This window comes from Arvicanthis niloticus, chromosome 7 (genome assembly GCF_011762505.2).
Source record: "Arvicanthis niloticus isolate mArvNil1 chromosome 7, mArvNil1.pat.X, whole genome shotgun sequence".
Lineage (NCBI taxonomy): Eukaryota > Metazoa > Chordata > Mammalia > Rodentia > Muridae > Arvicanthis > Arvicanthis niloticus.
The window spans coordinates 37,921,352-38,065,530 of record NC_047664.1 but is presented as its reverse complement, the minus strand read 5'-3'; the positions used below and the strand labels follow the sequence as shown (position 1 = coordinate 38,065,530).

The 144,179-nt window shown below is 43.8% G+C and overlaps 2 protein-coding genes and 1 pseudogene across 2 annotated transcripts; 2 read left to right on the top strand and 1 right to left on the bottom strand.

The window, feature by feature from the left end:
- Nucleotides 1–18,460: 18,460 nt before the first annotated feature.
- Nucleotides 18,461–24,775, top strand: Spon2 (spondin 2). The gene is made up of 6 exons (XM_034509522.2): nt 18,461–18,756; nt 19,266–19,485; nt 19,885–20,108; nt 20,181–20,372; nt 20,977–21,151; nt 24,043–24,775. The coding sequence occupies exons 2-6, from the start codon at nt 19,269–19,271 to the stop codon at nt 24,225–24,227; spliced, it is 993 nt and encodes a 330-aa protein (XP_034365413.1). The 5' UTR covers nt 18,461–18,756; nt 19,266–19,268; the 3' UTR covers nt 24,228–24,775.
- A 30,196-nt stretch (nt 24,776–54,971) lies between these two features.
- Nucleotides 54,972–123,527, bottom strand: Slc5a1 (solute carrier family 5 member 1). The gene is made up of 15 exons (XM_034509324.2): nt 123,170–123,527; nt 111,906–111,977; nt 94,235–94,339; nt 93,076–93,135; nt 91,704–91,808; nt 75,499–75,604; nt 74,439–74,519; nt 73,115–73,335; nt 72,777–72,912; nt 70,932–71,039; nt 67,191–67,341; nt 65,352–65,520; nt 62,058–62,273; nt 58,690–58,798; nt 54,972–56,868 (listed from the first exon to the last, which is right to left on the bottom strand). Exons 1-15 carry the CDS (start codon nt 123,302–123,304, stop codon nt 56,645–56,647), a joined length of 1,998 nt encoding a protein of 665 aa, XP_034365215.1. The 5' UTR covers nt 123,305–123,527; the 3' UTR covers nt 54,972–56,644.
- A 19,473-nt stretch (nt 123,528–143,000) lies between these two features.
- Nucleotides 143,001–144,096, top strand: LOC117712383 (developmental pluripotency-associated protein 2 pseudogene; annotated as a pseudogene).
- Nucleotides 144,097–144,179: the final 83 nt, after the last annotated feature.

The window sequence follows — 144,179 nt, the reverse complement described above, 5'->3', positions numbered from 1 at the left end:
AGGGCAGAAACCTGGAGGCAGACCTACTGTTTACTGTTTACTTACTGTTTACTGGCTTGCTTGGCCTGGTTTATTACAGTTCCCAGGACCAGCAGCCCAGAGGTGGCACCATCCATAGTAAGCTGGTCCTCCTGCATCAGTTAGCAATGAATGCACTGCAAGCCAATCTGGTGGCGGTGTTTTCTTAATTGAGGTTCCTTCTTCCCAAATGACTGTGGCGTGTGTCAGGTTGACATAATTAGCCAGCACATCCTTCTACTGTAAGGGAATGGTAGCAGGCTGGATCTCATGATCCCAGTGCAGGTACTCAGAGCTTCACAATAGGGATGGTCCATCCTTAGGAAATAATCACTGTGCATGACAGCACAGACTGAGACACATGTTCAAACCACAGCAGAAGCAGCTGCTCATGGGTATAGAGTTTCTTTGTGGTGACATGCTGCTGAGTTGCTCACTGTGAAGGGGTGGCTTTTATGCTGTTGAATGGCATGTCAATACAGCTAGCTTAAGAAAAAGGCCACATTGCTGCCCCTTGAACTTGATGTCACTGTGGAAGCCGCACAAGAGAGACAGATATAGCACGTAAAGCAAAGGGTGAACTCAGGGATGAGGAGATGGATCTTCTCTGGTCTTGGAAGGGACACTCTTTGCAGGAGATGCCTGATCTCCATTATGGGCAGCAAAGCAAAGCCCAGCACCCCAGGGACCCTGACCCAATCCAAACATCCTGGTAGAGGACAGTGACCCTATGGTCCCAGCTTAAGTGAGAGGGCATCTCTGGCTGAGCTACAGGCATTTAGACAGGCACAGGCTCCATTCTACATTAGGGGTTTGAGGGTCCCTGATACCTCACCACAACAGCAGACACGAAGCCAGGACTAAGGCCCTTCTGAGCAGAGGTACCCTATTGTACCCCACCCCATGGAAGGCTGTAACTAGAGGCTAGTCATACCTGGCCTATAACACTATAGTCCTGGGCTCTTCACTGGAAAACTGGGAGTGGACAGAGGTGGAGGTCAGCACTGTGCTGATGGGGACCAGCAGACTCTGAAGGGGCAGCCAGAGGAAAGTGCATTCCCACACAGTTAGCTCATGGTTTACACATCCCAGCAGGCTGATAAGGTCACGAAAGGAGAGAAGCTCAGAGCTGGAAGCATCACTGGGCTGAGGAGCCAAGACCTGCCCATGCCAGAACTCTGGGGGCCTTTGGGGTCGTCTGGCTCTAGCAGCCCAGGCTACTAGTTCTGAGCTGGCATCCTAGCAGTACCGGCACCCCCCCTCACCCCTGTCCTCCATGGTAGGGCCTCCCCCAGCTAAGAAGTAGTTACTTGTGACAGCCAATCAGCACTTTGTGGATACTGGTTTAGGATGGTGAGCTTGCTGAGCCATTTTTCCTCAGGACAAAACTGTGGTTACCTCAAGCCAGGCTGTTGCTAACCACAGTAAGTCCCAACTGTGACTTGTTCCATCACGTTGAGATACTAAAGCCGCCTGTCTACCCTCCCTGAAAGCAGCCCTTGACAAAGTCCAACGGTTTCTTTCCACTGTCTTGCCTGCTGTAGCCATACTGCAGGATATTTCATGAACTTTCTGTTTCTATCTTTACGTCACTACCCATATCACCCGGCTGTCATCACCTTCCCACACAATTGTTTAACTGTCTTTAACTCTGTCTTTGCCGTTCCTGAGCTTTCAAGACTCTAGGCTTTGCTGAGGCCTGGGCAGTCTGAGTGCTGGTAGCACATCCTGAACCACAGTGGTTTCCAGAATGCCTGGGTTCCTGCACTGAACTTGACACAAGCCAGCAACTGGAGTTTACTTGCCACTTTTTTTTTAATTTTAAAGATTTCAAAATTATGCATATATGTGTGATCAGTGTGTGGGTTTGTGTGCATGAGTGTGGATTCTTGTGGAGCACAGAAAAGGGCATCTGGTAGCTTGGAGCTGGAGTTACTGGCAGTTGTAAGCTTCCCAACATGGGCTCTGGGATTCAAATTTCAGTCTGTCCCAAGAGCAGCAAGTGTTCTTAACCACAGAGGCATCTCCCCAGCACAAATTCTTTTGAAAAGAATGATTTTAGTTTTATTTATGTGTACGTGTGTGTGCCCATGGAAACCAAAGAGATTGTTGGATTTCCTAAAGCTGGAGTTCTGGGAAGTAGTGAGCCACACAAGTGTGGGTGCTGGGAACTGATCTCAGGTCCTCTGGAAGAACGTCTACTGTTCCTAACCCCTGAGCCATTTCTCCAGCCCTGTCACTTGGCACTTCTTGAACATAGTTACCAGTGACAGTGGACAGCAGTTGTACATGTTCATGGGCCACAGTGAGGAAGTGAACATGGGAAAACAAGCAGAGATGCTCACTGGTCTTCCTCTCACTTGCCATCACCTGCTCATCCATGGAATTCTAGGTGACACTTTGTCCAGAAGCCACTGTTCCTTCTTCAGGAAGACATCACATCCTCCCAAGGACATGCCTGACCTTCATTTGTTTACCTGTCTGTGTGACCTGCACTGAGATTACAGTTCTTCTCATGCTGAGTCTACATCTTTCTTATCTTTCTTCTCTAGAGAAGACCACGTTTAACTGTCCTGAAATAGTGGCTACCTCTCACATGGGAAAATATGGCTGCCCCTAGCAGTCAGGTGATGTCCTCACCACAATGCTATCACAGAGGTCAGGAGTATTTATGTGACTTTGCTTTAGCCAGCATGGTCTGACTGCCTTCCTCTCTCTAGTGCCCACCACCAAGAGCTGCCAATAGGCAGTTTTACAACCTTGGTAATCATCCTGCCTGAGAACCACACCCTGGGGTCTGGAGAAAGGAAGCTGAGCAACTGTGGAGCAGAGAAGCCACCATGGGGGAGAAGTCAGTCTTGCCTTTTGGGCTTGGCCTGTTTGAGCTACTTGTAGCAGCATCCTAGCTTTCTGTTGTTCTTTACACCGGCCATGTGGTCAGTGGAGCATTGCTGCATATTTCATTGCTAAATGCTTGCCACAAACTGGGATGATCTGGGATAGACTTTCAACTGAGGGAATGCCTCCATCAGGTTGACCTGTGGCCAAGTGTGTATGGCATTTTCCTCATTAGTGACAGATGCAGGAAGGGACCAGCCCACTGTGGGTGGGCAAGTGGTCCTCGGTTGTGTACAAAAGCAAGTTGATCTGGTTGTGGAGAGCAAGCCAGTAGGCAGCATTCTTCCGTGGTTCTGCTCCAGTTCCTGCCTCCAGCTTTTCCTGTTTCTTCCCTGACTTTCCTTGATGGACTGTAAACTCTAAGATGAAATAAACTCTTTCCTCCCCAAGTTGCCTTAGGTTATGGTATTTATCACTATAGAAAACAATACAGGAAAGTGCTTATTGGTAGAAGGAGTACATATTTTTAAAAATATTTATCTTATATTTTCATATTGATTTTAATTTTTTTCTTGAGATGTAGTCTTATGATATAGCTCTGGCTGGCCTGGAACTCACTATGTTGACCAGGCTAGACTTGAACTCAGAGATCTGACACTTAAGTGCTGGGATTAAAGGTGTGCTGACCAGTTTTTTAATTAAAATTTTTTTTTACTACATTTTAAACAATGGGGTGAAGCATTCTCCTCTTTCACTGTGTGGATCCCAGGGATTGAAGTCATGTATTCAGGCTTGGTAGCAAGTATTTCTATGTACTGTGCTGATCCATGTCTGGGGACTTTGGGTTTTAATTTTTATATAAAGTAATCATATCATCACTAAAAATTATTCTATATGCTCTTTTTTGTTTATGTCATTGGTTTTTTGTACCTTACTGCACTTGCGATCATGTCTAAGAAAGCAGTGGACATCAACAACAGTCTTGGCCACTGAAGGGTACACAGCTGCCTCAGAGTTTTTGTCATGTGGCACACTCCTGAAAGACAGTGAAAAATGAGTGAAGGTTGATTTTGACTCACACCTGGTGGGGTTTAAGTCCAGGTTTGTCTGGACTTTACTGTGGGCCTGTGTGCAGGCATTTCACAGTGGCCAGGAAAGAGGTATGGGTACGGAAGGGTCCTGGGCAAGGCACATCCCTGGGGACCACTTCCTCCAGCAGGACCCAGTTTTTTAAAATTCTGGACCATGAGCTGCAGGCCAACCCTTGACACACGTACCCAAGAGGCACATTTTATACATAAACCATGACCAGAACCTCCAGGGTTTGTTGTTGACATTTAATGTTAACAATAATAGACACATGGTCAAACTTAATTTTGTCTTGTCTCTCCGAGGATTCTGAGATTATCTTTAGTGAAGTGATCTGAGTTGGTCACAGAGCCTGCCCTGGTTGACAAAGTCTCCTGTGAGATGCTACACAAGTTACTGTTTTTAGCTTGGTTGTTTTGCATCTTCACTTAGAAGTGATGGCTGTCTGGTTTTCCGTTTTTCTCCATGGAGGGTTTCTGTATTAAGTGACACTGGATTCATGAGTTGAGTTGCAGATTTTCCATCTTTTCATGCATTGGAAGGGCTGGAGTGAGTCCAGGCTGACTCCTTCCAGCTCCGAGTCAGATCTGGGCCAGTGTGAGCATCTCAGCTTCTCCCGTGTGTCTCAGGGCTGGTCACTTCCAAGCACCTTTCCAGTTTCTTGTCTCCCTCTAATTGTGTTTTTCTCATTCAGTAACTCTGGTTGCTTGAATCCACTGAGGGTCACCTGTGTGCCACAGGCTTCCTAAAATCTTTATGTTTTCAAGTTCTGACATCGTGACCCCTTCTGGAGTCTTCCCTCTTCATGACTCCTGTCTTGTCCCTGGTCCGATATAGATCTAAATGTCAACATTTAGCACCAAATAGCGGTGGTCATTCCACACTGGGCTTTCTGGCATGGACAACCAATCTCAGGAAGAATCATGTAGCCTCTTGTTCTCTACCCCATCTCCTTCTTTCCCCCCTCATAATCCTCTGATTTTCATGATGGAGCTCACTATGTAGAGATCCACCTGCCTCTGTCTTTCCAGTGCCGGGATAAAGGTGTGCACCTCCACACCCCACCCGGTTTATTTTCTTAGGATGGATATAGCATGCTTTCTCTGTATTTCCACTGCAGAGCACCCAGTGCTGGGGTTCTGCTTGTCCATCTCCATGGCTTTCTAGTGGCTCCGCATGTCCAAACTGGGATTCCTGCTTTAAACAAACGGTTACTGCAAGTATGCTACATCATTTCTGAGTGGTTAAGATTGGGAATATTTTTAGTTATTTTAAATTTAATAAATCATTAAATTTAATGATTAAATTATAAGATCATTTAAATCAAACCACTTTCAGTTCACTAACCCTGCACTTGTAGACTTATCTCCTCTGTGAGGATGTGACCTCTTCTGTGTTATACACTGTCTGTCTGTCTGTCTGTCTGTTGCCATCCCACCCAGCCCCAGCTGACCCTGCATTGTGTCATGGCGACTCCTGTTAGGGTCAGTACTCACATCAGCACAGCTCACTGGTGGCCATGCTTAGATTCTTGCTCAGCTTGCCCTCTCTGGCTTGTGGCCACTGGGCTGGCTAGTCTTTTGTTTTTGCTAGATCAGGCATACGGATAACAGGTGCTCCAGATCCTTCTCTGCTTACTGGTGTGGGATACCTGATCCCTAGATGACATGCCACTGTTTGCAAGGAACTTCTGAGGTTGCAGCTCGCTCTGTTGGTAAGTGTGAGCATTTCCCCTGTACTCTGGAAGGCCTGGGAGGGGGAGTATAGTATTCGTAGTAATAGCCAAGGCCCCCTGGGTCACATCTCCATCCCTCATCTTTTCATGGATTCCCAGGGTCTCTCGGTGGGGAAATGGCCATACAACCTTTGTACATGTTCCCAGTGGTTGTCTTCATCATGTAATGGAAGAGGTGGAAAGTCCTGGTGGAGCATTAGAAATATATAGACTCCTGTGCTCCCAGATGGAGAAAAGCTGAAACCCAGAGAGGCAAAGTCACATTCTTGGGGACACACAGCCATATGTGAAGAAGCTGAAATCTCCCCATCTCTCTGACCTCTGAGAAAATGCATTGAATAAGAGCTTAGAAATGAAAAAAAACAAAACAAAATGAAACAAAACTGCCGCTTTCCCAACACGTGCTGAATACCCTGATGGGGTTCACAGAATAAAACCTGGGGAAGGAGGTGGGTGGAGCTGAGAGACAGCCTTCAGAGGCTCTGATTCCTTAGGGGCCAGGGTTGGAATGCCAGCTAGAGTGAGGGCAAAGGGAAGTTCACCCTTTTCATAGTTGTCCCGTGAGACTGGCCAACAGTGTAAACAGCTTGACAGTGGAGTTTCCCCTCCAGCCTCCAGCAGGCTCTGCAGACAGCTGGAACAGCAGCGGAGGCAGCACTGGTCGGGTACCACGGCATACATTCTCTGTTAGGTGGTGTTGGGTAGTGAGCAGCTCTGTCTCTGACTCATTAGGAATAAAGTGTATTGCTTACAACCTTTAAAACATCCTTTCCAGGTATGGTGGCACGAATCTTTAATCCCAACACCTGAGAGGAAGAGGCAGGTGGATCTCTGTGAGTTCCAGGCCAGCGAAAGCTCCACATCGAGACCCTGTCTCAATGAAAATAAAGTCAAATATCTTTTGAGAATTCCTAGAAGGAAGGGGAGCCAGATGCTGCACAAGGCACAGGCTTAGCAGCTGCAGGGAACACCCTGGGTTTGACCCAGGTCAAGGCTTTGTCCCCTTTGCCTCAGGCATCTGTCTAGACAGCTCTATCTGTCTTTCTATTCTGCACAAATGAAGGCCCTGTGAGACACCCTTGGGCAGCCCTGAGGGGCAGAAGGCCCTGGAGAGTGGCAAGGGGTGGGGGGAAGCTGAAAGCTGGAGGAAAGACATGGGCCTTTCCAATATCTTGGGGCAAAAGACAACCTGATCATCCTGGCCTGTGATGTCCGGAGCCTGCAAGGGGACAGCAGCTGGTCTTAGTTGCCTCTAGGAAGAGAGAAAGACATACAGAGAAGTGCCTTAGTGTGAGTCGCACATCATCAGCCCTGTTCCTGGGCTGGATCAGGAGTACGCAACCAGAAAATGAATGTAAAACCGAAAGCCTTGGAGATAGGAGATGTCCCATAGGATGGGCTTGAGCTATACCACATTCAGAGCCCTGCCTACCAGCTAAGCAGGAGCTGGGGGCATCCTCCCCACAGCCCTGAATCCCAAGCAGGAGTGTGGGCAGGAGCCTGCTGTAGGGCTGGGGCTTTGCCAGGCAGTCGGCCTGGTGTTTTTCCTTCCCCGGGCTCTGGCCTCAGGCTTCATGAGCATTATGCTGACCCATATTTCCACTGTGCAGGGTGGAAAGTAGGACACCAGTGCGGCTGGAGCCAGGGTGGTGGGAATCAGGGGAGGTGGGAGGCCAGACGGAGCAGCTCAGAGTTTCCAGGCTGGGAAGTGGTTCCATAGCGAGGGAGTGCCCTTCCCTGGGCCTCCAAGCTTCTCTGGGCCAGGGAAGGGGCTGGGCAGAGCCAAACCCAAGGATCTGGGGAGGAAATGCACTGTGGTTTTCTGTGTGCCCCTCACTCTGCAGTTTGAGGGCCTTGACAGGTCTCCAGGACAGAACAACTGGTTCTTCCATTTCCCTTCTGAGTGTCCCTGCTTCCTCCCCTGGGACTTGGGGCGGGGGCAGGCTTCCTTAGAGGTAGACCCCAATGTGGCTGCCTCTTATCATCTGTGCTGGATTGGTAAACCCGAACCCTGAGGACTAAGGAGATGCCTCCGATCTCAAGGCCACAGAGCAGGGTCTATAGAGACCTCGCTTCATTTATAGGTAGAATGACTTTGGCTTTTCTGATACCTGGAGTTTTATCAACATGCCTCTCTGGAAGGACTGCAAATGTTAGCAGCAGTTTTTACATTCTCTAAAAAAGAAAGGATGGATGAAAGGAAGGAAGGAAGAAAAGAAGGAAGAAAAAGAGAGAGAGAAAAAAAATAAAAAGCTGCCCCCACCTCCTTCAAATATGGTCTTGTGTGTAGCTCAGGCTAGCTTTGAACTTGTGGTCCTTGACTTTGCCCTCTTAAACGCTGAGATTATAGGAATGCCCAGCAAGTAGTTGAAATTTTCTCAGGAATAGTATTTAGTCTGTGGATCATTGTGGAGAGTATTGCCTTTTTAATAATAATTTGGTGAAAGGAGATGTCTATTTGTTAGATCTTCTTAAATTTCTTCTAATGATAGTTTGTAGGAGTTTTTTAAGTATAAAAGTTTGCATTTTCTTGGTTAAGTTCACTCTTAAGTGTATTAATCTTTTTGATGTAAATAGGTTTTCATAATTTATTTTCATGCTGTCTATTGCTGGTATACAACAATACAACTAAATTTTTAATATCAACCTTGTATTTGCAACCTTTCTGAACTCACTGGCTCTAATATTTTATATGGTTTGTGTAACAAAAATCACATCCATCCAGCAGAGTGATAACAACTACTTCCTTCTGTGGCCTATGAACTTCCCAGTTTCTGGCTTTTGCCCTGGCTTACAGCTTAGGTTGCAAGTTCCCCCATTCAGAGCTGATCTTAAATCCAATGAGGAAGTAAGAGGTTATAGTGACAACAGTAGTGCCACCACTCTGCCAGTGGGCACTCCTCACCTGGCATGTTAGTATCTTACCACACAAGGAGTGTAGCTGATCAGGACAGTTGCTGAGAGTTCTCCCCCGCAGTCTTCATAGCATTGTCCGGCGCTCTGAAAGTTAGGCAGTAAGGAGGGAGCTTTCAGCTTAGTCTCAGATTTATTTCATGTCCTGCAATCGAATTGTCTGGTATCTCCAGCAATAGGGTCTTATCCTCTAGTTCTGGTATACAGCCAAGAGTAATGGCAATAGTCTTTAAGGTTTGAGGGGCCCCTGACCAACAACTCAAAGAGAGGCAACCAATGTCTACTGCTGAGATTTTTACCCAACAACCTTATGACTCCTACGTTTGCCCTTTCTATTCATGCAAGATGCTTTTGTTCATATGCCTTCATTACTATCTTTACTGTTCTTCCAGATGTTCTTACACATCTGTAAGACACTCAAGAGTTTCCATGATGTGATGTAGCCAATCATTTTACAGAGGGGGGCAGGATCTCCGAAGGCTGGCCATTCCAAATCAGAACTATTTGGTCTTGAGCAGCTAAGAGGGTACTTAAAAGGAACTGTTAATAACATCCAGTACAACATGAAAAGATGTCACTTCTATCAATTCTTTTTGTCAAATGAGCAATATTGGGTATGGAAGCATGGGTGGGGGACACTATCCATTCCCTCATTATTCACAGACATTTTACATAATCCATAGACATTTTACATGAGCCATCCAGCCTCCCCATCCTTGAGTACTGCAGTTGCTGAGGGTCTGTTGTACATTTTCTTACCCTGATGATCTTGGAAAGGCTGCTTGAGTTGCCCAGCGGGGCTCAGGTCAGAAGACCCTGGGTCAGCCTGCCATGCCTAGTGCTGCAGTTGAAAACCCAGTTCTGATAGACTCTGGGGCAGCATTTGTGGGTCATACCTTTCTATTGGTCACATACAGATTCTGCAAAGACCCCAGTCTGGGCAACCAGTCTCTACCACCAGAATATTTTACATCGTATACTCTGAGGGGATAATTGCCCACTCCTAGGCTAAGCATAATATTTTTCATCTGTACTGTGCTCTTACATTATTTTGTAAATGCAGTGTATTCTGCTACTTGGTCTGGTCCTTCCATCTCATTTTCCCATCATGCTGCTGGTTTTCTCTTCATCTCATTTTAATTCTCTGGACATCTTTGGGCAGTTGTAGAGTTTTTGTATAGACACTTCATCTGCAGGGTTTTTTTTTTTTTTAATTGGCAGTTTCTATTTACTTTCCCCCTGAAGTGTACAGTGATTTTCTGGTTTTGGTAGGCATTGTGATTTTTTTGTTGCTGTTAAATTGGAAATTTGAGTCTAATGCTGCCAGGACTCTGATGATCAGCTTCTCCTCAAGGTCGCCATTTTTGTCATTGATCTGTTCCAGCTCATTTGTCATAGGTTGTTTCTGGGCCAAGGACCAGCTTGACGTGCAAACTTGTCTGCTCAGGCCTTTTCAGAGCCTGCACCTTTCCCAGTCTGCATGGTATCTGTAGGGTAAAAAATCTGAGCTCACTTCCAGGACATGAAATCCCACCAATTCCCACCCTGGAAAACTCCACCCCCAAGAAATCCTATATAAAACCTGTCTCTTGATCAGTTGTTTGCTGCTTCTCACCCGAGCAGAGGTGGCCATCCTGCTGTGTTCTCCCCAATAAATCTCTTGAGTGAGGTTTGTTGTACAGTGTGACTGTGTGGGATTCCTTGGCTCCTGACCATCAGGATGTCGTTCCCCTCAGAGCTGTGATGCTTATGGTATCACTTTTTAAACTTTCCTCACAGATGCAGTTCCCCGAGAATAACTTAATAGTTTGTGTCTGAGCTTCGGAAAGAGGAAAGAGAATGATGAATGGGAATGTGGAGAAGCCCTCAATCCTTTAAAGCTCCTGAAGTTGGCAGCTGGAGTGGCGGGTCGATTAGTTAATTCATGCTGCTGTAACTAAACTGCCTGACACAGACAAGGAAAGTTTACTTTGGCTCCCGCTTTCAGGACAGAGCAGTTGATCATGGTGGAGAAGGGATGGCGGAAACGTTTCCTTAGAGTTGGAGCATGCAGTGGAGGCACCTCATCCAATGGACAGGAGAGCCCCAGATCATAACCTTCAAGGCCTGCCCTTAGCAATCCACCTCAGGGTGAGACCCCATGCCCTAAATGTTCCACAGCCTCTTACACAGCACCCAAGTATTCGAATACAGAGCTTCTGGAAGGAATTTTACACTCAAATTGTAACAGGCTCACAACAATTACAGCAGAACAACGAGCAGCCATCTAGCTCTGTGAGCATCTGTGATCACAGCCTTCGTTAGATATCTGAGTACAGATTACAGATATCTGGAAGACAGAGAGCCCTTGTGGCCACTTAGCTCTTGCAGGTTGTATGCAAACTACACCAGGAATACACACATACTTGCCTGGTGATGGGGAATGGGCAGCTGCTCACATGGGAACTTACTACAGTTCATGTTTGAACCTCTCCTGGAAGTTGCATACCTTCAATAGACTTCACTGTTCTAATGCAGTTACACCAGCCAGACTCTCCAGGACTGTTACTGTGTTGGAATCAGCTTCCTCCCCACTCTCTGCACCTCCCCCCAGGGCCTCCTGTCTCCCCTCTTTTGCTGCTCTTTCTTTGCTCACGTGGCTTTGACTGACTCTCCCTTTGTTTTCAGTCTAAACAATTCCCTTTAGTCTTTCTCTTGGGATAGCTTTCCTAAGAGAAATTCTGGTTTGAGTTACTGTGGAATGACAACCTTTTCTAGAGCTATTGGCTTTTTAAATGTTGATGTTGTTCCATTGTTCAGATTCCTGCCCCTACCATCTTACATGGTTTCTGGTGAGGATGAAATATTAAATCTAAGGGAGTAACCCTTGCCTCTGATAGATTGTTTTTCTCTTGCTGATCCCGGGCTCTTTGGCTCATGAATGCTTGGCTGTGGCTGTGACGGACTTTTGCGTGTCCCATACCCTAGAATCAGTTGAGTTTCTTGGGTGTATACATTACTTTTCATCATCTGTTTTGGAAAGTTTCAGCGGTTACTTTTTTCACATAATTTTTCTCTTGTGAATGAGAATTCCTGAAAAGAAGCCGTGTCTGGCTCTGAGCAAGAGAGCTCCTGGAAGTAGCCTGTGTCTGCAGAGACTGATGGGCCAACTGGAATCTCAGTGCTGTGGAGACGTTGGGATTTGGTAGGCACAGAAGCTAATGACTTTATCTTGGGCTATTGTTAGCGCTCTGGAACAGCCATGCTTTGCTACATTCCGTTTCTGAACTAATACCCCATAATAATAAATAAAAACCTCTTAGAAGGTATTAACGGAGAACCTGACAATGCCATCAGATGCCATATTGTATAGGATACAGTTGTCCCGTCTTGTACCTACGTCTCTGGTGTACCCACCTATGTCTTTCAAAGTTGCCTTGATCCATGACTATTTTTGTTCTGTAAAAAGTATAAAAACCCTGTGAAACTACTCCCACATTGGAACATGGGATTTGGGGTAACCTAAATCTGTGTTTCTGGGGCCATGGTCATTCAATTGGCTCTAGAATAAACAGTTTGTTATTCCCTTAAAACAAGAGCTGTGGTTTCAACACAAACACTCTGCATGCATCTCCTCTTCTCCCCTTGGGACTTCAGTTACGTAATTGTTTGTGTTTGATGGTTCCCTGCAAGTCTCTAGTGTTTGTTTAGTTTCCATTATCCTGTTTTCTTTCCCAGACTGGATAATCTCAACTGACCTATTTCTTTTATAGACTTTTAATTCCATCTTCCCAGCTCTCTTGTTGAGCTCCAGTAATAAAAATTATGATTCGGTTATCACACCTTTCAACTTCAAGGCTTATGTTGTTCTGTGATTTCTACCTCTCACTCACTCATCGGTGAGGTACCACGCTCACACTTTATCAGACATGGCTTCCTCTGTGGGACGCAGCCAGTTTGTGGCAGGATCATGTTACATGGTCCAGGCGGACCTGTAGCTTGTTATGGTGAAAAGCCTGGCTTGGAATTTGTGCTAATCCTGCTTCTGCCTCCCAAGTGCTGGATGTGTGAGCTACCATGCCTGGCTCTTAAGTCTCTGAGCATGCTTATGAGCGTTAAAGTCTTTAACTAGTGTCTCCAAGGCCTGTGCTTCCTCAGTGAGTTTCTATAGCTGCTTTCTTCTGTGTATGGCCATGGTTCCTTCTGCTTTTGCATGTTTTGTACATTTTTTGTTGGAACCTGAACAGTTTAGAGAGTATAATTTGACAGTTCTGAAAATTAGTTCCTTCCCCTCTTCAGGGGTTGCTGTTTGTTGAGGTTTCTTTAGTGACTTTTCCGGCTTAAGTTTGAAATATTTATAGTCCTTGCCAAGCATGGCCATAAAGTCTTTTCTGGTTGACTCAATGGTCGGTGAATTACTGGACTGAAGATTCCTGGAATCAGTTAATCTTCCAGCTGTGTGTGTTGGGACATGATAGAAACACTCAGCTAGCCACTTAATAAGGGCATTAGCCCTCACTTCCTGCTTGAAAAGAGCCTCAAGGTCAGTCAGAGGTGAATCAGGGACCTTGTCAGGCCTTGCCTGGGCACTGGCATTTCCTAAGCTCTTGGAATGTATGACCTTCTAGGTTCTTAGGAATCAGTTCCCTGTGTACTTCCCACCTCTGGGCTTCTCATTCTGGGTACGGCCTCAGTCTTTAGCCATCCCTTGGACAACAGCCTTAAGCATTACCTGTAGTTGTTTCCAACAAAAACCTCTGGGGAAAGGCTCAGAATCAAGTCATCTAAGGACAGCTTCCCAAGTGGGGTCTTCTAGGGAGCTACCAGAGAGTGAACATAAAGACGACTTTCTGGAAATTACGCCTTGAGAAGGCTCTAGCCCCATACTGTCCCAGACTTCAGCTTCCAGACTCATGTCACTATCGTTGGAGGGAAAGTTTGGATTTGAGGTAGTTAAAGGTTTGCCACCTTCCCTAATTTTTTGACAAAATAACTTCCCATTTACTTTTGACAAAATAACTTCCCATTGTTGCAAGCCTTTGGTTAATTTCCAGAGTACTCAAAACCCTGTTCAGACATTTCTTCCTTTTTAAAAATTTTGTGAAACAGTCTCACTATGTTGTCTTGGCTATCCTGGAGCTAGGTATGTAGAACAGGCTGACCTTGAACTCACAGAGATCCACCTGCCCTGGTCTACTAAGTGTCAAGTCCAAAGTAAACACCAATTTCCCAAACTCTGAAAAGGCAGTCCAAATATTCAGAAATGAGTTCAGCATGGACTGGCACTTAGATAAAAGCCAGCATTCCTCAGGAGCTTTTGAAACTGATTCCCATCTACCCAAAGGAGTAATTTTCCTTACCTTTGGCAGAAGGGACATAAGGCTACTTGTGGCACCTATCCACATATCCAAAGCACATGCTGGCTTCCAAGCTCCCTCGGTATTACAAGTACGAGGTACACATTTCAGAGTCCATGCCAGCAGCCTGCCTTCTCCTCTACCCTGAATGTCCTCCAGCTCAGAGGCTTCTCTCTCCCCAGCTACCCATCTTCCTTATAACCCTGCTATTTTTCACTATGCAACCCCTCGTGTCTACAACAAAAGCCTCCCCCTTAACCATACCATTACGTAGTCCTATCTGTCACTTTATACGCCACGTTCTGGTCCTGTCCAGTTATCTTTGACTGTTTCCTTGTTGCTTTGATGAAGAGAGTTCTTGGGAGTTTTTACTGTTGCAAGCCTTTGGTTAATTTCCAGAGTACCCAAAACCCTGTCCAGACATTTCTTCCTTTTTTTAATTTTGTGAAACAGTCTCACTATGTAGTCTTGGCTACCCTGGAGCTAGGTATGTAGAACAGGCTGACCTAGAACTCACAGAGATCCACCTGCCCTGGTCTACTAAGTGTCAAGTCCAAAGTAAACACCAATTCCTCAAACTCTGAAAAGGCAGTCCAAATATTCAGAAATGGCTCCAAATATCCAGAACATCCCCCATTTTTGCTGAGGTCTTGGCATCTTACGTCAGATGTGAAGAGACACTATGGCAAATGTTACTAGAGATGACCAGGTTGGCATCTTACGTCAGTTGTGAAGAGACACTATGGCAAATGTTACTAGAGATGACCAGGTTGGCATCTTACATCAGTTGTGAAGAGACACTATGGCAAATGTTACTAGAGACACTATGGCAAATGTTACTAGAGATGACCGGGTTGGCATCTTACGTCAGATGTGAAGAGACACTATGGCAAATGTTACTAGAGATGACCGGGTTGGCATCTTACATCAGTTGTGAAGAGACACTATGGCAAATGTTACTAGAGATGACCGGGTTGGCATCTTACGTCAGATGTGAAGAGACACTATGGCAAATGTTACTAGAGATGACCGGGTTGGCATCTTTCGTCAGATGTGAAGAGACACTATGGCAAATGTTACTAGAGATGACCGGGTTGGCATCTTACGTCAGATGTGAAGAGACACTATGGCAAATGTTACTAGAGATGTCCGGGTCCACTTTTATTTTCTACTGTGGGCATCTCATGAGAATTTTGTGGAATGGTTCTTTTCACTTTCACATGGGTTCAGGGATGGAACGTAGGTCACTAGGCTTTAGCAGTCATTTCGCTGCCCCAAATTCACATTTAAAGGAGGCTAACTGTTGCACCACAGAAGAGGACGGTCTGCCTTAGAGCCACACAGCATTGGCAGGTCCTCTCCTGATTTGTCATGTGCCAGGCATGGCCTGGTCTCCTGTCCATACATTGCATAGACATGCTATGCTGACTTGGGAGGACGTGTGTCCAGTGCCCCCTCTGGGATGGCATAGCTACAGTGCTCACACTGTGCTGACTTGGGAGGACGTGTGTCCAGTGCTCCCTCTGGGATGGCATAGCTGCAGTGCTCACATTGATGCATGGAGATCAGCTGCAAGTGGCCCCACGTGCATGAACTCAGAAACTAAAGAGTGTGGATAGGGGTGGGCGCTTGGATGCTGAGGCTCCTTGCTCTCACGTTCTTCCTAGGTGTGTTCTAAGAAAGCAAAGGCACAGAGCTGAACCCAGAACTTCCTCACTGGATATAGTTCAGGCCCTGAGGCAGAGGTGCTATTTGAAATCTGATCCAAAATAGTGACATGGGAGACAGAAAAAGAAGGAGGGAGAACAGGAGGGAGGGAGGAAGGCAGCAGTGCCCTGTGGGACAAGTTCCTGAGCTGGTTGGGCCAGCAGCCAACTTTGCAACTCAGCTAACTGCATAGATCTAGAAGTTGTGCCCAGAAGCCTAGTCCAGAGTCTGCCCTCAGCCTTCTCATGCCCCTGTGAGCATGTAACATCCTGCAGCAGAACTCAGGCTGCTTACAGGGCTGGGATGGATTTCCCTCTCTGCAGGAGATGGAAAGTAAAGCTGTGAAGTGGTCTGAGAGGCTAGTGTGGGTGAGCAGATGCTCCTCTGGGCTGTGACGTGAGACCTAAAGCCAGCTTAAACGAGCTCTCCTTAGGTAGAGGGACTGCAAGCAAAGGTCCAGTGTTGGGAATGTTCAGCACCCAACAGAAAGAGGAAGGGGGAGCTCACGAGAGTGCCAGTCTGGTGGCCCCATTCTGGGAATACTGCCTAAGTGTGGCTGCAACCTCTAAAAGCATTTGTATAGAGAGCGTGCATCATGGAGCCAGGCTGGAGCCAGTGAGCAGTGAAGTGTGAGTCTGTGGGACCTGGCTTGTGTGGTATCTGAGGGTGAGTTTTTAATTCGCAGCCAGGGCACCTGGCAGCCAGGCGTGCCCTGGAGGAGACAGCCATTCTATGGGTGGGGATACCTAGCTTGAGTCAGCAGATGTGGCTTGGCATGTCTAAGTCAGGCCTAGGGGCCTGTGCCACACCTAAGGAGGGGTGTAGGCCCTGAAAGAACCATTGTTACACCATGGCCAAGTCCTCCCCATGTCCCATCATGTCCATGAACATTCTCAGGGATTTTCCTTTTTAGGGGACAGTGCCACCACTAAAGGAATTTCTTGCCTGGCTACCCTCCTGCCCAGCCCTCCTGGGGCAGCCCTGGCTTGGCAGTGGCAACTCTGCTTGGAGGTGACTGGATTTGGCTCATTCTCACTGCCAAGACAGTGGATAACCAGGTCACAAAGACTTCATGGGCTTGAGGCTGGGAGAGAAGCTTCCTACTGCCCTGGTCTGGGGCTGTTGACTACCACCTTGTCCCGTGGCATTGAGTGAGCCTTAGGGTCTCTGCTGGGTATAGGGCAGGAGCTGGATTGAAGTTGCCCACAGCGACTTCTAGCTGGGCAGGAGTCACTTAGTATCCTCTTCCTAGGAACCTAAGCTCTGGTAGGTGGAAACTAGCCTGGCAAGCTCTAGGTATAGATCTGTGACTGCTCTAAGGACCCCACACACAGCACAATCAGCACTGGCCCCTGCATCCCCTCTCCAGAAACACCATGAGTGTCCTGGTCTGCACAGCTCCTCTCCAGCAACACTGTGAGCATCCTGGTCCCTGAAGCTCTGAAACTCTTGTCGGATGTGAGAAACCTGGATCCTGTGACAAGCATAGTCCATAGCTAATCCCAGAACACAGGCAAGTTAGGGGAAAAGAGGCCTCTGAATGAAAGGCCAGTGTTCATGTGGCATGGTAAAGATCCTTCAGAGCCCTCAAGGTCAAGTCCACTTCATGAGAGCATTTGTCTGCCTGGTGTCCTTCGAGGGACAGTGGGATTTTCCAAGCTGCCTTAGGGCACCTTTATTTGAAAAGGGGAAGAAAGTCCTTGTTCTAATGTCTACTCAGGCTTAATTGTCTTCATTCTGCATTGTTGGATGAGCCGTACTAGATACAGTGGTCCAACCATCTTCTCTCTGGCCAGATTGGGGGGGATATGTACTGCTGACAAGCCATGCCACATCTCTGTTCAATATGTGACCTATAGCTGCTCAGCTTAAGCCATTGAGCAACCTCTGTTAACATATGCCAGCTTGCTTATTTTAAGTGAGTTACACACAGATAGCTAGAACTCACCCAGCCAGAAGCTTTAGGCTTCTTGGTGACTTTCACCAGAGGCTTGAGAGGTTGTGGGGCAGTCTGTCTTTGGCCTCTATGCCTGGTGCATAAATGCTATGTGCACAGTTGCCGCTCTGTGGCTGCCTTATTTATTTGAAATGAGGGTGAAGTCATTTGCTTTGTTTGCATTCGAGCCTTGTAGATTCTATTTATTCTCTCTCACTGTCTGTCTGACAGTGAAACATTAACTTGTTCCAAAACCCAGAATGTGTCTTGGAACAGCTCTCTGGATATTTTGGTATGTGGGGGACCCAACAGAGGCCGAGTATGATGTCTCCACTTGCCTTTCTACTTAGCTCCTAGGCTTCCATGGCAGTTTTGAAAATATTTCCCTGACACTGAGCTGCAGTAAACATCAGAATCTACTAACCAGTCCAAAGGAGGAACAGTGGCCTGGAAGCCGGGAGGAGGAACACCAGTGAGCTTGGGTTCCCCGAGCTGATTTCCATTGGCTGGGCAAGTGGCCGTTACAGTTGTAACTATAGTTAGACTATATATAGTTAGTTATAGCTAAGACTCCTATGAGAAAGAGGTGTCTGGCTGGCTGAAACCCAGGGCCCCAAAGCCTATTACAGCTGAGCTGGTAGACCTGGGGCCTCCTCAGCACCCCAAACACAAACACATACACACTTGTCAAGTAGAGAATGTGGGCCACATCCTGGCCACATCTGAGGCAAATGAGACAGGGCACCAAATGTGGTCTCTGGCCCCAGACTCATATCTCTGAACACAGAGCCCTGTGCAGCACCACTCAGAGGCAGCTTGTTAGAGGAGGGAGGAGGGCGGAGAGAGAGAGGGAAGGGAGAGGGAAAGACAAAGAAAGGGGTGCGGCAGGGCAGCAGTTAGCCCGGAGGGGGCGGAGAGTGAGCTCAGCCTGTAGCAGGTCACAGCAGTCAGAACTTGTGAGAAGATTGAAGAGAGCAGCCCCCCTGTAGCAGAAAAGCCTCTTGCTTCCTTGTCTCAAGCCCCTTCTGACACTTTCTGGGACCAGGCACTGAGGCAGAAGACAGGAGGAGCAGGGGCCTATCTGCTGCCACAGGCACTAACCTTGGGCATAACTAGGATCTTGGAGCTCTGGGACCAGACCTGAAGCTGACAGCCCAGCAGTCTACCCCTGACACTTTTGCCAGGTGAGTGCAGTGTTCACATCCCAAGAGGGCCTGGGGCTTCTGGACCAGAAATCTGTAACACTTCAGAGATTTCCTTGGTGGCTAGGCATGACCTCAACTTTGCAAATCCAGTCACATGCACAGCTAGTCCATGACGTGTACAACCCAGGCACACTTCACAGTGGTGGAGACACAATGTAAAGTGTCCAGGAGGTGTGTAGTTCCTGTGGCTGTACCTGGCAGACATAGTTGGGAGCCCACTGAGGTTTTTTTGTCCCTTGCGCTACGGTCCTGGGGGCTGTAGTCTGCAAGTTACACTGAGGTTTTTGTAGACAGGCAGTGAAACTGATCACGTACCCTGTAACCTGGTGGCCTTCTTTTCCCTGGAAACTCTCACAGGACATTTTGGGGACCGAGCTGTGTGCTTGTAGGCGTCTCACCAATGTGGGAGCCGTTCTGTTCTCTTCAGGGGCTGGGTGGGAAGGGGCCCTGGGACTAAAGGCGCCAACACTTCTCTCCCTCTGCTGTAGGTGATGGAAAACGTGAGTCTTTCCCTGGGCAGAGCTCTTTGGGTCTTCCTCCTGGCCATGCTAGGCTCCACCACAGGCCAGCCGCTGGGGGGAGAATCTGTCTGTACAGCCCGGCCTCTGGCTAGATACAGCATCACTTTCATTGGCAAGTGGAGCCAGACAGCATTTCCCAAGCAGTATCCTCTGTTCCGGCCCCCTGCACAGTGGTCCTCTCTGCTGGGTAAGGGCACTTTTCCTCCTTCTGCCCCATCCAGGAGGCTACAGGGCAGGAAGAAGTACCTGTTGGCTTCACAGCGCACAGTACAAGTCATTCTCATCTAAGAAACATCTAACACAGAAGACACTTGCTCAACACCCACTGTCCTAGTGGCTGTTAGAAGGCAGAGTGTCTGCAGAATAGCTGGGGACAGTCACTCAGCCAGGTGTCTTAGCAACATAAGTGTAAAGAATGCTAGTGTCTCTGTGTTAAGAGTGGATGTGGCTCCTTACCATTCAGTCAGGGAGCTCATATTTGGGGGAGAGGGACATGTGTCCCCTGGGGATAGCCATGTGGGATTAAAGTCTATAGCCCCATTGCTACCCATCCCGCCGGCTACTCATGAGTCAGGCCTTTGCACAGGGGCAGCTCACAGCTCTGACTACAGCATGTGGCGGAAGAATGAGTACGTCAGCAATGGGCTGAGGGACTTTGCTGAGCGTGGTGAGGCCTGGGCACTGATGAAAGAGATTGAAGCCGCAGGAGAGAAGCTCCAGAGCGTGCACGCGGTATTCTCAGCTCCTGCCGTCCCTAGTGGTACTGGGCAGACTTCTGCAGAGTTAGAGGTGCACCCTAGGCACTCGCTGGTAAGTCGTGGCTAGCCCGGGAGAGGGTATGTCCTGATTGCTGCAGCTGCTAAGTCTTCTGGTCCCGTCCAGGTGTCCTTCGTGGTACGTATTGTCCCCAGCCCTGACTGGTTTGTGGGCATCGACAGTCTGGACCTGTGCGAGGGAGGCCGCTGGAAGGAGCAGGTGGTCCTTGATCTTTACCCACATGATGCAGGCACAGACAGTGGTTTCACATTCTCCTCCCCCAACTTCGCAACCATCCCACAAGACACAGTGACCGAGGTAAGTGGTCTGTAGCCCTTGCCCCTCTGCAGAGGCTGTATCCACTCCCCACTGCACAGGCAGCTCTTGTCTCTGAGGTGGGTGGGGCAAAGAAGGTAGCTGGCCTGGTTGTGAGGATGTTGTTTACTCTGAAGGACAGGGAAAAGGCTTTGGAATGCCCCACATGAACCTCTGGGCACTCCAGCCTGTGGATGCCCTTTTAGAGAATAGTTCCGCTTCTGGTGCCTTCAGGTTAACAGTGGGATGCTGTCCTGCCTGGAATCTGGCAATGCTGTAGAGAGAAGAACAAGATAAGGGGCCTTTCACACTTCTTTCAGTGAGGAGGCATGTGTAGGCCTGCTGGTGCATAAGCATCTATAGACAGGCATCTCAGCTGAGCTGCAGTGTTGCCTCTGGGAGACAGGAGGAATTCTTGGGGAGAGGCCATGTGGATACCTCCAGCTATGCTGGGCTTGAGAGTCACTCAGACAAGACCCAAGTTGGGAGTCTTTGCTGGCACTGTCCTGCTAGATGCTGGGTACTGACTCAGGAGGAGGCCAAATATGCACTTGAACGTGGGCTTTCCAACCCCTGTGCCAGCTCCAGCTCTCTTCCTCCCATCCAGATCACAGCCTCATCGCCCAGTCACCCTGCAAACTCATTCTATTACCCACGCCTCAAGTCCTTGCCTCCCATTGCCAAAGTGACCTTCGTGCGGCTACGGCAGAGTCCCAGAGCCTTTGCGCCACCTTCCCTGGACCTGGCCAGCAGAGGCAATGAAATTGTTGACAGCCTCTCAGGTAATTTCTGTGTTTCCCATCTGTAACCCCAGGGTGGACAGGCTAGCACAAGGAGGACATTAGCACAGGCTGGGGAAGTGTGCTTGAGCTCCCCTGTTACTACTTCATGTTACTATTGTCTGAACTGGGGCATATGTCATCTAAGGCCACATGCTAGGTTCGAAAGCCCACCCTGTATAAAGGACAGCATGTGAGTTCCCTCTATGCCAGCCCTTGTCTTTAATGTAGTCCCCGAGGGTCTACAGAATTTCCCAGGCCTCTAAAGTCACAGGAAACTTGAACCTGAGTAATTTCAAAGGGGAATTCTCATCACTCTTTAGGAGATGGTATTAATTTTTAAAGGTTTGGGATTTGGTGAATCCAAATACTGTAGATAAAACTTTGATAATATCTGCTGTTGAAATACTACGAACAAGGGAAAAAAGACCCCAGATATAGGTAAAAGGCACCAGTGAACTATGTGCCACAGCTGGTGGAGACTGCTGTGTAAATTCACCGAATTAGGTCCCAATAATGCCTCCACTGGCCAAGCAGAGGGCATTTGTGGAAACATCACACTCATGACATTCCTGTGGGGCCTTGGGCCCTGCTTGGCCATGGCCAGTTCAAGTTCCCAAGTCACCATAGCCAGTCCAGAGTTCTTATCTTTCTATGGTCAATTTTAGAGTCTGTTAATGGGTACCTTAGGCATTAATCCCTCAGAGGCATCAGCTGGAGTTGAGGGAGCTGAACATCAAGGATGGAATCATAGTTCCCTCACTGCAGCCTCCAGCCAGTCAGATGCCCAGCAGCCCTTGCATGAGGGCACAGAGAATGAATGGACCCTTTGAGGCTGTTTCTCCAGTCCTTAATACTGGAAGGGTAGAGCATGCCCCCCATTGGTTGGCAGGATCCAGGATGGGCAAGAACCCCTTCAGACAGCCACACCTCATTTTCTTAAGGAGCTAGAATCAACCAAGTTTCAGATCCATTTCTACCATTGGGAAGAACTGAAGGAGGCTCAGTGGTCCACTCATCTTTCTGGCCACTTAGGAGGACCTCTGCCTTGACTAATGGCAAGGTCAGAGTCAGGTAGGAGGATGAGCTTGCTGGGCTGTGTGGCACAGGCGTTTGATGTGTGCCTCTCCCACCCTTGTTCTAGATGGACAGTTCTGTAAACACTGGACAGTGACATCACCTGGGCAGATGTGGTGTAGTCTTATGGGAAGAGTGGAAAGAGCCACTGGCTGGCAGGCCAGTGGAGCAGTGCCATGTGCCTCATCCTTGGGGGACTCAGTCACCTAGTCAGGTCTGGGAAGGTAGCATGCAAGAAAATGCAGGGGACCATATCTCCAGTGACAGGGAACTCTCCAGAATTCTGCCCATAGTATCACTGGATGGCATAAGAGCCAGTGGAACCCTTCCATAGCCAGTACATCTGAGGTGCACAACATGGTACATTTTCCCAAGGTGTTTCCTGCCCTGAAAAGCCATTGCCTATAGCTGGGGCTTCTCACATCGGCCCACCTGATATATTCTCCCTCATTCCCTCATGTCCTTATGACTGCTAGCCTGTTAGTGAAATAGGGGCAGAATACCTGGTATGGCCCACATGAGTTTCTCTTGCTACTCTTGGCTCCCCAAGAGCAGAGGCCAGGGACCTTGCCCATGGTGAGCGCTATCTGGGAAGCTCCCACCAGACCCACACTTGCAGCTCTCTTGCTTTTGATCACACATGGGGTACCCTAGATCTGTTTCTTACAGGAATATGCAGTCTATGAACCCCATTTGGAACTCTCTCCCTGCAGACCAGGGCTGCCCAGGCATTTACAGCTCAAGTCACACCTCAGCTCTTACTGCTACTTCATTATCAGGAAACTGGGAACAACTCAGGCCTCTACTAGCTCCATCTGAAAGATGGGTTCTCAAGTGTCTCATCTAGGCTGACTTCCTGGAACCCTCACTCTTGGGCAAGGTTCTGGGCAAAGATTGGATCTGTTCATTTTTCTAAAGGGTCTTTGTGGGCCCTTTCTCCTGTGGAGGGGGCTATTTCAGGAGTGGCCTACCGCATCTACTAGAATCTTTCAGGTACTGTATCTGGCATATCCAACCTCCTTGTTTCTTTCTGAATGCTTCCAACATCTGAGTTGTTTCTGAGGGACTCATGTATTGATTACATCAGCATAGGGCAGGACTCATGAAAAATGGACTCCTTCCCAGGGAGCTGCTAGCCCAGCTGCTGCTAGCTCTACACTGTCCTCCTGTGACTGCAATGGTGGGGACTGGGCTCCTGGCCTCCTGTAGGTGACTGCTGTCCCCTGGCTGGCTGGCTGGTTTAGCATGTGTTGAGTAAAGGGACATTTGCATTTTTATCTAGAAAATGGAAATCGTCAGGCCATTTAGCTATAACTCCAAACCAATTACTTTTAAATGTGTGAATGTGATGGAAATAGAGGAGACACAGTCCAAAGGAACTCTACTGAAAATGTTTGAACCTCAGTGGGGAGTAAGGTCCCACAGTCCAAAGCATTTCCTGGCATTTGTAGGACATCAGTGATGTCAGTTATGAAGGTCACGGCAGCCTGAGAGCCACCTCCCCTTAGAGAACTCCCCATAGTTGCAACACCTCCTCCACAGCTGGTAAGATCCCAGGGCTCGTGTTGCTACGAGTCCCCCTGATGCTCACTTCTAGCAAGGAACAATTGCAGCCATGCGTTTGGCTATTACTTGAGTCTGTATCAGTGATACCATGTGTCTTGTTCCGTGTTCCTGAAAAAAAAACCAAGTGTTTCTCTCAGACTTTGGAGCAGAGTTGTTTTCTAGGATGAATGCACATGTGGGGGTGGTCCCTTCTGCCTTTTCCAAGTGTCTTACGGAGTACTTACATTGGGTCTCCCCTATGCTTTGTCTAGTTCCAGAGACACCGCTGGACTGTGAGGTTTCCCTGTGGTCATCCTGGGGACTGTGTGGAGGACCATGTGGAAAGTTGGGAGCCAAGAGCAGAACTCGCTATGTCCGTGTTCAGCCTGCTAACAATGGGTCTCCCTGCCCCGAGCTGGAAGAAGAGGCTGAGTGTGCCCCAGATAACTGTGTCTAAGCCCAGACTCCAGTAGCCAGCCCTTAGGATCTCTCAAGCCTTGGACTCAGATCTGGGCCACATGATGTTTCCAGGAGGCCCGTGCAGGCAGGGATAAGAGCGTGGGCAGTTTTGTACTGTTTCCCACGAATCCTAGGCTGACAAATGGTCTTGACACAGAGGCCCTCAGTGGCAGGTAAGACACAGATTGCCTCTCTCACTGTGGGACTCCTGAGGCTTGTGGGTTTGATTTACATAAATTCCCTTGTAATTTATTACTGTGCTGGGAGGGAGGCTGCCTTTGATACAGAGAGCAGGCATGCCAGGAACAGGTGAGAGAATGCTCTAAGCCTGTGAGCCCCACAACCACACTGCTGTCAGATACCTCAGACCTGCTGCCACCGCACTTGCTCCTGGAGGCCAAGGAGTCAACCTTCACACCACTCTTGCACTCACACGGGGGTGACCACAGGAGGAACAAACGATGAGGGGCAGCTTTGGAAACGTGGCCCTTGTGTGTTGCGGATCTCGTCGCATTTGAATAAAGGTTGTGTTCCTGAAAAATGTCAGAGGGTGTCCTCCCACCGTCCCTGGACACCCTGGAGCAGAGGCGCTCGTGGGTATGCACAAGTAGGGGTCACACATTCACAGGAACCTGCAGTGATGTCATGGCACATTCATAGGAGCCTGCAGGGATGCCATGACTGCCGAGTGGGGCGGTGCTGAAGAGGCACCCTCATGGAACCTGTGCTGAGGATTCAGGCACCACAGGTGGAGCAGCATGAAAGCTCACTCATTCGACTCTGCCACACAAAGATAGCAGACATGGTGGTACATTCAGTGCAGCACCCCATCTGTCATGACTACAGGGGCCCTTGCTCTGTTCTTTCACATTGAGAAACAGCTCTGCTGGTCATGAACAGGTGGGTGCTTCTTGGGAATCCTAGGTCAGGCACCCTAACCTCAAATATCTCCCTAGCATCAGCTTTCTAGGGATGGAATGATCAGTTCTGGGTTATCAGCGTCTGTGTTACAAAAAATCAGAGACAACCAACTTACAAAGAGGAAAGTTCTGTTTTGTCTCAGCTTTGAACGTTTCTGTGCATGGCCCTGCAAACCTACTGTTCAGGGTCCAAGATGAGACAGAACATCATGGCAAGGAGGAAACAGGAGACCAAATGTCTCATGGCTGGCATGAAAACGGAAAGGAGTGAGGTCGTTTTACCTCCTTCATGGATGCTAACCAATGACAGAAGGACTCCCGAGAGTCCTTTCTCACAGGCCCCACCCTCTCCTACTGTTATTCTAGGAACAAACCTCAACCCAGTGCTTTGTAGACATCTCAAATGCAATCTGCAGCAGCCTCGAGGGCTCACTTTGATCTGCCAGGGCTTTTCTTATGTGTCAGGACTGCCCAGTCCTCCTCTTACCCCAGTAGATTCTGAAGTCACTCTAGCATCTTACCCCAGGCTACCCGGCACTCGGGGATATCCTCCTAGCGCTGTTCCATCAGCTTGGATGTGAAGAACTTGTCCTTCTTGCTTCAAGGAGACCCTGGTGGGCTAGTCTTCTGACTGGCTAAGACCTTTACCCCAGATGGTTCCAGAGTCAGATGCCAGGCCCACTTCCCACACTAGGTACCTTATTTATTGTCATTAACATTTCTTGAACATAAACCAAAATCACAGGGTCACCAGTCTGGAGGTTGTCATGGAGATCTGAAAAACTTTGATTAAAAGCTTTCTCTAAGCATTTAGGAGGTGAGACAGGAAGACTGCCATGAGTTTGAGAATAGTCTGGGATACATATTGGGTTAGAGTAAGACCTTGTCTGAAATGAAAAAAAAAGACAGACAGAAAGAAGGAAAGAAAGAAAGAGGGAAAGAAAGAAAGAAAGAAAGAAAGAAAGAAAGAAAGAGAAAGAAAGAAAGAAAGAAAGAAAGAAAGAAAGAAAGAAAGAAAAAGAGAAGATGTTTTTCTAAAGTTCCCAGGAGGGTAACACCAGAGGAACTTTGGAGCAAGGAACGTAAGACTGCCTGGAGGCTTTATTGGAATTTGTCCCCAGGAACATGTAATAATCACCAGCCCAAGATAATACACAGAACACCAGTCCTCATGCCATCAGCCGTGGCATTGGCAAACCATAAGATCAGACCCAGGAGACACTAGGGATGGAACAACCAGTCTCAGGATATCAGTATGGTGTATCTCACCAGGACCTCAGAACCAAAAAGATCAGAGAGGTGCCATTGGGGTGTGTTTAAGCCCGAGCAGACAGGCTCAGTGCTCCAGCCAAATGATGACAATTGTGAGACCGTACTCACAAAGTCACAAGCTACTTTGGAGTCTTCAAAATCCATGAGAACACTGAGTGGTGGGTGGTGGAGACCCTTCTAGATGCCACATCTGCCTCCCTTTCCTTATGGGACATGTTGCTGGGTGGGCTGAAAGAAATCTCTGAAAAGAGGGCAGTGAGTGGGAAAGGCAGGAGTGGGTAGAGAGACACCTAGGAGGGTCAGTGAGAATTCTGTGGAAGCAGTTCAAGACACACACACTGAGCTGCCTACTGACAAGACAACATAAATAAGATCAGTGTTTGGCCTGCCTTCCAGAGGTATCTGAGTAATTGACCCCTTTCCAATCAGCCTATGGAAGGGAAGGGCTAAGGTCCTGGAGAGGGTCTGTGACCTGGTATTTGTGTTGATGTCTGCAGACTGCTCAGTTCACTGGTCATATAATATTGGGTGTTGGCTGGCTGCAGAACCCAGGAAGCCCGCACACAGGATAAAGGGCATCATGGACAATGGCTCTGCTGGGCTCCGCAACAGCAGGTGATGGACAGGAAGGCAGCCTGTGGCACTGCAAGGAGAATGTGGAGATGGTGGGAGGGTGAAGCCTGGAGCCATGGCAGAGTGTGGGTGGCATCACTGGAGTGCTGCCGGAGACACACAGCACAGCCACTTTCTTCTACCTGGAAAAACTCGGAGACACTGTCTTTCCCAGAGTTATCTCTATACCTCCAAAAGTAAGGAAGCAAAGGGCTTGCTTGACCTAGGGTACCAGGGCCGGAGAGATGGCTCAGCTCATAAAGGTGATTACCATTAAGCCTGACAATATAAATTTGATGCACACACACACACACACACACACACACACACACACACACACACACACTGTGATGGTTGCTTGCCTCAGGAAGTGGCACTATTAGGAGGTATGGGCTTTCTGGAGTAGGTGTGACCTTGTTGGAGGAACTGTGTCACGGTGGGTGTGGGCTTTGAGACCCTCCTCCTAGCTGCCTGTGACAGTCTCTCTTGGCTGCACTTGGATCAATATGCAGAACTCTCAGCTACGTCTCCAGGACCCTGTCTGCCTGCATGCTGCCATGCTTTCCCACCATAATGATAATGGAGAGAACCTCTGAACCTATAAGCCAGCCCCAATTAAATGTTGTCCTTATAAGAGTTGCCTTGGTCATGGTGTCTCTTCACAGCAATAAAACCCTAAGACACACACACACACACACACACACACACACACACACACACACGTGTTAAAAAAAAAAAGAGGTGAATATTAATGTACTGATGGGTGGAAAATAGTTTCTACCTGGAATTTGTTTTAACATTCTCCAAGAAAAAAAAAAAAGGAGGCAGGAGAACGAAATGAAAGACTAGGATTCATTACACAGCTTTGCAGTTCTGTGTGAATATATATTTTCCATAATGAAAGGATTTTTTATAATTATTGAGAGGAGATAGAGACGTAAACACAGCACATCAGAACAGTTCCTTTTAAGGTATTTGACTATAAAATCATGTGGACTGTATGCCAGGGATGATCTTTGCTTTCACCATATATTGCAGGCTCTGTTCTTACCTCCTGCAGTGGTTTGAACAGGTTTGACCCCATAGACTTATACATTTGAATGCTTGGGCCATGGGAGCAGCACTCTTAGGAGGTGTGGCCTTGTTGGAAGTGTGCCAGTGTCGGGGAGGGCTTTGAGGTCTCCTATGCTCAAGCTGTCTTTGGATGAGGTTGTAAAACTCTCAGCTCCTTCTCCAACACTGTCTGCCTGCACTCCATCCTTCTTCCCACCACAAGGATGATAGATTAAACCTCTGAAACTACGAGCCAGCCCCAATTAAGTGTTTTCTTTTGTAAGAGTTGCCGTGGACATGGTGTCTCTTCACAGTGATAAAGCCCTAAGACATCTCGCATCATAGTTAAAGAGAACAAGGCAGAGGAAAATCGAGGGACCTTTTTTTTTTGTAAACAAAGCTTATTTTCTTTTCAATTATGTGCAGGATGTTCAGGAAAGAGTGTTCAACCCCCTTGTCCTAGTCAGGGTTTAATTGGTGTAAAGAGACACCATGACCACAGCAATTCTTATAAAGGACAACATTTAACTGGGGCTGGCTTACAGTTTCAGAGGTTCAGTCCATTATTGTCGTGGTGGGAAGCACGGCAGCAGGCAGGCAGACGTGGTGCTGGAGAAGGAACTTGAAATCTCGTACTGAAGCATTCTTACATGGTATACTCTCACACGGAAAAGGAGTGTGTGTTTTGGACTAGGGCATAGCTCAGTGGGGAACCACAAAGGTGTGAGGTCTTGGGTTCAATTCTCATGACTGCAAAACAAAAAATGAAACAGCGTGTACAGGAACCAAAAGAAACCAGCTCAAGGTCTACATAGTTCGGTCAATCGCACCTCCCCTGCCCCGAGCTCATACTCTCAGCCACCGGGGTGAGGTCCTTAGGTTCCGCCTAAATGTAAACCATGCAGGATGAAGAGAAGCAGTTGAGTGCTAGCAGTCTCGGGGGCTCAGTGCCTAACGCCTAGTGACTTGGGTTGGCACATCCCGAGGCTTACAGTTCCGAGTCTGGAGAGCTAGGGGCCTTCGCTCTGGTCTAGGCACTATGTGCTCAAGGTAGAGGCTTATTTCTCTGGGCTTTAACCACAAATAACACATTTGTTCCCACTTCAACTTGACAGCCGCTGTAACCAGCAGGAGGCAGTAGTGGGGAGTGGGTCTCCAGCTCTGGGACCCTCAGACTTACATCCTCTAGTGTTAAAACTCCTGAGGAACTCATAGTTCTTAGGCCTAAACTATTAGGACTTTCCATCCTCCACAGCAGTTGACATCAGAGCTTTTGAAACTAGAGTATTTGAGAAACTTGGCCTCGTGGCTGGGCCCCTTCTAGCCAGCAGGGCCTCTAGTTTCTCTTCACTATCTCTCCACGGCCTTCTTCATCCGTTGCTCTCTTCCTGCTGGACTGTCATTTCTTATTGTCTCTCCTGTCTCCGATTTGTTTTTTCTCATCTGCTCTCTGGAACTTTCTACCTGCCATTTAATTGCTACTGTTGTTTATTGTCATTATGTCGGTGGCACCAGGCGCCACCTCCCTGACAGCTGCCATCTTTATTAGTGCCACCTCCAAGTGCCACCACCCCATCTCTTCTCAGTCTACCAATGGTGACAATAAAAGTAAGCAAGAGAAGGCCATTCCAGAGACACCTAATGTTTCAATATTAGAAGGCAGCATAGGAAAGTGTGTCCTGGCTACCATGGTCTTCTGTAGTTGCTGGGGGTGGATGGGGGGAGGGATGGACACTGCCATAGTGACTTCAGTGTCCAAAGCAGCTCGGCTACGTTGAGGGCAGTCTAGCTGCCATTGAAAAGACCTTCCAGTCTGACAGCTCCTGCCCAAGTTTGCCAGGCGTAGGAAAGAGCCTGGTACCACGCTGGATCACTAAGTGTCTGTCACTGTCTTATGAGTCTTCTCAAGGCAAGGCCTCAGTTAAAATCCAGATATGGTAAAAACCCTGGAGGAAGAGGTAGACAGATCTCTATGAATTCGAGTCTAGCCTGGTCTATATTGTGAATTCCAGGACAGGCTATATAGAGAGACTTTGTCTCAAAAAAATTAATATCCAGGCCCTTGCCACTTCTCAGTGCAGAGAAGTGGACCATAGGCCCCTGTCCGTGGTTAGAAGGAACCCTGGGAGATGTGCCAAGCTACCATGTTTCTCTGACACTAATTCCAGAAACCATTGCTCCCTCCTCTGTGCACAGGCCCACATCCTCTTCCCACACCCCACGTCACTCTCCCTTTGACCTTTCCTCCTCTTGGTCCTCCTCACCTCTTGCCATGCCATGGGGACAGCCAGAACTTCAGGCTGGTCACAGAGGCCAGCGCTGGGCTCCACCATAGGAACCTTGTAAAGGAGGGAACTCAGGCTTCCTGCAGCCGACTGACCCAACAGTAACTGTCACACCTCAGCATCTTCAAAAGCCAGGGACTGAAAGGACCTCTGACAGCCTCATCCCTGGGCCCTGAGGCCCAAATATCTTTTTATCTCACTGGGGTTGGCAGCAATTATCTGCCCGAATGTAGGCTCCATGTGTCACTTCTGACAAAAATCAATTTAACAAAATTACTCAGTGAAATATAAACATCCAATAAGCAATGTCTTGCAACTGGCCCATTTCATGAAAGAACCATGGGGAGTGGCTGGTGCCGCAGAGACGGAAGTGCAGACATTTCTTCAGGGCTTTAGCTTCTCATTTTTAGCTGTGTTTTATTTCCATGCTGTGAGAGGGAGCAGAGACATCCCAAGTGGCATGCTGATAACAGGTGGGTAAGACGGATTCTCCCACTGAAGGCTGAGACCTGGTGTCGGTTTCTGGAGTAATGCCAATCTCCTGAAGTCTGTAGCACTTGGCAGTAGGTAGAACGTTAAATATTTCTTTCCTTCTGATAGGTTATCAAGTTATAAAAAACTGACATGAAAATTGCCTTCAGGGTAAATTATATAATTCATAAAACAGGAAGCCTCGTTCTGACACCTGGAACCCAAGCTTGATTTATTTTCTGGGCTGTCAGATTCCCTCAAGTTGAAAGACTCTGATGTCACTTAGCGTGCTAATTGTGGCTGAGCACACAGAACATATGTGGGGAGTTCTTACCAGCGTTCTGAGGCAGGACATACAGCTTGACTCTACACGCCCCCAGCTTCCTGGAGCCCACTGCCCCTGTGGGGAGGAGGTACCACGAGGGACGCATGCCTCACAGAACCTGACTTTGTCAACCACACTGTCACCATAGTGATCACTGTGTGCTCCCAGGTGCAATCACATTTCCACACAAGTGAGCCTCACCCCACTTCTGAGAAAGACACAGGCACTCAATATTTACAATATCAAACAGGAGCCACTACAAGCCTCCTAACATGGACATCAGAATCAGCATCAGATTTTCTGATTTGAACGCAAGGAGAAAATAGAACTTAAGTGTAAAATGGTTCTTCACAAATACTGATTAAGTATTTTCATACTTTATCTTCTATTGACTAATATTGAAATCTCTCAGTTCATCTTGACCATTATTCAGTGATCAATTTATAAGAATAACAATGTGCTTTGAAAACTATTACATAAATGTAACAAGCTGGGAGGCAGAGAGCAGAGGTGGGCTGAACTCAGAGCATGATGGGATGGGACACTACAGGGAAACAGTGCTTCAGTTTCCCTGTTGCTCACTGAGGGGGAAGCTGTGCTTTAGGCTGGGAAGTTTGGACAACATCCTAGGTCCAGCTCTCAGCCCTGCTACCTAACACTGAGTGTGCCCCTCTGCCTCTGCTCTGCTTGCAGAACCAATGGAGATGATGTGACAACAGGAAGTCCTTTGGATTATGAGGATGAGCCTGGCACACAGGAGACACCCTTGTCTGCTCAATGTACTCTGGGCTGGTAACACCTGGCATGGCAACCATTTTCCTGGTAATGAAAATGGATTTTCCAACTTGGATATCAAGGAGCCATGGAGGAATAAGAGGGATGAGTGATCTGCCCATCCTGCCTGCTGCCAACATTTGTGACAGCGAGAGTCACTGCCCCCACCCCCGGGGGTTGTTGAAGAGGCGGGGCCAATGTGACCTTACAGTGCTCTGACAACTGCATGAGGAGCAGCCTCCATGTGTTTGTCCCATAACTGCTCTTCCACTATGGCTGGCTCTTCTCCAGCTCTAGCTAACCTCTCCTCCCTTGCCTTCAGACCCTTCTTTTCTCAACTCAAATTCTCTCAGAAATCACTCCATGCAGTTCAGCACACCCGAGTTCAGCTTCTTAAACTCATAGTTAACTATAGGAAACTTGGCCGGGCGGTGGTGGCACACGCCTTTAATCCCAGCACTTGGGAGGCAGACACAGGCGGATTTCTGAGTTTGAGGCCAGCCTGGTCTACAGAATGAGTTCCAGGACAGCCTGGGCTATACAGAGAAACCCTGTCTCGAACCCCCCCCCCCAAAAAAACAACAACAAACCCAACAACAACAACAACAACAACAAAAACAAAACAAAAAAAACCTATAGGAAACTTTGAAGTGTGTCGTGAGGCACACTATGAAAAATATCAAATTGTTAAAACCGCAAAGACAAACAGGCAATTAAAAAGAGATCCACAGACAATTCAGAAAGAGACTTGAAGAATTGTAACAAACTACAGAAGATAGGGAAACAGATGAAAATGGGGGAAAATTTAACTATTGGAATCTTTAAGATAAACAAGAACACACACCAGAACTAAGCACTCTGTATCTAAGAGGAGAAACTCATGGAATGGGTTCAAAAGAAGGGGAATGACAAGGTGGTGAGGTGGGGGTGGGTGGGTGGGAGAGGGAGCACCCTCACAGAAGCAGGGGAGGCAATGGGAGAGGGGGGTTCTGGAGGGGAAACCAGGAAAGGGGATAACATTTGAAATGTAAATGCAAAAAATATCCAATAAAAAAAAATAAGACATGGAGACTGGTGAAGGGACTAGATTGCCACACCAGAAGAGTGTGAGAGGCGCGGAGAAGCCGCAGGTGAACACACGTGCCTGAAGCACACATGGAAAGACTGGACGAAAGGCAGTATGCAAAGGACTGGCTACTGATGAGACTTGAGCTCAGTACGCCCGCCCGGGGAGGTGAACCTGGAAAGCCACTCCCAGGTTCACCACAGGCCAAATGCTGATCCAACAAAGCCTCTGATCTTCAATAACCACATTTCTGGAGGTAACAGACAACGGACTCTAATATTCTACAACTATAATTCATAACATTTGTTTTTTAAAATCCCTTTAATGAAAACACTTGCTGAAGGCTTATCTTTGTTGTTTATGATGTGTTATGAACTCCAGGATCTGGCTTAGTTGCATAGGGATGGCTTCACCGAGTTCACGGGAGTCAGCCAGATGTGCCTGTGTTGCCTGTTGTCAACAAAGGCTGTGTTCTCACATCTCTGCTCCACTGAACTGCCAAGCCTACAGCGCCTGTGATGTGCCTCAGCTTTCCATAGTCCACACATGACCACAAATAGGCTCCTGTTTTAATTTTGAAGTTCTCAGTAAAAGGCAAATACATGTTTAAACTGGTCTGGAACCTGTAAAACCTGAGACTATGTCCTCAGACCCCAGAGGTACAACAAGAGCACACATGAGCTGTATGTGGAGTCTCATGAAATGCACTGTTCTAGAAAGCTCAGGAGATGACCTCAGAGCCAGTCATCAAAGTATTTTTTTTTTCAAAAGGATTAAATATGGACCATAGGGGACCTGAGAAAGCCACCACTTTAGAGACAGAGAAAATACTTTAAGGTCACTTTGACTGTCAGGTAGCTGGTGACTCTGAGCCATCTTGGTTAGAAGGGGACAAAGAGGCCCTGGGTGGAAAAGCACCTGGTGTATCTCACTGCTGCAGGGGCTCTGTCAAGGCTGGCTCCCACCCCATGAACTTTGTCTCCAGCCTTGATAACTTGGTATCTGGATTCCTGCTCTGAGCCTGATGGAGAAGCAGGTGTGTCTTCAGCTCTAGTCTGTGAATGAAGAGATGTCTGAGAAGTATGGGACTGTGCTGCCTGCAGGAAGCTGAGATGGGGCTGTATAGGAGTTGTTCATTAAGGACAATACAGCCAAGCCCAGCATAAGAAACCCCTAAGATAAAGGCATTCTGGGTATATGATCTTGTTTCTTAGTGTGACTTATCAATGTCCCTTAACAGTAAGTTACAGCTAGTTTTGTGTGGAAAGAGGGTGAAGATATCTTGGATGGTTAGTCTGAGGGGAACAGGAAGAACAGGGCGGGACGCTGTACCTGCTACTCCTCTGGTCTGGTAAGCTCCCCTGAGATCTTTTCCCTTTCTTTTTCAGGTTTTTTTTATTATTACTTTTAATTCTCTGTGTGTGTTCTTGTGAGGATGAGGAGGGGGTTATGCAGACGAGAGTGGTTCCCTGCTGTAGTTACAGGCAGCTGGGAGCCACCTTATATGGGTTCTGGGAATCAAACTCTGGAAGAGCAAGCAGGAGCTCTTAACCCCCAAGCCATCGCTGCAGCCCCTCTTCTCTTCTTATCCTTCCGTTCACTTTCTACAGATGAGGTAGCTAGTTCCTATGACAGAGAAAGACTGGGGGACTAGAAGATATGTCCGGGAGAAAATCCTGCTGGACATGGAGAACACCTGGATGTTCCCCTCCTTTGGAAAGGGTTCTGATGGGCCCCTTTCTCTCTGCATATGTGCCCTTGGCCTTTAACAAGTCTTATTACAGACTACAAAACAGGTGAAAAGTGGCATATTAAATAAACACCAATGCCTAAATTCCGTAGGACAACCAGACCTCATTCAGGCCTCTGTCTGAGACCTAGCTGTCCCCAGTATCACCCTAGGTTGGGAGCTTTCTGAAGCAGGGCCTGAGTCATCGATTTGCCAAGGAAAAGCTCCCAGAGGGAAGGGGAGATGCCAAAGAGTAAATTCAGATTCATTAAGACCCACCCTGAGAAGCACAGGAACATGAGATAAAGTGACATATGATCCTGAAATTCCACTTCTAAGTTTATAACCCAGAGAATTGAAAACAAGGCCTTAAACAGAACCTCAGGTGCCACTGTTAAAACACAGAGGCACACTGGATAATAAAAAAGAAGACAGGGAAATATGTGAACAAAATGGATGAAAAAAAAAACCGGAGAATTGTAACTGTTAGAATCTTCAAAAACAGAAGCAATATCTGAAACTAGGAATTCCTGGAGTGGAGAGAAGACAGCAAGAAGAGACTAATGGTGGGCAGGATTGCCAAACTAGAAGCCACAACAGAAAGCGTTTGAGTCTGGGGGAGAATGTGAGAATGTGGTTTTTACCCCATGTGTTTTGAAGCCTTTCCAATGTGAGCACCGTGACAAAGCGCCTTCCCTGCTCCTGGGCAATGGTACAGCTTCTTTCTATCCCGGGGATATTCACTCAGTCCACCCCAACTTCCTTCTCCTATAAGCAATGCTTCTCTTCTGACACCTGCTGGCCATATCGGGCATGACACCTTGCTTGCCAGAGGAGGGGAGTAGAGTGTGTCTACTTAGGGATGGAGGAATCTGGGCAAAAGCAAGCAGAAATTACCCTCCACTCAGTCTGATAACACAACATTGCAGGAAGACTGGCATTTAACAGGAGAGTCAACCTGGCATCATCAATTCAAAATCCCCCGTTGAGCATGTTTTGGGACACACTTTCATCCAACCCACAAATATTTACTGAACCTCCGCCACATGGCCAGACACTGCTCCAGGCTTATTACACTCCTAGAGATTAGAAAGTGTGGAATAAAATGTCTCCTGCTCCCCAGCACCTCAAAGAACGTAGATGAATGCATACTTTGTTCCCAAAATGTGTACACAAAGACTAACCTGCTGGCAAGAACAGCCCCACGCATGTGTGCAGACGCAGGAATGCAAATGAGTAAGTCCTACAAAAATAAGGTGTGGCCACTGACAGACCAGCAGCAGTCCAACCATCCCAGAGCCTGAGCCGCAGGGGGATTTGGCGATGGAGAAATGGAGACCTTGATTCCATACACAGCAAGGCTCTGGAAGAGGCTCAGCAGGAGAGATGCGGCACGAACCAGAGGTTTCTGAGAATGGCAGACATGAGAGACATCTAGGTGGTCGTGTTTAGAAAGTGATCTTCCACATTCACCGCGAGCTCCTCTCTAGGAGCAGTCAACTGCCTCGGCAGAATGGATCATCCCCTTTGGGGCCCTGCTGTCTAAATTGTGCAATGTTCCATGTGCACCTGAAAAGAGACACATGCTCTGCTGTTGCCTCACACAACGGTCTGCAAATGTCAAGAGGGTCCGTCGCTGCTGCAGTTTTCCCAGGTCCTTGCTGACTTTCTGTCCAGTTACACGAAGTATCGAGAGGGCTGTGGAAGCGTCCATCCACCTAGTTTGGGGGTTCTGTTACCTGTGTTCCATGTGTTTAGAAGTGATATCATTTGGTGAACTTCTGATAGTTGTGTCTTACCCCTCTGTGTGAGGTCTCTTACCCCTAATAACATTTTGCTCTAACATCCACCTTGTCTGCGCCATGCAAGCTTTTTGCTAACTCACGTCAGAATGGCCTGTCTTCTACTTCTTAATCTACCAAGAGCTCTATGCTCGAAATGATCTCCCCACGGCCTGAATTGTAATAACTAAAGTCTGTTCTGATAATCCTTCTCTAGCCCCTGATTAGACTATACTATGTACCTTGTAACTATTAATAGCAGAAGGTATGCCTGTTTTTTTATTATTTTCATTTTTTGTCTTCTTTTTTCCATTTCCTATCTACCTGTGAGTTGCCTGAACATTTTATATTTTACTTTGCTTTATCTATAGTGTTTTCACTATATCTTTCTATAGTTTTATTCCTTATTAATATCTTCTAGTATGAATATTTTACCATTTAAGGAGGAACAGAAAACCTTAACTATACCATTTTTAGTTGTCTTTAATATTATCTTCATATACAGTGAAAGGCACAGCAATGGTCAAATCTTTGCTTCCAACTGTTAGTCAGTTTAGAATTGGAGAGCAGCGGATGTGAATGAAGCTGTGGGCACAGCAATGGGAGGCAGAGGCAGGCGGATCTCTATGAGGCAGCCTAGGCTACACAGTGAGTTCCAGGCCAGCCTAAGCTACACAGCAAGACCCTGGGACTAGAGTCATGTACTACCATGCCTGGTTAAAATATCTTTTAGCTCAGGTGTCCTTGAGTTTCTTAATCTCCACTGACCTAAGAGTGTCCCTATGGACACTTTGCCATACGTAGGATTCTGATTGCGTTCTCTAGAGCTGAGGCACGTGCCACCGCTTGCTGGAGTCTGTGCCCTGGCATCATTCATCATTGCCGACACCCTCCTTCTCTTGGTTTCCCAGATGGATCTCCTACTTCCTGCTCTTTAGTTCTGGACGTTGGTTGTGATGTACATGGAGATGGTTATTTTAGAGGTTTATCCAAGCTTCTTGAATCTATAAGTTTATGTCTTTTACAAAATCTGTGGAGGTTTTAGTCATTATATTCTCCATTTTTTTTCTGGGTTTACATTCTTTTTCTTTCCCCCTGGGTCTCCACATATTTTAGACCTGTGATCATTATTCCACAATCCATAAGGCTGTATTAAATCACCATTCTCTCCTGCTCATACCTGTCTATAATTCCAGGAGCCAAAAACCTCACACAGGCATACATGCAGGCAAAACACCAATGCACATAAAATGAAAATAAATAAATTTTTAAAAATGAAAAAAAACGTATTAAAGAAATTTAAAAAGTGGATGTAGACATACTTTAAACACTGTTACCCAAAATAAGGGATGCTTTCTGAAGATTCAAGAAACAAATTTTAGTTTTGAGAGGGCAGTATTTCTCAGTGAGGTTGGTTTTTTTTGTTTGATTGTTTGATTGATTATACAACTGAAGAGCATCTGTTTCTGCAGTCTAAGCACACTCGACACGCATGCGTGGCACTTGCAGCATGGCCAGCAGCTGTACTGGGACCATTTCCCCAACTTACATTGCAACAGTTACCTTCTCAATCCACTGTCTCGCTCTACCAAAGCCTCCTTCTCTCCCTTTCCTCCCCAGGAACAGACTGTCCTTAAACATCCTCAACACTTATTTAACCAGATTAACATTCTACTTGGGCTAAAAAATTAAAACCAGTTTCTTGTTTTCAAAAGACAGAAGACAATAGCTCTTTAAAATGCAGAGTTCCTGAGTTGGGCATGGCGGCAGGAACATTTAGTCCCAGGTAGCAGGGGCCTGAGGTAGGTGAATGGTTTGAGGCCTTGAACTCAAGGTCAGCCTAGGAAACACAGGAAGCCTCTAACTCTAAAATCACAATTGACCAAAACGACATTTCCTCCTAGAAGATAAGAATTTTTCCCAGTCTGTTAAGATTTCAACAAATACAGAGTATAGGCCTCTAACACATTCACAATTCTATTCTTGGACCAGGAGAGGGACAAAATTCTTACTCTATTTCAGGAAGTTTCTCTCCATTTGGAGATAAAATGACAAGTAACAGCCATAGTTTCAATGTTTCTTATAATCTCAGAGCCCTTAAGGGTCCTATTAAGTCAAGTGTGGTGAGAGGTAGGGGAATCCCTGTGAGTTTAAGACTAGTCTGATCTACATAGCAAGTGCCAGGTAAGCTAAGCCTACATGGTAAGACTCTATCTCAAAAAAAAAAAAAAAAAAAAGCATCCTATCATTACCCACAGTGCCTGGTTTCTGCTTGGGAAAACATGTTCAGAACAGTTTATTCTGTCACCAGCCTTGAACATTTGTTTATTCTGGCTTGTGATGGACAGACAGCCTGGCTAAGGTTGAGCAGCACCAACCATAACATCAGCCGTGGACCACGAAAACCCCCACATTCTGCATGTCATTTCCACTTCCAGTAGTCCCGTCTCTCTGTGAAGAGGGAACCGTGGCTCTGGGGTTAAGTGACTCACGTGATATCATTCTGCCAACCGTGTCAATGCTGAGATTTTATGTATTGTATTTGGAAGTCTTAGTTGGTGGGCTCTTCCCCCTTGACCCACCTTGTGCTCACCTCTCTCTCTTCCTGCATGGTTTTGGAGACAACAGGTAGACTTATCTTTACTCCCCAGTGGAGAAAATTTCCCCTCTGGCTCTGATCAAGGCTTCTGGCTTTGTCATTTTAATCTGTTGCACATAGCTGTAGTTTTGGTGTTACTACCATTAGTGTTGCTTTGGGCATCCATCCTGCAAGGTGTTTCCTGAATTCCTTACATCCACATCTGGCATCTGATGTTAACTTGAAGTTTCCCTTTTTGCTTCAAATGCTCTTCAAAGTTTGCTTCAAGTTTATCGAGCTGCTTTCAATATTTCTTCTTCTCCTTTCTTTCTCCTGATGCTACCGTCTGCGTGTTTAGTTTTTAGTTTCCTCACAGACCTTGGCTAGTCCACTTATTCTTCTCTCTTTTCAGTTTTGGGATATGGCTCCATCTTCAGGCTCTGTTTTCAGCCCTGGCCAACCTCTACCCAACACCGCGAGGATAGTCTCCATTTCTTTTTACAGCGTGCTTTGTCTCTGTCGTTTACTTTCTTGAGCTTCTCTGTTCGTGTGACCCTCCTTTTTTTTTTTTTTTATGTCTGCTTTCCTCATTAGATTCTTTAGAATATATTTTATTAAAGTCCTTGACCTGGTAGTTCTAATATCCTTACATATGTGCTTCGGTGGTCACACTCTCTTCACACGTGATTTCCACCTTTCAGTGTGGCTTGCAATCTTTGCTTAAAATATAGACATGGTGTACCTAGTACAAAAAACCTAGTATCAGCTTCTGTATATTTTTATTTGTGCATTTTTTGTTCTGGTGAGTTGTGGTTCTTTGTATTCATCTGTCTGTCTTTCCAAATTGTGGACAGAAGTCACATGAACACAGTTTCCCAACCCATCTAAGAACTGCTGATTTTTAGTTTGCTCAGATTATGCATGTCAGGAGTCAGGATCTCTCTCTCTCTCTCTCTCTCTCTCTCTCTCTCTCTCTCTCTCGAACACACACATATGTTTACTTTTAAAAACAATGTTTTTTAAAAATAAAAACAGTATCCTATGAAGACTTTCTATAAATCAGGGTGGAGCCAGTTCTGGTGCTGCATCTGTGATCCCAGCACACAGAGGCAGAGCCTGGAGGATTGAGCTCAGGGCCAGCTTAGGATGATGTGGCACTCAATACCCTGCATCGGTGCATGGACATCTTTAGTATTGATATCCATTTCTTAGTTTCTTCTGCTGTTACATACAGTTCCTTAGCTGGCTTACTCCTTATTTCATAGCCACAGTCTCGCTACCACAGTTGCTCAGTAAATTCTGTGTAACTTTGTGAACTTCTCCATTTTCAAAGAATGCTTTTCTATAGGCAGAGTTGCTGGATATATATATATATATATATATATATATATATATATATATATATAATATTTAACACACATTACTTAACCATTCCTCGGTTGCCATGGTCTTCCAACAGTGATGGAAAATGTTTATTTTTCCGTATTATCCAAAAAATTTAAAATCTGACAAAAAAATCAGGTTTACTGGTTTTACTATAGTTTGAATTTTTATTACTTGTAGGGCTGAATAATTTTCATGTTTATTAACCATTTTATTTCTTCCTTAGGACTGCATAATGTTATTAAAGTTAAGACTGGAAAACAGAGAATAATAAACTGTGGAAATTCCCAATCTTCAAGATTATCCGAGCCATATGGTGCCAGGCGATCTTCTGCTGTACTTCATTATCAGTTTGTGTCACCCGGCGAGGGTCAGCTGATGAGGACCTGCCCATGTATCTCGTTCTTGAACACAATATCGCTATTCAAGCATAACCTTGATATGCGGAACCATCACGCTCAGACTGACTGGAAACTTATTAAAGTTCTGTCCAGATCTTGGTGCAGCAACCAAAGAGAGAACGGAAGAGCTTGAAGGGGAGCCATGAAGTTGATTAAAGGGTTTGAAAACTAAGAGCTGGGCTGGGTGGCAAAAAGACCTGTGGTTACTCAGGCTTGCAAAATGAGCCAGAGCTGAAGGGAGAATTAATAATGGCATCCTAATAAAGGATCTGACATGGTAGATTGACTATTTTCTAAGTGTGTTAAGAACAGGTGAAGAGTGTCTGCATACACAAATCAGCTCTATGTAAAGAGAAACTCCCCAGAGCATTAATAAAATTTTCTAAGCTCCAGAAGTGTTTACATGACAGTAAATTTGATTTTCATGAAGGTGTTAAATATACTTTCAGGTCAGTGGGTTAGCTCACAATTAGTTGTTATTATAAGAACGACTATTGGGTAGGATAGAGTAAGTTTGTGGGCACAAAAAGTAGATGAAAAAGATATGGCACCTCGCTCATGGAAGGAAGAGATGGAGGGAGGGAGAAGCTGGGAAGGCAATAACGCAAAGAGAAACCAAGGAAAGGGAATGAGGTTTTGTTTTGTTTTGTTTTTCTTTTTTCAGAAAGCAGGCCAGGGCCCCTCAACCACTTATGGTTTGCACAGTGCATCAACTTGGATATTGGATATTGAGTTGGAGAACATGGCCGTTATGTAACCATTGTTCAAGCAAAGGACAAAGTTGATGACATGGCCTTCAAGCTTCAACATCCAATTGAACAAACTGAGCAAAATACTCAAAGAACAAGACAGTCAGAGGGGCAGCTTGTCTACCCAGCTTATCCAAGCCCTTCCTGGCAGGAATTCATTTCTCAGCAGCAAACCCTTGAACCAAGGAAAAAAGAACTGTGTGGGCTGATGGGAGTCGGGGAGAGCAACCTTCCTTCTCTCTGAGGGACTGGGAGGTCCTCTAGGAAAGGGACTGAGTTCATTGGCCTTTTTATCCTCCAAACTTAATAGCAACGTGTTTGCCCGGGAGCAAAGTCCGTGAGCTTCCAGAATAAACAAAGAGCCACCCAGACACCCAGACACCTGCAGAGCCCCAAGCAGGCAAATGTTCAGGATTACAGTCTCATGTATGACATCAAGTGCTTTCTGAGCCACTGTTCCTCCGTGCATGCTGGCCAGACATGGGCTCAAATCTGCTCACTTACCTTGTGTCACCCCCAAGTCTCAGTTTCTTCATCTGACAAATAGGGATGAAGTAATTAGCCAAGGCAGGCAAGTGTGTGCCATGGAGCCAAACATAAAGACTCAAGTGACACAATTCTATCACGATTGAGTGGTGCTCATTTTGCCTGATGATTAAAAAAAAAAAAAAAGTATACATAGGTCAAGTTTCTGCATTTTATATCAAAGTAAAAAATGTGTTTTGTTAAATTACTGTTTCACACTTGGCTAAAAAACAGATTCCAGCTTAGAAAATGATATTCTGTGTTTCTATAAGATACTAACTGAATAATATTGAATACCAAGAACGCATACAGCAACCTTCCCCTCGAAAATCACACATGAAGCACTTTAAGGAACTAGAGCTGTTTATTTATTTTCTGTGTAGGACTGTAAGGAAAATTTCCAAATGACCAGGGACGATTCAAGTAGAAATGCTCCATGAAGGCTGGAGAGATGGCTCAGCGGTTAAGAGCACTGGCTGCTCTTCCAGAGGTCCTGAGTTCAACTCCCAGCAACCACAGGGTAGTTCACAATCAGCTGTAATGGGATCTGATGCCCTCTTCTGGTGTGTCTGAAGACAGCAACAGTATACTCACATACATAAAACAAATACATAAATATTTTTTTAAAAAGGAAAAGAAATGCTTCATCATAGGCTTTTGTACAAATATTAACCTTTTTCTCAGTTAAGAAATCTCAGATGAAGCACCTTAGGGATTTCCTCATAGCTAAGTTGCTTATTTAAAATGTTGTAAGTGAAGGCAAATATTTTTCATAATCTTTGAACTAATAAAGTCAAAACATGTACATCAATGTGTGTCACTTTTATGATCTAAAAGATATTAGAGGTTGAAGTTAATATTATGGAGTTGAATCCCTGGTAAAATGTTACTTTAATGACGGAGCTTCTGAATTTGGTAAAAGTAAGCATGCCGTCTTACTTTAAAGGTAGCATAACTCTGCGTGACCTGCATGAGCTGCAGTGGCAACTTGATGTTCTCTGGTCATACTTTAAAAAGGATTTTACAAAAGGGTACAAATTTAACCCTTGTGACATATATTTAACATACTATCACGATACTATTGGGCAGGGCACATGGCATGGGCCCGCAGTTCTAGCTCCTAGGGAGCCCCAGGCAGGACAGGCTCTAGAGCCCCAAGCTGAGACCAGCCTGATGGAAAAAGGAGACCTTACTGCACAAACATGACAGCAGGACACAAAGAAACTGAGATACATTCCTCTTAATGTGCATGCAATACAAGTTTATATTTTATATTATACATAAAATATATTTGTATATTTATATTTTATGTCCTTTAATTCATATTAAGTGTGCAAACCTGAGCTCTATGTTATGCTCACATAACATGGTTTGGGCCAGCTATATTTTAAGGGTTTGATAAAACTCAGCTACAGTACTTAACAGATCAATAAATCCTTTCCCCAAATCACCCCACTCAGAAACAGTCACCTGAATCGTTGCTTTGTCTAATTCTTTGAAAGGCAGTAAATTTCTCTCCAGACAAGGAAATGCCCAGGAATGCTCACACAGCCTCCAGCAATCCTGCAGACTTGTGGCGGGAGCCTGGTATCAGAATATATATCTTTCTGCTATTTCTGGCTGGAATATTCTCTCAGGTGGCCATGGTCTCTTTCTCCTGCAGCATTGCGGTTAGGCCTCAGTGCCTGCCCTCTTTACTGATCTGTATAACATGCTCCAGTGCACACCTTCTCACGAATTTCTCTCACTCCAGGCTACTTACCACATAATCACCAGGATTTGGGGGGCGACATACATAAGAAACCCAGCAGTTCTGCTTCTGGCTGCCCATGTGTACCTATGCTCAACAAATGCATGACCTGCAGTAGGAAGTATCCATGCGTATCATCCTGTGCTTACATCCAGGAAGTAAGTTTCAGGGAAGTGTTCATCTTCCTTGTGTAGTACCTTCTGATGGTTTCTAGTTTGATCTGTTTCTCCAAATCTGTTATGTAAGCAGGTTTTCTCAGACCAGCAAAGCTTCTGACATGGAAAGGTGCCCCTGGATGCTCTTACAGCAGACATATATTTATATGCTGGTTTGTTTGTCATGAAAATGGTCTGTTGCTAGTTTACACATGACATACAATACCAGCACAGTATTAGGCCTGCAAGATGAAGGGGCAACTGGGCCTCTGGGAGGAAAGCTGACGGTGAGCTTGGCTGAAGGATGTGTTACTTGGATTTGCCTCCCTGAGGGACCATAAGGAAGAATGAGTTCAAATGAGATGTGGCTGCCTTCACGCAGAGGTAGAGAGGAATGAGTAACGTTAAGGCAATAGATGCAATGTGAAATTGGAAAAATCTCTGTCTTTTAGACTCTGGGTAATACAGTTATGTCTGTAAGAATAACGACCAGCCTGGGTGGGGCAGACTCCTTGTGCTCCCAGCAGACGGAACCAGGGCTGGAGACAAAAAGGGACAAGTGCCTTGGAAGACAAAGAAGGTCTAGTGAAGCCCTTCCCAAACTGAGCCCGGGGCCCGTGTCCATCTGTTTCTGGGTGCTGAGCATTTCTTCCCTGCCTCGTCTAATCCTGTTGGATGCTGGGCCATGACAATGGCCCAAAGGTGCTTCTGGCTTGTGTGCTGTAGATCATACCTGGACCTGAAAGATAGGACCATATGTCACCTTAGAACGTGGGCGGTGACAGTGCAGTTGGGGTGTCCCACTGGAGTGGTGATGTGCTGTGAACATTGTGGTCCAGAGTACTCCAGTGATGTCTGTCTTATGTGTAAAGCTGAGAACCTGGTAGTATTCTGGTCTGTAGGCCGGATGTCTCAGCAGTCGCAATCTGGTGCTGCAGTCTGGAAGGATTCCTGGGGAATAGCTGATTTCAGTCTACGTTGGAATCCTGAAAAGTTGTTTCTAATACCAGTGAAGGAGAACCTCAGCAACAGGGTAGATGAACTTACCAGAGAGAGTGAGGATAAGCAGGCAAAAAGCAAAAGTTTCCTTCCTCTGTGTCCTTTTCTGTGGGCTGCCACTGAAGATGTGGCCTAGACTTAGGGTGGGTCTTCCTACTTCAAACAATCTGATTTTGAAAATACTTCTCTCTCTACCCCTGCCCCCTCCACCCCCTTTTTTCACTTTTTTAATTTGCACTTAGGGATAAAAAGATTAAGGGACAGTTGACATCTACCCAGGATTAGATCCTTTTGCCCATGAGTGTGGGTTGCTCTTTGTTCAAGTGCTCCTTCACTTCTCAGGAAATTACAAGTGCATCTCCTTGGCAGCCTGCAACTGAGGTAGCCCTGTCCTTAGGTGCTGGCTGCTGTGGACAGTTACCACAGCAGCTTCAAAACATCATCTCTAAGCATTCATTGCTAGTATGGAAAATGTTGTGTTTCTTCAGTGGCTTTGCTGAAGGTCTTTGTGCTTCCAGACTGTTTGCACATGCGTGGTGTGTAGTCGCTGGCAAGAACTCCTATGTGGTGGTGTCTAGAAACACTGACTGCAGTGAGCATCCTTTTCTCTCTTAACGTCATGCTCAGGGTTTCAGTATTTCACTAAGTGTGTATATACTGGTGTGCAAAAGGTATTTTTAAAATCATGAATGGTATATAACTATATTATTTTCTGTAACTTGATAATACTCTTTTTAAAACCATATTTGGTTAAGTGGTGAAGAATACATTTGCTTTTTGAAAATGATGTGTTTGTGTATGACATGTGCACATGAGTACTGTACCCAGAGGCTGGAGATACTGGCTTCCAACAGCCCTAACCACTAGCCAACACTATGCATAACTAATTTTTTCAAAGCCTTCTTTTAATGATGGTTCTTAAATGCTTTAACCTTCCTTCTAGCCCACCACCCACCAGAGGGAATGGAAAAGAGAGGATGGGGGGGGGGGAGTGGACCTGTTTGGAGCAGCTCCCACCTGCATTGTCAGGAAACGAGAGGTTCCGTTCACTGGTCAGCAGTGGCAGCTCGATCCACTCGCAAACACTTCACAGATACACCAGCAGTCCAGTTCAGTAAAGTCAGGATAGCAAACAGGACTCAGCAACAGTGGAACTACCTAACAGAGATAACCAGGCCTCGGCCTCGGTACGGGGACCAGGGCCAACAGGAACGCCAGGAAAAGTTCACAGCTGTGCCTCTCTCAGTGAAGTGAATGTCAGCAAAGACGTAAGACCAATAAGCACTGCACAGCTAGGTCTATAAGCAAGCCAAGCTCAGCCTCTGTCACTATCCAGTGAGTCCTGTTTATACTCTCTCCAAACATCACAGGTTTTTCACAGGTCTTGCCTCAGCATGTGTGTCTGTCTTAGCTGATATCACTCTGCCAATCGGCCCAAGCCCACAGAAGTGGCAAGAAGCCACAGCACACCACCAGAAGTTCTTTGGTGAGTTTCTGTGGAGTCCCAACAAATGGAGCTCAATTATACAATGTAAGGCAGACCAGTGCATGCTTATCCTTCATCGTGTGTCCTTTCACATGCTTGCTTTATCGGAACAGCCTCTCTCCTGTGTCTGCTTCAGCTAACTGTTCCTTCACGAGTCTTTCACCTGTGTCTGCATCAGCAAAACATTTCTTTACATGTTTGCCCCAGCAAAACTCCTTCCAACACAACTGACTTTCCAAAGAACCCTTAAATTTCCACTTCAACCGTGTGTGTGTGTGTGCATGTGTTGCTATTTATGTTTGTGTGTACATGTGAATATTTATTTGTGTATATGTGTATACTTATGAGTGTATATATAAGTATATTTATGTGTGTACATATATATGCTTGTGTGTATATGGGTATATTATGTCTGTGTATATTTATGTGCATAATCATGTATATTTATATATGAACATGATGGGTATTTTATGTCTGTGTATATGTGTATACTTATGTGTATATACATGTGTATATGTGTGTAGGTATGTGTATAAATGTGTATATCTATATTTGGGTAAATGTGTATATTTATATGTGTGCATGCATACAATTATCTTTGTTACACATGTACATTTATGTGTGTATATGCATGTGTACATACTAATGTTTATGTGTGTACATGCATATATTTATATGTATGTACATGTGAAGTGGAAACTTAAGGGTTCTTTGGTAAGACACTTGTGTTGGATGTTGTTTTGCTGGGGCAAACGTAAAGAAACATTTTGCTGAAGCAGACACAGGTGAAAGACTAAGGTAGACTCATGAAGGAACTTTTCACTGAAGCAGATACAGGAGAAAGGATGTTCTGCTAAAGCAAGCACGTGAAAGGACAGGTGATAAAGGATTATTTGCTAATGACACACATGTACTGTTCCACTCCATTTGTTGGGACTCCAAAGAGAGAAACATGCCAGAAAAACTTCTGGTGGTGTGTTGCAGTTCTTTTTTGCTTCTGCAGACTTAAGCTGATCTGCAGAGTAAGACAGACTCACATGCTGAGGCAAGACCTGTGGAGGACACAGGATGTTTGGAGGGAGTATGAAAAGGACTCAGACAGCAGTGGTGGAGGCTGAGCTTGGCTTGCTTGCATAGCTAAACGCTTCTTGGTCTCGCGTCTTTGCTGACCTTTGCTTTGCTGAGAGGCACAGCTGAGAACTTTTCCTGTTGGCCTTGGTCCCTCCTGCTGACTCGAGCAGAGGCTGAGGCCTGGCTGTCTCTGCCAGATAGTGCCACCACTGCTGATTTGTGTTTGCTATCCAGACTCTACTCAACTGGACTGCTGGTGTATCTATGAAGTGTTTGCGAGTGGATGGATCTGCTGCTGCTGACCTGTGAACTGAACTTACGATTTCTTAATAACACAGACAGGAATTGCTGCAAAGAACCTTTCTAAACAAGTCTACTTTCCCCATATCCTTTCTTTTCCACTACTTCTGGTGGGTGGTGGGCTAGAAAGGAGGTTAAAACACTTAAGAACCATCATTAAAAGTAGACATTGAAAAAAGCAAAGTTATACTTGTGTATAATAGCTTTGTGTGAATATATGTGTATATTTATTTGTGAGTGTATGAATATTATGTGTGTACATGTTTATGTCCATTGTGTTCATGTGTATATTTATGTTTGTTTATTTGAGTATTTGTGTATATGTGTATACTCACATCTGTGCACATGCATATAGTTATGTTTGCACATGTGAATGTTTATGTGTGTATATGTGCATATTCACATATGTATACATGTATGCATTTGTGTGTGTAGATGTATGTGTGTAGATGTGTATATTGTGTGTATATTTATGACCACATGTATATATTTATCTGTGTTTAAAGGTGTATATTTATGTTCACGTGTGTATACTTCTGTACATTTATGCTTGTATACATGTGCATATGTTTGTACATTTCCATATTTGTGTGTGTACATGTGTATATCTTTGTGTGTGTATATGTATGTGTTTATGTTTGTATACGTGTGTATATGTGTGTGTATTTTGTGTCTATATATGTGTATAATTATGTTTGCACTTGTGTGTTTATATGTGTATACATGTGTATATGTATGTATAAGTACATGTGTATATGTGTGTGTTTATGTGTGTGTGCATGTTTATATATTTTATATATAAATATCCTCTTGAGACCTCTGGAATCATATATTGGAAACATAATAGGAATAGCTTGAAACTCTTGTTGTCTATTGTATACATAACTACTCTTTGAACCTTCACCAAATACTTATGAAGTATTAGTATGGCAACGCCTCTTGTCTCAAGAACTTTTCAGAGAAAGTTGGATGTGGTGACACTGCCAGCAGTCTCAGCTAAAGCAAGAGGATTGAGATTTTCAGATCCATCTGAGCTATGTAGTGAGATCTCTCTCTCAAAAAAAACCCAACAATGAGTTGGTCTTTAAGTAGGATGACACCATTTTCATATATATATATATATATATATATATATATATATATATATATGGACTTTCATATAATTGAGGTCTCATTGAACCCCTTTCCAATGTTTGGTATACTATGGAACAAACATTGTAGGTTTAAAAATGTCAAAAGATTGCCAGTAAGGAAAAATAATATTGAAAAATGATAATAACCATCTCAGCTTTGCAAGAAGACTGCTGTTGTGTGCAATTTTTAACTTATTTACTTATTTATTTTTATGTATATGAGTGGTTTGCCTGCTTGTATTTATGTGCACCATATGAGTGTCAGCTGCACACAGAGGTCAAAAGAAGACATCAGATCCCTTGGAGGGAGAGGCAGACAGAGTTCTGTGGATTTGAGGCTAGCCTGATCTATCTAGTGAGTAGTAGCCAGGCTGGGCTGCACAGTAAGACCCTGTCTTGAAAAAAAACAGAAAGAAGTTTAGTCACACTAGTTATGCTTCAAGTACCCAGGAGCCACATGTGACTAGTAACTACCATATTGGATGGTGCAGCTGCAGAGAGATCATGCTGCTGTGTATGTCTATATAGCCAAAGGTGACTTTCTGACTTCTGCCTCCCAAATGCTGGGATTACAATAGGCCTGTGTCACCATGCCTGGCTAGTAAACTCCATTTCATGTATTATAATGATTACACTCTTAAATTTGGAAATATTCTCTATTTACAAATGACTTCCATTTAGGTTGCTTCAGCTCGTATTCAATTAATGTGGTATAATTTGTCTCAAAGAACATATGTTTAATATAATTTAAATGGTATTTATATGTATATGCTGAGTACATTACTGAAATTACTCTTGGTCACATTTTTTACACAATCCCAACATGAAACCGTAGCCTAACTGGAGTTTCTTTGTATCTTTCACTGGAGTGTGAGATATTAATTGAAGCTGGATATGTAACATTGAAATCAACAGGAATCCCAAACAGCGTGAGACTATTCATGCTGGAACAAATCAACATGCAAGTTTCTCATAAGTTACCAAAAATATGTAATGGGTCTTTGACTGTCACTTGCCCGTGGATTTATCCTCTAGTTTTAGCCTAGAGCCCCCTCAGAGGGCCCAGTCATCTACCTGAATCCAAGCAAACAAGAAATCACACACTCATATTAAAGCAATGAAATCTGCTCTTAGCTGGGCATGGTGGTGCACTTAGGATCCCAGTACCCGGGAAACTGGGTACTCATGAGAGTTCAAGTCTGAGGCCAGCCTTGGCTACATAGTGAGACACTGTCTCAGTGAAAAAGAAAAACCAACCTGATGTGGTGGCACAAGTTTGTAATCTCAGCTCTTGGGAGGCTAAGACAAGAAGATTGTGAGTTCAAGGCTAGCCTGGGCTGCATAGCAGGACCCTGCACAACAAAACAAATATATAAGTAAACAAAATATTAAAAACAATACATGGCTGCCAGAATGGAAAAATGACCATAATTTTTGTTCCCCATTTTAGTGTGTAAGTATGTGGGGGCTGTGTGTGGTTTGGGGGGGCAAGTAGGTAGGTGTGCTCTGTGTGTGTGTGTGTGTGTGTGTGTGATGCATACCATGTGCATGTGTGGAGACCAGAGGATAACCTAAGAGAATTAGTTCTCTCCTACCAGGTGGGCCTCAGGGATTAAACTCAATTTGTCAGTATCTGCAGCAAGTGCCTTAAACACTGAGCCAGGCTCCATTTATAAGTCATTTTTTTAAGTTATTACTAAAAGTAGACATATGTTGTGCTATTATTGAACAGTAGTTACAAAGTAGTTAAAGAAAATCACAGTCACAGAGAAGATAGAAGAGCTGCTGGTGGAAACATTTGATTAAATGACAGAACAACGATGGCGAGCCGGGTGGAAGGCTGGGCGCCACGGCTACGCTAGGAGAGAGCGCTCAGCAGCGTAGAGTGTCAGTCAGCTCATGCACACTGCGACGTGATATGCAAATGAGGAGTGCTGCATGGCTTCATTCTTTCTTTAAAGTTATTTTTCATTTTAAGTGTGAGTTTTTTACAAGTTTGTGCCACATGTGTGCAGTGTCCACAAAGCCCAGAAGAGGGCATCAGTTCTCACAGAATAGGATAGATGGTTCTGAGCTGGGAACTAAGCCTTGGGTCTTCTGCAAGAGCAGCAAATGTTTTAACCTGCCCAAAAGTCATCGTTCCTGCCCCAAATCACTTTGATCCCTAAAAACCCATGTTTCCCATTTACTTGGTTTCACAAATGTTCTGTAAGTCATAGTATTAACAGGAGAGAGGTTTACATCAATAAAGTACCAGGCAAGTATGTCACAGGAACGACACTCAAATACAAGAGGCTACACCTGAATGTCAAGAAGAGGCTGAGATGCCAAGGGGGAATCATGCTGAGATCCTGCTTCAGAATCAGTGTGAGAGGAACTGGCACAGGGACTCAGTGGGCAAGATACTTGCTGTACAAGCATGAGAACCTGAATGCAGATTCTGAGCATCCACCTAAAAAGCCAAGCATTGTGGCAAATACCTGGAACCCCAGAGCTGAGGACAAGTGGCTGTGCAGGCTCCTTGGCAGCCAGTCTAGCATGCTACAGGACCCGTAAGACAGCCTGTCTTAAGAAATGAGGCAACATGCTTGTGGGAGGCACCCACTCTTAGCCTCTAGTGTGCACACGCACACACACCCACACACTAGGTATATATGTTCATGATCAAGCTTTATCCATATGATTGGACATGGTGGTACAAGCCTTTAATCCCAGCCATCAGGAGGCAAAGGTGGGTAAGTATCTGTGACTTTTCTGCCAGCCTTTTCTACACAGCAGGTTCTAGGCCTGCCAAGGCTATATAGAAAGACCTTGTTTAAAATAATAATAACAAAACAACAAAACCTCAAACTTTAGCTATAATTTTTCTATCAATTTCTTAAATAGCTGTTTAGTTTATAAAAATATTCTATAAATAGTTCAGAGAGCTCCCACAAACTCTAGGAGAGTTCTCATTCCCTATATTTCTTACATTTTACTGTTACTATTTACCTAGCAAGGCACCTCAGTGTCTGTTAACAAGCCAGTACCAGGGTATTAATACTAACAAAGTCCATACGCTTGCCGGGTTCCCTTGCTTTTGTTTAACATTGCTTTTCTGTTCTAGGATCCCCCCAGGACTCCATGCTACATTGAACATCCATCTCACCCTGGGGTCCTCTTGGCTATGAAATTTTCTCATCTTGTTTGGATAGCCTGGACAACTTGAGATGCAGTGGTCAGATTGTCCCTCAAGTGAGTTTTGCTTAGTGTTACCTCATGATTGGGTGGAGATCATGGGTCTTCCTTCTTAGAAGTTCATGAAAGTGAAGAGCCCTTTACCACAGCACACAGAGTGCATGCTGTCACCATAACCCACAACTGTTGCCCCTGATGACCACTGACTGAGGCAACGTCTCCGGGTCTCTCCACTGCCCACTAATATTTTCCCCTTTCTATTTGCACTCTTTCAAAGGACATCACTAGGCACAGCCCACATTTGAGAAGTGGGTTTGTTAGGCTTCTAATGATGTGATAAACACCATGACCAAAAGAAACTAGGTTGGAGGTGTTTGTTTCAGCTCACAATCCTCAGGTCACACTCCATCATTAATGGAAGTCAGGGCAGGAACCCGGAAGCAGGAACAGAAGCAGAAGTCGTGGAGGAATGCTGGATACTAAGCCATGGAGGAGTGCTGCTTACTAGCTTGCTCCCTGTAGCTCACTCAGCTTGCTTATTTACATAACCCGGGGGGTGGCACCACCCACAGTGGACTAGGCTCTCCTCCATCAACCAATCAAAAAGTGTCCCCAAGGACTTGTCTACAGGACAATCTAAGGGAGGCAGTTCCTCAGTTGAGATTCCCTCTTCCCAGATATGTCTAGGTTTTTGTCATGCTGACAAAACCACCAGTTCAGGGTTCTACCTTATTGCAGAGCATCTGTATGATTTAGAATTTTTTTATATCAGAGATTTGTCTCTATGCCCTGGTTGAATTCATTCAGGAATTTATTTATGTCAGCTTACAGTCAGATATCTTATTCTTTGAGTTATATTTGAATACTTTGCTTTTTATCTTATTTAATTTTGTTGTGCGTGTGCATGTGCGTGTGTATGTATGTCTGTGACTGTCTGTCTGTCTGTGTACACGTGGAAGCCAGAGGATAACTTTCAGGAGTGTCAGTTTTCCCCTTCTACCACCAAGGTTCCAGGGATTGGTTAAACTCAGGCCAACAGCCTTGGTGGCAGGTGTCTTTACCAACTGAGCCATCTCTGCCCAGTGCTTCGTTTAGTGACTCGGCTCAAACAATCCATTGTTGTCAACTGGGGCTTGTTCATTTGACCCATTGTGTCACTCTGAGTGACATACTTCTCTCTATGTGTGTGTACGTGTACATGTGTGCATGTACATGTGTGTGTGTGTGTGTGTGTGTGTGTGTGTGTGTGAAAGAGAGAGGAAGGGAGAGAGAGAGGGAGAGAGGGAGACAGCGAGTGTGTTCATGGTTAGCACATCCTTGCTTTCTGTCACTACAAGATTCCCTAGCCTCAGATGGTTTATTTTCTGCCCTATTCTTAGAAACAACTATTTCTCTAAGGAGGAGAATAGAGAAATAACACTCTTTTGGTGAATATTAAGACTGAAAGGTGGCAACCATTTGACACCATGAAGAAAATCACCCAAAGAGTGCAAGCCAGTACTCTGAGTGTCCAGGTTGTAGAGCAAAGCACTGAGCACTTGGAGATGCGAACCTTGACCCCGCTCGGTTCAGACTCCTGTAAGTGAAATAGTAAATGTCTTTATTACGTCCCTTTCCAAACTCTTGCTGGGGAAGACACATAAACAGAAGCAACTGCAACTACATTCTCTGTGCCATTTCACACATGTTCACAAACAGCCCTACATAGGATGAGAAGAGGGTCTTTTATGGTAAACTAGTTCTTAGGATTTACTTTGGCATATGTGCATGCACACATACCACGGTTTGAATGGGGAGGGGTCAAAGTGCAACCTGTGGGACTCAGTTCTTTCCTGTCCAGATGTGGGTCCCAGGGGTATAACACAGGGACCCATCTCTTTGGCCCTTTATTTCTAATATGGAGATAGGGTCTCCTGTATGCAAATAGAGCAGCAGCTGATGACAACGCAGTTACTCCTTAAGAACCTATTGTTTTAGGGAATAAATTGTTTTAGGGGGCCAGAGTCTCTGCTCACTCCCTGACCTCTGAGGTAACTGCTGGTGTGGGGCTGAAATCTCCCTGTACTCGCTGGCCTCTGAGGGTGCTCTGGCTCAATGAATTTTTGACCATGGAGTTGGATCAATGGTGGAGTTCAAAGCCTCGGTGTATTCCCTGACCTCAGAGGGTAACCACGGGTGAGGACTGACTTTTTGGCATACTTCCCTGGCCTCAGAGGTGACCATGGGTGGGGAGCTAAGACTTGGTACATTCCCTGTCCTCCAAGGGCAATCTGGAATAATATCCAAAATCTTGCAACACCGTCTGAACTCAGAGGGCAACCTGTATTTCTGAATAGCTGAATAGTTGCATTCTTCTTGAGTAGGATACTGTTATGTTGCCCAGGCTTATCTCAAACTGTTGTGCTCAAGCATTCCGCCTACTTGGGCCTTTCCAGTACCTGAGAGTATATGGTCACACCTTTGTACCTGGTTTTGGTTATAATTTTTAATCGCTCAAGTGTGTGTGTGTGTGTGTGTGTGTGTGTGTGTGTGTGAATACTAACAATTAGGTTAACTATTTACCTGCAATTTCAAAGCTGTTAGAATTTCCATGTTTTTATTTTTATCAACATAATACCCTTTAACCAATGGGACTATAATATAGCATCTGCTCACATGTTGTTTATGTGTCTTCCATCCCCTTTTCAAAGTGTCTTCTCCTACAAGCACCAAGACTTTCCATCTTCCCACAGAGAAAAACACACATGTCAGACAAAATAATTTATTACAATATATACAGTAAATCATTGGCCATGCAATGAAACCAAAACAACTAGGTAGTTTTCATTGCCCTTTGCATCCCCGAGCTTCAGCCCCTCCCTTTCTCCTCTCAAGACTCACAACTTACCACAAAGCCCACCCAGCCTGAGCCCCCTGAACACATACCCTGAGTGTGCTAGAAAGGGGTGGTTCCCCAATTTCTCCTCTTCTCAGTACAGCTTAAGAGGAACAAAAAAATACCTTAAACAACTTTCTCCAGGTTTTCTTTCTTCTGTAACAACAAGCCATCCATTGACACTCTAAGCCACTTCCATGCCCAACACCTTACTCAGCTCTCCTCTAAGCTAACTTTAAACCATTCTACAATAACATGCTGGTGTCCTAGCTTCAATAGGATAATATTACAATATAATTAAGATTTTGAAATTTTAATTAATTAATTAATTAATTAAAAGTTAAATGAAAATTATTTTCCCATGGGAACCTAGCTCAACATAAACAGTCTTCTTCCAACTAAAACCATCAAGCACCTCCCATCTAGAACTGAGGCTGGCTGCCTTAGTCTGGTCAGTGGATGATCACCAATAAAGACAGATTACAAGGCAATTATTGTGGCCAAACACATGGGAAAGAGGACCTCAGGCTAATTATTTCCGTGATTCCTGGGAGAGTGTGCTGCATTGGGGTGGCAGATGTCCTTGCAGGTGCACTTACTTTGTCCTATCAAGTAATGTCAATTTCTAAGATTATTGCAGGTCAACATCAGCACCATGAGGCAGAGAGACACTAGAAAATGCATTCCACTCCATAATAGACTCCATTGGTATGCTTTGTGCAACCAAAATAAAATAATAAAATAAAATAAAAGCTAAACAAGGGCCAGGCAGCACCCATCAATAAATGCCATAAGATTTATGGAGTCAACAGACATTCCTAAATGACTAAGACACTTCAGGTGTCGTGACCACTGCAATGAGTAACAAGCCAGGAGATACACAATGGGCAGTTTTTAAAGACCAGAAAGTTCTCAGTACTCAAGCTTGGCTGTACCCCTAATTGGTGTGAGTCTCCCACCCTGTTCAAGTAAATACTGTCTCCTTGAGACTGCCACTTTAAAGAACAAATTCACGGGACAAAGTTCCCATCCTCAGCTTCTGGGCATTCTTACATTTGTGAAATTGATTTTTTTTTAACTAAAAAAAAAAAAAATCTAGAGGAAGGGTTGCAATGGCAGGGAATTTCTTTTAGAAAAAAAATGGGAGGAGGAGGAAGAGGTGAGGGGTCAGGTAGAAAAATGACAGGAACCAGACTACAATTTTTAAAAAACAGCATTTAAGGATTATAAACAATAATTACAAGCTGGGTGTCCCTGAGACAGAGTGACATCAGACAACACAAGGCTTCTGTGTCTTAGTATGGCTTTTTCTGTCTGAGTCAACTTCACTTCTAAAGCTCTGGCATGACAGATGGGTGTGGCACACTGGCTTTAAATTCACAGCGACATAATCATCTCCCTCCAGCAAGCCTATAATCACACTTATACATCTTTTATCCAAATGTGTGACATCTACAACTGGCCAGTTTCCCCTTGCCACTACAGAGTGGGTCTAAAGGGAAATAGCAATTCCAGAGTTGCCAAGTCTACACCAGAAGGCAGGGTTCAGGCAAAATAGGCGTGGCAGAAGACTGCCACAGCCAGCAGAATGATGCCGTTGATGTTCACCACTGTCCTCCACAGAGGCTTCTCAGAAGTGTCTGTCATCTTCATCTTCAAGGCTTTCTCCTCTTCCTTAGTCATCTTTGGTCCTTTATCCTGGTCCAGCCCACAAAACAGGTCATATGCCCTCCTGAAGCATCCTTTCTCCTTCTGGGGGGCTTCTGTGTCTACAGAAAAACATAAGGGCTCATTAGATGCAGAGACTAAAGGCACTGGAAAGAGCTCCCAGAGACGCTAGGGTACCACAAAGCATCTTCCATTCTCAAGCAGCATCTCTGCCCTCTCGTTCTCAGGACAGGATTGCATACAATGCTCAAATGGGCACACATGTGAGGCAGTGCTGGACTGGATCCTGCATCCTCACGGTCATCTGTGTTTTATCTCTTCCAGGACCAACATGTGAGGCAGTGCTGGACTGGATCCTGCATCCTCACGGTCATCTGTGTTTTATCTCTTCCAGGACCAATATAAAATGTGTTTTGATTTAGAATAGTCAGACAAGATAACAGATGATGAGAGAGAGGTGCTGAAAACTGAGATGGATAACTGACTTAGGAAGAAATGGTAAGTCCACCTCTGGAATACAGAACCTGTACCTTTTTGCTATACCACTGGATGACAATGAGGCCAGCCTGACTCAGAAGAGAATTGGTTGTACTTGCCTCTTCTAAGGTTTCACAACAGACCTATCTAGAGGATAAAGGTTACTCTGAACAGGCCCAAAAGCAGAGCAACAGTGATCAATACTTGTTGGTCTTGATACATGCTGGTGTTTGCTCACACTGCTAAATCAAACCATCCAATTGGGCATGGCATCCAAAGAGGATGCCTGTCAAGGGAACAGAGTCCCTCCTCAGAGGTCAGTTGTGGCATTGGAGACAGACAGATGCAGTTCCAAATGCCAGCTCTGCCAGTCACCAGCTGTGAGACCAGTGTCACTGCATGTTTTAACACGATGTTCAGGGACTACTGACTGGCACTTCCTGGCTTTTATAAATCAGAGTATTACGTTTTGGAGTCCAAATATGTAGTAGGTCTGGCATCCCAGCTCCTGAGATTAGAGGAGTGTGCCGCCACTCTTAGCTCACACACTTTTAAAAACAGAGCTTAGTGACAAGTGCACATGTGTCAGAACTCTAAAGTGAGGTGATGAGCGTAAGTAGTCTCTAAGCACATAGTAAGTCTAGATACCTAGTGGGTCTACAGCTAGAAATGTATGTTTCTGATGCCAGACTCATAACTTGTTCTGCTTCATCTAGTACTGTCCTGCAGAATAGACTTTCAATTTTAATACCAGATAAAGCACACGGATTTGTTCTGCACAAACAGATCCTCTTCTGCACACCACACACGTATATTCACGGTGTGTGTACCTGTTCTACATAGAGAGTAAAAGGTGCAGCATGAAAGTTGAAGGCAGACTTAATTTAAAGGGCAAGCCTTGGTCTACAGTAGGCTAGCGCAGAGATAGAGTGCTTCCCTTGCAATATGCTAGATACAAGTAAGACTTGATCCCCAGAACTGAAAAAAAAAAAAAACCATAAAGAATACATCAATGCACACAAAGCATCATCTTAAGCATGCAAAGAAATTCAATTTTTCTAATTTGCAATTCCCAATTCAGAGAAATCTAAAGTGGAAAGATCTGAGATCCCCAGAGCCTTTGTCCCATACTCCCAGTGTCACTAGAAATGAACATAGCATTGTGTACATCTCTGTCTTAGTTCACAGGGTGTGTCAGTAAAGCCTTAATTCTCTGACCCCTGACTGTTCCAAGTCAAGAACAAATTTATTCACTGATCCACTTAGTTCTGCCAAATACGAGATGTGAGGCAGCTGAGAGGTTTTCACTCACCTTTATCCATGTGGTGAATGTCCTCAAAGGCATCTATGCATCTTTCACCCTGCTCCTCCCTCAGTCCCTGGGACTGGACATAAGCCTTGGAAGGCATTCTCGAAAGACTTTAATAAACGGCTTAGGAACTCACCTATTTCAATTGTATCTTTAGGGTCCTCCTGGATGTCCTCCTCCTCTCCTGCATCCAGGTCGATACGCTCTTCTTTGCTGTCGCGTAGACTCCAACACAGACGGTACAGCTGTGGAGAAAGCAGAGTATCACCAGGAAGATGTCAGTAGTGTCCTAGGCTAAGACTCTAGGGAAACAAGAGTATACATCAAGAAAGGAAAAGAACATGGCCTCCCCACACCAAAAGAAGATGGATATCTGCCCTGTTCATACATTGCTTCTAAATGTGGTTGCAACATGAATACAAACACACATGCAGCCTACATCAAGAGAGATATAATATATATATGTATATATATATATATACATATATATAATGATGAGAGATATATATCATCGAGAGTATATATATATATATATATATATATATATATATATATAGAGAGAGAGAGAGGCTAAGAGACCACCTCAACTCATCCCTAAACAAGGCATTCTGTATCATCACCTCCAAGGCCTAGGGAGTGTCACAGAAGAGAAGACAAGAGGAATGTTAGCAAGCCCTGGGGAGCTATGACTAGTGTCTCCCGCACCATCGTGTTCATAACCCAGTGCACCTGTGGCCTGCACAACGCTGAGCCTGTCATCATGCACAAGGAAACGGTGAAGGTGATCATAAGATCTCAGCGCACACTGAGGGACTCTGGATAACCAAAGGGCACTGGAGGAGGGAGCGTCACTTTCTTTGTCAGCATAGCCAGTGAGAAGTCCCCATGTTCTGTGACTGACTCCCTGCTCATTCCCATGAAAACAACCACAATTAAACTCTGTGGGTCAAAAGAGAATATTCAAAGAAAGAGTACACTTGTTGGAAAGAAAACATTTCAGGAGGAGAGTCACAGGATGGAAGAGGGTAATGGATGGTGTAACTGACCAAAATTCAGCATATTTATATATGAAGGTATCAAAAACTTTGACTGAAATATAAATGTTAGGTGTGTGAATGAATTCACTTTTTCCTGATAAGTGTGTTCCTTTCAGCACTGCGACTAAGAAACAAGACCAGCCAGTCGTTTATCCACATCAGCACTATAAGACCCTATGATTGAACACTGTCACATAAATAAGACACATAATAAAATGAAAACTAGAAACATAAGCCGTGTCAGCACAGTCGAGTAGGGGCAGTTTCTACTGGTATTGTTCAGAATGTGAGGAGATAGTCTGAAGAGACTGACTATCTCTGAGAGAATCAATGTATCATGTCCATCCCAACCATGCCTTTTGGGTTTCTCCATCTTACAAGGAAGCCTGGAGCTAAATATGCTTTCAGCTTCAATACTTTTGAAGACTGAGATACAGGAAAATAGTTTATACAACAACAACAACAACAAAAACTACCACAGAGCTGGGGAAAGACAAGCTGGTGAACCTGCAGCTACAGATGCAGATTCTGTTTTACATTAAGGTTTGTCTCAGATCTTGATAATCTTACTGTAAGATTAAAGGTGTCTTAAGGATTCTACAGGTACTTGTATTTCTGTGTGCTGGAGTAAAGTGTACATACAACCCTGTTTCTCTCTCTACAAATGACTGCTGGTTTGGCGTGGTGGTTTGAGTAGGTTTGGCCCCCCCATAGACTCATGTGTTTGAATGCTTGGCTCATGGGGAGTGGCACCATTAGGGGTGTGGCCTTGTAGGAGGAAGTGTGTCATTGTGGGGGTGGGCTTTGAGGGCTCCTGGTGCTCAAGCTCTGCCCAGTGTCTTCCTGGCTGCCTTCCAATCAAGATGGAGAACTCTCAGCTCCTTCTCCAACACTGTGTCTGCCTGGATGCTGCCATGCTTCCTGCCATGATGATAATGGACTGAACCTCTGAACTTTAAGCCAGCCCCAGTTAAATGTTTTCTAAGAGTTACCTTGGTCATGGTGTGTCTTCACAGCAATGCAAACCCTAACTAATACAACTGGGTTGATTCTCTAGCTCCGTTCCCTCTGCAAACCTGAGAACACTAGAAAGCTGTTTTGCGTTGAGTCATCAGACTATTTTGCTTATAATAAAATGGAGTTCCCAATGGAGGAGTGAGAGAGAAGACTGAAGGAGCTGAAAGGGTTTGCGGCCCCATGGGGAGATCAACAATACCAACCAACCAGAGCTCCCAGGGTCTAAACCACCAGTCTAGGAGCACATAGGAAGGGACCCATGGCCCCAGCTGTACACATAAGGGAAGATGGCCCTGTTGGGCATAGGTGGGTGAGGAAGTCCTTGGTCCAGTGAAGGCTGGATGCCCCAGTGTGGAGGAAATCGTGGGTGGGGAGGTGGGAGTGGGAGGGTGGGTGGGGGCATATCCTCATAGAAGCAGGAGGAGGGGGGATGGGATAGGGGGTTCCTGGGTGATGGGAAATGGCGAAAGGGGATTACATCTGAAATGTAAATAAAATATCCAATTAAAAAATTTTTAAATTAAAAAATAAAATGGGCATGTTGTTTGTTTCCTCTTTTGAATTGGTGAATCTATGAAAGAACTTTAATCCACTGGCAGCGTCTGCAGCTAAAGAGGTGTATTATGATTTCTAAAGGCTTGAAATGGGTGAAGATTGGTAGAGTGACATGACCTGAATGTCTCCTCCAAAACAAATATCAGAATGTAATTGCCAGTATGACAATATTAAGAGTGGGATCTTTAGATTATCTTTGAAGGTAGGGAATCCAATTACCTCTTAATACTGCTATCATGGGAGAACCTTTCTGACTAAAAACATAACAAAGAGGTTAAAGTTTGCCTTCAGCGCTTTCTCCCTGTCTCTCACATGCAGCTTCTATCACGACACCAACTGCCATGCTACTTCGCTGTAAGAAGCCCTTCACCACACGAAGCCTCTCACTCTTTGATTTTCCAGCATCCATAGCTGTGAGTGAAACAAGCTTATTACTTATAATCTACTTAGTTTGTGGCATTCAATTATAGCAACATAAAACAAAATAAAGCATACTGTCTTAAATGCCCTAATTAGAAAAAGCTGAGAAGAAAACCACAGTTTAGTTTTTCCTGACTGGGGTGATTTCTGTAACAAGGCCTGTTCCTTGCTGGGATGTGGATGATTTGTCCATGGAACTTTGACAAGATTTCTAATCTAGTATTACATTGCCTGTCAAGTGACCTCACTTTGCTTGTAGTTGTCACTCAGGGAGCAGAGTCTCCAGAACAGCCCCTGGTCTGAAGTCTGAGCTGTAAGGACTTGCACCAGACAGTGCTGGTACAGCAAGTATTCCAGGTTTTTCATCCTGCAACCTTCTGTATGAAACCAACAATAACTGAAATGATTTTAGTCGTGGGTGCTGCAGCAAGGGCCTAGGGAACAAGGGAGGGAAATGTCTCAAGTGGATACTCACGTGCACGTCTGGAATGGGCTTCGTGAGTAGGGAGACAACCATGATGATGATGGTGGTGATGACGAAGAGGATGATGGCAAAGTACAGATAGTGGACCCCGCAGATGATCGTGGGACAGTTGCTGGGCTCCATGCAGCTCCCAGTTCCATAGGCAAACTCAGTAATCATACGGGCGATTCCAATCAAGAAGCCTATAATCAGTCCCCAGAAGGCTCCCTGGAAAAGAAAGGCCTGGGTTAACTGTGCTGAAACCAGAAAGCAACTGGCATTCCCATATCCTTAAGTAATGGAAGAAAGAAATGAAGAAGTAGAGGAGAAAAAGCTCCTCCAGGCTGTCAGGGGCCAGAACACTGAAATTCAGATTCAGGCCAGAACTGTTAAGCAGCACTTTCTATGAGGCTGTCTTAACTGCTCCAGCAACATGGTAGAACATAAAATAAGAATTCAAAATAGAATGGAATCAAATGTCTACTGGTTGCTATAGACTATTAACAGTGTGTCTTAAGTCCAAAACTTCCTTCTAACATAAAAACTCGTTTGATGGTAAGGGGTGTGGCTCAGTAGTGGAGTGATTGCCTTGCATGCATGAGGCCACAGACTCAATCCTCAGGACCACAAAAATAATAGCTGTAATCAATTGAGCCTGTGTGCCTTCGGTTAACGCCCTCACAAGACTCCAGTTTGGGTACAATCTGATACAAAGTAATTGATTGCAATTTATCTTCTCTGAAGACATCATAAAACAAATTAAGGAATTTTTAAGGAATGAAGAAGAAAAGACCCTTTCCATAAGCTTACATAGAACATTTCTAGCAACCCACAGGTCCTTCTGGCTTCAAATCCAATCTATCCAGCCTGCCAGTTCTCCCACACCCTTCTCCAGGGTCTAGCCCAGAAAAGTCTCTCACCAGACCTAGCTCAAGTCTCACTTCCAGCACCTCTACCTTATCTGGCTACATCTGCCCGAACCACAACCTACCCCTAAGATTCCACAACAACCTTCCCAGCCTGCCGGCACTCTCGGGTCCCTTCTATGCCAAGTCCCACCTATCTAGCCTGCCAGATCCCCCACATCCGGCTCCAGGGTCTAGCCAAGTGAGTCTCTAAAACTCATTCATGCCTTCTTCCCAGCGTACCTGATCTAGCCCAGGCCCCCACCTCCAGTGCCCTTGTCTAATCTTGCTATCTCTGCCTACATCCAAACCAACCTCTAGGCTCCCACCAGAACCCACCCCATCTGACCACAGGCAACCAACCTCTGCTCCCAGATAGCCAACATCCTTCTCTGAGGTTTAGCTCAATGAGTCTCCTTGGCTCTTCCCAACCTGACAGGTCTACTCCTGGCCCCTTATCCATGGCCTCAGCCTAGTCTGGCCACCATATCTTTACTGAAATCAATTTCTAGGCTTCTACCAGGACTCTACCTACCTGCTTCCAACCCACAGGCTCCTCCAACATCATAATCCAACCTTTCCATGTGGCCAGATCTACCCATACACTCCAGTCTTAGACTAGAAGCACATGCTAGACCATTGCAGTTCCCTCTGCCCACCAGTCTTCATTCTGATAGAGTCATTTCCAACTTCTGAACTCACTTTGTAGACCAGGCTGGCCTTGAACTCATAGAAATCCACCTGCCTCTGCCTCCCGAGTGCTGGGATTAAAGATGTGTGCCACCACCACCAGGCTTACCTCTTTATACATGCAATGTCACTAATTTTAATTTGAGAATGAAATTTTACTATGTGGCTGGCATAAATTAAATTTGAGTGAGGTTTTATATGAGAGATGCAAAGGCTTTAAAAGACTACAAATTGTATTTTTAGAGATCTGGTTCCACTCTTCCTTTTTTGCCTTCTTCCTTCTTTCCTTCCAATCCTCTTTCTTCTATTTGACTTCTTTCCTTCTGGCTAGAACCCGCTGCCAAAGGCCACAATCTGAAAGCTCAGTGACAAGTTACAATGTTATCAGCATGATTTTCTCAAGCATTGAGCAGTCTCTTTGCTAGTCATCTGAACCCACATACTTTATATTCCAAATATATTGTCTTAGTTACTTTTCTATTGATGTGACAAAACTCCATGACCAAGGCAACTTATCAAAGAAAGCATTGTAATTTGGGGCACATAGTACCAGAGAGTTAGACTCCATAACCATTATGGCAGGGGACATGGCAGCAGGCAGGCAAGCGTGGTACTGGGGCAGTAGCTGAGATGGAGCTTATCTGATCTATAAACTTGTGGCAGAGAGAGATAGAGCCAACAGGAAATGGAATGGGCTTTTGAAACCTCAAAGTCCAACCCCAATAACATACTTCCTCCAACAAGCCACACCTCCTAATCCTTCCCAAACAGTTCCACCAGCTGAGGCCCACTACAAACAAGACTTCCTAGTGGGAGCCACAGTCAAGTCAAAGTTACAGAGATTGGATGGGTAGAAACAGTGGGGCCATGGTAGTAAGAAGGCAGGTGTCATAAAATTGTGGAAAGCCTTACTGTGCAACAAAAAAAATTCATGCAACAGAGAAAGCTTACTCAGTAAGAGTGGAAAACCTCCAGTCAGCTCTCCTGCCTTATCACCAGAGACTTGAGAGTGGAGACCTGTCTTATGAGTATAATGACCATGAGAACTTTCACTTATAGCTCTCACACACTCATGCATCAGAGAACTTATAATAAGGAAAAACCTTATATGTATAATGTACAGCCAACTTCACTGTGCGCCAGTGAACCCGTGCTGGGCAGAAGCCATGTGAATGTGCAGAGTGCCGTGTGGCCCTTATTTCTAACTCATACCTCATGCACTACACAACTTATCTTGTCAAAGACCGAGGAAGGAGAAGCTCTCTTGTCATAGAGATACTCCCCAAATAGGAGACACTTCCCTTCTATTTTTTTCCTTTGTTAAAGAAGGACCTTACTGTTTAAAGTTAGTCTTCTGGAAGGCAATTTAAACACAAGCATTTCAGAGACCAAGTCAAAGAAAATAAAACTAAGTACCTAAGCAGGAAAGAAATGATTGGATGGGAAACATACACCATTAGTTGGGACCTTATACCAAGGACAGGGGAGTCAGAGAAAGAGAGCAGATCTGATACTAACTCCTGAGGATTCATGCCAGCTCTCAGGGAGCCTCATGATTCCTTGAGGCATACCCATCCAAACTTATAACTGCATATCCATTTCTTTTGGAAATCTCTGAGACGCAGAATCCTTTTCACAGAGAATATGCAAATCCCCATAAACAGCTTCCACAGCAAACTGGCTTTTCTGGGGCTGCTGGGACGGTACCTACTTGTTCATTGACTCTCTTGCAGAAAATGGCAAGCAGGAAGACGGCTGCGATGGGTGGCCCCAGGTAACTGGTGATGGACTGGATGTAATCAAAGAGCTGCCCACTTTGAGCAGACTGCACAATGGGTACCCAGGCAATGCTGATGCCAATCAGCACGAGGATGAACAACCTGAAATCAAAGCCACAACAGAATATGAGTGCTCTACACAAATAAATATATACATATCAATAATAGATAAATGCATATGTATGTATACACCTATATGCAGGTGTTACAAGCATGTGTGTGTTATATGACTATATGCACATCTCATATCAACACAGTGAAGCAAAATAAGTAGATTCATTCTTGAGGCTTCTTTCTTCCTTACTCTGCTTACCTGAAAGTTGTCTGTGTCTATGAATAATGGAAACATATTTGATTTTCAACAGTCAGCTAGGCCCAGTGATCTAACATGAAAATCTCACTTTGAGAGGAATCAGCGTCTAGGTACAAGGTTATAGACTCTGGAGCACGGATTCAAATTCCTATTGTTTTTGCATGATATAAAACACATTATTTAATCTCTCCCCAAGTCTCCAGCTCTCCAGCTGAAAACTGAGAAGAATGACTTGTGCACTTGATATAATTATAAAGAAGACCAGAGTTTCTGAACGCCATGTGTAGTTAAAGCAAATGAGTACTATTTTCACAGAGACCTCCCCCTGGGATGACCTTCCCATACCCCCCACTATGTATATAAACCCTGTCTGCCATTTCTGACTCTAAGATCTCCTCTGCCAATCATTCTCCTACTACGCTATACTATGCCTGTCTCTTCCTTATCTGAGTCCTTGATTGCTCTTACAAACCATACAATTGTTTCAGGTCACTGTGAGGTTGTTCAGTGCTGAGCAAACGCAAAGCCAGTAGTTATGGGATGCATGCTAGAACTGTAAAGGTCGACATCCTGGGTTTCCTTTTCAGTAGAAGCCTTGTAAGAAAAAAGCCAAGCAAAGTCTCGGTGTTGCTCAGTAGGGTACAAAGTAGTAGATTCTGTGCTGGTTAGATACCCTTTTTAGGAGGGGATCCTTATTGTCTCAAAAAAAATACAGAGTCAGGATGCAGCTCAGTGGTAGAACATCTGTCTAGTGTGTGCAAAGTGCCAAGTTCAATCCCAGCACCATTTGTTAAAAGATATGTGCACACAGCTGGTGCTTTGTAATTTACAGAGAATGTTCATAAATGAAATTTCTGTCAATTTTCACTTCATTTTTGAAACAAAAATGTTGCTTCAAAGGGTCAAGACATCAGGGACACTTGGGCAAAAAAAAAAAAAAAAAAAAAAAAAAAAAAAAAAAAAAAAAAAAAAAAAAAAAAGAGCAGTTAGAGAGTCGAGGACATGAGGAGCATTCTAGAGCAGCCAAGAGTCCTGGGTAGGGACTTCATCAGCTGCAGATGGCAGGCCTGGCTCAGTCCAGCCCCAGTTAAGTCATAGACAGTGTCATTCTGTTGATGCTCATTGGTAGCCTGAGATAAAGAAGCTGATTTCTTACGAATCTTCTAATTCCAGTGGGACAGTGTTCAATTGTTTTCTATGTGACCTGAAGTGATAGGGCTGGGACTCTCGCTCTGGGGTATAGCGCTTGCCCAGAAAATGTACAATGCTCCGAGTTCAATCTCCCAGTACCACAGAAAATAAAAAGCCAGTGACAGGTAAATATAACTGGCCACAGAGATAACTCCAGCCATGCCAAGTATCTGCTAATCTTGCCTAACATGAGACCTATGGTGGGTAGAACTTTCACGGTTATTTAAGCTTTCGTGCTACAGGCTGGGATGCAGGAGGCTGCATTTACCTTCCTGCAATCATGAGCTCCTTCTCAGATGCTTTCTTCCGGATCTTGGTGTAGATGTCCATGGTGAAGAGAGTACTGGCGCTGTTGAAAATGGAGGTCAAGGAGCTCATGAGGGAAGCCATCATGACGGACAGCATCAGGCCTCGCAGTCCTGAAGGAGAATAGCTTTTGAGTGGCATACCCATCATCCCAACTCCCCGCTGCTCTTGTACCAGTACCCAACGTTTGCTTGCTTTTAGAAACTATGCTGCATCCTCAAATGTATCACTCAAGAAAGAAGAGATGTTTTAAGAAGTGGGCTGTAGCTTTAAATGCTAAGACCTCTGCAGACAATGACTGAGAGACAAGATAAACATTAGATACTTTTCAATTAAATGGTAATGGTGATGATGCTGAGTGTGGGGTCATGGCAGTGGCAGGTGTTTCCAGCCAACAGGACTTTCATAAGGACGCTCACCAAAAGGATTCATGATCTAGCAGAAGGATGTTTAAACTAGACTGAAAAGAGACTGAGAGGGCATCTGTGAGTGAGAGACTGGAGCAAATCCCATCTGGAGAGATTGAGGCATGCAGTGTGTGATGCCTGTTCAAGGGTTCGGCATGTGGCGTGTGATGCCTGTTCTTGGTTGTCATCTTAACTATATCAGGAATTAACTAAAACCCAAGGGGCTGGGTACACCCTTGAGGGGTTTTTCCTAATTATAAATCATCTGAAGTGGGAAGACCTACCCTTGATCTGGATCTTTTGAGGTGGGAAGATCCACCTCTGTTCTAGGCCACACCTCCTGGTGGCAGCCTACATAAAGGACATGGAAGAAGGAAGTTCTTGCTCTTTGCCTGTTTGCCCTCACTCAACTGGCAAGTTCATTCCTTTATTGGCCTTAGAGTCTACTTCTTATGATTCCAGCATCTACTAAAGACCAACTGAGACATTCAGTCTCATGGACTGAACAACTAATAGATTCTAGGCTTTCTGTTGGAAGATAGTAATGGTTGGATTGGCTGGACCACAGCCTGTAACCCACCCTAATAAATCACCTGGTGAAACAGGTCTGTGACACAGACTGTGTGGCCTGCAGCAAGACCTATTTAAACTCTGCCCACATCAGCTTTGTCACTGGTAGTAAGAAAGGCAAAAGTAAACTGGAAGATAAGTACAAGATAATTAGGAGACAAATGGACAGAAGTGGTGTGGGCTAGTGGGGGACACTCAGTGGCTGAGAAGCTGAATCTATGATTGGGAGCAGGAGAGGCAGCCTAAGAAGATGGGAAAGGAGACAAATAGAAGATAATAGTATGAACCCAAAGCAAAAGATTCAAGAAAGACAACGATTAACAACATTCAATGCTATTGAGTGATGTAAGGGGAGGGATGGGAAATGGTTGTGTGGTCTATCTCAAGAAAGGCACTGGGGATTCAATATTCACAGGAGCCAGGTGACAGCCAAAGAGGCCAGAAACAGCACTGCACACACAGTGTTTTGTAGCTTTGCACATGTCTTTTTTGTTGTTCACTGTTTTGATATAGCACCGTGTGCTAGGGTCTCAGAAGAGCAGGGGTGTAGAGGGCCAACTTGAAGAAGTGATACATCCATTCCTGTAAATACCAGAGTGACTTTTGCTCACTGGAACCTTCATTAATCAGCAGTCAAGTTCAGCGGAGCAGTTAAACATCACTCCTGGTCTTATAGGGTTTGAATACAAATGCCCTTTGCCCAAGGTTGTGCATAAAGCTTATGGTGAAAATGCTAAAAAAGAAAGCTAGCCATGGCAGTGCACACCAGTGATCCAAGCACGAGGGACGCTTGGAGAAGATTAACATCAATTCAGTTCAAGACCAGCCTGGGCTACATAAGACTCTGCCTCAAAAGAAAAGAAAACATAGATAGACGATTGATAGATAAATAAATAGATGATAAATAGACAGATGATAGATAGATAAATGATAGATAAGAGATAGATAAATGATAGATAAATAGATGATAAACAGATAGGTGAATGATAAATGATACATAGATAGATGATAGACACATAGATAGGTGACAGATGATAAACATGATAGATGATAAACAGGTGATGATAGATAGATAATAGATGATAAATAGAATGAACAAGGGGGGAAGGTTGAGATGGTGGCTCAGTGGGTAAAGTATTTGCATGTAAGCGTGAGGATATGAGCTTAGATCCCCAGAAGCTGCATAAAGCCTGGAACTGTAGCATAGGACTGTAACCCCAGTGCTGGTGGGGTACAGACAGATTCTGGGATGAGACTGTGAGTTCCAAGTTCAATGAGATATCATGTCTCAAAACAACACCACCACCAACACCACCAAACATGTGTGGATTAAGGCTCATGGGACATTGAGGAAGACAGGGTAGAAACAGAGTAAGACACAGAGGACCAGGAAATATGCTGTGAGACTGTGTCTTAGAGATGACAGGGAAGTTTCACACCTGACACCTTAATAATATGGCTGCCTACACAAGACTCGAACAAAGACAACACCAACAGACATGCTAACACGGATGGGGCCCCAACCATAGGCAAAGAACTGCAAGCATCTGAGGGGTGTTGAGACCAGGAAAAGTTGTCCCCCCCCCCCAGAATGGGCTCCTAATTGGTTATCCAATACCAAGTGGTCCTCTCTGAAATCATATACATACACAGAACTCTAAATGGACTCTGTGTGTGTGTGTGTGTGTGTGTGTGCGCGTGCGTGCACCAGGAATTTGTAAGGACAAAAGGGGTGTACATAGGAGGAGTTGGAGGAAGGAATGGGGAATGGGGTAATTACATTTTAGTAATATTTAAAAAGTAAAATAGGAAAATAACTATTATTATTATTAATGAGTGAAAATATAGACGGTTGCAACTGTCATCAGTTAAAATGGTCTCTATAAATTTGCAGATTTCCCTTTTATACACTTAACATTTTTATCGAGACGTGAATTTTAAAAATTGTGGGGGAAAAAACGGTGCCTGGGCCAGAGAAGTGGCTCGGTGGGTAACAGTGATGGGTACACAAGCCTGATGACCTGAGTTTGATCCCCAGAATCTGCAGTGGACAAAGAGAACCAGCTCCTAAAAGCTGTCCTCTGATATCCACGTGCACACATCATATACACATACATAATGAAATAAATAAGATATTTTAAGTAATAATAGAAGTGGAGATTTGATGTCTACTTGCGGTTTCCACATGTACACACACACACACACATACACACGCACGCACGCATGCACGCATTCTAAATTGCAATGAGATTATTCAGCATTTGCATCTCTGCTACTGGCTTATGTCACTTAACACCTTGATTGTCACTACGAGTGAACGGATTACCTTCTTGTGAGTCTGAATGTCATCACGCTGCTTACGTAGACCACATTTTTACCCATTTGTATTTAAACACTTCGGAGCCTCATACTGTCTTCTGAAATCGCTGTTATAAGTCACAACCTCTTTGATTAAATGTTTTAAATGATTACCTACACAGGCATGGAAAGAGAATTTCTCTCCCTCGCAAGTTTTCAGACCATTTCCTTTCTCAGCCTGACAGATGGACAAGACCCAGGATTTTTAGACCCTAATCAAACCATGTCATAGAGACATAAATTAAACTCAAAAACATGGAAATGGGGGCTTTTACCCTTGAACACACCCCTGAGTTGGAAATGTCCCAGAATTCACCTGGGAGTATAAGTGGAGTCTAAACCAAGTTGGACTCCCAAGAAAGTCTCACCATTAGGCATGAGTTCCACCACCAACGTTGGATAGGCAATGTTGGTACAGCCCACTGGCGTGCCGCAGTGTTTCTTACATTCTGAGGGGAGGACACAGGCGATTTTTTCTAGAGAGAGATGAAGAGTCAAACATTCATTGGAGAGATGGCTACACGTTTACCTTCTGAAAGCAACACTTCAAACAAGACATTCCTGCCCAATGCCTGAAAAGGTGCCAGGAAAAGAAGTCCTCCCAGCTAAGCCCTGTGCCATAACCCTGCCCTGTCAGCAATGATGCATCCTGAAGCTCTCACAGGAGAAAATGGTTCGTAGGCAGAGAATGAAATGACACAGAAATGATCTGGGGGGAAGGGAGGAGACATCTGTCATAATAACTTAATTCTCTCTCTTTTTTCCTCTTCTAAAAAATAACAGTAGTTTGTCGCTCCTAGTTTTGAGGTTTATTCTGAATGTCTCTAGATATACAGCCAACTCCCTAGAAAACGAGGGTGATTCCCAAGATATAAGAAATCTGGGGTGGAGATTTTAAAAAAAGACAGAAATAGACTGGGAGGAGAAGGAAACGTGATGTAGAATCTGGGAGGAAATTCTAGAAACTTTTATAGAATTCAGCTCAGCAAACACTTCAGTACTCGTGTAGCACTGTTCACACAGCACCAAATCACTATAGTAATATCTTATAAATAAATATATTCAGTAGTCATCACTACAAGCCATCCTGTTTGCTAAACAACTGACTCTCGTATCCATGTGTGACTGGGTCCTGGATTCTCCTTACCCAGTGGATCCGAAGTCTGCAGGTAAAATGTCATAGCATCTGCTGTGACACATGCATACCTTCCCCTTAAGCCACCTCCAGAGTTCTTACAGCACATCGTAAGCTGTAAATGCTATGGAGGTACATGCTATACTATACTGTTTGGGGAAAGTGAAAAGCAAAAACTTACATATTTTCCATATAGATGCAAATATTTTAATATTTTTCAATATATAGGTAAGGTTAGAGAGTCACAGATGTGTGAGTTAGGAATACAGAGGCCAACTGTATCTTTCTCATGGTGGACAAGCCAGTACAGGGACATGAGCACCTAGAGAGGCCTGCAGCCAAGGACAACACAGCAAATGCTTGCTTCACTTTGGAGGGTGCTTGCCCAAACTGTCACTCTGTGGTGCTTTATTTATTTATCATCATTATTTTTGCATTTCAAAACAGTTTTGGTTCATGACAGCTAACCAAAAAATGTGTTTATTAATAACAATAGTGTATAAATAGCAATGCTGAAAGGCCACAGAAAGACCAAAGGTGAATCTGTCACAAAGTGCGGGGCACCAGCAAGGAACAACTTCACCAAAGAGGGCTCGGAACACAGGGCCATCAGCAACTGGCTGGGCCCTTTGACATTAAAATTATAAGACAAATTATTAGACACCGCTACAAGCCTGAGGGTCAGTGCAAAACTGCAAGAGAGTAAACACTCTCTTTCCTGGGAGTGGGGGACGCATGAGCTCAGGGGTCAGTGTAAGAACTGAGGGAGGAGTCAGTTCTCTCCTTCTGCAAGGTGGGCTCCAGAGATCAATGTTCAAATCAAAGTTCAGGCTGTCAAACAAACCTGCTATTCTACAACTTTAAAAATTTAAAACACAAATAAGTAGTATATTTATTTAAAAAGAAACCAGGGAAGGCAACCCCAAGATTTCTATGCTCTTGGTGTGCACACTGCCTGACACGGGCAACCCTGATGCTTGGTAGTCATGGCAAAGGAGTGTGAAGCTGGATAGCTTCCTTCCATGGTGCCTTAGAGACAGCAAAGTAAGAATGGACCAAGCTTGGCTGGAGGAATTACCTGTGTACAAAATCCGGCTGATCATCCCTGGCATCACCATGAGGAACATAGGCAGTAGCTTCAGATAACCACACAGGGTACAGCCAGCCTTCACATGAGACATATTCTTGGCTGACAGGCATCGCTGCACAATGACCTGCAGGGAACAATCCACTGAGGAGCTGTGCAGGCGGGGAGCCTCTTCCAACACCCCGGCTTCTCTGTTTTAGGTCTTTAGCCTCAGTCCCCAGCAACTCACAGGCCATGTGAGTCTTCCTCTATGTACTTAACACCAACTAGCCAGACAGGTGGGAGTCTTGGTCATGTACCCCGTCCACCTGCACACCCATATTGTATACCTGATCTGTACACCAGTACCACAGGGAGATGATGGCCAGGCCAAAGACAAACCCAGGCCATGGCATGTCTCCCTTAATGGGGTCTCGGAATATGTGGAATGAGTCGGCTCTGGGTGTGTAGCATTCTTCCTTGGCGGTTATATTTCCATCAGAGACCTTAGTTGGAATGGCTTTCATGTACTTCTCCATGAAGGCATCATACCCTCCTACTTCATTGAAAGCTAAAAATATTGGTACAAAAAAAAGATAAGAATGTGAACAGTTAAACTCCTTATAGTGATTTATTCTATAAGTATCTTAAATACCAAGAGAATACCAGCATAAGAGAACACCCTTGATGTGTGGTTTGGGGCAAATTATCTTCCCTCCAGGTCTTACGTTTCTCCTTTATAAAAACGGGAGTGTTAACTCTGCCCAGCCTTCTTGGGAGACGCTATGACTTTTCAAAGCAATGACTTGTGAAAGTGCCCTGACTACAAACAGTATAAAAAGGAGAGGTGTCTTATAAAAAGACATGGTCTGTGAGTTGCTGGGGACTTGGCTTTGGATCATATGCAGACTGGTTTTTCTTTAAATCCCTGCTGTCAGTTGCAACTCAGAACACAGACTTAGAGACACCTTCTGGAGACTGGACCCAGGCCAAACAGCTGGTCCTGGGAATACACCAGGAACAAGTGAGGAATCAGGTCCTGCCACCTCTCAGCTCAGTATCAAGTCCTTCTAGCCTGTGACTTGCTTGACCTCCCAGAGCATACCAGGGGAGTCTTCAAGGGTCACCCAGAGGAGCCTATACATCTACAAATGAAATGTGTCCTGCACCTTCTTGTAACAACTAGGCTTCCCAATGCTGTCTTTTATAGTCAAGTAAAATTTCAAGAGACAGTAGATGCCAACAGTGAGTGAACAATTTTTAAATTTTGTCAAATAAAGCATTAAAATGAAAAAATTATGTCACCAACGATGAATAAATATTGGACTTTTAACATCATAAAGTATACAAGGTGCCGTTTCAGAGTGGACATACATTATGTGAATCTGGGCCACTTGATGGTGGTCAGCCTTATTTGTTTTTACCCAGGTTCTCTGCAAACACAGAACCAGATTACTACCCTGGGGACCACTGACCCAGGCTAGAGAGTGAACGGGGGAATTCAAGTGTTCCTTGGGTCTGCTCCAACAAGGGTCTTTCCCATAGGGTAGCCAGCCATGGCTAGGACACTGCCCTTAGCTAGGCACAGCATGCAAGCAGGCAAGCCAGACTTGCTTTCCTCTTCCCAGAACCCTACAACCCCCAACCTCCCCAGCCAGCCCTAGCCCCACTTACCAAACCCAGTCAGGATAAAAGACCCCACCAGCATGATTGCTGTCTGCAAGGTGTCTGTGTAAATTACAGCGGCCAGCCCCCCTAAGCAGGCAAAAAGACAATAGATCACATGGAGGGGGGCACCACTTGCTCCTTTTATCTACCTACTACTCCCTTCTACCACAGTGCACCTTCCAAGAAGAACCCCCCCACTCCTGCCACCCTATCCGCCGCCTTCCCTTCCCCCCAATCCCCGATCCTGTTACAATGTTCTGCTATTCAAAATGTTTCTAGCTTCTCATGAAAATAGGCTCAAGAGCTGGGAAAAGGACTTTCTGAGTGGAAAGTACTGGCTGTGAGCTTTTAAAACTAGGACATGGCTCCAAAGAGTGCTTGCTCTTTTTTTTTTTTTTTTTTTTCTAATGCTAGCAATGGAACCCAGGACACCCACCTGTGTGTGTGCGTGTGTGTGTGAGTGTGCGTGTGCGTGTGCGTGTGCGTGTGCGTGTGCATGAGACAGACAAATGTTCTTCTTGTCCTTCCATACTGGGTTTCCATGGAGCACCGAGTCCCACTGTTGAGCCTGCCCCTCCACTCCTACAAAGGACACCAATGTCTGCGCTATCTTCAAATCTTACTCCAATGCCTCTTTGTGTATCTTTCTCCCACTTGTCCCTGCTTATATCATCACACTTTGTGTACCCTCTCACCTCCACAACTTCCCAGGAACCACCTTCTTCCAGTATCTGCCAGCTCACCTTGTTTCTGAGCTTTACCACACCCGTGTCTGCCGCATTCTCCACTTATTTCTGCACCTGGCATGCCTCTAACTGTCCCAGCTTAGCCACATTGTCCCACAACCTTCAGAGCCAAGCTCTTCCAGAGTGACTGTGAAAAGTTGCCCCAACTGGTCCAGCCAGCACAGGAGCTCTCACAGAACATGCATTCACAGGCCTTGCAGTGGAGACCAAAAAAAAAAAAAAAAAAAAAAAAAACATTCTCAAACCCTACCTCCTTCATCCTTCACAAACGCCTAACGCTGAGCCAGACTCAGGCCTTAGATTCTCTTGAATAAACTCACCTGTGATTGTATAAAGGGCGGTGATTGCTAGCAGGATGAAAATGGCCAAGTATATATCCAGGCCCAAGGCTAGATTGATGAATATAGCCCCAGAGAAGATGTCTGCCTGCAAGGAGAGAAGAGAGGCAGAGGCAGAAGTGAGAGAGGTTATCTAGACACAGGAGACGTTCCTGGGTTTCCAAGCAAGGTTTATTCATAGTAGTAGTTAGCATGTTATAATAAAAAGTACTCTGTGGTCAAAATAAAAAAAATCTACGAAATGCTAGATTAAGCAAAATGAAAGTGGCCATGTGCCACATGACATCCCTTCATCCTTAGTACCATACACTGTGAATCCCTCGCTGAGGATCATGGGACAAGATGGTTCACAAACATGTAACTGTGAAAGAGTCTGTCAGCATCCCACCCATCAGCTGCTGCTCTTAGACATTACTCCCAGTTTTTACACATCAGTGTGCACAGGGTTATAATCTCTATCCACAAAAGCAAGTCTTATGCTCCAGATCTGCAACTTCTTCAGCAAGATTTTAATTTTACCTGCCTGGCCCAAAAGGACTTCATCCAGGACACCAAGTGCCTCTCACATGCTTCTAGTGATTCTGTCTATACTGAAGTAATTTTCAGGGGACTTGTACCCTCATACTGCTGAATTCACTATGTTCTTTTTTTATTGAATATTTTATTTACATTTCAGATGTAATCCTCTTTCCCCATTTCCTCCCACCTGCCCACTCCCACCTCCCCACCCTTGAATTTCCCCCACACTAGAGCATCCAGCCTTCACAGGACCAAGGACCTCCTCTCCCACCTATGCCAGACAAGGCCATCCTCCCCTACATATACAGCTGGAGCCATGGGTCCCTCCCTATGTGCTCCCAGGCTGGTGAATTAGACCCTGGGAGCTCTGGTTGGTTGGTATTGTTGCTCTCCCCATGGGGCCACAAATCCTTTCAGCTCCTTCAGTCTTCTCTCTCACTCCTCCATTGGGAACCCCATGATCAGTTCAATGGTTAGCTGTGAGCATCCACCTCTGTATATTTCAGGCTCTGGCAGACCGCTAAGAAGACAGCTATATCAGGCTCCTGTCTGCATGCACTTCCTGGCATCCACATCAGCGTCTACCTTTGGTGATAGCACATGGGATGGATACCCAGGTGGAATAGTCTTCAGACGACCCCTCCTGTTTCTGTCCCACACTTTGTCTCCATATTTGCTCCCATGACTATTTTGTTACTCCTTCTAAGAAGGACCAAAGCACCCACACTTTGGTTTTCCTTCTTCATGAGCTTCATGTGGTCTGTGAGTTGTATCTTGGGTATTTCGAGCTTTGGGGCTAATATCCACTTATCAGTAAGTGCATACCATGTGAGTTCTTTTGTGATTGGGTTACCTCACTCAGGATCACATTTTCTAGTTCCATCCACTTGCCTAAGAATTTCTTGAATTCATTATTTTTAATAGCTGAGTAGTACTCCATTGTATAAATGTGCCACATTTTCTGTATCCATTCCTCTGTTGAAGGACATCTGGGTTCTTTCCAGCTTCTGGCTATTATATATAAGGCTGCTATGAACATAGTGGAGCATGTGTCCTTGTTATATGTTGGAGCATCTTCTGGGTATATGCCCAGCAGTGGTCTAGCTGGGTCCTCAGGACATACTATGTCCAATTTTCTGAGGAACCGCCAGACTGATTTCCAAAGTGGTTGTACCAGCTTGCAATCCCACCAACAATGGAGGAGTATTCCTCTTTCTCCACATCCTCACCAGCATCTGCTATAACCTAAGTTTTTGATCTTAGTCATTCTGACTGGTGTGAGGTCACTATGTTCTTTATACAAATTCCTCCAATCTCTACCTCTAATAAAGCTACCTGGCTGGATGGTGTGCAGTTTCTAATTTAAAACAGCAGGGGACGACAAAATATTGTGCTATCAGGAAGAGGTGTCTTCCCATTAATCTTAGTAATTATCTTCAGATTTGCCTGGAAAGAAATTAGACTTCTCCATGGAGTATATGAGGATTTTTTGTATATTATTATTGCATACATTTTAGAAATCTGCAAAATAATCCAATCAGACGCCTTGGGAAGGGGCCAACAACGGGGTTGGACTCAGCTCTCTTACACACACACACACACACACACACACACACACACACACACCATTCTCATCAGCCCCTTCCTTGCTCTATTGCAGTTGCTCAGAGGCCTCCAGTGTTTAGGTTCCTACCTCATCCTTCTTTCCTCTGCAATGGTTTCAGTGAGTCATTGTGTTGAAAACTTAATGCCTGAATCCATACACTGACCCCAGTTTGCAAGTTCCCTCTCCATGAAGTGGCACTGCAAGAAAGCCCTCACCAGCTGCTGGCACTGAGATACTTTATTACTGTTTGCCAGAATACATGAGCTGGCTCAAGAAAAGGTACAAGCGACATGCACTGCCTAAGTTCTAGGATTTTAGGATTATAGTAACGAAAGGGAAGTATTCCGAGAGTTTCAGAAGCATTTAGAATATATGTTGGCAATCTTTGGTCAATATAAAAAAGGGAACTAGTTAATTAAGAAATAAGTTTTCAAATTATAATTTTTTACATTGTTGAATTTCCTGGCATTTTGCCTGAAATATGTCCAACTTTTATTCCTTTTTCCTCATCTTTGAGATATCTGATTGGTAAAGACAAGATCAGTAAACATCTGGTTTATTATAAACAAACGTTATAAATCTTAAGGGTTTTGGAAAAGAAGTATAAAAAACACTTAAAAGTTTCTAAATATATATTTATTACAGAAATGTTTGTTTTCTAAAAGCTGTGCACTTGGTGTATTAAATTATTAAGTAATTAATAAATATTTTTGTACCTAAAAAAGTATTGATGTTTGTCTGACTTAGTTCCAAGGCTGATCATTTTTTACTGAACAGACTATTAGATTTATTATTGTCATCATCATCACCACCACCATCATCATCATCAACCCTGGGAATGACTCCCTCTCTCAGTCAGTAGTTGTCTTTAGTTCGTTGTCTAGGAATGGGACCAATGAGACTTATCTTCTATGTTAGCATTCTGAACTGATGCTACTATTGTTTCTATCTTGTTTATGCAGCCATTATACAGAAAAACGTGTGTGTGTGTGTGTGTGTGTGTGTGTGTGTGTGTGTCTGTGTCTGTGTAATAACCAATGATAATTTCTAAAAGACTATCACTATAGGGTGATATGGAAGGAATTGGAGGAAAAGGACTTGGGAGAAATTGGAAGAAGAAAAGGAATGGGATGTGATTATATTTTAGTTCAGAATATATAGAGAGCCACCCATGCCTTCCCTCACAGCCTGCTAGATCTAGCATTCGGTGCCCTTACCTACTCTGCCCAACCTGCCTACACCTAAACCAACCTCTGAGTTTCCATCAGTGCCTGCTCTACTTGCCACCAACCACAAGTCTCTTCTGCATGGCATCCATCCCCTCCAACCAGGCAGACATTCCACTCCTTTCCCAAGGTCTATCCAAGTGAAAGTCCCTGATCTCCATCATGACTTCTCTTGAGCCCACCAGATCTAGTCTCAGTCCACCATCTAGTGCCTCCTCCTAGTCTAGCCTTCCCTGCTCTTACTACAGTGACCTGGAAGCTTCGGCCAGAACGCTTCCTACTTATTCTGAAAGTCACAGGGCCCTTGATGCTAGATCTACACCACATGCCAAGCTTGGACCAAGAAACACATCTCGAACACAGCCCAGTCCCCTCTCTCCACCTGACCCCATTCTACCCAAGCCATTCTCAACCTCTAGACCCAACCCTAAGGCATGTCCTCTCTTCTGTCCAACCTGCTCTGTCCATATTAGGCTTAGAACTAACAAATGGAATCTATATACCAGATGCCATCAAAAAATATAAATAATATGTAAGATTGAGCCAATATCTTCTCTCCAAAACTTACCAGTCCTGTGAAAGGGTTTGCAAATGAGAGTTACATAGATGAACCCCAGGACACAGAATTTAAAAGAATAATCGTAACTTCATTGAAGAATTCAGGGAGTTTAAGGAAGACACAAACAGTTTAAGCACAAAATTCTAAGGGCACTCAAGTTCATAAAAGAAACACTACTACACCTGAAATCACATATTAACCCTCGCACAATGATAGTGGATGACTTTAATATACCACTCTTGCCAATAGACATCCAGGCAAACACCAAACAGAGAAATGCAGATAATAACTGACATCATAAACCTACCAACCTACCAAACATTTACACATCTCACCCACACACAAAACAGCGTGCCTTCTCTAAAGCTCAAGGAACTATCTCCAAAATTGGCCACATATTTAGCCATAAAGCAAATCTCCACAGATACGAGAAAATCAAAATTCCCTGTATCCTATCTGACCACCACAGACTAAAATTGGATGTCCTGTAAACCCAGGAGATGCATGCCTCTAATCCCAACACTCAGGAGGCAGATGCAGTCAGACCTTTGAGTTCAAGGCCAGCCTGATCTACAGAGTGAGTTCAAGGACAGCCAGAGTTACACATAAAAATCCTGTCTTAAAACAAAATTAAACAAGCAAAACAACAACAAAACAGAACTGGATAGCAACAACAACAGACAGAAAAAAACTTACAAACTCAGGGAAAGTGAGAAATTCACTGCTGAATGAAAAATGGGTCAAGACAGAAATTAAAGATTTTCCAGAATTGAATAAAAATGAAAACACAACATACCCAAACTTATGGGGAATAATAAAGGCAGTTTTAAGAAGCAAGTTCATAGCCCTAAGCGCCTACATCAAAAAGTTGGAAAGATCTCACATTAGTAACTAAACAGCACACCTGAAAGCTTTAGAAGAAAGAAAGAAAGAAAGAAAGAAAGAAAGAAAGAAAGAAAGAAAGAAAGAATCACACTCAAAAGGAGTAGAGGCAAGATATAATCAAACTCAGGGTTGAAATCAATAAAATGGAAAGAAAAAAATCAATACAAAGAATCAATGGAACAAGGAGTCAGTTCTTTAGTAAAAATCAATTAGATTGACAAATCCTTGTTAAAATTAACTAAAGAGCTGAGGGAGAAGATCCAAATTAACAAAATTAGAGACATAAAGTGTAACAACAGACACAGGTGAAATCCAGAGAATCATGAATTCCACCAGATTGGAAAATCCAAAAGAAATGGATAATTTTCTCAATATGTACCACCCACCAAAGTTAAATCAGGATCATATAAACAATTTAAACAGACTTGTGACATCTACTGAAATACAAGCAGTAATTAAAAGTCTACTACCCCAAAATGTCCAGCTACACAAGATTTTAGTGTAAAATTTTACCAGACTTCAAAGAAGAGTTAACCCCAATATTCCTAAAATTATTCCACAAAATAGAAACAGAAGGAACATTATCTAATTCTTTTTTCAAGGTCATAGTTGTTCTGATAACTAAACAACATAAAGACTCAACAAAGAAAGATAATCATAGACCAATTTCCTTAAGCAAAAATTCTCAGCTGGGTGGTGGTATCGCATGCCTTTAATCCCAGCACTTGGGAGGCAGAGGCAGGCAGATTTCTGAGTTCGAGGTCAGCCTGGTCTACAGAGTGAGTTCCAGGACAGCCAGGGCTACACAGAGAAACCCTATCTTGAAAAACAAAACAAAACAAAAAAATCTCAATTAAATACTTGCAAACTGATTCCAAGAACACATGAAAGAGATCACCCACCATGACCAAGTAGGCTTCATCCCAGAGATGCAGGGATAGTTCACCATAAGATAATGATAAATACAATCCACCAGATAAACAATTAAAAGAAAAAAAATACAGGACGATCTTAGTAGATACATAAAGAGCCTTTGATAAAAATCCCAAGCCCTTCATGATAAAAGTCCTAGAGAGATTAGAGATACAAGGGACATACTTCAACATAATAAAGGCAGTTTACAGCAAGCTCATAGCCAACATCAACTTAAATGTAAAGAAACTCAAAACAATTACACTAAGGTCAGGAACAAGGTGAGGTTATCTACTTTTTAAATACCTATTCAACACAGGACTTGAAGTCTTAGCCAGAGCAGTAAAACAACTGAAGGAGACCAAGGGGATCCAAACAGGATGCAAAGGAGTTAAAATGTCTTTAGTTGCAGATGATCTGATAATACACATAAGTGTCCCTAAGACTCCCAGCCAGAAACTCCTACAGTGGGTAAACACTTTCTTCAAGGTATGGGGATACAAAAGTCAGTAGCCCCCCTATATACAAATAACAAATGGTCTGAGACAGAAATCAGGGGAACCACACAATAGCCTCAAGAATATAAAATATCTTGGGGTAACTCTAGTCAAGCAAATGAAAGATTTATATGATAACTTTAAGACAATGAGTAAAGATATTGAAAAAGATATCAGAAGATAGAAAGATCCCATGCTCATGGATCAGTAGGATTAATATAGAAAAAGTCACCATGCTACCAAAAGCAATCTCTGGATTCAATGCAAATTTCATCAAAATTTCAACACAATTCTTCACATATCTTGAAAAGGCAATTCTCAACTTCATATGGAAACACAAATCCAGGGTATTTAAAACAATCCTGAATAATAAAAACTGCTGTTGTCCTACAGAACTTACTAATAAAAACCACATGGTTCTGGCACAAAAACTGACACACAGATCAACAGAATTGAATTGAAGACCCAGACATAAATCCACACACCTATGGACACCTGATTTCTTTTTAAATAAAGAAGCCAGAAATACACACTGGGGGGCGGGAGGGAGACAACATGTTCAACAAACAGTGATGTTCAAAGTGGACAGCTGTGAGTAGAATGCAAACGGACTGAGACTTATCATCCTGTACAAAGCAACCCCAAATGGATCAGTGACCAACATAAAACCAGGCACACTGAACCCAACAGAAGAAACCAGGGAACTCACTGGCACAGAAAAAGACTTTCTAAACAGAGTACCATTAGCACAGGCACCAGTATCAACAATAAATGGAACCTCAAGAAACCAAAAGGCTTCTATACAGCAAAGGACACCATCATTCAGACAAATCAACAGCCTAAAGAATGAAAAAACATTTTACCAAGTACACATCCTGTAGAGGGCTAATATCCAAAATATATAAAGAACTCAAAAAAGTGGACATCAAGAAATCAACCCCATTAAAAATGAGGTATAGATTTAAACAGAGAATTCTCAAAAGTGGAAACTCAAATGGCTAAAAAGAACTCAATGTTCAACATCCTTAGTCATCAGGGAATGCAAATTAAAACTACTTGGAGATTTCATCTTAACACCTGTCAGAATGGCTAAGATCAATAAAACAAGTGACAGCTCATCCTGGAGAGAATGTGGAGCAAGGGGAACACTCATCCATTGTTAGTGGCTATGCAAACTTGTACAGTCACTGTGGAAATCAGTGTGGTGGATCGTTACAAAGATAAGAATCAATTTATCTCAAGATCCAGCTGTACGGCTCTCAGGCGTATACCCTAAGAACATTTCACCTTACCACAGAGACACTTGCTCAACCATGTTCATAGCTGTTCTATTCATAATAGCCAGAAATTGGAAACAGCCTAGATGCCCATCAACAGATAAATCAATAAAGAAAATATAAAACATTTTACTCAGTTGTTACATCATGAAATTTACAGGCTAATAGATGAAACTAGAAAAATATCCTATGTGAAGTATCCCAGACTCAGAAAAACAAACATGATATATATTCACTTATATGTGGATATTAGCTGGTAAGTCAATAATAATCAAACTAAAATCCATAGAACCACAGAGGGTAGGTACAGAGTAAGGGACTAAAAAGAACAGATAGATCTTCTTAAGAAAGGGAATAGATAATTATGCATGGATAGATGGATGAATGGATGGATGGATGGATGGGAGGATGGATGGATGGATGGATGGATGGATGGATGGATGGATGGGTGGATGGATGGATGGGAGGATGGATGGATGGGAGGATGGATGGATGGATGGATGGATGGATGGATGGGAGGATGGATGGATGGATGGGAGAAATTAGAAGGCCAAGTGGGAAGGAGGACAGGAGAATAGGTTGAGGGAGGGAACACAGGGAGAAACAGCAAAAATTAAAGGGGCATTTTGAGGGTTAGAATAGAAACCAAGTACAGTAGATCTTCCTAAAATATATGCATATATGAAAGTGCTCCAAATGAAATTGCCAAACACTGGGGGATATAGAGTCCAAACTTGACATCTTTCAGCAAGTTGGCTGTCAAATAAGGCTTCCAATACTAGGAATGGGTCACATCTAATTGAGTTGCTGACTAAAGGGAGCTCCCAAGGAAACCCCAAACCAGTTCAGGCTGATGCCAAGGCTAAAGGTTGTGCTCCACAAACTGGCAGCAAGGCTCTATTGCTGAAGACAACACCCGCACAACTCACTGAACCTAGATAAGGTGAGGTGATGCCTGCACAGTGCCTTCAGCCCTATGGGTCAGTTGTTCTTGGTTCCAGAAGGCACTTGGCATGCTACCAAATAAAGAAATACACAAACAACACAAAGAAGCAACGAAACTACAAACCAGTTCCTTGAGAAGATAAACAAGATTGACAGACCCTTGGCCCAATTAACCAAAGAAAAAAAAAAGAGAGGACCCAAATTAACAAAATCAGAAATGAACAGGGAAACATTACAATAGAATCCAAAGAAATTCAGAATAAATAGGGATAACTTTAAAGGCCTGAACTCCATTAAACTGGAGAACCTAAAACAAATGAATGACATCCTAGATTCAGCCAAGCCACTGATATTAAATCAAGAAGTCAACAGCCTAGACGGACTCATAGCAAATGAAGAGCTTGGCTTAATAACTTTGGTGTCAGGGTGGTGGTGGCCAGGGCCAGGTGGGATTCACGGCAGAAGTCTGCCAGCTTCTCGAGGAAGAGCTACAGCCAATCCTTCCTAAACTATTCAAAACAAATAGAGATTATAAGAGAATTCCTAAATTCCTTCTACAAAGCCAGCATCACCCTACACCAAATTCAAAATCAGGTAAAGACACAACAGAGAGAGAGAGAGAGAGAGAGAGAGAGAGAGAGAGAGAGAGAGAGAACTACAATTATTCCAGATGAACAGGGACTCAAAAAACATTCAGTACAATACTTGCAAACATAATACAAAGAGACATGAAAAATATTGTACACCATGAGCAGGTTGAGTTTGCCCATGAAATGCAGGGGTGGTTCAACAGACAGAAGTAAAAAATGTAATAGCCACATAAATAGAATTAAAGACAAAAATCACATGATCATATCAATAGATGAAGAAAAGGCATTTGACAAAATCCTACATGGCTTTGGGATAAAAGTCCTAGCAGATGTAGAGCTAGAGGGAGCATTTTTCAACATAAGAGTATCTATATATGAGAAACCCACACTCAACACCATCCTGAATGAAGAAAAGCTTGGAGCAAAGCCACTGAGGTCAGGAATGAGGCAGGAATGTCTGCTATCACCTCCTTTCCAACATGTGCTCAAGGTATGAGCCAGAGTGAAGAGAAGGAAGCCCAGGAGGCCTCAACCCTACACAAGAGCTATAGGCAACTAAGGAACACAGAAAAAGAGAAAGCCTTCCCCAAGGAAGAGAACACCAATTGGTTGTGTAACACCAAATGGTCAGTCCCGAAAACATGCACACAAGTGACATCATACACACTGAGCAGGTTATGCTTAGGAATGAATATATATGCATATATAGGGGGAGGGGGGAAATGATGGAATTGTATTGTAATCTCAAAAATAAAAGAAAAGATCTTAACAAAAAAGTGTATAAAATTAAGAATAAAATAAACCTAAAATGATATAGTGAAAGGATCACTTTTCTGGAATGCTTTCTACAGAAAGAAAAGTCCTTTTGAAAGAAAAAATTAAGAAAATAATAAAATAATTTGTTAATGTAGTTTAAAAACAAATAGCATGGAAAGTTATACATTAGAAAGTAAAACGCTTTGGGTTGAGAGGCCGTGGACACACAGTGACCAAGCACCCTGTGGTCCTGCAGACATCCCTGTCCCAGGGTCGGACACAGGGGGCACACAGTCGTCCAGACAGCATGTATATGACCCTTCCCAAAAAGGGATCTGTTTGAGTTAAACCTAGGAGCTTCAAGGCTTTTTTTTTTTCACCGACAGCGTCTAATTAAAAATTTTTTTAATGATACAAAGAAAAATAAAGAAAACACACTTCAAAGTCATTGCTGCCAAAGCTGGCCACTGCTCAGCCACTGTATTATCTTATATTATATTTATATTATATTATAACGTTTTTGTCTGCCGTTGTGATTTTTTTTAATACTTACCTGAAAGACAGGTGTCAACATTAATGTTCTCTACCCTCTGACAGGTGATTATGGAGATAAAAACTGAAAAAATATTTATAACTTGGTGGCTAAGGAAGGGGGAAGATCATACATTGTGTGTATAATTCTCTGTGCGTTGTGTACATGAGTATCTGTGTGTGTGTGTGTGTGTGTGTGTGTGTGTGTGTGTGTGTGTGCTCGCAAGCCTGGGTATCTGTGTATGTCTGTGTGCCTCGGTGCATGAGGGCATGCATGCTTGCTGCTTGTATGGTACTGGAGGCTGAATCCAGGACCTTGTACATGACAGGCAAGTGTACTGCCCCTGACCTATACTTGGAGTGTTGTGCATGTCCTTAGCATAACTTGATAGAAATAATATGGACAAAACCAAAATATGAAGGTGCTTGTATATAAGTTATAAGATTGGATATTTTCCCTGCCTAAAATTCTTCTTAAATGCCATTATTTTCTTATACTTTCAAAGATAATGCAGAAAATTTAAAACAATAGGTTTTAATTGATTGTATATATATAATCAATTATTATATATAATCATATATATATATATATATATATATATATATATATATATAAAATCATAGACTGGAAGACTCTATCAAGAGAGTATCAGCCGGCAACTGGGATCAAGGATACATATTAATAAGTTATGCTTTATTTGTTTTTTTAAATATATAAAGTCTGGGTGGTAAATATAAAAGTGCTTGTCGTGTCATTCTTTGTACTTTCATAGGTATGAAATGCTTTGTGCAGGGTTTTTTTTTTTTTCATTTATAAAAATGGTGGATGAGTTAGAGAATATGCAGGCAGCCTTCCATATCCTTGCTGTGTCTCACGGGTCATCTGAGAGAGAGAGAGAGAGAGAGAGAGAGAGAGAGAGAGAGAGAGAAGCAAGCCAGGACAGGAGGATAGGAGAAACAAAGTAGAAGAGAGGAAGGAAGGAAGAAGGGGGAGAGACAGGGAGGAAGGAGGAAAACATTCTCAAGACCGCTAACAAACTGACTTTAAATAGCAATGGCATATCCTTCCAAGCCAAGAACTGGCAGTTCTTTTCTGTAAAGAGTAAGTTAGGAAGCCAGACACACTGGCCTATCATCCCAACTGCTAGGGGCACTGAGGCATGAAGATCATCATCTCAAGATCTACAGAGAGCCCAAGGTTAGTCTGAGCTAAGTGAGAATTTGTCTCAAACATTAATTTAAAATAAAAATATTTAAGTAGCTCAGTGGCAGAGTGCTGGCCTAGGATTCAATCCCAGTGACACACATGCATACATAAAAATACACAAAGACAGGGAAGGGAAGACTCGGGCACTGTAACCTAGTCACTCACCCTTGTCATCTGTGTCAAAGACGTCTGCCCAAACTACAAATGTGCTTTGTGCAGTTCTCAATAAAATATTTATTTATAAAAGGTTGGATTCAACCCAAAGCATCATTCTCATCTCTCTGAGAGGTGGGATGAACTGTATCCATGGGACTCATGGGGCACAATAAAACATGGACCCCATTGGGAAGCCTCAGAGTAACAGAGCCTTAGGCAGGCCTTAAAAAGCCTGGGATTTGGGTTGGGGTGGGGGTGGGGGGAGGGGAACAAGGTCTGTCTACATAGGCCCGGCTGTCCTGAAACACACTATGTAGATCAGGGTGGCTTTCAACTCACAGAGATCTTCCTGTCTCTGCCTCTGATTGCTAGAATTAAAGGCATGCACCACCATGCCTGGCCCAATCCTAGAATTATATTTGTGTAATTGTGAGTGTGTATGTGTGAGTGTGCATGGGTATGAGTGTGTGTGTGTGTGTGTGTGTGTGTGTGTGTTTTCTGCCCATTCTGATCCTAACCAAGATATATCAGAGGTCCTGGTAAGTCGTGCCTGGCAATGAGGTTTCAGATGGAGAAGCCTCATTGCTCAAATTTCTCTTTCCATTTGTCAAAGTGAACAGCCCAGGTCATAAGCATCAAACATTAAGCAAAAGCAAAAGCTTTTATCTTTACCCAAGGATCCAAAATGTACAGTGGGGTTGCTGTAAAAAGTTTATTGCAGCCATGATCTCTGATAACAGCTCTGGGAAGTAGAAACCAGAACGTTCAGTTGTCACATGATTCATAAAATCTGAAGCTTTATCTCAACTGATTGTACATATTTGAATGAGATACACCATGTCAGGAAATCTCACAGATTGATGTGGCAGGTGTTCAAGTGAGACAGTAAAGTTCATGGAGTGACAAAGAGGCATGATCACAAGATGGCAGCCACAAATGAGGCGCTTTGTGGCTGCTAACCTGTGCCTGTGATCCCCTTTGCCTTCTTCTTTTACCAACCACACACCTACCAAATCCCTACATCCTCCCAATCCCTCCTGGTGGGTCCTCAGTTATCCCCTGTCTAGATATGAATCTCACAAGGCCATTCTGGTTCTGTCCTCATCTATCACAGACCATCTGTGTATGTATATGTGCCAGCACACTGTAGAGACACATATGCACACAAACCACATGCACACTCACACACGTGCACACACATGCACACACGGGAACACAGGCACGTGCGTGTGCACGCACACACACATACACACAGGGGTTAATTTTTTTTAATATAATTCCTTACCACTGTGCTTTGGGAACTAACTCTGTGTCTGTGAGCCCTGTATTCCTGAACATCGGGCTCCCAATAGTTGACATCACTGTAAGTTCTCAAAGAAATGCCATCATATGGCCCAAAGTGAACGTAAAGCCAACCAAATTTGTAAGAACAGGTTCTTGCTTTCTGCACACACAACCTTCCTTCACTGTCATCACGCACACATTCTGAAGCAGATGTTTCCCACACAGTCTGTCCAGTGCCTTTCTCAGCCATTCTGTTATACTGTGCATTTCAAAACCTCCATTTTCCTGCAGTTTGAGTTTTGACCTAATCTCTAGACCAATGTAAGGTTCACATAGAGAAATGACATCAGGTCAAAGATTTGAGTGTCAGGAAACCTGCTTCTTATTCCAGCTTTGTTCTTGTGGAATCTCACAAAGCCTGTCCCCTCTATGTACAGTTTGTCCATCTATAAATTTGAGCATAGGACACAGGATCAGACTTGCTATCCCTTTCTCTCACTCTGTGACTTCATTTTACCTAAGCAGGGGGCAGAACTGTGAGACAACCTTTGAACCTAGACAGCTTGTATTCACAGTGTTTGATGGCTGTGTATCTGTATACCAGCTGTGTGATTTCATATGTGTGAACATGTGTGCATGCCCGTGTATGCATGTGTGTGTAATGCACTCACACATGGAAGTCAGAGGAAAACTTTCCAAGTTGGTTCTTGCCTTCTAACTTGCTGAAGCAGGATCCCTCTCCTTTCTCTCCCTGAGCATGGCTCCAGGCTAATGCTTTTACACACTGAGCCATCTCCCAAACCCTGCCGTACTCTGAGACCCAGAGACAGAGTGGGCAGAACCCCTGGTGGGAACTGGAGGGCACAGGGCATCCTCCTGTGTGCTTCTCAGGACAACTTTGGGATAGTTGTTCACTCAATGGATAAAACAAGTATTATGTTGGCCAGAGCCTCCAGCAAGGAATCACACACAGGGATCAGCCTGCAACTGTGTACAATTCAAGTGCAAACTGTGGGGAAAGGTGGCAGCTGGAGACCTATCCCCTTCGTTCCTGCTGGGCTGCAAGAAGCTGGTCCCTGACTACGTGGAGGCTCTGAGTCCTAGGAGGTTTAATCAGTAACCAGAAGGTAGGAGAGGTGATAAGGTGGGCAGGAAAAAAAAGGGCTGGCACTAGTTTAATTATGTGACTGCCCCTATACCAGTCTAAGGGCAAAGAGTACCCTTTCCATGGCAACTGCAGCCAGTAAAACCAGCTTGAACCTGAGCTTGGGATGCTGACCTCCGGAGGTCTGTGCCCTTTCCCATGCACTCACTTGCAGCTACACTAAGACACCTTTCCCTTTGAGCATCCTATTCCTTTTAGGGTGTCTCCCGACCCCACTGCTTACACCCCTTCTCTTCTTACTTGGTGCCTCCCCTCCCTTATGAAGCTCACTCTGATTTCCTCAGCACCTGTAGCACTTTGCAATCGTGGCTCTGCACGCTGGTCTCTAGTGAAATAAAGACGGGTAAGTTCAGGTTTTTCATCTTGTAACTAATAACTAATCCTGGAAGAGACAAAAAGAACAAGGGGGCAAAAATCAAACTGCTACTAGCTGTGTGCATCATCGGTGTGTGTCTGGTTGTTAGCCCTAACTCCTAAGACACGGTCTTAGGAGCTTCATCAGTGAAAGGTTCAAAACCACTCATGGGGAAACAGTGCTGGAAGAACTGAGTGTCTGTATACAAAAGAATGCATGGACTCTGCTTCATACCATAAACAGTTCAACTCAAAATAGATCAAACCCTGGAAAATAAAAGATAACACTCTTAAGAGGAAGACTGGGAGGAGGCTCCAGAAATAAATGTGCTGTCTGTGCATAGACAAGAACCTTGACTCGAATCCCTCAGCCCCAGATAAAAGGCAGACATGGCTTGTGTTTATAGCTCCAGTGCAGGGGCTGGAGACAAGCAGGTCCCAGGGACTCATGGGTAGTCAGTCTAGCTGAGTGGTGAGCTCTCCATTTAGTGAGAGACCTTGTCTCAAAAAACTGAGGTGGGGAGCGACATAAAAAGACATTTGCTGGACAGTGCTGGATCTCGGGAGGCACAGGCAGGCTGGATTTTTGTGAATTTGAGGATAGTCTGGTCTACAGAACTAGTACCAGGACAGCCAGAACTGTTCCATAGAAGAACTCAGCCTCAAAAAACAAAACAAACAAAAAGACATTGATTTTTGGCCCCCATATTGTATTTCGGGGTGTATATACACACACATTCACACATAAACACACACACACAATTTTATTTAACTTTTAATAGAAAACATGGAAATAAATCTTCATTCTCTTGAATTTTACAGCAAAGTATAATATTGCCAAAAGCATAAGCAGCAAATGCAAAATAGGTAATTCTGCCAAAATGTTAAATCTATGTACATCAAAGAATACTGTCCAGAAAGGGAAAAGATCGTCTACACATGGGAGGAAATGCTTGCAAGTAATGCACCTGATAAGGGTCTGGAGTCTGGAATATTATAAAGAATTTTTATTATTGAACAAGAAGACAAACCATCTAATGTCTTAAGTCTTTGCATGTAGGCCAGACCAGAGAAAATATAATAGAGGAAAAAAATAATTGTGGTATGCACTGGCTGCTCATCCAGATGACCCAGTTTCAATTCCCTTCACTCAAATGGTATCTCTCAACTATCTGCAATGCCAATTCCATTGGATCAAATGATGGGGCAGCATGCAAGTATGTGTGTGTGTGTGTGACAGATTTCCACTATGAACTTGCTGATGAGCACTTTTGTTGACTATACCTTGACTACTGTAATCTAAGCTACAACGGACATTTGATGTTTCTTGTGCGTGCTACTTCCGTTTCCTTTGGATGTATGCCCAGTGGCGGGAGTGACAACTCAGAGAGCATCTCAACCCCTCTTTAATCTTCTCTTCAGAGCAGCTTCTGCCGACTCTCCTAAGCCTGATATATTTTCACCTTGCACCACAGTGGAGGAGAAGAAGTCCCACTGAGCTCCACTGGCCCCTTGGTGCATAAAATAGAACTTTCCCCTAAGAAGCTAGAAGGCTTAAAACATAAAGTCCATAGACACTTACAGTTGCTTCTCGGTGGAATATCACTTCGAGATAGTGAGAAGATGAGCCAATGGCTAGCCTCCCCTCCCTCACGCCCCCCTCCCCTCCTCCGTCTGACCGTCCTGCTCGCCCGCCCGCCAGTGACGGTGACACTTACAGAGATCTTGGTGAAGATGTAGAGGATCAGGGACAGAACAGAAAGATAGATCTGGATCCGCTTGCCTCCAAACCGCTTCCGCAGATATTCCGGCATTGTCACAACCTGCATGGGACGAAATGGAGCCAAAGTGAACAGAAAGTCCAGAGCAAATGGGATCCATCCTGGTGTCAGAGCCTTCTCGGAAGTGTGGTCAGAAATTCATACCAACACACACACAGACACACACACACACAACACACACACAGACACACACACAACACACACACAGACACACACAACACACACAGACATAGACACACACAACACACACACAGACACGCGCACACACACACAAATACACACTAGCACTCAGTTGCAACACATCAAAAGTGCCAAATAAGCACATGTTTTCTAATAAGCAGATGACTGGACACAACTAAGGAGGCAGATGCTTGCCCTGGAGAAGGTACATGCATGCATACACACATTTGTGTCTGTGTGTCTGACTCTGTCTCTCTCTCTCTCTCTCTCTGTCTCTCTCTCTCTCTCTCTCTCTCTCTCTCTCTCTCTCTCTCTCTCTGTGTGTGTGTGTGTGTGTGTGTGTGTGTGGTTATATATATTGCACCTACTGCAAATAAGACAACGGTAGTCTCTATACACCAAAGAAGTTGTCCAGGTTGAATATAACTGTCACCTTGCTCTACACGGGCAGTATCAAGGGTTGTAGCTGCAGGCCTTCTCAAATATTCTGCTAGTTCCCTTCTGCAGACTCCAACCACACTTCCTGTTTGCTCCCTATATCCTTAGCCTGTTGTCTTCTGAGACCCTTGTGTCACCAGCAATCAGTGAGCCTTAAGAAGGTACAGCCTGCAGAATTTGCCCTACGTCACTTTGAGCTCCCAGTGTATACACTTATATGTTGGAGGTGCTAATATATGTCATTAAAGAGGTGAAGTTAAAGCTATGTTTGACCAGCTGCATGCTCAGACACAGGAGGTGATGTTGCACATAGATAAAGAGGACATGTTGCTTTTCTCAAGTTTCCCTTCTAGGGAGGGAGTAAAGAGCTGTGTGTGGAGAACATAGCAGTGCAAGGCAAGAACACCCCCAGAGAAGGTGCGGGATCCTTCAAGGGACTCAGAATTAAGGAGAGTCACTTAGCCCCTCCTAGATGGAAGTGTAATGAATCTGGACTGAATGGAGCCAGAAGGACTGTTGGATGACCCTGCAGGCAACCAGGACCTGTTTTGAAATTTGGGAATGAAAGTAGACCCAGATTAGTCTCTGTCATTTATGCCATGTTGCCTGTTGCCAGTCCCCTGTTGCCTCCAAGAGGATCAAGTTCCCACCCATGTGTATTTGCTGACAAGATAAAGGAATGGCTACTTACCCCAGCCTTGATATAAATAGGGACAAATATCCAGCCCAGCACAGTCACCAAAATCAAGGCCTACAACCAAAAGGAAGTAAATTCAGATTAGAAGAAACCTTAGTCCATCTCTGCCTCTCTCAAGAGACCCTCAACTGCTATAGAAAAACCCTCACCTCTTCTTTCTTTCCTTCCTTCCTAAGGACAATGCCTAGAGTACTTGACTGGCATACAGCAAAAGCACATGAGCAGCAGTGGGAGAGAATCCAGGATGCTGCCTACTGACACAGCCCAGACCCCAGCCAGAGCTCAGAGCTCTCTTTCCTCTCATCCCTGGTAAACATGGAATAAAATACCATTCAGAGAAGTAAAGGAGAAGGGGGAGGCAAAAGGAAGGGATAGAGGGAGAAAGAAAGGAAGAGAGAAAGGAAGAGAAGAAGAAAGACAAGACAAAAAGGGAGGAGGGAGGGAGGAAGAGGGAGGGGAAAAAAGAAGGAAAGAAAGGAGGGGAGGAGGGGAGGAGGGGGACAATAGTATTTCCCAACCTCCAGCACTGCTAGAAGAAGTCTTTTAGGACCAATGGAAAAGAGGGAGAATCCTGTGACAAGCCCCCCCCCCCCACCTGCTCATACTGCTCTGGGGCAAACTCCTGGGGTCAGAATCCCCCTTCTGTGCCCACTGTGGTTCTGAAGCTTCCATGACAACTCAAGATCCTCTGAACTGGATGGTTTTTAAGACTGCTATAATCACATGTGGGAAGCTTAGTCCTTAATGAGAAAGGTAGTAGACCAGTTATGAGGTAGCAGAGCGTCCTGGGGAAGCCTTGGGTTTGTGAGCACAGCTCACAGAGTGACTGTTGTCATTCTAATGGGACTCCTAGGGGGATTTCCACCAAAGCCAGTCTTGGTTCTACCTGCACCATCTTCCAGCTTTGGGTGATAGGCTCTTCTCTCTTAGATGCTTCTCCATCATTTGCCATTGACACTGAGGTTTCATAGCTCAGGGAGCCTCACAAGAGTCTATACGGTGTTGTTTAAACGTCAGCCTTCCACCCCATTGACTAAATAAGAATCTTTTCTTTATAAAGCTAACCTGCCTCCAACATTTCATTATAGTAATGAAAAAGGGACTGATACCAGCTCCTCCCACCCTTGGGCACAGTGACTCAAATGCTACTCACATTCCATTCGAAGCCACCCATGGCAATGCCTGCAGCTGCTCCTGTGCCCGCCAGTCCCACAAAGTGGCCACTTCCAATGTTACTGGCAAAGAGAGAGGCTCCAATCTGGAAACAACAAATAAGTAAACAAACAAACAAGTAAATAATACAGTTAGATAAGGAGGACTTCCAGGAGGATGGGCCAACACAAAAAGAGACATGTTAGCCAAATGAAGAGATGTGCGCAATAAGAGGCCAGCTGAGAGCTTGCCTGTTGAAATCTGTTGGACCAGTTCCTAAAGCAGGCAAGGGCACTTGGAAAATAATAAAAACACAAAGAGACAGTTGGAGGAACTACAAGACAAATCTGCAAGTCAGATCGCCTGTGCATGTGTCTTTTTGGAACCAGATTCTGAACTGTGAGAACGCAGGAAATCCCACAGCCACCAGGATGCCCTTGAGTCTCCTGTGAGACTGTCTGCTTGAGAGCAAGGCCGAGCCTTTCACCTTCCCATCCTGGATCAGACTAGGTGGCTATAGAAGGGGCCTTGTCTAATATAGGCTCTCTGTCTGTGAGTGCAAACAATGTTCCTATAGAGAATCACTTAGAAGCCTCTGAGCCTCAGGCATCTTGTCCAGAAGGAGGAGTGAAGAGCTGGTGGTTTCTAGCCACTAAATGCTTGGGTTTTATACGCTCACAAATAACACAAGATAATACTAATGATAACTGTTCTCTAATGCACATCACATGGGGATTTTTTTTCCACAAAGGTCCTGGAGATGCCCCAGAAACATACAAGTATAAACCACTGCACCTTTCAAGACCACACATACATATCTGACAGCAGGCTAGAAAACAGATTAGAAGAGTGGATGTTAGATGCCCAAGAACAGGGGATAGGAGAGCAAAACTGAAAACAGGTCTGTGAATGGAAATCAAAGAAGAAAATATCAACCAAGGGTCTGGAGAGATGACTAGGCAATTGAGAGCACAGGCTGCTTTTACAGAGGATCAGAGTTCAGTTCCCAGAACCCACACTGGCAACTTACAAGCACCTGTATCTCCAGTTCCAGAGGAGCCTATGTCTTCTTTATTCTGCAGACACTCAACATGTACAGTCCCACAGAGACACACAAAGACATACATAATTAATTTTTTTAAAGTTTAAAAGAATGTCAATTTATTTTTTAAAAAAAAGAAGAAAGAAAGAAGGAAGGAAAAGAGAGAAAGAAAGAAAAGAAAGAAAGGAAGGAAGGAAGGAAGGAAGGAAGGAAGGAAGGAAGGAAGGAAGGGGCTGGAGAGATGGCTCAGCTAGTAAGAACACTGACTGCTCTTCCAGAGGTCCTGAGTTCAGTTCCCAGCAACCCCATGGTGGCTCCCAACCATTTGTAATGGGATGCCCTCTTTTGGTACACAGGTGTAATGCACATAAATATCTCATACATTAAATAAATAAATAAATAAATCTTTAAAAGAAAGAGAGAGAGAAAGAAAGAGAGAGAGAGAGAGATCAACCAAGACAGAAAAATAATCCTGCACTCCTTGAGTTATGATGAAGCCACGTTCCAGGAAACCCATCAGTTGGACACGTTTAATACACTTAACTCACCAAACAAGTTTGTCTTAGCTGTGGGAATTTGAATGGGAACAGCCTCCATAGGGCCAGATATTTAAAAACGTGACCCCTCACTGGTGGACCTGACTAGGAGTGTTTAGCAGGGTGGCCTTCCTGGAGGAAGCCATCACTTTGAGTTTACATTCTCTCTATTCCCAGGGTGCACTCTCCTTTGTGACTGTGGTGTAAGACATGAGCCCTCAGCTCCTGCCCTCAGCTCCTGCCCTGCTTCCTATTCCGTCTATCATCCCAGACTCTGATCCTCTGGAACCATAAATCCAAATAAAGCCTTACTTCTGCAAGTTGCTTTGGTTATGGTCTTCATCGTGGAAGCGGAGCAGAAGCTAAGACACCAGCCTGCCTTAAAAGTGCATCACCCTACAGCTGGGCAGAGTCTTCTAGCCTTTTATAATTACATGTTGAAAATCTCTCATAATTTATTGACTACTGTAAAACATAATGTGTGTATCAGTAATTGTTCAGAGCAACCTACAATCCAAAAGATGAACCATGCTAGCTTGGGGGACATCTGTATTTTGTTCCTTTTTTTACTAATTAGATGAAATGAGACATTTTCCTGATGTCTCTAAATCTGGAACAAAATATGCATTACCAAAACAGGAAAATACTCCAAGAAACTGCTCTAATGTCTCCAACATGGGGTAGACAGTGGTTGGTGACAAATGCTAGCCCAAGTAGAGGGAGGTCTTGTAAACCCAGATAGAAGTAACATCACAAGGTCAGGAGTGTTCCAGCCAGTGTCAATGTGGCTCCTACTAAATGTGTGGAGTCCTGTTCTAGACAAGGGGATTAGCTACTAATAACACAGACGAAACCTCTGCTCACAATAAACGTGAACCCAAAAACAGCAGGCATGGGCAACACCAAAGAAAAAAGCCAGAGAGGGGTAACAGAGCAGAACGCACGCAGCAGCACAGCCGCGGGGAGGAGCCAAGAAACTGCATCTGTGGGAAACAGCACAGTGTGGAGATCAGACTGAGAGCGCCAGAGTGTAGCGTTCCAGAGGGGAGTGAGTGAGACCAGAGTGGCCAGAGTGTGGTGTGAGGGGTTGGAAAGTCCGGAGGGGCTGCGCTGTGGCCCAGGCAAGAGTAGATTCTGTTCCAAGAATGACATGATTTTATAAAGAAAAAAAGACATTTAATTTGCTTTTAAGAATTGTTCTAAATTGTGCAGGGAGTATAATAATAGGGTGAAGAAAAAAGAGTGGTAGCAGGTAGGAGGCCATCTCTGCATATAGTTGAGGACATGGCTTGGCCTAGGTGAGGCACAGACCAGCTTGGGGACTGCGGGGGAGGAGGGCACGGTATGGGGGGCAGTGACAGCTTAGAAACAAAGCTGAGAGCCTTTGTGGGTGAGGTTGATGAGGGAACAGGGAACCAAGGCTGACAGTGTGAAGGCTGCTCCTTAAGAATAAGAAACTTCTAAGTAATATTTTACAGACTAGGCAGGGAACATACATGTACATATACATACATATATGTGACAACAATTAATGAAAAAAATATCATGAATTTGATAAAGAGCATGGGAGTGTTTGGAGGGAAGATGGAAATATTGTAACTAAATTATAATCTCAAAAAATAAAAGAAATAATTTTACAAACAAATCTAAGGGGTTATATGTTTTAAAATAGCCACCTCTTTCTGATGAAAGGTTGATGAAGACAATAATCCAATTTCAACCAGAGTTCTCCCTTTTTAATATCCTTTAAAGTGGTCCAAATCAATTTTTTTCCAAAAAAAAAAAAAAAAATTTACACCAAGAAAATGCTCAAATTATGCCACCTCTGATCCTGAACTGCCACGTGCTCATTCATAGCCTCTCCCCCTGATCAATTATTAAGCCTGATGCTGTACAACTGAAGACTTAATTATCAAAAGTTATTAACTGAAATACCCCACTCTTAAATCTAAGAGACCTCTCCAATATCCTCCCACTATGGGGAGGCGACTGACGTCAGGACATCTTAGCCTGTCCAGATGCCCTCTCCTCACCGTGATCTGAGAAACTGATGAAATAACATCAGGAGAGTTTTGCTGGGAATGGGCTTGGTCCCTTATATAAGGAACACCACTTTGGCTTCGTTCTAGACTGATTCCACCCTCATCCCACGCATGTGCTCTGTCCTCTACAAAGCCCTCTTTACAATGTTACTGACAGCTAGCACTCTTTTTTTTTTTTTTTTTTTTAGAATTTGACAAAGATTTTTTTTTTCCATTTCCAGTCTTTTAAAGTAGACAGATTTGCTTACGATGCAGCTGATTTTAAAGCACACAAAGTTTAAGTACGAACAGTGGGGTTAAATCCAGCAGAAGGATAAAGGTGCCCTCAAGAAAACTGACACCCAAGGCTAATGGCTGCCCGCCAGACTGCAATCCTCACCCACAAAGCAAGAAGAGCACAGAGGGGACCGCATAGTGGGGTTTGTGGGTAACCTTAGCCCCTACCTGCTACTTAATTCACATAGCAAGAGGTCCTTACAGGTAACCTTCACCTGTTTAATTAACCATGTAGCACTTCCTATTATGTAATAGGATTACAAGGCCACATTATTCCTTTTGGTCAAACCCTTTAATGATTTTAATATCACTTTCTAATTCCTTTGTAGTGTAAAGGGTCTTAACTGGGTTACAACTACAGGTCATTTTTAAATACATCATTGCTACTTTACTAAAATTACTTATATTATTTATATCTAGTATTCAAAGAAAATTACCAATAAATGCTATAATAGTCATCATCAGTCTGACACACTTATTAATTGATCCCATAGCTATACCTGTAGGTCATGATTTTAAAGTCTACTCTGTCTTATTAAGTCAGGAACACCACAATTACAGAACAAATAAACACATGTTGTGCAGACACCCAAGGATCATGCTAGCTCTTCAGTTAGCTGTCGGACAGGAATCCTTAGTGTGGATAAAAGTCAGATCCAATTCTTCACCAAAGGTGCCGCAAGACGCCTTCCAGTGTGTACCCCCAATGCAAAGGCCAGAGGATAAGCCTTCAGAATGTCTGTGGAGACAATGTCCACCTTTCTTCATAACTTGTTTTTCATGTGGAGAGTAGCAGTGGGTTTCTGTTTTTTTTGTGTGTGTGTGTTTTTTTTTTAAGGAAAACACCTGCGGGGGATATTTTTTTGGCTAACTTGACCAAACCCATATCGGATCTGAGTTTTTCTTTAAGATACTCTCAACCTCTCTTCTCTCAATAAAATTTTCCTCAGAGTGTTCCTTTTATCTCCAATGGTATGGGTGTCAGTTTCCGCTCTGCTGATGCCTTGTGGTGTTTGGGAGCGAAGTGGGCTGTCACAGTAAGAACTGGAGCTACTTCGTCCAGATTCATGCTTGGCAACCCACAGTAGTTTTTCCACATCACCATTATAAACACAGACAGTGCTCCTGTTCCCATTGCTGAACCCAGAAGTCCTGAAGTTTTAAGTGGGGTTCTCCTCTCCCCTCAAAGGAACTCAAGCCCAACTACAGCAGGCTTCAGTGGCAGTGGTAACCGAGAGATGGAGAGATATGAGGTCCACCTCTCTGCTCGGCCATGAGGCCAGTCAGCGCGGGGCTCCATTTAACACTTTCTATATGACTCTTGGCTGTCTGAGTCTTACACTGGCTGCCTGCCATTGTTTCCCAACAGGACTATGCAACATGTGGGGTGTGTGTGAGAGAGAGGCAGAGGGGGAGAGAATGTATGAGCATGTATACACAGCAGGGGGGGGGGGGGCCGGCTGTGATGTGCATATAAAGGCCAAAGCACACCTTGCAGGAATCAGTTTTCTTCTTCCACTATGTGGATTCCAGGGATTAAACTCAGGTCTTCAGGCTTGGCAGCAGGTGGCTTTACCCGCTGAACTATCTCACCAACCTTTATAATACTCTTCTATATCATTTCAAGTCTCTCCCTCCCATAAATCACCCCCACCCTCCCACATGTTCGATTACCTGCGCAAAGCACAGCTCTACTGTGGTCATAGACAGTCTCCTGGGTCCTCTCTAGCACCAGCGCCCATGGGCCTACTTAGCAGTCTTCCAGTAAGTGCCATGCCTAGCAATAAATCCCTATGAGCTCAGTTAGATCTCAAGGCAAATTTTCTCCAGCACAAATTTGCTTGAGCTTCACATTTGCAGTTGGAATTCTTGTTCTCTTACCATCTAGGTACTTACAACACTCGAGAACTCTCACTTCTACAACAGGAGCCGAAATGGTGGCTTACCAATGACTGCCATGGAGCTATCCCTAGTCAGTATCCATTTTCTCCCGTCTCACCCTCAGAGGACAACTACATGACCACCATTAAAGAAAATTTATATCTCGAAGTCCAGTATGACTTTATCTGGAGACAGGGTTATTGTGAAGCTTATCAGGTGAAATGGAGTGTGCAGGTGGAGCCTGGTGATAAAGATTGACGTCCTTATAAAAGGAAGAGAGGACACTAGAGATCTTTACTCTCCCCTCCACTGCCCCAAGCCCCATGTACATGCAAAATGAAGCCATATGAAGACGCAGAAGACACAGCTATCTGCAATCCAGGAAAAGAGATCTTAGCAAAAACCAACTCTGGGGTTGAAATCTTTCAACCCCACCTCTCAGTACTAGCTCCTTGGCAAGAGTCCCAGTCCCTCTAATTCTCATCACTAAGGGAAGAACTGCCCCTCAATTGTTTGGACCATTTACCAAGGACATCTTGCCTCTTGCTGCAATTTAGATCCCTGATAAGACCAATTCAGTTTTCCATAGTACAGTGACTCTACCATTAAAACTTGCACTTCAGTCCCTCCAGGGTTTGGCACAAACCAAATGGTTTCCTGTGAGCTTCCCCCCACTCTTCCTCCCCCCCCCCCCTTTTTAAGGGAAATTCACATATACCTAAAGGAAAACATTCAGCTACATCACTTCTCTCTGCTGTTAATACCAGAGCTGGAAAGTAATGGGATTGCACCTGTCTCCAGGATCAAAACCAGACGTTGTTTAGTGGCTATACCCTAAATGCCTAACTCAACCCTGGAAATGGACTCCGGAACCAGAACTCCTCAGCGTCTGTTGCAGGTTTATCAGTCAGCTGGTGCTTCTAAGAACTACAGTGTCTCAGTTACCACCAAGATTTACTGAATTAAAGCAATAAATCCCTCCAGCTGATTTTCACCCACAGTGAGATGTGCAGAGCCTGCCTTGGGCATGTTCAAAGCCATCACTTCTCGGCCTGGTTTTAAGATCAGCTGGGGAGCAGATGAGCAGTCTCTAGTTATACAGAGTGCTAAAGTCAAGTGGACAAGGTTGGAGTGAAAAAGCTCCCTCTAAACTCCTGTCCTATATCTGCAGAGTTGTAACCATGAGTTACAGAGGTAAGGTCTATAACTATGGCATTTATCCCACCTGATGGGAAACATCATTTCAGTCACATGTCAGAATATATCACATGGTCTAAAAGAAGCTTTGACCATTTCACCTCTGAAACTCCAGAGCCACTAAACCAGAGTTAAGATTTCAAAATTGGTTTTGGGGTCACAGCCAAATTATTAGACATTATCAGTGGAAATCTGAAGTGACTGAGCAGACTGGAAAATCCTTCTTCAAACAATTTAACTCCTCAAGAATGGGATTTAAGAGTTCCCAGATTGGGCATCACAGAGAATGACCGAAATTTCAACACTCAAAGAAGCAGATGCTCTCAGACTATGTCGGGTTGCAGAGCAAGTTCCAAACCAGCCTAGTTATTTAGTGACATATTGTCTCATATGAACAAAAGAAGGCTGACAGATGGCTCAGTGGTTAAGAGCACTGACTGTTCTTCCAGAGGACCTGGGTTTGAATCTCAGCACTCACATGCAGCTTATGACTATAACTCAATTCCAGGGGCCTGACACCCTCACACAGACATATATGAAGGCAAAACACTATGGTTAGACTGGCCAGTGACCTTCAGGGATCTGCCTGTCTCCCCCCCACACCCCATCCCTAGTGCTGGTTCTACAGGAGTGAAGTATTGTGCCAGATTTTACATGGGTGCTAGGGATCTGAATTCAGATCCTCATGCTCGCTGTCTTAATTAGGGCTTCTATTGATATGATAAAATACAAGGACCAAAAGCAAGTTGGGGAGGAAAGGGTTATTTAGATTATACTTCTACATCACAGTCCATCATTGAGGGAAATTAAAACAGGAACTCAAGCTGAGCAGGAACATGGAGGCAGGATGCCGATGCAGAGGCTATGGAGGGATGCTGCTTACTGCTTGTTCCCCATGGCTTGCTCAGCCTACTTTCTTAAAGAACCAAGGACTAGCAATCCAGGGATGGTATCACCCACGATGAACTGGACCCTCCCCCATCAATTATTAAGAAAATGCCCTACAGTTTTTTATACATCCAGATCTTATGGAGACATTTTTTCAGTTGAGATTCCCTCCATTCAGATAACTCTAGCTTGTGCCAAGTTGACATAACATTAGCCAGCACACTTGCACGGCAGGCATTTTTTTTTTACCTGCATCTACGTAGCGTTATAGGTAATATTCTATCAAGCAGACAAAACTGCTTCAGTGATGATATTTGTTGTTGACAAGTACATAGGGTCTTTCTTATATTTGTGGTATTTCTAGTTTAGGAATAAAAATGGAAATACTTCTACTGTACCCTCCGGATGGTCATGGATATGGATGCTATAGGGTTTGTTGTTATTGTTGTTGTTCTTTTACCTCAGCCTTAAAAACACTATGAGCAACACAGACAGTGAGGTTTCATGAGGACATTTACTATTGTGTTACTTAGAAACAAACTGGAAAACATGTTTCCAACTACAGTACTCTACAACAGAAAAACAGTTTGATAAGTTAAGATTCAAACTTATAAAGGAATATTATGTAGCCATTAAATGAAGCTTTGGAAATTTTGTATAACATGGGTGATAGTTATGATATAAAATGTAAAATAAAGTAATATACAGACAGGTGTGGTGACAATGTCTATAATACCAGATCTCGGGAGACTGGGATAGGAAGATTACCACAAGCTCCACATAGTGAGTGCCAGGTCAGGCAAGCTATATCAGAACTCTTGTCTCAATAAATCAAAGGGGAGCAGAGCATCCTGTAGTCCCAGTCCTTCAGAGTGAAGACAGGAGGGTCAGGAGTCAGCTAGACAGTGTTTAAAGCCAGCAAGGAATACAAGAGATCTTGTTTCAAAATAACACAAAAATGGCTTCATATAAGCCTATGGACCACAGTATCCTCAAATTTATGTATATACATGTCTGCGTGTATATACATAAATAGATATAGATGTAGATATATAGATGATATAAATAGATATAGATCTAGACAAAGATAAAGATTAAAGATACAAACATAAATACATACAGATTCAGAAGAGAAAACAGTACAAATTTATTTTGACATTTTAGACTTTTCTGATTTTTTACAATGGTTTTACAAAATCTAATCACCAGAACACAAGTCTTTAAAACCTCCAGACTCACTGGCAGAGCCCAAAGGCTGAGAACAGAGCTGGCAGGTAAGAACAGAACTGGCGTTGTATGAAAATGTCACCAAGGGCTAGTGAGATGGCTCATCAGGTAAGGGAGTTCGCTGCCATATTTGACAACCTGACAACACGCAGAACCCAAATGGAGGGAGGACAAACACCAGCTCCCACAAGCTGCCCCCTGACTTCCACACGTATGCCACGTGCACTCGAGCAAATACATACATAGGTACACACTAAATGACTAAACAAATAAATAAATTTAATGTGGTGAAGGCCACTGACTTCTAACTACAATCACTTTTTCCATGATGAGTAAAAAAGGGAGGTAGGACCCCAGAGTGGCAGCCATTAGAGCTTTGAGGTGAGCACACTCAACCTTGCTGTTTTTTAAATGAGAGCAGTACTACATCACCAAGGAAAAAGTAATTCAAACCACACACTGACTGTACCTTTATCTGCAGGACCTAAGAGAAGCAGCAGCCTGTGCACACCAAGGCCTGCCCCCACAGATGCTTCACAGCACAGTTAGATCCATGAGCTCCCTCCCCTCCTTCAGAGCACACAGGGAGCTCTCCGACCTGGTTCTAATCATGCTTGTGACATAGTGAATTATGTGACCAGAAGCCAGTTGCTTTAATGCTTTGAGCTTCAATTCCCTCTTCTCTAAACCAAGAATCCCTCTTAGCCAGTGGGTGTGGTAGAGTATGCCTGTATTTTCATCACTTGGAAGTGGGGATGGAAGGAGAGATGTTCAAGACCAGCCACAGCTATAGAGCAGGTCATAGCTAGCCTGGGCTACATGAGATCCTGTCTCAAAAAAGAAAAGGCGGGAGAGAAAAAGAGACTCTCAGTCTACCTTGTAAGGTGCTGCCAGATGTGAAATGCCAGATGTGAGAGATCTCTGAGGAAATTTCCCTACAAAGACATGCCACTGTGAAGAAGTTGATATCACTGTTACCAGTATGTGTTTTTACAGGCTATTCTACAATTTCTGAAAGACACCAAAAATTTTCTTTTTAGGAACAAGATTGTCATAGTTCAAAAGGGAAATGTTTTCAGCTAATTTCATGTAAGTACTTTCTTTGTTAAAGGTCAAGTAATGGCCAAATATCCAGAATCAGTAACTGGCTCTCTGCTCCCTGCCTCTGTCCTCTCCCCTCCATTAATTAATTAATTAATTAATTAATTTTCAAGATTTTTCAAGACAGGGTTTCTCTGTGTAGCCCTGGCTGTCCTGGAATTCACTCTGTAGACCAGGCTGGCCTCAGACTTAGAGATCTGCCTGCCTCCTGAGTGATGGGACTAAAGATGTGTGTGCCAACATCACGAGGTCCATACTAGCCTTTTAGAGACATCAGAGTTCCTGGGGCTTTCTCTTTATCCATTTTCTAGGTCATACTAGACATGCCCATCCAGTGATGCTCAAACTTGAGTTACCCCAGGACAGGAGATGTACATACACCCCTGTATTTCAGGTAACCATGGAATCTGTTGTATAAGTAGGCTCCACCCAATGTTTGGGATGCACTCATACTACAAGGTTGTTTGAAATTCAAATTTAACTGACCGTTCTCTGTCTTCATTTCCTAAATCTGGCAGCTCTCATCAGAACCATCTGAGGCTTAATTAATATGGGTTGCTAGGATCATCCCCGAGGTTCTGATTCAGTAACTTAGTTTAGGATTATTTAAAAAAAAATGTATTTCTAACAAGGGTCCAGATCCCGCTGGTGCTACTACCCTGGTTACCATGCTTTGAGAGCCCCGTCCTGGCAGACTCAGACAGAGAAAGTAAAACACTAACTTCTGTGATGTCTCTCAGGCTCAGGCCTTTATCTTATTTGGTGGCCACATTTCTGTAAGCTGAAATTATTCTGTTCTCATCCTCATTTCATGGAGAAGGGACTTGAGGATCAGAGTTAAGAATAACTTGTTCAAACCTCATAACTGAAGGATCTGAAGTCTATAGACACAGAGAACACGCATCACCACGTTGACTTCACATCCTCCCTCCTTCCCGGATACACTCCCCTGGATGTATCCAGGACACTGTGGAGTGACACCTCCTGTCTGTCTCTGTGAACTCTGGCACAGTGTATCTAGCCTGTGTTGAGTTTATTTTCTTATCCCTCCTTCTCCTTCTCAGGAATCCCGACTAATCCTGGTCCACATCTCTTTTCAACATGGAAAGTTTGGAAATCTTTGACCTTTGACTCTTACTATGTCTCAGGCATTTCTCTTCCTGACTTTGGATGGAGAATATGGTAAGGCTCAAGTACTTGGAATATTTTACTTCCAAAACTAAGGCAAACATTTAGACACAAGCTTTGCTCCTGAGTCATTATAATCTCAGTTTACTTTGGGTGAGCTCATGTCCCCAAGGACAATGGCTGTCTTCCAGCCATTACCTCTGTATACATGTCTCCCTACTCAAACACCCAAAGAGGTAGAAAATCAAGAAACCATTGCCAACCTTGATGTTGTCCCAGTGGTTTTGGGCACAAAGGGCAAGTGAAGTTGCTCAATGGCATCAGAGGTCACGGAGGGTACACCAGCAACCCAGCTGACGGTATAGGTGAGTCCTATCTTAGAATCCTCAGAAGCTCAGGGCCCCTCAGTCAGGGCTCCAGCCACTCTCACTGTGTCTCTCCCACACTGGTCCTCACTCAGATCTTCAACCATCACGTGCTCCTTCCAAGCTCAGGGCCTTTGACCACTCAGGAGGTGGGTTGGTCTGCTGTGGAACTGCAGATTCTGAGGGTTTTTACTTGGAAGTTGTTTGCTTGAATCGCTAACCTCTGATTTTCACATGGACAGCTCCTTTTATTCTTTTGCATTTGTAACCGATATATAATAGTTATAAATACTCACGGGACACAATGTAACATCTCAAAGATCAGCTCAGGGTGACTGGCGTATCAGACCATTGACATTTTTCATTTCTAGCCTGTTATGATCTTTCTGGTCCTGGCCTAAAACCTCAGTCTGAATGGTGTGTATGAGTGATCTATGAGCACCTATCATAGAGTCTGGCTCATGGTAGGTATTACCATGCAGTTGTATAATGAATGTAAGGGTAATGTATAAATGGATGGATGAGTGAATGAATGAGTGAGTGAGTGAATGAATGAACAAATAAATGATTGAAGACACAGCTATTGGAGGAAGACCTAAAGATAAGATTCAGTAATGCTGGTGTGCTCATACTTCACTGTAAAACAAAGGACTTCCTCCTAACTACTGATTAGGGTCCCGCCTCTCAGAATTTCTCTTACTTCTAGCTGAGAAGTGGGGATTTCCCCATTCAAAGCTCAGCCTTAAGCTTCCTGGAACTCCTTTTCCACATTCTTCAAATAATCTTTACCACGCAGCACTCAAAAGACTGTTCGATAAGGGTGCCAGACCACAGTCAGCAGGAAGGCGGGCCCTGAATTACCAGTGCAAGGTGGTAAGCACTATTTATTTGTGGTTTCATGTTACCACAATAAGGTGGCTTTGGTTTGCCTCTGATGTGACTCCATCTTCTGGGAGCCATCTTGCCAATCTCTTACATAAGCTCTAATTTCCCTTGTGGAATCCTTCCCCCACCCCTCTCCGTCTGTCTATCCTCATGCCAAGGTACTAAATAGTTCCCTCTCTGGGACTAACTCGACTGTGAGACCTTTTACCAGAGGATTCTTTCTACCTGCCTGGAACACAACCAAGCTCTTCGATGTCCCCTTCACACCCAGGAACGTCCAGAACTAACCTTTTCATTTTCCAGCCTCCTTTGGCTTTGTGAGGCCGCCATTCCTCCCCATTTCCTGATGGGCAACACTCATGCCAGCCTCAGAGTCGACACAGACACTCTTGCTGAAGTTTCCTTACCTGCGATTCCTGCTTGGAAGAAGCAACTGTGCTAAAAGCAGGTGGAAGGAGTATCCTGATTATGGATTTAGGAGCCAGTGATAGGCCTAAACTGCCTTTTAAATTCACCTCAAGAGGAAATGAAAAATATACTTTGAGTGCTGTTTAAAATATTTTTTAATTTTGAAGAGTGGCCTTAATATGTACTTGCTTTTTTTCATTTATTTTTTTATGTCCATTGCTGTTTTGCCTGCATGTATATTTGTGTAGATCTGGAGTTACAGACAGTTGTGACTTGCCATGTTGGTGCTGGGAATTGAACCTGGATCCTCTGGAAGAACAGCTAGTGTTCTTACAAACTGAGCCATCTCTTCAACCCCCTTACTGTGTATTCTTGCATGTCACAGATTCTTTGATTTCTTCTTATAGCTGTGCCATGTGATGGTGTTTATAAACCACTTTAAGTTTTAGAAAAAAAACTACCAGGATTATGCTTCTGCTAAGCTGGCAGTTTTAAACTCTGATAAATCAATAGAACCTTGTCATTAAACAAGACATTAACAGATTCCACCTTTAAAAAAAAAAACTAGGTTAGGCCGGAGAGATAGCTCAGTAGTTAAGAACACTGACTGCTCTTCCAGAGGTCCTGAGTTCAATTCCCAGCAACCACATGGTGGCTCACAACCATCTGTAATAGGATCTGATGCCCTCTTCTGGTGTGTCTGAAGACAGCAATGGTGAACTCATATACATTAAATAAATAAATAAATCTTTAAAAAAATAAGCTGAGTTTTCAGCTAGTAGAGATAAGAGTAACCCCAAAACATTTCTACAGAGTCTAATAGTAAACACAGATAAAAAAAATTACTTACAACAAAACTACATTTTGTCACATCTAAGATACCAACTATTATCAAGACATGCCACAGGGGCTGGAAATTAACTGGCTCAGAAGTTAGGACAAATTACTGCCTTTCTAAACAACCTGAGTTCAGCTCCCAGAACCCTGAACACATGTCAGGTAGCTCATAACTGCCTGTAATATCAGCTCCTGGGGAACCTGGTGCCTCTGCCTCCTTGGGCACCAAAACACAAGTGCACATACCCCACACACAGACTTACACATATGTGTGTAATTAAAAAATAAAAATTCCAAAAGACACACTGAATAACAGGAAGAAAAGCAAACACCCTCACCTATAGCATACTGCTGATTATCACAAGACACATCCAAGGTAAATTCACTGAACGTGATTTCTATGAGTATTCGTTTTTACTACTATAACTCATTGTTAATCCATTTTAGAATATGGTTCCTATATAATTGGAATTGATTATTTGTAATAGTATAAATAACTGAGGGCCTAAACTATGTTTTAGTCACATGATCTACATGAAAGTTAACATAAGGGAATCATTAGTAACAGTTTCCAGTATTCACTGCAAACTGTCAAGTATAACAGCAACTGAAAGATTTACCTGTGCTCTCTTGGACTTCCTTCTATTTTTTTAAAATTATGTTTATTTTCCTCAGCCATACCCAAGTTCCCACCCCCTCTGCCTCTCCTCCCTGTCCTTCTGACCTTCTTCCCCCCCCCCCCACTCATCCCTCCTCTGCTTCTCTTCAGAAAAGGGCAGGCCTCCCATGGATATCTAACAATGATGGCATATCTTGTTGCAGTAAGACTAGGCACCTCCTCTCCTATTATGGCTAGAAGACGCAGCCCGGTAGGAGGACTGGGTTCCAGAGGCAGGCAACAGAGTCAGGGACAGCCCAGGCTCCCACTGTTGGGAGTCCCACAAGATTAAGCTACACAACTGTAACATATGTGTACAGAGTGTAAGTCAGTCTCATGCAGCCTCCCTGGTAGGTGAGTCAGTCTCTGTGAGCCCCCGTGACCTCAGGTCAGTTGATTTCATGGTGTCCTTGACCCTTCTGTATCTGTTTCCATCACTTGATAGGTAAAGCCTCTCTGATGACAATTAAGCTAGCCACCCATCGATGAGTGTAGCAGAATTTCATTAGGAATCATTCCATTAACTTGATTTCCATTTGTATTTGATACTATCTTAGGTCTCTGGACCATCCAGCCTCTGGTTCCTAGCTCTCCAAGCAATGTCAGGGGTTGGTTCCATGTCATGGTATAAATCTCAAGCTGGACCAGTCATTGGCTGGCCACTCCCACAATTTACCCCAGTGTATTGTGTAGGCAAGATAAATTGTAAGTCAAATGTTTTGTGGCTGAGTTGGTGTCCCAATTTGGGACACCAACTGGAAGTCTTTCTTGGTTATAGGAAATGGATGGAACAGACCCATTTATTAACTACCAGCTAGGCACAGTGTTCAGTGGTACATCTGTGTTGCCATGGGTGATTCTGATACATAGACAACTTTAGAAGCCATTTTGAAACAAATGTTTAAGCATGTGAGTGTATCACATGCATGCCTGGGCATCAGATATCCTGAAACTGAAGTCACAATGGTGAGCCACCTTGTGAGTGCTGAGAACTGAACCCAGGTACTCTATGAGAGGCCATGCTCTTAACTGTGGAACAATTTCTCATGTTTATAAAGTGCAGCCATCTGGAATGATTTTTACAATCTTATGAAGCCTTAGATGGAAACTATGGTTGGAGAAAAAAAGAGTCAAATGCCAGCCTCACCAAGGAAGTAATGACTTCTGCTCAAAAGAACAATGCTATGCTTCTCTGTTAGAGCAATCCAAACCTTGTCATGTATAAGGAAATAATACCCCTGGGAAAACTCACAAAACCACTGCCCCCCACCTGCTTTGGGTAGGGCTAATGCCTCCCGTCAGCCAGCCCTCAGCCCAAAGCCAGATTGTTCACTCACAGACTACTCTAACACATAAACCTCCTAAGGGAAGGCGTCCCCTGGCCTCCAGCCTCAGAAACTGAGAGCTGCCGGGTGGTGGTGATGTATGCCTTTAATCCCAGCACTCCGGAGGCAGAGGCAGGTGGATCTCTGAGTTCAAGGCCAGCCTGGTCTACATTGTGAGCCCAGGACAGTCAGGGTTATACAGAAAAAAACCCTCCTCAGAAAAAGAAAAAAATGGCATGGGGTGGGGCAGACTGAGATCTAACCCTAAGTAAATAAGCCCTAAGATTTTTATATAAAGAGATATGATTTCATCGTGGTAAAAAAAAATCAAAAATTTAAAACCCAACCATGACATCCTAAACAAACAAAACACCACACAGGCCAAGGTAATTTAGACATATCATAGCTTCTATTTTTTTCTTATAAGTTAGAATTAATGATATTTACCTCTTAGGAGTGTTGGGAGAAAAAAGGACCTCCCTTTAAAAAGTAGGACTTCAAAAAATTTTTTAAAAGCTTTTGCCCAGCTACACAAAAGTCAACCAGGTCAAGAGAAAGCCCACAGAATGGGAGAGAACCTTTGCCAACTACACATCTGACAGAATTAATAGTCAGAATATATAAAGAAAAATGCTCCAACCCAGGCATGAGAACCCTCCTTTTGAGTTGTTGGGTTGAGGTTGTCTAAGAGACTCCAAAACCTTATAGCTATTCCTATTGCCCTTGGTTCCCCCACCCCACCCCCCACCGCCCCAGAGGTGGAAGGCAAGTTCCTATTGCTAAAGACACCACGCACTTCCAACACTGAGCTGGACCCTAGCCGAAAGCCTCCTCCCTGAGGACGAGCTTCCATGGTGTCAGAAGGCACCACATAATCTCCCAAAGGAAGAAAATTCAAAATTTCAAAATCCAACCTTGCCATCCCTAACAAGTAAAACACCTATGAACCGTAACAATGACCAGCATGGCATGATAACACTCAGGGTGCAGCTGTGCACACATGCCTTAGTGGTAACTAAGAGCTCTCTGGTTGGTTTAAGAACTGCTCAACAGAGGGAAAGCATGCCTGGTATTGGAAACGTAGCCACCTCTCAGGGGCTTAGTGAAGGCATGGATACTGGAGGGAGACCTACAACTTTACTAAGTCACATAATGCCTAACTATGATTCTAAATATTTGTCCTCATGCCAGAGATTGAGGTAAGTACAAGCTTCACCACTCATTAAGATAATTCCTCTTTATAATAAACAGAGACCATTACTGGAAACCACAACCAATCAAAATGCAGAGCTGTGGAGTCCCAGCCTTGAGGGATACATCTACAAAACAATTCCTGTACCTAAGACTTGGGGAACATTGCAGAAGACAATGTTGAAGGGTGAGAAGATTAAAGGGGCCTGAGGACTAGGGAATTTGCTTTGCAGTTGTGTCTCACCAGCATGATTGCCTAAACATGAGCTGAATGAAGGGAACAACAGTAGATATGCAATGTGGGTGTGGAAAAAACATGAGGCCTCAACAACTGCAAACAACCAAGGGATGCTGAGAGCAGAAAGCTTCCCCAGGGATAGAGCACACCTACTGGTTATCTGGTATCAAATAGCCCTGAAAACATATGTGCAAGTACATTATACCGACTCATTGGGTTATATTTAGGAATGTATATGTATATATACATATATATATACATATGCATATATGCTTGTAACAACAACTAATAAAAAGAGAGGCCAGAAATTTGATAGAGAACAATGAGGGAATGTTTAGAGGTAGAAAAAGGGAGCCGTGTGATGTGGTTATATTATAATCTCAAAAAATAAATTTAAGAAAAAGAAAGATTAAAAAAAACCTTTCCTTTTTTTCAGAGAAAACTCACCGGCCACCACACCATGCTTCGGCCTGCCAGGAAGAAGCCTCCAACAGTCCCACGATTAGTGGAAAACATGGCCTGAGGGAAAGAGGGTCAAAATGTAGTCAGAAATACTTCGAGTTTCTTTGCCAATAAAAGAACATACCCCTCCCACAATGAGCTCTATCTTGTAACCATTCCACTTTCTGAAGCACTTTTTGTTCCCATCCAACACACACACACACACACACACACACACACACACACACACACACACACGAATCCCCACCCAGCCTCAGCAGGCTCACACAAAGGAGCTCATGAATGCTCACTTATATTACAGACAGGGAAACTGAAGCACTAGAGCTAGCTCTGCAGTTAACCTATCCTGTGGTTTGAGGCAAGACACCCTTCCTGGACTTATTCACATTGTTTTGTTTGCATGTTAAACAGGAGGAAATGGAATGGTTTTTTGTGTGTATCTTTCTTATGTGCATACCAAGGTATAAGGAAATATACCTTTATAAGTACTGAAGGGTATGCAACTTATATCTCAATAAAACTATTAAGAAAAAAATTAAAATGTCACAAGAATGCACAGTGTAAACACTAAGTCCTACTGAAAAGACAAGATATTCAAGCTCAACTCATATTTTTCCTTTCTGAATATACATGGGAACTTGCTAGAGTCATTAATTTGCAATATATTGTGACTAGGTTCAGAATGAATGAAGGAAGTCCTTCTAATGGCAAGAAATATTTCACAGAGAGGCAGTGTTTTCCCAAGTCTTGAAAGAAAAGTGGGGTTTTGTTAACCTGGGGGGAAACAGGGAGGAGGGGGACGATTTCAGACATCAGGACTGGCAGCTTAGGGATTGAGGCAGTTCAGTGCCCAGTGTGTGGAGAGGGGACAACAGCCACCTTAGCTCTTGAGCCTGGCTGAGCTGAATGAATGTGGAGAGGGTGAACAGTGAGACAGAACTGAGGCTCTCTGATGCCAGGCAGAGGGAACTACTGAAGGGCTGAAAGAAGACAAATGGCCTATTGACTCCATTACAGGATGGGCACAGCCTCCCTCATAGCTCTTCTGGGATTGCCACCTCAGAACTTGCAGTTATTCCTGCAGTCATTCCTCTGGCTCAGTGCCACTGGCCTGGCTTTGGGGTCTTTTCCTCCTCCATCTCTCTTTCTCTGTCCCTGGCCCCTTTGTCCAGACTCTTGTTAATGACTGATAGTGGCTTTTCTCTTATCAGTGATCCAAAGGAATTAACCTCTGATGTCATTTCTGCAGCAAACACGTCTGCAGCAGCTACACCCTTACAGGTGCTCAGACTGAGCCAGTGGCTTGGAATCCTTTGGGAAGTAAGGCTTTACTGCATTCAATACACCAACAAGGATTTATTGAGCCCCCCTGTATGTGGTGGAGTACAGGGGAGAGCATTCAAGTCTTTCTTGTCTCCTGGTAGTGTGTCCTTCCTAGCATAAGTTATACTTTGAAGACTGTAGTCTTCCTGGGAATAGCAATGCGGCAAACAGATTTAAGGATCAGAGAAGGCAGCTGATACTGAAACAGAAAAAAATACTAAAGGATCCAGACTCTAGAAACTGACCAGGAAAAGATCACTCTGGAGATAATTCTAAAATTAGAAACCAAGGAAGGAAACACCCACCCAGAGATAACAAGACCAGAGATCAACACCTAGAACAACAGTTATCTCAAACCCAGATTCCTATACACCAGTGTAAAAATCACAGTAACAGCCAGGACAATGTGCCTCCACTGCAGCCCAGCAGCCGGACCACAGAAGCCTGAGAAATGCAACATAGCAACCCAAAAGCCAAGGACTTCAAAATGGCCTTTATGAATATGTTAGAAGTCCTTGCAGAAAAAAGAAGAAGAACAAACCCATTGAAGGAATCTATGAAGCACAGTGAAGAAAATAGTTCAAGACTTGCAACTGGAAATAGAATCAATAAAAATATCCAAACTACGGGAAAATCAGAAATGAGAAATTTAGAAACTCAGAGGCAAGCCTCACCAACAGAATGCAAAAGATGGAAGAGAGTCTCTCAGGCATTGAAAATGGAATAAAAAAAAGTAGATACCTTGGTCAAAGAAAATGTTATATCTAAAACAAAAGCAAAGCAGGGGAAAGTATGCAGGCACAAAACATCCAGAAAATCTGGGACACTATGAAAAGACCAAAGTACGAATGATAAGAATAGAGGAAAGAGAAAGAAAACTCAGGTCAAAGACATAGAAAATATTTTTAACAAAAATTATAGAAGAAAATTTCCCTAACCTAAAGAAGGGGGTGCCTAACAAGGTATAAGAAGAGTGTAGAACACTAAATACACTGGACTAGGGAAAAAAATTCTTTGGCACTTTATAATTAAAACACTAAATATACAGAACAAAGAATATATTAAAATCTACAAGCGAAAAAGACCATAAGACATATAAAGGTAGACCTATTAGAATAAAGTCTGACTTCTCAATGGATGCTCTAAAAGCCAGAAAGGCCTGGACAAATGTTAAAGAAGTTCTAAAAGACCACAGTTGCCAGCCCAGACTATAATACACAGCAAAGCATCACATCACAACAGACAGAGAAAGAAAGACATTCTGTGATTTAAAAAAAAAACATATTTAAGCAGTATCTATCTACAAATCCAGCTCTACAGAAGGAACTAGAAAGAAAACTTCAACCTGAAGAGACTAACCACACCCAAGGAAAAAATAACCCACACCACAACAACAAAATAATGGAAATCAACAAACACTGCTCACTGATAGCTCTCGGCAGCATGGTCTCAATTTCCCAATAAAAAGACACAGACTAACATTTGCTGTATCAAAGAAACACACTGTATCAAAGAAACATCAAGAATAGACTAATCTCAGCCGGGCAGTGGTGGCGCACGCCTTTAATCCCAGCACTTGGGAGGCAGAGGCAGGTGGATCTCTGAGTTCGAGGCCAGCCTGGTCTACAGGACAGCCAGGGCTACACAGAGAAACCCTGTCTTGAAAAACCAAAAAAAAAAAAAAAAAAAAAAAAAAAAAAAGAATAGACTAATCTCAGGGTAAACGGTTGGAAAAAGACATTTCAAGCAAATGGAGCTAAGAAGCAAGCATTCATAGCCATTTTAATATTGGACAAACTAGACTTCAAAGCAAAACTAATTAGAAGAGAAGAGGTCACTACATACTTGTCAAAGAAAAATCCACCAAGAAGATATTGTAATTCTTAACATCTACGCACTAAAAACAAGGGCACCCAAGTTCATTTAAAAAAAAAAAAAAAAAAAAAAAAAAAAAAAAACGCCATTACAGCTTAAATCACGTATTAGCGCTCACACTGATTTCAATACACCACTCCAACCAATAAACAGCTCATCCAGGCAAAAGCTGAACAGAGAAATGCTGGAGCCGACTGTCATCAGCAGATGGACCTAACAGGTCCTCACACATCACTTCACTCACACACAGAACGTCCTTCTCCTCAGCAGCTCAAGAAGCTTTCTCCAATATTGACCACATGCTTAGACACAACAGATACAAGATAATAATAATAGTAATGAAATAGCTCCCTGTATCTTATCTGACCACCACAAATTAAGGCTGGATGTCAATAACAGAAATAACAAAAAGTTTACAAACTCATGGGAACAAAAAAATTCACTACTGAATGAAAAATGAGTGAAGAAAGACATTTAAAACTTTCTAGAAATGAATGAGAATGACAACACAGGATACCCAAGTCTATGAGACAGGATAAGGATGACTCTAAGAGGAAAGTTTACAACAAGAAGTGCCTACATCAAAAAAAAAAAAAAAAAGGAGAGAGTTTATATTAGTAACTTAACACCTGAAAGCTCTAGAATAAAAAGAAGAAATAACACCCAAAAGGAATAGATGGCAAGATATAATCAAACTCAGGGCTGAGATCAATAAAATAGAAAGAAAAAAAATCAATACAAAGAATCAATGGAACAGGGAATTGGTTCTTTGATTCAAAAAATCAATAAAAAATGATAAACCTTTATTCAAAATAATTAAATGCTGAGAGAGAGAGAATATCTAAATTAAAAAATTAGAGGCAGGAAGAACAATTAACAACAGACACTGAGAGAGTCCAGAGAATCATAAGGACGTACTTTAAAAACCTATACTCCACCAAATTTGGAAAGTCTAAAAGAAATGGACAATTTTTGATACATACCACCTACCAAAGTTAAATCAAGCTTAGATTTTAAAAGTTTAAACAGACCTATAATCCCTAGTCAATGGAAGCAGTCATTAAATGTCTCCCAACCCAAAACAAAATAAAACAAAAACCAAAGAACAGATGGTTTTAGTGCAAAATTTTACCAGACTTTCAGAGAAGAGTTAATTCCAAAGCTCCACAAATTATTTCATGAAATAGAAACAGAAAAACATTGCCCAATTCATTTTCTGAGGTCACAGTCACCCTGATACCCAAACCACACAAAGATCCAACCAAAAAAAAAGAGGATTACAGACCAATTTCGATTATGAACATAGATGCAGAAATTATCAATGAAGTACTTGTAAACTGAATCCAAGAACACATCAAAAAGATAATTCACCTTGATTAGCTCTAGGCTTCAGCCCAGAGATGGTGTGACATGTAAATCCACAAATGTGATCTACCGTATAAATAAACTGAAAGACAAAAACCACGTGATCGTGTAGAGAGAATCACTGGTGCAGTGTGTAAAAGCATTCACCTGTCAATTAAAGGGGAAAAAAAAACCTTTGGCCAATGAACTGAGGCAGGAAATAGGAGGTGGGAGTTCTGGGAGAATGAGAGAGGGGGAGAGGAAGAGAGAGAGGAAAAGAGGGAAAAAAGAGGGGAGAGAGGCAGACAGAGGGGGAAACAGGAAGAGAGGAGGAGGGAGGGAAAGGGGGGAATTCTGGAAAATTGTCAGCAAGGGTAAGGTTCTTCTGAACAGGAAGGAAGATGAAGATGGGTTGCATAAATCTGAGGAGAGGCAACTAGCCAGTAGACAAAGTTAGACTAGAATAAACTGGATTATTGAGATATGAGCTAGTCGGGAAGCAGAGCCAACGTTATTGGCCTAAGCATTTATTAATAAATAATTAGTCTCAGAGTCAGTATTTCTGAGAACAAAGAGCTTGAGAGGAAAATCCCAGTTACGTGATCATTACATGCAGGAAGGACCTTTGACAAAATCCAACTCCTCTCCATGATAAAAGTGCTAAGGAGATTAGGGATACAAGGGACATACCTCAACATAATAAAGGCAGTTTACATCAAGCCATAGGCAACATCAACAAAAATGGCAAGAAACTCAAAGCAATTCCACTAAGGTCAGGAACAAGACAAGGTTGTTCATTCTCTCCATATCTATTCAATATAATACTTGAAGTCTTAGCAGTAAGTCAACTATAGAAGCTCAAGGGGTACAAACGGGAAAGGAAGAAGTCAGTGTGTCTCTAGTTGCAGATGAGCTAATAGTATATGTAAGTGACCCTAAAACTTCCACCAAGGAACTCCTACAGCTGGAAAACTCTCTCAGTAAAGTAGCAGAATACAAAGTTAATTTACAAAATCAGTAGCCTTCCTATATACAAGTAACAAAAAGACTGAGAAAGAAGTCGAAGAAGTAACACTTTTCATAATAGCCTTAAATAATATAAAATGCCTTGTTCTAACCAAGCAAGTGGAAGACTTGTATGATAAAAATTTTATGACACTCACAAAGGAAGTTGAAGAAGGATCAGAAGATAGAACTCCCATGCTTGTGACTCAACAGGAGTAAATTAGCGAAAATGTTCACCCTACAAAAAGCAATCTACAGATTCAACACCATCCCCATAAAACTCCAACATAGTTCTTCACAGAACTCTAAAGGACAATGTTCTGCTCCATATGGAAACACAAAATATTCAGGATAGCTAAACCAACCCTGAGTGATAAAAGAATTGCTGGAGGTATCAAGTTCTGTACTATGGAGCAATAGTAGTTTTAAAAAAATCATGGTGTTGGCACAAAGACAGACACATTGATCAATGGAATCAAATCAGAGATCCACAATAGGACCATACTCTATGGATGTCTGCGATATATATATATATATATATATATATATATATATATATATATATATATATATGCCAGAAATACAAACTGAAGAAAAGGCAGAATCTTCAACAAACAGTGCTGTTCAAAGTGAATGGCTGCATGTAGAATAATGCAAATGGATCCATATCTATCACCCTGCACAAAACTCAACTCTAAACAGATAAAAGACCTCAACACAAAGCCAGATACACTGATCCTATGTTGCGCGCGCCTCCCGTGTCCCCTATGTTGCGCGCGAGACACGTGAGACAGTATTCGGGCATCACCACAGCGAGGCTTTAATCTGTATCAGCAGACGTGAAGACCCGGGAAGGGCCAAAGACAGGAAGAGGCACAGCTTAAATACACCCTAGAGTGACGTATTCACTTCTGATTGGCTGTTCACTCATCACCCAATATTACGCCTCAGGATTGGCCAATGACTTTGGCGGGCTTTCTGCCTTTGCACCTGCGCAGTTAATTTTTACTAATGGAGAGGACACGATGTCCGCGCCATCTTGGAATGGCGAATATATCACCACTGACCACGGCTTCCTACAATCCTAATAGCTGAGAAAGTGGGAATAGTCTTGAATTTGTTGGCACAAGAAAAGACTTTCTAAGCATAACCCTGATAGTATAAGCACTAAGAATTCTCTAGGCTGCTGCTATGGCTGAACAATGGGACCTCATGAAACTGAAGAGCTTCTGTACAGCAAAGGTCACCATTGTTCAGCCATAGCAGCAGCCTAGAGAATGGGGAATTATTTGTTACCAAGTACACATCTGATGGAGGACTACCATCCAAAATATATAAAAGTTCAAGGGCTGGAGAGATGCTTCAATAGTTAAAATCACTGACTGCTCTTCCAGAAGATCCAGGTTCAATTCCCAGCACCCACATGGCAGCTCATAGCTGTCTGTAACTCCAGTTCCAGGGGATCTGGTCCCTCACACATCATACATGCAGGCAAAACATCAATGCACATAAAAAATTAATTTTAAAAAGAATTCCAAAAACTGGACATCAAGGAGAAAAAACTTAAAAGAGGGGTACAGGTCAAAACAGAGAATGCTCAGAAAAGTAAACAAATGGCTGAGGAGCAGTTAAAGAAATACGTAACATGTTTAGTCATCGGGGAAATGCAAATCAAAACTGTTTTGAGATTTCATCTTACACCAATCCGAATGTCCAAGATCAATAACACAAATGACAGCTCATGCTGGTGAGGATTTGAAATACAGGGAACACTCCTCCATTACTGGTAGAAATGCAAATTTGTACAGTCATCGTAGAAATCAGTGTGGTGGTGGTTCATGACGAAGCTAGGAATCAACCTACTTCAAAACCAGCTATACCACTCTTGGGCATACACACAAAGGATGCTCCAGTCCTCGTACAGAGACACTTGTTCAACTATGTTCAATGCTACTCTATTCATAAGAGCCAGAAACTGGAAACAACCCAGATGTCAATCAAAAGATGAATGGATAAAGGCAACTTGGTACATCATCCCAATGGAATACTATTTAACCATTATAAAAAGTGAAATCATGAGTTTGCAGATAAATAGATAAAACTAGAAAAAATAATTCTGAGTGGGGTAACCGAGACCCAGAAATGCAATAATAATAATTATTTGTTTCTATGTGGATATTAGTTGTTAAGTCATTGACAAGCATGCTACAATTTGTTTAACTACAGAAGTTGGATAAAGAGGAAGGTACTGGGGAAAAGGGGGACGTCTCCCTAGGGAGGGGGAATAAAATAGACAATGAGAGGTAGAGGGTTGGAGTGAAGACGGAACTGGGAGGGGCTAACAGGAAGCTGGAGAGAAGAAGGGAACAAGGGAGAGACAGCTAAAACTAAGGGCCATTTGAGGGGTCATATGGAAACCTAATACAGTAGAAACTTCCTAAAATACACATATGAAGGTTATCTAGATGAAATCACCAAATAACAGGTCAATTATTAGGCCACGTTAAAGTCTCCTCTGCCAACAAAATGAAGCTATTATTTTTTCAATTTAGCCTCAGGCAGATTCTTAGGACCAGTGCAGAAAACCACCACATTCTTTACCAACTCTCACAAGAATAGTCTCCAGCCCAGCTGCTAGTATTGTTCCTCTCTGAAACCTCTTGAGATGGATCCCCACCCTCTGCACAGCTCTCAGCATTAGTGAGTCATAACAAGGTTCAGAGGGATCTGTATCATCCATCTGATGCACAAAGTATCACACTGGCCCACTATATTGATGGCATTATGCTGAATGGACCAGATGATCAAGAAGTGGTCATCACTTCAGACTTGTTGGTAAGGCATGTGCACATCAGAGGATGGAGAATATCCAACCAAAATTCAAGAGGCCACTACCTCAGTGAAACTTCCAAGAGTCCAGTGGAATGGGGCATATAGAAATAATCCTAAGGTTTCGTAAGGTTAAAGATTACGTTATTGCACCTGGCCCCACCCACTACTAAGGACAATGCTTAGTGGGCTTATTTGTTCTGAAGACAGCACATTCCTCACTTGGGTGTGTTACTCCAGCCCATATACCAAATGACTCTAGCTTTGAAACTGCTACCTTTGAATGGGACCTGGAACAAGGAGAAGGTCCAGTTCCTCCAGCTGACCCTAAGATAATTAAGTATCAGTGGCAGATGGTGATGCTGTTATCTTTGGAACACTCCTATGGGTGACTCACAGAGAAGATCCTTGGAATTTTAAGTTATGATAATCTGCAGACAATTATTCTCTCTTTGAGAGACATCTCTTGGCTTACTATTGGACCTTCATGGAAACTGAATGTTTTACAGTGGTCCACCAAATCACCATGCAACCTGAGCTGCCTGTCATGAGCTGGGTATTAGCTGACCCATCAAGCCATACAGTATAATGTGCATAACAACAGAGGGAGGCAGCTCTCTGAGAGTTTGAAGTCACCCTAAGGTACAAAGTGAGTTTCAGGAGGGCTTGTAGAAAAAACTTTACCCTTGCCTCAAAAAAAAGGGGGGGGGGGAAGAGAAGGAGGAGGGAAGGAAGGAAGGAAGGAAGGAAGTGTAAAAGTTATCCTTGGCTTGTGAGCCATACAAAAATGGGCTGTGGCCCAAGATTTGGCCATTAGGCCACAGTTTTTAACAACTCTAGTTTGGGTTGGTAGCATCTCTCAGCAAGAATAAGGTCAGTGATTCAACTTAAGCAGCTATTAAACCTCCTGAAGAAGCAATGCAAAATAGTGAAAGAAAAGGGAACTAAATATCAAACAAGTAATGGGCCAAAGCTCAAAGATAATCAATGAGGAAGCAAAGTTGAAAGCATACAGACCCAAACTGAGTATTGTTGGAATGGATGGGGCTGGAGATGGAGGAGCATTTGCTGTGGGTGATTTTCTAAGACAGCGCAATGGGCTTGGGCTAGTCTCTACAGCCCAGAAATCATTCAGAAGCCAGTGTATCCATCCCTAAATCAAGCCACCTTAACACTTCGGTGGGAAAAACAGAAGTGGCAAATGAACAAGGTCCAGAGGCACTGGGTAATGGGAGAAGATTAAACACAGACAAATACTAACAGGATCATTAAGTAGCATTTTAGCAGGACAAGTGACATTGAATCACAGATATTTCAAAAGTGCAAACACCATTTTAAAAAAATGTAAACACTTGCAGGACTACTGGGAAGGCTAAAAAGAGCCTGGGTAAGAGCTGCGTACAATGGTGCATTCTGGGAAGGGGCCGTCCGGAATGGCCAGCAGATAGTGGGTTTACACCTTGGCTCCAAAATCTATGAACATGAATTAGAGGGGAAGTTGGAGAGCAAGCACTATGCTTGAGGGCCTGGTGTGGAGGCAAGGATCAAGACACCTAGGTTCCTGGAACAGTCCCGAGGATTGCAAAATCCTTGACAATTCACAACCAAACTGACTTCAAGTTCCTCTTCTGTAAAACTGTAATTGGCATTCCTATCTTCCCAGTCCTGTGGCTTTTTGTGTGAAGGTGTATTGTCCAGCTTACTGCTGTTGCCCATTTTCCTTGAAAATAGAAAAACTATCCAGGGCATGGATCACACACCCTGGAAGGCGAATGGCAGAAGCCTAAAGAGATGTTCCTAGACCACAAAGACCTTTCAGACTCGACTCTCTATATTTAGGGGAGGGGATCCTAAGCATAGATACAAGCATGCCTATTTCAGACTTGGGTGAACAGAGGCTATGGGAAGTTCATTCTGCATCATTAATTCAGCCACAGGAGAGCAAGCAGTAGAGACATCTATGCTAGACACTTGCTACTGTTAAGGAAGTATACTGAAGAAGCATCAGCCCCATAGACCCCACGCAAGTGACACTTGGGGAGCCTTTCTGTTACATGTAATTAATACAATTCTTTTGTAAAATAAAAATCCATGCTTCCTTTTGCCCCTGATGCAGCTCTGTCAGTGAAAGGATTAATGCCCACCATCCTTTCCTAGTTCTAGCTTCTTCCACACTTAACCTTTAGAGGTAGCTGAAATGCTTGCACACTTTGTCCAGCTGTAAGGTGTGCCAGCATCATAAATGAACTTTCCAAGTTCCAGGCTTTGAAGAACAAGTTTCTCTGGTTTGATGTGTCCCCAGAGTCCCGAGAGGAGATATATGTACTTTCCTCTTCCTGAGACCAGTTCACTCTCTGCTTACCACTCCTTCCCCATCCGTAACCCCAGATAGCCTCTGTAATCCCACCATGCAAAGCCTCTGCATTAGCCTTCCCCAGAAGGGGGCATTGGTCAGCCATAGACTGCCCCAAACACCTGCTGCCTGCAGAGGTGATGATTTCCTGGCTCTAAACTGTTTCTTTCCCATTGGAAAGTGGATAATTAAGAGATCAGACAATGCTATTCCAAGTTGACCCTTTCCTGTCCCTCACATTCTATCCTAGTCTCTGTGATCTTCTGCCTTCCCCCTCAGCTCAGGATCTTCCCTGGCCTTCCTGACGGGTTCCCTTGGGCATCCTCCACCTTCAAACACACAGGCCTCCTGTGCCCTGAACTCCTTCCTGAACTCATTCCCAAGACATCTCCACTCCCTTTTATAGACCTGTAAACCCCTTTGTCCTGTCTTTGTGGCTCACGGAAACCATGGCATCTTTGTGTGCCCACTCATGCCACACAGTGGCCTCTCTAGCCCGTGTCCCAGGACCCGCACGTACCCACAGACCGACAGCCATCACCACCAAGAAGTAGATGACGATGACTGAGATGTCAGCCGCATTTCGAATGCGCTCATAGGTCGGGATGGGTGCATCGGTGGCAGTAACCGCGGGGCTCAAGGTGGTACTGTCCATGGCGGTGGCGACGAGTCCCTCCGGCTCACCACCGGGGCCAGTTACTCCTTATACTGCTTTTGAGTTAATGATCAGCCCCGAGGGAGGGGACCCGCGACAGAGGGGCTGCGCTGTAGGAACCCTGGGCCCCTTCGCTGCTGCGCTACACCGCACCGTCGGGAGCTCCTATGTGTGCAGTGCTCTATGAGGAGCCAGCAAAGCTGCAAGAGACACTGCGGGCACCTGGCCGGCAGGTAAAGTCTGTTCCGTGAGCAGGGAGGGGCCTGCCAAGGGGTGGTGACTGCCTGGCACAAAAGTCCTCTGTACTCCCGCAGTGGGCACCTAGCACAGTTGCCACGCCTGGCCTGCCATGGCGTCCCACGTGAGGCAGAAAAGGAGTAGCTACACAGAGGGACCGAGGCACCTGGAGCCAAGGGTCTACAGGATGGGGCTCCTCTGTGGCAGGTGCTATTGAAGCAGACCTGGTATCTCTGTGGACTGACTTCTCTGTAAAAAAACGAGTGCAGGACTTTTCAGAGAATTCAGCCAAATTCTGGAGAAATTCACAGGAGGATGAGATTGCTGGATGGCGCTGGGGGAAACTCAATACAAATCTCTTGGCCACCAGTACCACAGGCATCCATCCATTCCTGACTTCTCCACAGCATGCAACCCCTAGGAACAGTTCAGTTCCCACCGTAAGGAGAACAGCCACCAGTAGCCTGGGAGAAGGGGCCCCACTACAGCCATTTCTTTGTCCTGCCTTCACTTAAATGATTCAACCAACCATGGATGGAAATAGTTTTGTACTGAACTTGTACAGACTACTCCCCTCGTGATTCCCTAAACAATACAGTATAGTGATGTTTCATAGCTTGCACGCAGTGGTGTCGCAAGTAACTGGAGATGGTTTAAAGCACATGAGAAGACATATGGGTTGTATGTGTGTATATAATTATGTCATTGTATGTAAAAGACTTGAATTTCAATATTAACAGGATCCGGGAGCCAAGCCCCCTCAGATAGCAAGGGACAACTTGTAATGTGCTCTGAAACCCATTTAAAATGTGAGAGATGTCTGGTTGCAGTACCACATCCCTGTGATCCCAGTGCTCAGGAGACGGAGGCAAGGGGATCCTGACTGGAGGCTGGGCTATACAGAGATAGTTAAGACCCTGAATCAAAAGAGTGAAATAAAGCATACAGACAAGAAGATGTCAGAGAATCTCTCTGCCAAGGATCTCATCAAACCTGGGCATTCAGACAGGTGTCTGAACCACAAGCCCAGGCTCAGAACAAAAATGACTAACAGAGAAAAGGTGACTCGCCCACAGTCGTCACACAGTGAGCCAACAGCAGCGCTGGCCCTGCAGCCTAGGTCTGTGCAGAGCATCCTTCAAGAAAAAGCAGGGAGCACCTGCAGCATCCCTGACTTACCTTCCTTCCCTCTAGCTTTTCTTAGAACACTGCCTCAACCTCAAAGGCATGGGGGAGGGGCAGCAGGAAAAATGCAAAAATTCACAGCTGGAAGTCAGGAGCCTGGGTTTAAAAGAGCTGGCTCCTTGGCCAAAGGGCCTCAAGCAGGTCACTCCTCTGTCTCAACCCATTTCCTCTTTAGTCAAATTGGCTGACTTCGCTAGCTGTTCTCTCTCTCTCTCTCTCTCTCTCTCTCTCTCTCTCTCTCTCTCTCTCTCTCTCTCTCAGACCCTAGTATCAATTCTGAGTCTAGCTGGGCTCCTAAGTGCCTGGCTCTCAGTCTCTACTCACTGGAGACAAGTCCAGGACACTTGCGTATCAAAAGCCTGCTAACATCACTTTCAGCCTCAATTTTATCCCCTGCTGTACCTCCCAGGAATGAGATTTTCTACAGCTGGACAGCCTGGAAGATACGCCCACAGTGCAATGATGGCATGGATGATATTGGAGTAAGCAACACGTTCTAATTGGAATGAATGTCTGTTCTGCAGGAGGCAGCTCATACCTGGTGCTGTAAACCTGGGTGAGAATCCATCACCTGGACTGCATCGATGCTGTTACTCTTTGCTAAAGGAGTGAAGTATCACACCGCCTCCTAAATACGTGTTTTTATACCCATAGACTAGTGCACCTCACCTCTCACAGAAGCCTCTATTCCACAGATGACAGTTAATACAGAGACTTAGAACTTGTCAAAGTGGAGAGAAAAGTAGCTGGGGTGTTCAGCCTCAATGGGACAACTTTATCTCACACACACACACACCAAGGCTGAGGAATATCGTGGAAGAGGAGTCATAAAGACCATAAAAGCAAAAGGTAAGAAAAATTGAAAATTTTACCAAAACATTGAAAATGATGTGAAGTAATGCTCTCTGAATATGAGGCTGCTGCAGCCGCCTACATAAACCCAAGTCAGTCAACACTCCAGCCTGGGAAATGAAGGGGCTCTCAAGGCCCTGCCCCTAGCTGAGGACCCAGGCTGCCAGTGGTCACTAAGGGAAAGAGTGCAGCTATTGCCTTTCTGACCCCTCTCCCATGATATTCCCTGAACCTGTGTCCTTCTGTGTGTGTGTGTGTGTGTGTGTGTGTGTGTGTGTGTGTGTGTGTGTGTGTGAAAACTGCTTCATTTAGGCTGAGCGCACCATAGCCACTCTCTCCACACTGAAAGGAGGAGCCCGTTTTCTTCATCAGTGTGACCCAAGGTAGGTTTGCCCGTGCTCTAGTGATTGTCATCCTACGTCCGTGTGCATGCAGCCATCTCTAATTAGCCTGAGTAAGTTATTTTGAAAGAAAAAGGAGGGGGGAAAAGGAGAAATGAAGTTGGGAAAGGGTGAGGGTTCTAGGAGGAGTTCGGGGTGGAAACAGGCGGTAGGTAGTATCTAAATACATTATATTCATATGAGAAATTTTTTTAAAATTTAAAAGGAGAAAGTAGCCTCGAGCTACTGAGATGGCTCAGTGGGGAAAAGCATTTGCCTCAAAATCCTTACAACCTGCATTCTAGGACCAGAACCCACATAAAAGTGGAAAGAGAGAAGTGAGCCTACAGATTAACCTCAGACTCAATGACTCAATGCTGTGCCTTGGCTCATGCACCTGCACATATCATTTAGACACACACACACAGACACACACAGACACACACACAGACACACACACACAGACACACACAGACACACACACACAGACACAGAGAGACACACACACAGAGAGAGAGACACACACACACACGCACACACAAACACACACACACCTGGCAATAATAATAGTTAAAATTAATAAACTCCCTGGGCAATTTCCCTTACATAAGGTAGGAGCTGCAGGGAGTGGGGAGGTATTCTTAAGGGGCTTTTTTATGCTTCAGAGGATCAAGCCCAGGGCCTGGTACATGGTAAGAGAGCACTCTATCACTGGTCTACACCTTTATCCCAAGACTTAGTGTTTAATGGGCACTGAGCTGCGGAACTCAGTGGTGGGCAAAACTCTGTGAACTGTAAGGTAGTACTACAGCACCATAAATAAAATTAATTTTCTGAACTGTATATATAAATGGACCAAGATAGTATGTTTTATCTTTTATGTCTTACACCACATTAAGATCATAACTTTTGGTGACATCTAAATATATTAATACAATTAAGGAAAAAGTCTCTAGGCAACTGAAAAGTCTATTAAGCCTGAAGGCAAACAAACAAACAAAACTGTCCACCTAGATCATTTCTCCTCAATTTCTTTGCAATTTCTTTTATTTTGTTCATTGTTTAATACCCCACTTGAGCTGAATGAAACAATTTATTTTGCCATTAAAAGAACAACCTCTCTGCTCCACATGGTGTCTAATCTCAGAAATCTGAGTGGAAACCCTCTCTTATTCACTCACTTACTGGTTCATTATGTCTACTCCCTGCCAGACAAACCTGAATGACATGTTGGCTCTACTTCGGGTCAACCCAGGAGAGTTTGCACGTGGAACCTGCACGCTGGTCACTGTGCAGGGCCTTCCTCTTGACCAGCCACTCGCCAGCTTCTCAACTCAGCTTAAGTTCCTTCCAAGAAGCTTCCTGATACGCCTCCACCCCAGCCTAAAAGCTATCCAAGAAATCCTTATTTCCATCCTTCCTCCATGTGTGTGGAGTTTTAATTTATATTTATATAACTATATATTTAATACCTATAATCCCTCCCAATCTATAAGCTTCATGTAAATAGTTCCAATGTCTCTTGACCCTCACTGTGCTTGCCTGGGGCTGACACAATAGTCCTCAGTAAATGTTACCTAAGTGAACGAATGATACAGATGATGTAAACAGTCACAACGGGAAAGATGCTCTGCTGTAAATAAGTCTGACCCAGTCCCTTTACAGAAGGTAGTGAGTGACAGAGGGAAAGGGACAGCAACCAAGAGTCAGCAGGAGCTCCTAAGGGATCATGGCTGGAGGGACTGACCGAGTGAAAGCATGGAAAGACTGTTTGGGAACTGGAAGTGCCTATGGTCTGCATGGCTGGACACAATAGCAGGAGATGGGACAGAGACAGGCAGAGGATCACAGGGACCGTGCACAGTAAGTGAGATTCCTAACCTTAACCCTTAGCCTCCTCAGAGGCGGGCTTCAAACACCCACTAACTCCCTAAAATTAGACACATAGTGAGGTCAGGTCTGTGTTTTCTAGAAGAGAGGACCCATGACTTTCAGCAGATCCTCAGACTGGCAAAGTCAGTTAAGAACTATCACTGAAGCTGGAGCAATAGCTTGCTGGTAAGAGCACTGGTTGCTCTTCCAGAGGATTCAACTTTGATTCCCAGCATCCCACATGGCCGCTCACAAGCACTTGTAACTCCAGGTCCAGGGGACCTGATGCCTCTTCTGACCTCTGAAGGTACCAGACACTCACATGGTACCCAGACATACATACAGACATAACACCCATACACAGAAAAAATTTAAATAAATCTTTATAAAGCAAAATAAACATCTATAGACTGTCAATGATGAAGGCAACATCATCTACTTAAAAAATTAAAAAGAACCATCACCTATTAACCACAACTCCACGTCAAATAATCCCACCCCACTTTGATCCATGGCTTTCTCAGTACTCACAACAAATCGTGAGTTTCTTTGATTACTGCCTTTCCCTGTTCAAAGGGCAGCTCCGCCAGAGCAGGCTTTGTTTCTTTTGCTCTCTGCACTGTCTCAATGTGTAACACACAAGGCCTTGATAGCTCTTAAAATTCAACAAATACATATTATCTACATAAATCTTATTACAGTTTTCCCTTTATTGAAAATAAAAGCATAATATTTGACATCTTAACAATTTTTAGACATAGGCTTCAGTTGCATCCAGTGTGTTTGTGCTGTGCTTCCTCACCACTGTGTGTCTGCAGAAATCCTTTCTTCCTGTAGCTCAGTCTCTTTACCTCAACCCCCTGGGTCTATTCAGTGCAAAGCCCCACAGCCTTGCACTTCCTTTGACTTCATTCTTCTAGAAAGCATACAATCCCCTCTACCAGATGGACCCAGAATCCCCTGTGGCTCAAGTTCCTGGATTTTCACTGACCTGATTTTTACTTTTCTGGCTAGTTTCTGATTCTTTCATGCATGATACTGAATGTGGTTTCCTTCAACTTAAGTTACTTTCTTTTTTTTTTTTTTTTAGCAGTGTTATTATTTGGGGAAATTCTCTTCTTCCTGACTAGCAACACCCCAAGGTCCTAGTGCACAGTCCTTTTATTGACTCCTGCCAATTGTGACCGTGAACTAAAACAGAATTACTCATCTCTGTAAATATTGTGAAACTCCCTTCAGCTCAGCTCAGCTGCCATCGTTACAGTAACATTAAAGTGATACACAGCCCCACCCTCCCTGGCTTATCTGCCTCTACTGCCCCTGACACTCGTCACAGTAACATTTAAGTGATACACAACCCTGCCTTCCCTGCCTCATCTGCCTCTGTTGCCCTTGGCACCAGGATTCTCCTTTCTGACTGGATGAATTTGAGAATTCCAGATACCTCATATAAATAGACTCTATAGCACTTGTTGTTTGTGTTTGGTTTGTTTTACTTGATACAAAGTCCTCCAGGTTTGGTCTTTCCTTTTAAGGATGAATGACATTTATTACATGTATATATCATACTTTGTTTATTCCTTCCTCTATTTATCAGCACTTGGCATCCATCTTTTGATTTGTTGTGATTGACTCAGCTATGAACATGATTACAGAAGTATTCTAATATTTTTTTAATAGAGCAGTCCCTGTGACTGTGGTAAAAGACAGGCTTAGTGTGTGTGAGGCACTGACTTCAATCCTTGACACCAATAGAGAAAAAGAGAAGCCAGAGAATGAATAGATGTGTGAGGGAACATATAAGACAAACAGACAGAGAGAATAGATGGAAGGGGTAGATAAATATGGTAAAGGAAGATAGATGATGGGTGAATAAAACTGAACTCATGTGAGCCGAGAGTGGGGAAGGATGCTCCCTGTCTTAACTGTTTCCACATGCAGGGCACTTGAGACATCAGATACTGGGAGGAGAGTTATCCTAGTGTAGCAATGGCAGTGCAACTGAAATACAGGGAGTTCCAAAATGCTTACAGAGATGAGCAAGTCTGTGTTAGCTCACAATCCCATTAGGCATGAATTCAAGATGCTGATGACTAAGGAAAGTGGGGTTTCCCAGAACAGTAACCCTGGTAAAGGAGGAAATGGTCCACATTGAGTGAAACCGCGTTCAGTGTCAAATACAGAAGAACCAGAATATCAACCAAAGAGCAGAGCTGGATTAATCAAAATGCAAGAACTTGAGTCACAGAGGAAGCTGGCCATAAATAGATCTAAATTGAAGTGTGTAGACACACAGATTTAGAGCCTGTTAAGCATGCACAAGGCCCGGGTTTGATACCTAGCACTGAGAAGCAGGGAGAGACGACAGATAGACAGACAAGCAGACAAACACACATATACACACATGCGCGCACACACACACAGACATACACACAGACACACGGAGAAAGAGACAGACAGACAGACAGTCACACAGACAGGCAGAGACAGGGACACACACAGGAGAGAGACAGAGACAGGGGCACACACACAGAAGAGAGACGGAGACATGGACACACACACAGGGCCGGGGGGTGGGGGGGACGGGGAGGGTGATACCAACCACTGGATTTGTCCATCCACAATCCTCCCATTCAAGTCAACTGTAGGGCCCAATTCCATAATAAAAGGAATAAAAGTTAAGAATTTCATTCATATAAAGTGAAACACAAATGGCACAGCAGGCAAGCATACCAAAGCCACCAAACTCTCTAATAAGATGGATACAAATCAAAACCACACTGAGATGTTATCCCACATATAAGTGGAAACTCCTTCTTAACATCATAGTGCATTGTGAGAAGCATACATTCAGCCTCTGTGGCCAGAGCAGAAGTTGGTGTTAACCATGAGTCAAGAGCATCTGTGGGCAGAAAGAGACAGTAGGCAGCAAGCTTACAAACAAAGGGTTTGTTTTATCAATAGCTACCGAGGCCTGAAGAGGTGGTTTGGTGGCTAAGAGCACATGCTGCTGTTGCAGAGAGCCTAACTTCAATTCCTAACACCCCTGTCAGGAAGCTATGTGTTCACTATAACTCCAGCTCCAAGGGATCTGACGCCTTCTGGTCTCTTTGACTCATGGCATACACACAAAGAGACGTACCCAGAAATAAAAAAATAATTAAACAATAAATAACTATAAACACACAGCCATCTCTTTAAACCCATTAGGTTAGCAGCCTGATGAAGATGTAGTGAACAGGTCTGCAGAGCTGCTTCACCAAAAAATACAAACAGTGGCCGATAAGCATGTGAAAAAGATACAGCATCCCTGTCATCAGAAAACTGCAAACTTAGAACAGGATCCCGCTACTCACCTTTTAGGATGGCCAGCAGGTGATCAAACCACTGAAAATATTAGATGCTAGCGAGGCTGTGGATAAATGGTGTTCATTAACTGTTAGTAGACACACAACATGGGGGCCTAGAGAGATGGTTGAGTGGCTAAAAGCACTTGTCGCTCCTTTAGAGGACCAGGGTTCGGTTCCCAGCACCCACATAGTGGCTCACAATGATCTATGATTCCAATTCCAGGGGATCTGACAGCTCTTCTAGGCTCTGGGTGTACCAGTTATGCATGTGGTACACAGACATACATGCTTGCAAAACACCCATACACATAAACTAAGATAAGTAAATCTCTTTAAAAATGGTACAGCTACTTCAAATGAAACTGTGACTGTTTCTTAAACAGTCTTACCATAAAAACCAGCAGTCACGCTCTTGGTATTTACCCAGTCAAGGTGATGAACAGGTCTTGGGGCTGAAAAATAGCTCAGCAATTAGAGCACTTCTTGCTTTAACAGGAGGACCTGGGTTCAATTCCCAGCCCACATGGTAGTTTGCAATTGCCTGTAACTCTAGTCTTCTTCTCCGGCCTTTGTAGGCTCCTGAACACTTATGGCACAGATATACATAACATAAATTAAAAATAAATAAATAAACTGGTTATGTTTTCCTGCACAAGACTGGGATGTGACTCGGTGGTATAGTTATTGTCAAGGGGCATGAGCCCCTGAGCCTGATCCTCTGGACTGACAGAAAAAAAGAAAAGCTACATAGATGTCTATAGCAGCTTTCTTCATAACTGCCAAATTCAAAGCTACCAAGTTGTTGGTTATAGGTGAATAAATAAGCAAACTGCAGTACATACAGACAATAGAGTATTATTTGAATATTAGAGAAAACAGAGGAATCTTAAAGTTATATAGCAGGCCATCAAGACGGCTCTGTGGGTAAGAGGGGCTTGTTGCTAAGCCTAACCGCCTGAGTTTGATTCTCAGGACCCACCTGGTGGAAGTAGAGAACCAGCTCCTGAAAGTTGTCTTCTGACCTACACATGCGTACCATACACACACACATGTGCATGTGCGCAAGCACACACACACTAAATAAAAGAAAATGCTACTTTAGCCAGGCTTGATGGCACATGCCTTTATCCCAGCACTCTGGAGACAGAGACGTGCAGATCTCTGTGATCTTAAAGCTAGCCTTGTCTACATAGCAAGCTCCAAATCAGTCAAGCTACACAATAAGAGCTTGTCTCACATTTTAATTAATGAGTTAATTAATTTTAATGTATAATATTACGTGGAAAAGCTGATCTGAAAAGGGTACATGTGTGCAGCTGCAGTTGTGATATTCGTTGAACAGGGAGTCTGTACTTGTCGGTTTCCAGCAGAGAGGAAGGAACATGGGATATGTAGAAGAAATTAGACTGTACGATTCTATGATACTAGAGATACATTATCATGCACTTGGCAAAGCCCTTAGAATGTACTTCACAGATAGTGAACCCTAATATAAACTATGGACTTTGGTTAATAAGGAGGTTATCATTCATGACGAGTGTTCTGATCCAGTGTGCGATGGTGGGTGTGTTTGGGTCAGAGTTTTATAGGAACATTCTGTACTTTCTACTCTGTTTTACTACAAGCCTAAAATTTCTCTTAATGAAATAATTATTTATATACTATATTTGACTCAACAATTTATCTCTAAAATTTTACGCTATAAATATATAGCATAAAATATATATAGGCTATTATAAGGAAAAATGATCTATATTTAAATGTATTTATTATGGGACTATTTTGAACTTAAAATTATATGGCATGGTATAAATGTCTATCCATAAGACACTGGTATATATACAGAGACACATATATGTGCATATACAGCATGTCCACTCAATGGAATATTATTATGTAGCTAATTTTTAAAAAAAAAAAAAAGAGAGAGAGAGAGAGAGAACTCTTGTGTAACAGATAGAGCAACCAACAGCCTGAAAAAATAGCCTCGTATTTAAGAACACACAAAAAATCAACACAAATAGAACTACATACAAGCAAATATTTAAAAGCTCTTATAAATACATGCCCATATACACATAGGCATAGCAGCATAAAACACAAGGTCTAAGTCTGAGGAGAAGAGCCACAACTTTCCAAACTGGCTTCATCGAGAGAATTGTGTATCTCAGAATGATCCAAAATGAGGACCGCTAAAATCTTTGAGCAGGAGTAATTCTATCGTTGGAGAAGGGGCTGTTACTCAGCCATCCAGCTTCGAGTTAGTTTGGGTGGATATGTGGAACAAGGAACTTATCAGAAATGTTGATAGAAGAAAAAAGATGGGTCAACATGGCACTCAGAGAGAGTAGAGAAAATAAGTTAATATGGATTGTGAATCTAACCACAAACCAGGGTCTCCCTGTTCACGGAAGATTTCACAAGGCCCGTTTCTCTGGACTCTAGCAAGCAGAAATCCTGACTCCCAGGTTAAACTCTTTGTCTTGATTCAGTCTGAGTCACATTCTGTCGCCTTCCACTTCTTGAGAAAGTAAGAGACTAGAGAGTTTCCTTGGGTGCAAAGTATACTCCAAAGTCACTGTTCATGTGAGAGAAATGTGGCCACCATGGGACAAAGGCCTCTTTAAACTATAATGGTCATTAACACTGTGCTTGCCACCACACAGCACTGATTCCGCAAGCCTGCTGCACCTTCTTGACTACAGAAGGCCACAGTCAGTGACCTTGTGGGCCAGGGTCCTTCAACGCCTAAAGAAAGTACATGGCAGGTTGTAGATTCACGTGACTTTTAGCACTAACAGGATCCCTGTGCTGACTAGGACTAAGAGCATTTAACCAGCCCATTCATTCTCCACTCAGAGAAATTGAGATCCAAAGAGTAAGACTGGCTTGTCTAAGATCATTGCCTGGCCTCTGAGCAAATAATCCCAAGGGCTCCTACCACCAAAAACATTGCTTCAAGCCAACTCTTAGAATTTCTTGTAAAGTTTAATCTATGCTTAGCCTTCGACTTACCAATTCCATGTCTAAGTATTTAAGGTAAATGAATACATAAGAATACATCCGTATAAAAATACTCATACACAAAGTTTGTCAACTCTAGTCACAACAGCCAGAAGCTAGGTAGACACCAGTGTCCGTTAACAGGAAAACAGATGAAAAAGTTGTAGTGTGTGCACTCAAGCTGAGGGGGTGGTGGACTACACCTGTAACCCCAAACTTGAGAAACTGAGGCTGCAGGACTGCAAGTTGTAGGCCAGCCTAGGCCACTAATGAAACTGTCTCAGAACTAATGCGATCACTTAATGGGCTACTGTTCATCAATAAAAAGAAGCAGACTACAACAAACGGAGAGAAGAAACATGAATGCCTTCACACTATGGGCCAGAGAGTTAAAAGCACCTGATCTTTTTTCAGAAGACCTGTGTTCAGGTTCCAACATCCACATAAGGCAGCTCATAACTGCCTGTAACTCTGTTTCCAGATCATCCGATACCTCTGGCTTCTGCAGGTACCTGCACTCATGTGCACATACCCACACACAGACACATAACTTTACATACATACATACATACATACATACATACATACACACATACAGCTCATGTAAGAGAATATGCTCTGTTGCTGTATTTATATATAGCTCTTCAGTGGTCAGAATGACTCTGTAGAGTTCTCTACTGCAAACTCCCCAGTCTCACTCCCCTCACTTGCAGAAACCTGTCATCACACCCTACCTCCAATTCCTGGGGGCTCTGCTGAGCCTTGGAGCAGACACAGCTTTCCTCCTTCCTGTGGACCACTCAGTCACCCTCCTTTAATCCATCTCCACTTTCTCCTGTCAGTCCCCAATACCTAGAAACAAGTTCCACCCAGGGTGCCCAGTGGCCACACATGGCAGGGACTCAGAAGGACTCCCAACCAGGACATCCACATCCACCACACTTTCCTGAGATCCAGATAGGGGAAAAGAAACCAAAGAAAGAAACATCCACCCAACCAATGTAAGACCAGGTATCAACACCTAGAATCACAATCATATCCAACCCTAGATTCCCAGTGAAAAGACACAATCATTAAAGCTAGGACAGTATGTCTCCACCAGAATCCACTACATTAGGCCCTGAAAAATTCAATATAGCTGAAGCACAAGACAAGGACTTCAAAGTAGTGATTGCCTATATGTTCAACAACCTTAAAAAGACGAAATGAATTTGTCCCTTAATGAAATACATGAAAACACAAGCAATCAGTGGAATGAATGATAAAACCAGTTCAAGACATTAAAAAAAAATCAACAAAGAAACAGAATCACTAAAGAAAACGAATTGAAATAAAACTGAAAATGAAAACTTTTGGAAGGCAAACAGAAACCAACAGAGTACAAGACAGTAAAGAAAGAATTTCAGGCATTGAAGCCAAAGTAGAAGTAATAGATACCTCAGTCAAAGAAACTGTTAAATCTAAAAGAAAAACACCCAGGCGCAAAGCATCCAGGAAACTACTGTGAAAAGAACACATCTATAAATAATACTAATGGGGGAAGGAAAAGAAACCCAGGTCAAAGGCACAGAAAATATTTTTAACAAAAAGCGTAGAAGAAAATTTCCCTAACCTAAAGAAGGAGGTACATCTGTTATATTTTTGCTTATGAGCCTAGCCTTAATGGTTGACCCATCCCTCCAACCCAGAGGTGCCTCTCAAGGTACAAGAAATTAACAGGACACCAAATAGACTGGATCAGCACATAGTAATCAAAAAAACTAAATATACAGAACAGAGAAAAATATTAAAAGGTGCAAGGGGAAAGACCATGTTACTTAAAAAGATAGACCCATTAAAATAGCACCTGACTTCTCAATGGAGACTGTAAAAGTCAGAATGGCCTGGACAGATGTTCTACAAACTCTAAGAGACTATACTACAATTTCCAGAAAAATGTTCAATTACAATAAATGGAGAAAGGAAACATCCACAATTAATCTATAGATGCAGCTGTACAGAATGCATTAGAAGAAAAACTGAAGAAAGCACAAGGAGTAAATAACAATAGACCATCAAGTCAAAAGAGAGGGAAAACCTACACCATAACAATAGAGGCAGTTTACAGCAAGCCCATTACGGCCAACATTAACTCAAACTGAAATAAACTCAAAGCAATTCCACTAGAATCAGAAACAAGATTGTCCACTCTCTCCATACCTATTCAATATGGTACTTGAAGTCTTGGCTAGAGCAATAAGACAACTCAAGGACATCGAGGGGATCCAGAGAGGAAGGGAAGCAGTCAATGTATATTTATTTGCAGATGATATGATAGTATGCATAAGTGACCCTAAAAATTCCACTAGGAAATTCCTGCAGATGATAAACGATTTCAAAAGAGTAGCAAGATACAAAATTAACTCACAGAAATCACTAGTAGCCTCCTATATACTAATGTCAAAAAGACTGAGAAAGAAATCAGGTAAATAACAGCTTTCATAATAAGGCTACATACATACATACATACACACACATACATATATATGTATATTTGTGTATATATACATATGCATATATAGACCATATATGTGTATGTATATGTGTGTGTACATATGTATATGTAGATCATATATATGTAAATATATGTATATATATGTGTGTGTGTACATGTGTATATATAGACCATATATATGTATATATGTGTGTTTATATACATATATATATGTATGTGTGTGTATATATGTTTATATAAGATACCAGAAAGAAGATGGAAAACTCTCTCATGTTAATTTATCAGAAGGATTAATAAAGGAAAAATGGCCATCCTGCCAAAAGCAATCTATAGATCCAATACAATCCCCATCAGATTTCAACACAATTCTTCACAGAACTTGAAAGGACAATATTCAGCTCATATTGAAACACAAGAAACTCAGGATAGCTAAAAGTACTCCTGAATGATAGAAGAACTGCTGGAGGTACCACCATCCCAATCACGACTGTACTACAGAGCAATAGTAATAGTAATAATAATGCATTGTATTAGCACAAAAACAGACGCATTGATCAATTAAATATAATCAAAGACACAGAAAAAGGTCCACAGACCTATGGACACCTAAGTTTTGGTAAGGAAACCAAAAATACATACTAGAAAAAAAAAAAAAAAGCATCTTCAACAAACACTGCTGTTCAAACTGGATGTCTGCATGTAGAAGAATGCAAATGGATCCATACTTATCATCCTAAACAAAACTCAACTCCAAATGGACCAAAGCTGTCAACATAAGACCAGATATGCTGAATCTGATTGGAGAGAAAGTGGAGACTAGTCTTGGGCTCACTGGCACAGGAAAAGACTTTCTCAACAGAACACCACTAGCAACAGCTCTAAGAACACCAATTGGTATGAAACCTCATGAAACGGCAAAGCTTCTGTATGGCAAAAGACACCATCGTTTGGATGAAGTGGCAGGCTACAGAATAGAGAAAGATTTTTACCAAGTACATCTCCTACAGAGAGTTACTATCCAAAATATATAAAGAACACATAAAACTGGACATCAAAAAAAAAAACAAAAAAGAAAAATTATTTAAAATGTTGTACAGAGCCGGGCGGCGGTGGTGGCGCACGCCTTTAATCCCAGCACTTGGGAGGCAGAGGCAGGCGGATTTCTGAGTTCGAGGCCAGCCTGGTCTACAGAGTGAGTTCCAGGACAGCCAGGACTACACAGAGAAACCCTGTCGCGAAAAAACTAAAAAAAAAAAAAAAAAAGTACAGATCTAAACAGAATTCTCAGAAGAGGAAACTCAAATATCTGAGAAACACTTAAAGAAATGTTCAACGTCCATAGTCATTAGAAAAATGTACATCAAAACTGCTTGGAAATTTCACCTTACACCGATAAGAATATCCAAGATAAATTTTAAAGTGACAGCTCATTCTGGCAAGAATGTGAACTCTGGCGAACACCAATCCATAGCTGGTTGGAGTTCAATGTACAGACACAGTGGGAAGCAATGTATTGGTTCATTACAAAAACAAGAATTGATCTGCCTCAAGATCCAGCTATAGCACTCTTGGGCGTATGCACAAAGGATGCTCTATCCTACTACAGAGACACCTGCCCAAATGTGTTTCTTACCACTCTACTCAAAATAACCAGAAAATCGAAAAAACACAGATGAATAAAGAAAGAGAATGTAGCCCATTTACAGAATGGAATATTACTAAGCTCCCCCCCCGCCCACTTTTTTTTAATGAAATCATGAAAAGTGCAGGTAAATGGATAGAACTAAAAAAAAATCAACCTGGGTGAGGTAAGTCAGACCAGAAAGACAAATATGATATGTATTTGCTTATATTTAGATATTAGCTGTTAAATTGTTGACAAGCAAGCTACAATCTATATAACCACAGAGGTTGGGTAGAGAGTAAGGGACTATTGGGGAGGGGTACTCATCATATCAATAGAAACCCTAATTAGGACAGCAAACATGAGGGGCAGATGAAGTTTCCAGTACCTATAATGGGTTAGTTCTTGGCCAAAGGAATCCCATAGGAACCTCCGAACAACAACCCAGGCTATTGCCAAGGTTACTGATGGCTCTCTACCAACTGACAGAAAGGCCCTATTGCTGAAACAATATTTATAGAACTCATTGAGCATGGAAAAGTCAAGCTGGAGCCTACCTAGAACTTTCGCTGTAATGTTCGTGGTACCAGAAGTACTCTGTACACTGCTAAAGGAAAGGGGTAAACACCAAGCTAGCTACAAACCCTTTGATCTACAATGATGACCTGCCTGCAAGATGCATCAGTGCAATGGTGACACACAGTTTGTGAGGGTAGCCAACCACTGTCTGATTGGAGGTAGGGGCCACTCCTTGAGATGGAACCCATCCACAACAATGCTGAGGTGACCAAGAGCCTGAGACTAGATAGGCCAGGGATGAGGAAAACTAAATACTACTGTTCTGCTAAAGGAACATAGCAATAAAATGACTCTTAATGACATTCCACTGCGCTCACAGATCAGTGCTCAGCTCTCGTCAGAGAAGCCTCCCCCTGACCTAGATGGGAATAAACACAGAGACCCACAGCCACACAGTATGCAGAGAGTGAGAGACCATGGAGCGCTTAGCCCAAAACGGGCTGTCTGCATCGAGTCCCTCCCTTCAGAGTTCAGGGAATTCTGAGGAAGAGGAGGCAGAAAGAGCATAAGAGCCAGAGGGGACAGAGGACACCAAGGAATCAAACCTTCTAGACACAGCAGGGCTGGCACACATATGAACTCACAAAGACTGTGGCAGCAGCCAAAACCTGTGTGGGTCTGCACCAGATGGGGTGGGTCCTAGAGCTGACAGGAGAAGTGGCCACAATGCCCCACCCCTAACCCAGAAGCGCCACTGATTGATACCCACTTACAAGTGAAAAACTAATTTTCTCAAAGGGAGGGAAAATAAACCACCCTTAAGGGTAGGCCCATGTCTGGCAGTAGATGGGCAACACGAAACGAACTCAATGTCATCTTTGGCAGCTCTTTGTCTTATAAATCAAGGCATTCAAGAAAAGCTTACGGGCCCTTTGGTTATAGATTATGGCTCCTAGCTTTGAATGGGACCCCTATGTTTGTGAATGTGTGTCTCCTGCTGTATATATATCTGCTTTTTCTTTGGCTCTTTTTTTTTTTTTTTTCCAGTCTTGTTTAGGTCTAGCCTAGGCCTCTGGGCTATCCAGTTCCTGCTTGGCTCTTTTCCTTTGGTTGTTTTGTCCTACTCCAACTTGGTTTTGTTGTTATTGTTTTGTTGTATTTTATTATCATTCCTTCCATGCCAGTTAGTTCCCTAAGGAGAAACAGAAAGGGTATGGGACTGGATGAGAGGGGAGGCAGGGAGGATCCAGGACGAATACAGGGAATGGAAACTGTCAATCAGGGTATATAGTATGGGGGTAAAATCTATTTTCAGTAAAAGAAAAATTGGAAGAAAAATACTTTCCAGGCTCAAGAAGGTCAGAAAACTACAAGATTCACAAGGTCTCCACTTCTCAACGTTGCAGGAGTGTGGGAGTGGGGGTGTGGGAGCGGGTGGGGAATCCTCCTGGAGCTGCCTGCATGTATTCCAGGGAACAGCTAGTTCTCTTTCCATCTCCCCTAGAAGGGTGGCTTCTCAGTGATGCTGCAGCCCTCAGTCACCCAGCCTGTGTAAGTAACCCTGTCAGCTCACTGGTTCTCTGAGTTAGGCTCACTGTGGTCATTTCTTTGGTCTGCAGTCAGTGCCCCTTCAGGATAAGCAGACGTCCATTCACATCTAATGAAGAAATTCACACAACAGCAAGCACTCTGCCACCGACCTCCATCTCAGCCTGAGAGGATGCCATATAGACACACATTCGTCGGAAGTTGGCAAACTGTACACGCAAAATCTGTCACCTGCCTGTATGCCCTCATTATGCCTTATGACCTACCTCATCAAGACTTCTTTTTTGAGGAAACCAGTGCTTATATTTTCATTGATATTTGTGTTATAAGACATGTCTCATCAGTTAGAGTGAAAGGCATCCCTCCTTGCTCTAGTTCCTGGTTTCATTTTGCTTTGTTTTGTTTTGCCTTAGTTGGGGTTTTCTTGTTATTGTTTGGTTGACTGGGTTTTGGGGTTTTGGTTTTGGTTTTTCAAGACAGAACTGTCTTGGAACTTGTTTTGTAGACCAGGCTGGCCTTGAACTCAGAGATATTCCTGTCTGTGCCTCTGGAATGGAATGCTCAGATTAAAAGCATGCATCACCACACCCCGCTCTTAAGACTTATTTTATCTTTAGCTATGTGCCCACGCTGTGTCGGGGAACCGGTGAGTGCAGTGCCAGTGGAGGCCAGAGGTATACAGGAAGCCCCTGCAGCTGGTGTTACAAATGGTATAAGCTACCCAGTGTGGCTTGGAATCAAACCTGGACGCTCTACAAGAGTAGTGCATGTTGTCTCTGTAACCCCCTTCCCTGTACTCTTACATGGGTTCTTCAATTGGTTCTAGAGACTAGAGAAAAACAAGGCAGACTGATAGCAAGAGAAAAGCATACAGATTTTAACTTCACTGGCACCCAGGGACTCACATAAGGCAGTGAAGAAGAAACGAGAGCAGGAATGCTTCGGTCCTTTTTTGCATAGAGAATTACACGTTCGTGATTGAATCTTTGATCTGGGAGCCATAAATTCTAGGGCATCTCTAGAACATGCATGGTGAGCTAGAATATGTAAATTAACCAGATTAAAGTTACTCCATCGAATTCGTTCAGATTCATTGCAACACCAACTCCCAGGCTCAGTGATAAGGACTATTCTCTTGCTCTGGGGACACGTCATGGCCAGCTACTTGTAGAAAGAGACAGGGCACATGATCCTTCTGCCACTATGGTTTCTTCTTTTTGAAAGAATCCATGTATCCCATGGGCACATACTGGGCTGAGACAACCATAACCTCCTTCACACCGCACAAATATCTTTGTGCTTTTGTTTTTGTAATGCTAGGGAAGAAGCCAAGGCTGTGTGTGTGCTGAACACTGCTCTACCAGCGAGCTATGCACAGCCCTTGTGACAACTTTAACAGCCGCTCTGTGAAGTCAGGGAGGCAGAGAGGATGTTTCCAGTTTGTAGAGAACACTGGAGGTAAGAGATAGATACCTTGGCCACCTTTGGCAAGAACCAGGAGCACCTCCATGAACCAAGATTCTCAAGGCCTGAAGTCCATGCTTCAGTTGTCAGACAAACACACTGTGGCTCAGAGGAGAAGGAACTTCCCACAGTGACTGGTGGAGTGACTCAGATGAGGGCCCAGGAACCTTGCCTCCTGGAACCATGGGCTCCACTCCAGAGAGGACTACTATCAACATTTTAGTATAAAACAGACTTGTTGCTAAATGATTTTACTGAATCATAAGGTGATACAACTGCTCTGAGAATTTCAAGATGTGAATATTCAACGTGTAATATTTTCAACATACCAATGGGTTTCTTGAGACTCAATATCATTGTATAAATGTAATTTGAAGGCATAAATTCTAAGTAAAATAAATTCTCTCCCTCCCCCCAAAATGGTACTTAGAATGCAAAAGCAGAAAGATTGCTACAACCTTGAGGTCAGCCTGTTTTGCATAGAAAGTGCTAGGCCAATCTGTGTCACATAGTGAGACCCTGTCTCTAAAGAACAAAGGGAGGAGTGACATTTATGATGTCACTTACATGAAAGGAGGATAGTGATTCATTGCTTTGTTTTTAAAGGTGTGTGTGCGTGTGTGTGTGTGTGTGTGTGTGTGTGTGTGTGTGTGTGTGTGTTGGGTTTATTCACATGAATATGTTATTGGTGGCTGCCAGAAGAGTGTTGGATCCCCTAGAGCTGGAGTTATGGGGAGTTGTGAGCACCCTGATGTGGGTGCTGGGAACTGAGCTAAGGGCCTCTGAGAGATCACTGCTAAGCACTGAGCCATCCTCTAGACCTGGGAGTTTTGTTTGAAGCTGTCTGGGGAGACGGGTGGTAGTGGCAGCTCGGTAGCAATGAGAATATGCTCATGCCACAGACTTCAAGGTACCAACTCACATGCTTTGTGTGTAAAATGTAAAAATGACCATTCCGAATCACATCATAGAATAAACACAGGTGAATTCAAAGATTTATATTCTGCTGAAAAGATTGACACGCGAGAGAGCCATTCTGCTGGGCAGCTTGGCAATATATACTGAAGCCTTAAAAAGAGTGAAACCCTTTGACCAGCAAGTCAAACCTCAGGAGTTTATCCTATGAAAATAATTAGCTGTCTTTGTCGTCTCCCAAGCCTGCCTGAAAATGTCATACTTCGGCCTGGAGACTTACAACCAGAACCAATCTGAGGAAGACTTGGATGAAGAAAGTGTGGTTTTAACGCTGGTCCTATTTACTGAGGAGCAAACCATAGAATATCCTATGGAATCAAATGTCTCTTCAGTCATAGACCACAAACCACCAGCCCGTTCTCTGGTGAGGTATGAGGGAACCCAACACCCAACAAGAACCATACCGCGCACCGCTCCTCCACCCACCCTGCCTTCTACTAATGTTGTGTCCCCGGAACAAGCTTCGGGAGTGATGTCGTTAACATAACTTGAGTATAGATAGCAAGAAAGTTGAGGTTTATTTGAGACTTCAGAAGCATTCATATGCTAAACAAGAATGTTACGTTCCCAACACATCTCGTGAGGCCAGACTGAATCTGGGTCCCAAGAATCCTAAGAGAGTCTTCAGAGGAATCGGGCCTCCAAGCAGCTGCAAAAGTCAAGCAGGAGAGCGGTAACCTGGAAATTCTAACTTCACCTAAGGCATCCACACTTGCAGCCTTGGGGAGAACTGCCACGAGAGCTTCTCTGTCCATGTCTGTGAATCGCTGTCCTCTTCCCTCTAATGTGGAGGCCTTTCTACCACAAACCACTGGATTCAGATGGTGTGTTGTCCATGGCAGGCAGTGCCCTGCAGATAAGAAAGGCTGGGTTCGCCGGGTGGTGGTGGCGCATGCCTTTAAACCCAGCACTTGGGAGGCAGAGGCGGGCGGATTTCTGAGTTCGAGGCCAGCCTGGTCTACAGAGTGAGTTCCAGGACAGCCAGGGCTACACAGAGAAACACTGTCTCGGAAAAAAAAAAAAAAAAGAAAGAAAAGAAAAAAAAAAGAAAAGAAAAAGAAAGGCTGGGTTCGCCTGCAATTTTATGCTGGTCAGACCTGGGTTCCAGACACTTCCCAAAGGATGAATTTTCTCTTTCTGTTACCATCTGTGTTATCCCAGAACCAGGAGTAGAAGATAATTTGCTATGTCCTGAATGTGTTCACAGCAATAAGAAGATCATGAGAAACTTTAAAATTAGAAGCCGTGCATAGAAAAATGCCCTATATATGCCAAATATGCTGTCTTAGACAATATCATGGGTTTACTCTAATCTGAAGGGAATGGAAGAAGCAAAGAAAAACATTCTGTGATCCCTATAATGACAAAAAAA

What these genes read in the sequence shown, in the direction of transcription:
- Spon2 (XM_034509522.2), top strand. Translation starts at nt 19,269, where the DNA reads ATGGAAAACGTGAGTCTTTCCCTGGGCAGAGCTCTTTGGGTCTTCCTC. An exon ending in ACAGTGGTCCTCTCTGCTGG is followed by an intron (nt 19,486 to 19,884) that starts GTAAGGGCACTT and finishes GCCTTTGCACAG; the next exon opens with GGGCAGCTCACAGCTCTGAC. An exon ending in TGCACCCTAGGCACTCGCTG is followed by an intron (nt 20,109 to 20,180) that starts GTAAGTCGTGGC and finishes GGTCCCGTCCAG; the next exon opens with GTGTCCTTCGTGGTACGTAT.
- Slc5a1 (XM_034509324.2), bottom strand. Translation starts at nt 123,304, where the DNA reads ATGGACAGTACCACCTTGAGCCCCGCGGTTACTGCCACCGATGCACCC. An exon ending in TGATGGCTGTCGGTCTGTGG is followed by an intron (nt 111,978 to 123,169) that starts GTACGTGCGGGT and finishes TCTTTCCCTCAG; the next exon opens with GCCATGTTTTCCACTAATCG. An exon ending in GAGCTCATGATTGCAGGAAG is followed by an intron (nt 65,521 to 67,190) that starts GTAAATGCAGCC and finishes CTTTGATTTCAG; the next exon opens with GTTGTTCATCCTCGTGCTGA.